Source organism: Dermochelys coriacea, chromosome 2 (genome assembly GCF_009764565.3).
Source record: "Dermochelys coriacea isolate rDerCor1 chromosome 2, rDerCor1.pri.v4, whole genome shotgun sequence".
NCBI classification, from domain to species: domain Eukaryota; kingdom Metazoa; phylum Chordata; order Testudines; family Dermochelyidae; genus Dermochelys; species Dermochelys coriacea.
In genome coordinates, this window is record NC_050069.1 from 220,725,590 (window position 1) to 220,846,192 (window position 120,603).

The 120,603-nt window shown below is 40.3% G+C and overlaps 1 protein-coding gene across 4 annotated transcripts; it reads left to right on the forward strand.

Annotated features, from left to right (window-relative positions):
• The first annotated feature begins 22,893 nt into the window (after positions 1-22,893).
• Positions 22,894-113,284, forward strand: ICA1 (islet cell autoantigen 1). 4 transcript variants are annotated; one of them, XM_038390121.2, is made up of 16 exons: positions 22,895-23,161; positions 35,004-35,049; positions 37,377-37,597; positions 38,276-38,447; positions 41,970-42,042; positions 43,992-44,115; positions 45,725-45,923; positions 80,302-80,427; positions 80,604-80,702; positions 93,128-93,225; positions 95,745-95,794; positions 99,632-99,694; positions 99,800-99,841; positions 104,126-104,401; positions 109,396-109,491; positions 112,366-113,284. In XM_038390121.2, exons 4-16 carry the CDS (start codon positions 38,340-38,342, stop codon positions 112,485-112,487), a joined length of 1,476 nt encoding a protein of 491 aa, XP_038246049.1. In that variant the 5' UTR covers positions 22,895-23,161; positions 35,004-35,049; positions 37,377-37,597; positions 38,276-38,339; the 3' UTR covers positions 112,488-113,284. The 4 variants fall into 4 exon arrangements, with proteins under 4 accessions (XP_038246047.1, XP_038246048.1, XP_038246049.1 ...); XM_038390122.2 differs by having other exon boundaries at positions 38,279-38,447; XM_038390119.2 differs by lacking the exon at positions 37,377-37,597 and having other exon boundaries at positions 22,894-23,161.
• The last annotated feature ends 7,319 nt before the right edge of the window (positions 113,285-120,603 follow it).

Below are 120,603 nucleotides of genomic sequence, written 5' to 3' on the forward strand. Positions count from 1 at the left end.
ATCTTAAAAAAAGTCTTATTTTACTAACTTTAATATTGTTAAAAATTCACAAAGAAAGAAAATGATTTTGAAAGTTGAGTAATGATCAAGTTCCCTTTTCTGCCTTTTGAGGTACTGTTACTCAAATATTTGCACAGCATATTTTGAAAGTCAAATGAAAAACAATGAACTCATATCAACTAAGCCACCAAGTAGTTAGGTTTCCAGAGGATGGGGAGAGAGAAATACATTTTTTAATCTGAGAGATAAAGAGCCTAGATTTTCATGAAAGTTGCTGGAAGTTACATGAGCAATTAACTGAGTGGGATTTGTCAACTGCAAAGTTGATTCTTGGTAAGCTATGCCAAGTGACTTTATTTATTAATTTGGATTTCATTCTAAAAGAAACATCCCACAGCCATATGCACTACTGACAACCTGCCCAGTTGTTTGCCTATGCACCTGTTATATCTTGTCTTTAGACTGTAAACACCTGGGGACTATCATTTACTATGTATCAGTTTAGTTCCTAGCACAATGGGGCCCAACTTGGTTGACGCCTTTGGCAATATAAATCTTTAATATTCCTATTTTTAAAACACAATGCCATAGGAATTGTAATACATAACTCCATCCAGAGTAGCTGCATTTTTCCAGCTCCCATGCTACAGGCACTGAAGCATGTGAGTAACTTTAAACATAGCATGACTACTTACATGATTGAAGTTATGCAAGTGCTTCAGTGCTGTATTGTCTAATCATCAGTTAGTAGATGCACTGGCATTTAAAGTGCTCTTGAATCATAAACTGACAGATTAGTGTTGTCCTGCACCGTAGGACACATAGGACATGATTGCAAGCAGTCCTACTTAAGGAACTCACTCTGGGTACCCTAGGTGCACAAATTCCCTCACAAGGTGCTGGTCATGTTCCCCTTACACCTTTCTCCACACTGGTTGCAAATATGGTAGCATGTCCTCTAGGGATGGTGTGCCATGCACATGCCCTATCCCTGCTTGCCAGAGTTCTTGGGAGGCAATGTGCCTATTCAATTGAAAATGAGGCATATGGGTGTCATGTTGGCCCAAGGATGTGTCTATTTAAGAGTTAGCTCTTCTAGATGTTCCTCTGAGGTGCCTTGCAAGAGAGAAGAATTTGTGTGTTGCAGGAATTCTGAGGAAAAGCTGGGAATAGAACATGGATCTGCTCACTCCCAGGCATGTAACTCACACACAAGACGTTCCTTCTTAGCAGCATGTATGATTTATATTATAAGAGGAAAAAGATTTATAACCCAATAATAAAATATCCCCTCTGCCCTTGTATTGTATGATTGTATTCATTACTGATCATTATGAAATATCTTTTTAATAATCAAGAGGCAACAGGTGCAGTTAGAGCTATAAGGGCTCGTTGGGATTTGCTCCTCAATGAACCGATGTATGGGGTGGGGCACAAGATGGAAGTTTCCCCTAGGGCACAAAATATCCTTGTACCGGCCCTGTTCCAAGCCAAACATCTTTCATGCTCCTCCTGTTTCCTTGTGCTGTCATTATGAACTATGCTGGTTGACACAGTCTACTGCTCTTAGGTCCCTCTTTTCTTTATCTTAATAGATACTTTTCTGAACAATCAATCCAGAAATAGATCAGTCACCCAGGACTAAATCTTCAGATGGTGTAAATTGGCATAGATCTGCTGAGGGAAGAGGTTTTCAAAGGCATAAAAAGCACCCCAGTTTTGGGAGTGTTGTGCTCTTAAGTGTCCTCTGTGCCTTTGAAGATCTCCCCCTGAGCCCTAAATTTTGTCACTATTTGAACTAGAGAAGCTCAGAAGAAAATCCACTTCTGCTGATTTAAGACACTTTGTGCCTGATCCCATGCAGGGTCTTGGGAAACATTCAGGCACTCTATTTGTGCAACTCCAAATGTCTTTAAAAGATAATAGTAGTAAGAGCAAAGAAAAATATGTGAATGAGAGGGTGGTTCTCAGTTGGGCCAAACACTATGCCCATTTTGAAAAATGTAAAACAAAAAATAAAACACTGCTTAATTATTATGATATGACTTTGTATTTTCTGTGTATGGCACCTTTCATCTGAGGATCCAAAGCACTTTACTAAAAACTCTCATACCTTCCCTGGGAGCTATGGAAACTTTATACTCATTTTCCACATGGGTAAACTGAGTCACAGTTAATCAAGTCCAGAGAAGACTATAAGGAACTTCAGAAGGTCCGAATCAAGCTAGGTGAATGGGCAGCAACATGATGGTAGATGACGTTCAGTGTTGATCAGTGCAAAGTAATACACAGTGGAAGGGGAAAAAATTAAAATGAAGCCCTGTGCTCAATATGCAGCTGCAGCTAAAAAAGCAAATAAGGTAGGACATACAAGGAAAGAGATGGAGAATAATATGGAATATACAGAAAATACTATGATGCCATTATATAACTCAGTGGTACAGCCTCCTATGGACTACTGTGCAATCCTGATCACTCCATATGAAGAAGGATATTGCAGAGTTAGAGGGTGACCAGAATGATTATAGACATGGAAAAATTCTTACATGAAGGCACTGAAAATACTGGGATCGGTTTCTTTAGAAATGAGATGGAAAAAGAGAGGACATGGTAAAAGAATATAAAATAATGAATGATACCATGAAGGCAGAGGGAAAATTTCTGTTCTGTCTGTCTTGTAAGCCAAAAAATAAGATGGCAGTCAATGAGGGCGAGTCCCAACTCCTGAACACACTGGGGAGGAAGTGTGCCATGGCCCAGCTGGCTGCTAGATCCTGCTCTACATTGGGCTGGACGGACTCACCAACTGAGGGCTGGGGCTCAACTCTCTTTGGCTCCTCTGGGAACAAAGTTAGCCCAATGCTGAGCACTTTTGAAAATGATATAGACAATGGGGGCATCCAGGGTTATAATAGTCAATGCTAACAAAAATGTTGGCCTTAAATCAATCTCTGACTATGAGAGATTAGGATGAGACCTTCAGGAGAGGCACATTATCCCACACCTGGATACTGTGGGTTTCTTCCACCTTCCTCTGAATCAGCTGGTGTCATCCACTTTTGGACACAGGATATTGGACTAGACTAGACCAGTGTTTCCCACACTGCAGCGTGTGCCCGCCTAAGAGGGTGTGGAGAAACATTTGGGGAGGGAGGACACACAGTGGTGTTGGGGCCAATCCCCATGGGGAGGGGCGGGGCGGGAAGGAAGTGCCACACTTCCAGCTGCGCTCTGCCCCTAGACCAGCTCCGCTCCCAGCCTCACTCCTCCCCCAACCCTGTTCAGCTCCCAGTACTGCTCTGCCTCCAGGCCCTGCTCTGCCCTCAGTCCCTCTCCACCCCCAGACCATCTCTGCCTCTAGCCCCAATTCCTCCCCCATCTCCTGCTCTACCTTCAACCTCAAACTCCACTGCTGAGGAAGTCTTGGCAGTAATGGAGGTGGGTCGCGGACAGTTTCCGGTATGGGGGATGGTAAGGGGGGGTACGACTGGAAAAGTTTGAGCCTCACTGGATTAGACTGAGCTTGGGTCTGATCCCACATGGCAATTCCTGTGTTCCTATACCAGATACACAGCTGCTATGGAAACAAGCAGCAATCCAACCCCCATAAAACTGATTAGTTAGTTACAACATGATTCCAGTCTCAGTAACATTCACTTCTCACAAACAAAATTTAAAAATCATTTCACTGTGTTCTCCTTCCATGTTCGGTGTAGTCATTCATTCCAGCTCCTTATCTCTAAGGTGCCTTTAATGATCTTTCAGACACTAAACATAACAATATTAGCTCATTGGCATATTTCTGGTCAATGAGTTGAATAATGTAGACTTTATGGAAATGTATATTTGCATCCCTTTCAGTTCAGCTGCATAATACAACCCAATGGACATAAGGGTGTTGATCTAATTTCTTTATTTTCAGTAGAATGGAGTTGGAAATTATCAGGTCTTATAATGAATACCATCCAGGGGAGAAAAATGGCTATACATTTATTGTCTTAATTGAAAACACCTAAAATGATGAGATGCTTGTCCTCATAAATAATGTGTGTTCTGTGTTAATGCAGAATAAGGCTAGCCAGATATGTTTTCAAGGAGGCAGTATGCAATGAGTGTTAATCATTCCTTTAAGCATATTACAATATCCTTCCCAGGGAAAGGGTTAGAGTATGATATCTTTATGGTCACATCAGAATGGCCTAAATGTTTCTTGCAAAGCTAATATAGAATGGAAGGGTAGATGAGAAAGTAACATATAGCTGCTACAAGAATAGGCCCATAATAATATGCTGTCATTGAAACAGTATTTAGAGAACTACAACAACTTGCAGTTAAATAATCCAGCATTGGGGATTATTTATCAGCATTGGGAAACAAGGATTATTCATGCATGGCAGCAAATTGCCTCCTATATAACAGCATCTTTCCTTGGCCAAAGAGGGCCAGGAGGACTTCTTTCAGAGCCTATCAATTCTGTCCCTAGCTCAGGATTAGGAGTTAATGTGAAGTTCTCCTTTCCCACCCCAATCACCCCCATAGATTCATAAATTTTTAAGGGCAGCATGGATGATTGTGATCATGTAGTCTGACCTTCTGTATAACACAGGCCACCGGACTTTCCCACATTAATTCCTGCTTGAACTAGAGCAGGGATCAGCAACTTTTGGCACGTGGCCCATCAGGGAAATCTGCTGGCAGGCCGGGCTGGTTTGTTTACCTGCAGCATCCACAAGTTTGGCCAATTGCAGCTTCCATTGGCCACGGTTCGCCGTTCCAGGCCATTGGGGGCTGCGGGAAGCAGCAACCAGCACATCCCTCGGCCTGCGCCATTTCCTGCAACCCCCATTGGTCTGATGGGCCATGTGCCAAAGGTTGCCGATCCCTGAACTAGAGCATATCTCTTAGAAAAGCAAAACATATTCTCCTTTTTCACTAGTCTCCACGTAGGAAACCCAGAAACTAAAGACATGCCTCTCTTTCTCTGATATTCTTAAAAACCATGGACAAAAATTTGGCCTCAGTTATACCTGAGTCTGAGAAAATCCATTCACTTCAGTGGTGTTACTCCACTGTATTGCTGTAAGGAAAGGCAGAATTTGGCCCAAAATGTACATGGAGTTATCGGCACAGATCCCTTGAGGACTGAGTTGAGCATACTTTGTGTGGCACCAGATTGTCCCTGAATTCTGACTTAGGCACCCTGGGACAGGGTGAATCTGTATTGTCCTCTACCCGGGGCTGATATACTGAATAATCTACTATTTAGGGTGAAATCCTGGCCCAACTGAAGTCAAGGGCAAAACTCCCATTGACTGCAGTGGGGCCAGGATTTCACCTTTGCTGTGCCTTTTGGGGAGCCCTTCTGTATTAAGTCTGACAACATCCAAGTGCAACAGCCATTTTGGGATTAAGTCAAGGATTGATGTTCCTGTTCACCTCTTTCATGCCATGCAGTCCCAGGTAATGTCCAGAGGTTTTCATCACTTCACTGAGTGACAGCTCTCGCTCTCTGTCTCTCTTTCTCCTACTGAAGCACATTTTTCTAATAAAATCATGTTCTGGAATAGAAAAAATAATATTTCCTGTGTAATTTCAGCCCTGCAGGGATATCAATGTATGTACCTTTTATATACTGCACCTTAGGGCCTTGTATATTATGCAGTATATCAGCCCTCAATTCTGTGACCAAGGACCCATAGGGTATATGGCAGAGCTCCACTGAATTCTATGTCAAGAGAGGAATAATTTGGCAATTTAATTGATTAAAAACTCATTTGGTAACCCTCAGATTTCTTGAAATAATTCTAAATATGCACCACAAGGTGAAAATCTAAATAATGCATATTATTTGTTTCAGAGTAGCAGCTGTGTTAGTCTGTATTCGCAAAAAGAAAAGGAGTACTCGTGGCACCTTAGAGACTAACAAATTTATTTGAGCATAAGCTTTCGTGAGCTACAGCTCACTTCATCGGATGTATCCGATGAAGTGAGCTGTAGCTCACGAAAGCTTATGCTCAAATAAATTTGTTAGTCTCTAAGGTGCCACAAGTACTCCTTTTCATATTATTTGTGTTCATTATAGTGCAAGACTGTGCTGCTGTCCTCTGTAAGTCCTTGTTCGGGATCACAGATTAGAAGGCAGTGTACAATGATGCTTTGTTCTGCATTGGCAGAGGACAGAAGTCTATTCTTCTTCAAGCCATCTTTGGTATTTGTCCACAAGTACTTTTTTAGTCATATTTATTGCTTACGTGCATTTTTCATCTAGAGATCTCAAAAATGCTTTACAAAGATAAGTAAAGAACTTATTAAAGGGAATAGTGATGTCTTTGAGCCACCTTATTGTTTATGACCATATAACTTCATACAAAGAATTTTATCTAGAGAAAACTCTCCCATCCTGCCCAGTATACCACCTGGATGTTTGGTTCCATGTAGCCCTTCCTGCTCAGTGAGAGAAATGCAATTTTTGTGGGTTCACACAGGCCTGAAAAAAGCCTGCCTCTGAACATCTTGCTTGGTTAGTTTAAGCTTCTTTTTCATACTTTTTAGAGTTTAATTACTTTTGGTTTCAAAGAGTTCATCAGGAAAGCAACATTACATTGACCTACCAAGACAATTTCATCCCTGGTGCAATTCCATTGAAATTCAAGGATTGAATTTAGTCTATTGGACTTGTAGTACTACTGGACAGAGATGATATAAATGAAGTTAGTATAGGGTTCAGCCAAAGCCCATTGAAGTCAATGGGTGTCTTTCCATTGACCAAGTGACCTTCTATATCAGTCCTTTAAAATTCTTAAAAGTGACAATTTAATGGCTCAACACCTTTTGTTGAGAGTCTTTACATAGTAACAAGCTACATGAATCCCATTGGCAGGATTCTACATGGTGAAGAATATTACTAATCATGAATCCTACAATCTGTCAAATTGAATATGAATCAAGATGTGTAGTAAAAAGGAGTTCTGAAACAACACTAGCTGATTTCTGATCAGTAAATTGTAGCTTTAGTTGTTTGTTTATACCAATAGCTAACATAATTTTACTTTGGAGAGTAGCTGTTACCGAAGGCTCTAAATCGTGACTTGAGACTACACTCCTGTCATAACCATAAGGGTAGCCTAAAATTCCTCCTACCTAAGAAGCTCAAATAACCTGATTGGCACCTGACCAAAGGAAGCAATGGGGACAAAAGATACTTTCAAATCTGGGAGGGGGAGGCTTTGTTTTGGGTTCTTTGTTTCTGTGTTCGTTCGATCTTGGGACTAAGAGGGACCGGACATTAATCCATGTCCTCCAAACCATTCTGAACCAGTCTCTCATATTACAGAAATTGTAAGTACAGCCAGGTAAGGTGTATTAGTTTATCTTTGTTTTCTCAAATTGTGAATTTTCCCTTTGCTGGAGGGAGTTTTATCCCTGTTTTGTTGTAACTTTGAAACTAAGGCTAGAGAGGGTTTCTCTGTGTTTTGTGCATCTTTTGTTACTCTTCCAACCTGATTTTACAGAGGGGATTTTTACCTTTTCTTTTTTTTTAATAAAATTTTTCTTTTAAGAACTGATTGATTTTTTTTTCAGTAGTCCAAAGATCCAGGAAGTTGGGTCTGTGTTCACTTTGTAACCAATTGGTTAGGATATTATTCTCAAGCCTCCTCAGGAAAGGGAGTGTAAAGGCTTGGGGGGGATATTTTGGAGGAACAGGAACTACAAGTGGTCCTTTCCCTGATTCTTTGTCTAAATCACTTGGTGGTGGCAGCATACTGTTCAAGGACAAGGTGGAGTTTGTGCCTTGGGAAAGTTTTTAACCTAAGCTGATAAAAATAAGCTTAGGGGGTCTTTCATGCAAGCATCTTAGAGAGGTGATTATGAAGAAGCAGAAAGCATACAGGGAGTGGAAGATGGGAGGGATCAGCAAAGAAAGCTACCTAATTGAGGTCAGAAGATGTAGGGATAAAGTGAGAGAGGCTAAAAGTCGAGTAGAGTTGGACCTTGCAAAGGGAATTAAAACCAATCGTAAAAGGTTCTATAGCCATATAAATAAGAAGAAAACTAAGAAGGAAGAAGTGGGGCCGCTTAACACTGAGGATGGAGCGGAGGTTAAAGATAATCTAGGCATGGCCCAATATCTAAACAAATACTTTGCCTCAGTCTTTAATAAGGCTAAAGAGGATCTTGGGGATAATGGTAGCATGACAAATGGGAAGGAGGATATAGAGGTAGATATTACCATATCAGAGGTAGAAGCGAAACTGAAACAGCTTAATGGGACTAAATTGGGGGGCCCAGATAATCTTCATCCAAGAATATTAAAGGAATTGGCACCTGAAATTGCAAGCCCATTAGCAAGAATTTTTAATGCATCTGTAAACTCAGGAATAGTACCGAATGATTGGAGAATTGCTAATATAGTTCCTATTTTTAAGAAAGGAAAAAAAAGTGATCCGGGTAACTACAGGCCAGTTAGTTTGACATCTGTAGTATGCAAGGTCCTGGAAAAAATTTTGAAGGAGAAATTAGTTAAGGACATTGAAGTCAATGGTAAATGGGACAAAATACAACATGGTTTTACAAAAGGTAGATCGTGCCAAACCAACCTAATCTCCTTTTTTGAAAAAGTAACAGATTTTTTAGATAAAGGAAATGCAGTGGATCTAATTTACCTAGATTTCAGTAAGGCGTTTGATACCGTGCCACATGGGGAATTATTAGTTAAATTGGAGAAGATGGGGATCAATATGAACATCAAAAGGTGGATAAGGAATTGGTTAAACGGGAGACTGCAACGGGTCCTACTGAAAGGTGAACTGTCAGGTTGGAGGGAGGTTACCAGTGGAGTTCCTCAGGGATCGGTTTTGGGACCAATCTTATTTAATCTTTTTATTACTGACCTTGGCACAAGAAGTGGGAGTGTGCTAATAAAGTTTGCAGATGATACAAAGCTGGGAGGTATTGCCAATTCAGAGAAGGATCGGGATATTATACAGGAGGATCTGGATGACCTTGTAAACTGGAGTAATAGTAATAAGATGAAATTTAATAGTGAGAAGTGTAAGGTTATGCATTTAGGGATTAATAACAAGAATTTTAGTTATAAGTTGGGGACGCATCAATTAGAAGTAACGGAAGAGGAGAAGGACCTTGGAGTATTGGTTGATCATAGGATGACTATGAGCTGCCAATGTGATATGGCTGTGAAAAAAGCTAATGCGGTTTTGGGATGCATCAGGAGAGGCATTTCCAGTAGGGATAAGGAGGTTTTAGTACCGTTATACAAGGCACTGGTGAGACGTCATCTAGAATACTGTGTGCAGTTCTGGTCTCCCATGTTTAAAAAGGATGAATCCAAACTGGAGCAGGTACAGAGAAGGGCTACTAGGATGATCCGAGGAATGGAAAACTTGTCTTATGAAAGGAGACTTAAGGAGCTTGGCTTGTTTAGCCTAACTAAAAGAAGGTTGAGGGGAGATATGATTGCTCTCTATAAATATATCAGAGGGATAAATATAGGAGAGGGAGAGGAATTATTTAAGCTCAGCACCAATGTGGACACAAGAACAAATGGGTATAAACTGGCCACCAGGAAGTTTAGACTTGAAATCAGACGAAGGTTTTTAACCATCAGAGGAGTGAAGTTTTGGAATAACTCCAAGGGAAGCAGTGGGGGCAAAAGATCTATCTGGTTTTAAGATTCTACTCGATAAGTTTATGGAGGAGATGGTATGATGGGATAATGGGATTTTGGTAAGTAATTGATCTATAAATATTCAGGGTAAATAGGTTTTTTTGCCTTCCTCTGTAGCATGGGGCATGGTTGACTGGAGGGAGGCTTCTCTGCTCCTTGAAGTTTTGAACCATGATTTAAGGACTTCAATAGCTCAGACATGGGTGAGGTTTTTCATAGGAGTGGGTGGGTGACGTTCTGTGGCCTGCGCTGTGCAGGAGGTCGGACTAGATGATCAGAATGGTCCCTTCTGACCTTAGTATCTATGAATCTATGAATCTATGTGGGTCCCCACATCTGTACCCCAAAGTTCAGAGTGGAAGTGAGGGGGAAAGAATAAGAATCCCCCTTGGACCACTTGGGTCCAGGCATGTAGGAGTATGTGTGCTCTCACTTATTCCCTGCTTAGAGCAAGTGGGCAGGGAGTCGACAAGATGGAGAATGGAATGTGGGAGCCTTGGACACATTCCCCCAGTGCAGCAAGAGTCATAATTTGCTGCTGGTTTAGGCTAGAAGGAATCAGGGAGGTAATTTATGCCTCAGAAGGGTGTCTTAAAAGCACAGTGCCTTCCAGGTCTGTTTTTGGGGTGGTGCAGATTATACATCATCCTTTGCTCAAGGCTGTGCTGAAAGGCATAATCTGTCCCCAAATATTTTACTTTCTGCCATTCAGTTGGATTATTTCTACAGCTGTGCAAGAAATAAATTAAACTTGTGGGAGTATGATATAGTTCACAGCTGCAAATTCAAAACAATTTAAATCAAACTCTACAAAATAGCTCTAGCTATATCTATATATACTGCAAGCTTATTTTTATTTTGATGGGGATTTAATGAAGGAATTAGAAATGTCTCCAAACAGGAAGTGATAGTGAAAATGTTGAAAGAAAAGGAGTACTTGTGGCACCTTAGAGACTAACAAATTTATTTGAGCATAAGCTTTCGTGAGCTACAGCTCGCTTCAAAGCTCACAAAAGCTTATGCTCAAATAAATTTGTTAGTCTCTAAGGTGCCACAAGTACTCCTTTTCTTTTTGCAAATACAGACTAACACGGCTGCTACTCTGAAACCTGTCAACAAAAGTTAGTAGGCTACATCTGTAAAAGGATAGGTGGATCCTACATATTGGAAAACAAAACAACAAGAAATAAACCAACAAAAAGACAAACTAGTATAGTTCCAAAAACTGATGTGGATATTTAGAATCATGTTTACAAAAGTGTGTGTGATGGTTGAGAAAGTTAGTTATTTTCAGACAGTGAATTAAGAGGCTGAATTTGAAGGTAAAAATTTTAATGCCTATGTCATAGTTCAGGGTATCTGCACCTGTATTTCCCCTCCATGATCCAGCAAGGACATCTGTTCTAGGCTCCTAGCTCCCCAGCCATCACCTCTCTTGGGCAAAGACCTGCATCCCTCTTCTTCCTGGCCAAGGTTTTTCCAGACTTCAGAGTCCCCTGCCCACAGTATGAGCACCCCAGAAAATCAGACTGCTTAAGCAGGCCTGCTTTGCTTTCTCCTCAAAGGCTATAAACAGCGTAATTGTCCACAGTGATAAATTACCACACAGCTTTCGGTAGTGGTACTTCTTTGGAGGTGTTACAACCTGAGTGGATTTGCTTCATTCTCTCCCACACCCATGGTCTTAGTTCCTAAAGGCCTGCGGTCACTTCTCCCATGAACTGCATACAATCCCTGGCCCACAATGATACATAAACTTAATAGAGTAAGATCTCCCAAAGATATTGTGGAAATTGCTGTATCTGTCACAGCATAATCTTAATTAATTTTGAGCTCTCTTCAGCAGGAATGATTTGAAACACATTAGGCAAAGAGAATTGAACTGGAATAAAGATATAATTTTAGATGAATGTTCAGGAAACACAAGTCTCATGTAACTATGTGTACTAAATCCATATGTAAGAAAAGAAAAGATCAGCATGAATAGGGAATAATGAATCTGTGTTAGAGTACAGCAAGTCTTCTGTGCTAAATGATCCATGTTGTATCTAAAAGAGAAGAACAAAAGAAAAAAAACCACTGTTGAATGGGAGATAGAAAATTATTCTGAAGAACAAGTATTTTCTCTGCTTAAAAGAAAACTCCAACCATTTTTCTCAGTACAGCTCAATAATGTTTCCAGGGTAAGAAGCAAAGCTTTCCAGGAACAAACTGTGAAATGGATTTGAAAATAAAATTTTCAACACAATTAATATTTCTGAGCTTACTACGAAAAAAACCTCCCTCTCACCTAAATCAACAAGTGCTGTTACCCCAGCATATAAGGGTATGGCAGCTCAACAGAATATCAATTCCAGTGTTGCAACTCAATATCTCCCTAATTCTTTCTCATAACTAGAAAGAAAGAAAGAAAGAAAGAAAGAAAGAAAGAAAGAAAGAAAGAAAGAAAGAAAGAAAGAAAGAAAGAAAGAATTCTCTACAAGTGGAGAATTAATAGCACATATACACTATTTTTTTTAACATCCTCAGGTCACTGTCCTATGGAAGGTCCTATGGAAAACAATGATCCTAAGCATGCAGTCATTGGGTCATATCCTTAGCTCCAGTCATGCTATGCTTGGTACCCGAAATGATCCATTGGCCCTGGTGTAATTTAAAGCAAGCTCAGATCTGTTCTAAATTCTGCCAGTTTCATCATGCTCCTGTTGTACCCTCCAGAGACTGCTGAAATGCAGCAGAATTGTTCATGCCCAAATTCTGATCTTAACATGCTCCCTATGTTGCACAGGACTGGGGAGGCATGACATACAAAAGGAAGCTGCCACCAATAGTAGGTTCAAGAGATTTTAAAAATAGTTGTCATTTATTTTCAAGTATGTCTTACCCATTTTGTCATGGTCTTTTTACTTTAGAAGTTCTTCATTGAACAAAATAGATGGACATTTCTGGAAAATAAAATGACCACCTCTTGTTCCGCTAACAACAGAGCAATAGCTTGCAGCTAGAGAATACAACTGAAAAATATTTGCTTGGTGTCATTTGAAGAAATAAACCAAAAATGGTTAAGACCAAACTAAGGTGAAGAATCACCTCAGGAATCACACAACTGATGCAAATTATGGAGATGGTACATAGATGAAATACCTTTTACATTAAGACTTGGACATTAAACTGACAATGGACTGGTCATGAGTAAAGAGTGAATCTATCTGGTAAGTTATTACTTTACTTTGGTTGAAATTACTGCCTCCATGAGTTAGGTGAGCTAGATTTATCCCTTGATCTATTTAATATAAGTCTAACGCACAAAATTATTCAGTGGATACAAGTATTTATAAATACAGACAGAGGGTTAGCTCCTGAGGTGTGGTTGATCCTCCCACAGTGCAGGTCAGGGGAGGTTGCTCCTTTTATTCTGTTGCTGCCTCTGTTTAACTCAGGTCCTACTGTGCCAAGTTAGAGAAGCCCAAGCACAAAGAGCTGAAACCATAGCTAAGAACTGGTACACCATAATTGCATTTCAGCCACACTCCCTTTCCTCAAGCCATTCCCACTTTTCCCGGCTACATCAGCAACAAGAATGAGGAGTAGAATAAAAGCCCCTATGGCAGCTCTGTGCCACTGGAGATCAGAATTACTTCAGTGTGATCCTCCTTGGGCCAGATAAGACAGGTTTTAAGATCAGTTTGCCCCAGCAATATTGTGCAATACAGCTGCACAGCACTGGAGAATCTGATTCAAAATATTCAGCTCCTCCAGATTACTCAATGGGATCTATCAGCTACCATATTCTGTAAAGATCCCTAATATTATCAGTAAGAATCCTTTTGTCACACATGGTGATATTTTGTCATGTTTTGTGCTGGCCTGCTTTCACTCTATATGCAAGTAGGTGCTACACTACTTTATAAAATGGAGATACTAACATATTTTGGACCAACAATTATTTTAAATGCTGCTGAACCAGGATTTTTAGGCTGTTCAGAAATGGAAACCTGGAATGTCAAGCCATGGCATTGCCTGATAAATGAAAATGTTTATCTATTAAGACAAATACCTTCAACTGATGGACATGAAGTGTCTTTTATTACACAAGAATCTTTTATGGTAGATGAGTAAAATTTCAATCTAGTGTTATTGCTTGCAATAGTTAGTGTTTGTCAAGATTTAAAATGTTTGCTTTCTGACATGTTAACACTATTCAAACACTTTAGAGAATGTGCTGTTCCTTACCCTTCACCAACACAACAGCTGCTAGAAATTGTAAAAAATACATTTTTCATCTTATTATCATATGAAATGTCTCCAGGAATCTTTAAAAAATTAGATGATTCATATTCTTAATGGGTGAAGTTATTTTAATAATTAATACATTTGTTTCAAGTTTGCAGTTTTTGAACAGAATAATTCTCATGAACATATCAAAGAAAACACCCAGAAGCTTCAGCCTTTACTCTTAATTCTTTACTACTGACTTCCAGAATTCTGTATTTATTATTAACATTTTCAGTGTAATAATACAATACAAACCAAACCAATAAGATTCAATAGTTGATACTTCCTGTCACTCAAAAGGTCTAGGAATGTTGTTTATTGACTACATTTTATAATACTTCTGTAAACTGTTATCATTTTATGACCCCCATTCTCATCTCACAGTGTCAAGTGTAGCTCACAAAAGCTTATGCTCAAATAAATTTGTTAGTCTCTAAAGTGCCACAAGTCCTCCTTTTCTTTTTAGTGTCAAGTGTGTCTCTTATTTTAATACTTAAACAAGAGCTAGTACCTATAGCCAACTCAAGCAGGTGAGTATAAAGTAAAGATGGTCTTATGGTTAAGACACTGGTATGGGACTCAGGAAATCTTGGTTCACTTCCTGACTCTACCACAGACTGCTTGCATGACCTTAGACCAGTGGTTCCCAAGACCACTTGTTCCGCTGCTTGTGCAGGGAAAGCCCCTGCCAGGCCGGGACGGTTTCTTTATCTGCCACGTCCGCAGGTTTGGCCAATCGCAGCTCCCGCTGGCTGTGGTTTGCTGCTCCAAACCAATGGGACCTGCTGGAAGCGGTGTGGGCCGAAGGACGTTCACATACCATTTCACATACCATTGATATTAATTGCACAAGTGAATAATTAAAATATATTATATGATACTATCATTGGAAAGTTAAATTAAAACGAAAACTGTTAATCGTTTCTTTGAATTTTTTGCAGTGCAACACAATGCAACTATATGCCCTAGGCCTTCAGTCAGAAGCCCACAGAAGGACCCTTGTGCTCACATATGTTTCATAAGCTACAGAACTCATTGAAATTCAGAATTTCCAGTTTATGGGAAAATTTGACATTTAGAAATTTTCCATGAACCAAAAAGTTTAATTTCAGAAATACTAGCACATTGTTTCCAAAATTAAATATGCTCCCTGGAATGGGGGAGGGAGCAGATAAGTGAAATTGATGTGTTTCTTGTCAGTTTCAGAACTGTTATTGAATCATGGACTGTGAAACTGACAAGAATCTTGTCAATTTCATTCAGAAGTTCCTAAGTCTTCCAGGGTCTCTGGCTCTGGGGTAGCCCCAGCATGCAAACTGCCCTGAGCTAGGGACCCCAGTACTTCCAGACTCCCATGCCTGCTGACTCCCTCAGCTTCCCAACTCTTAGGGCAGTTGGCTCACCAGGGAAGGCTGGGATGATGGGATGAAGGTTGGGATGATTCGTGATGGGAATGCCCTGGAGCCACAGACACTGAAAGCATTGGGGTCCTGGCCCCAGAGCAGTCCACATGGTGGGACTGTTCCAGAGCCATGGAAGCTCAGATTCACCAGCAGCCTGCCTGGCTGGTTGGCCTGAAACCAGCCTGTGGTTTATCAGAAGTTCATCTAAACAGACCTGCTTCCACAAAACATATTGGGTTCAATATATTGGCATTCTTGGCTGAAACAGGGTTTCACTTGAAAATTCCCAGCCAGCTCCATTTCACAATGGGTGATGCAGCAGGTGGAAAGAGTTGTAAGACAGATGTTTATTAAGCATGATGAGTGGCCACTGAGGCTTTTCTGTTTGAGCAACTGCAGCCTGACCCTGCCTTGAATGCCTGAGGCCTTGGTGTCACACCAAATTATGCTGTACCTGAAACCTGATGCTCTTTCTCCAGTTCCACTCATTATCCTATTACTTTCCCATTTTATAAACACTTTTAACAACAAATAATTAAATAACTTTCACTCCCACAAAAAGCCTATACGTTACTAGCATTTAGCTGAGCTGGAGACACGTCTTTACCATGAAAACAAAAAGGAGTACTTGTGGCACCTTAGAGACTAACAAATTTATTTGAGCATAAGCTTTCGTGAGCTACAGCTCACTTCATCAGATGCATTCAGTGGAAAATACAGTGGGGAGATTTATATACATTCATGTTCTCTATGTACATAAATCTCCCCACTGTATTTTCCACATTTTCCACTGAATGCATCCGATGAAGTGAGCTGTAGCTCTGGAAAGCTTATGCTCAAATAAATTTGTTAGTCTCTAAGGTGCCACAAGTACTCCTTTTCTTTTTGCGAATACAGACTAACACGGCTGCTACTCTGAAACCTGTCTTTACCATCACCTGCGCATCTACCAATGTGATATATGCCATCATGTGCCAGCAATGCCCCTCTGCCATGTACATTGGTCAAACTGGACAGTCTCTACGTAAAAGAATAAATGGACAAAAATTAGACGTCAAGAATTATAACATTCAAAAACCAGTCGGAGAACACTTCAATCTCTCTGGTCACTCGATTACAGACCTGAGAGTGGCTATCCTTCAACAAAAAAACTTCAAAAACAGACTCCAGCGAGAGACTACTGAATTGGAATTAATTTGCAAACTGGATACAATTAATTTAGGCTTGAATAGAGACTGGGAATGGATGAGTCATTACACAAAGTAAAACTATTTCCCCATGTTATTTCTCCCCCCCACCGCACCCCCCACTGTTCCTCAGATAGAAAAGGAGTACTTGTGGCACCTTAGAGACTAACAAATTTATTTGAGCATAAGCTTTCATGAGCTACAGCTCACTTCATTGGATGCATCGGAAATGAAGTGAGTTGTAGCTCACGAAACCTGTTCCTCAGATGTTCTTGTTAACTGCTGGAAATAGCCTACCCTGCTTGTCACCATGAAAGGTTTTCCTCTACCCCCTTCCCCCCCCCCGCTGCTGGTGATGGCTCATCTTAAGTGATCACTCTTCTTACAATGTGTATGATAAAACCCATTGTTTCATGTTCTCTGTGTGTGTATTATAAATCTCCCCACTGTATTTTCCACCAAATGCATCCGATGAAGTGAGCTGTAGCTCACAAAAGCTTATGCTCAAATAAATTTGTTAGTCTCTAAGGTGCCACAAGTACTCCTTTTCTTTTTGCGAATATAGACTAACACAGCTGCTACTCTGAAACCTGTCATTGGTGGGAGCTACATTTTAGTGTAGAGCCTTACAGAGTTAGGTCAATGTAAGCTATCTTACATCAACCTAACTCTGTAGTATAGACCAGGCACAAGAATGGTGTGAAGGGACAAACAGGAGTCCAGCAGGGAGGGCAGAAAAGAGTGACAGCGTCCATAAGGTTGGCTGGAGCAAATCTAAGCAGAGTCCCCAAAAAAAGCCAACCAAACCAAAAAAAAAAAAATCAAACAAAAACACACTGTGACATTGGTAGACCAGGAGCTAGCTCTTGCCAAGGCTGTAGGCATCAGCTGGGTACTGACAAACTCAGGGCTGGAAACCAGACCAGCTCAATTATATGTTAGTATTGTTCAAGATAGCTGTTAGACTTGTAAAGATGTGTTTAATGTTTAGACTCTATAAAATACTTGTAAGTTGCTGCATGCATTAATCTTACTTTTAATGTCTGTATCCCTTGTTATAAGGTAATATGTAAGTTTTGCTTTATAACTGTAAAAATGCCTGCTCTGAATTTGTGAACTCAGGCAGGAGCGGTTCTCCCACACATCAAGGACTATCAAAATGAAGTGGGCCATTTGAAACATCATGGTACAAAGACTGGGTTAATGGCCCTCTCTCACCCATGAAGGTGCTACATATGAGGAAGCTCGTCCCATCAGCTTGAATCCTGGAAGGAGGAAATAAAGATTGCTGAAATAAAATTCTTCATCTCTTTGCTGTTTGGACTCTCACACGGCTGGAGCTAGGAAACAAAAGCAAAGATCCCCATGGTCAACCTGGTTTAACTCTAACAAATATTCAGTGTTAATACATTACTACAACTCCATCACCTTTTGGAACCATAGACTGTAACTCATTTGTGTAAATATGTTGCCTGCTTTAACCTGTAAGTAACTCTCTCATTTCTTTTTCCTAGTTAATACATCCTTAGTTAGTTTATTATAGGATTGGCCTTAACTGTTGTCTTTGTTGTGAGATCTTAGGTACAAACTGACCCTGGGGTAAGTCTCTTGGGACTGGAAGCAACCTGCATCTTTTGTGATCTTTGGTGTATAGCAACTAGGTATCACTCAGTCCAGCTTGCCTGGGTGGAAAGATAGACTGGAGTGCCCAAGGGGACTTCTGTGACTCCATGGTAAGACTGTTATAGTGCTCCAAGAGTTCACATTTGTTACTGGGTTGGTGAAATCTAATTATAGAACATAGCACCAGTTTGGTGTGTCTGCCTTGCTTTTTGATAGTTCGCCCTGTAGTTGGCATTCACAGTCCTGACAGTGACACACCCACCCATCCACACCAAACCCAAGGATTGGAGTGTAAAACAGGAACTGAAATAGTTACTGGGGTGATCTGGGAAGCAATGTTCTGTACCTGCTGGAATCAGGAGAACTGAAGCTTGTGGAAGCCATGGACAAGGGAGTTACAAAAGTCAAGTTTCAGAGTAGCAGCCGTGTTAGTCTGTATTCGCAAAAAGAAAAGGAGTACCCGTGGCACCTTAGAGACTAACAAATTTATTAGAGAATAAGCTTTCGATGTGAGCTGTAGCTCACGAAAGCTTATGCTCTAATAAATTTGTTAGTCTCTAAGGTGCCACGGGTATTCCTTTTCTTTTTACAAAAGTCAAGGTGAGAGGAAATTAAAGGCATGTATGGGGATGTGCAGTGGGAGTTCCAACAAAATGAAACATTTTCAGTGTGCTGGTGGACAGATTTACAAACACGCTAAATGGAAGAGGAGAGGGAAAGATCAGCTTCAAGAACGATACCACAATTGCAGGCAGTGGATGATGGGAGAACTTCGGTTTAATTTCCATGATATCTGAATGCTATGAATCTGGTAAATGGTTACTTCACAAAGCAAACCACTTAAAAAGAAAGAAAAAAAATCTAAACATGCACAAAGGTCTGAGTCAAATAATGTATAAAAGGAAAAGTGTTCATTCTTCTTGCTTGCTCTGCCAAACATTGCCAGGGGGCTTCAAAGATAATTGGGCTTAAACTAAACTGTGCCACATTCCTGAGTGGATTGCCTTTTCCGGCTTGAATTTCCATTTTGTTATTAAAGATAAATGTAACATCCTTTAGTAGGGAGACTAAATAAAGATCTGTTTAAATAATACACAAATGATACATTTGGATATAATATACAGTATGAGAAAATATTGAAACAGTGACAGAGAAAGTGTCTCCCTTTGTGTATTTTTCTCTTATATATAGTAAAAACAATTCTTGAATGTGACCTAATTGTGTCAATATGCAGTCTGTGTTCTATCCATCCTTTAGCAGACAATGAGCTAAGGTAGGGTATGGCACCAAGCTCACTTGCAGGAGAGATATTGAGGGAGGGAAGAGAATATTACGAGTCCACCCCTTCTGAAAACTTCAGGTTTGTAGAAAGGAGGGCTTTGAAAGCCCTGTTGCTCCCCACCCTGCACCTCAAAGACAGAAGTGCGATGAGGAGGGAGGCCACTGATTCTGATATCATTGATTAAGAAATCAGTTACACTACGACCATACTTCATATTTATTGAAACTTTGAGGTACCGCAGTTATTATACCATGTAGAACATTTCAGTTTGCAATGAGGTATTGAGTTCCGGAAGAAAGTAAATGTGGTGAATTTAGATGTTTTAAAGAAAATCAGTAAACCAATTGATTGGAAACATTCCAACTTGGTAATAAAAACCCCAAGTCCATGAGAATATGCCTAGAACAAACAGATCTTAGTAAAACTATAAAAAAGAAAAGGAGTGCTTGTGGCACCTTAGAGACTAACAAATTTATTTGAGCATAAGCTTTCGTGAGCTACAGCTCACTTCATCGGATGCATTTCGATGAAGTGAGCTGTAGCTCATGAAAGCTTATGCTCAAATAAATTTGTTAATCTCTAAGGTGCCACAAGTACTCCTTTTCTTTTTGCGAATACAGACTAACACGGCTGCTACTCTGAAACCTAAAACTATAAAGGAACAGTACTTTCAGTGTGAAGGAAATTAGGAACTGAGCTGCTGGAGTTAAATACTTCAGTGTTTTCCATACATCTGATAGACTTTGGCAGACAGTCTTGGGTGAGCAAAGTACTAGGTACATTACATATGACACATCATTTGGCACACTGTTTCCTGTGGTTACATTTTTTATCCCTGCTACACTAAAAATATTCCAGAGGGGGTCGGAGAGATGCTACAATGGACAGATTGTACTTTATTAATAATATCCTCATCTGGAGATACTATACATGAAACATGATTTTAGACTAAGAAACATTAAGAAAAAGGGGGTTAAAATTTAATTTTAAAAGTGCCATATAACAATATTAAAGGGGAAATATCTTAACTGAGCAAGACATTATGCTAAATCTACCAAAGTAGATGCTGTAACCGACATACTTGATATTGTAGCATTTGATTTTTAAGTCCAAAAATAAGTAGAGAAGCAGGTGAAGAAGAAACATGTATTTATGTCTCTGTACAAGTGTGGTCACTTAGAATGAATCGAGGAGACTCAACCCTAATTTTTACGGTAACACCTCCATTATTTGTCGGACCATTTTAGGCCTTGAACCTGCTTGACTCATATTGCAGGATTTGGGCTTTAGCATCTTGGAAATGGTTGTGGGGCCAACTACCTGTTATCACCCCATGGCATTCCTAACTAAAAGTGTTAGGTTGGGGGTTTGTTGTTGCTGCTATTTGTTTGTTTGTGGCTTTATCCCACAATGCATCCCACACCCAGGCCTTGGCAGGATGAGAGCAGACAAGCCAACTCTCACAAATTTATCGCAAGAGATGTGATTTCTAAGTAAAATTAAGCCTCACTCATGATCTCGTGACAGACCTCTCAAAGCTCAGGATTATTTTTTCAGCTCCGGCTGTCAGCCACAGGCAGCTGCTTCCCTGCTAGCCTGGGAACTGGAGTGTTACCCCAGAATTTGACAGTCCTGCGTGTACCCCAGAATCTGACAGTACTGCAGTCAGCAATTTTGTATGTTGAGCCACTGCCAGCTGAAAACCAAAATCACATAGCTAGGAAAATCTTTAGGGCCTGAGAGGCAAGGCCAAATAATGGCATGTTTGCAGTTTTGCTATCAGAATGGGAGGATGGGATAAGAAGTGACTGTATTGTGAGAGGTTTCAGGGTAGCAGCCGTGTTAATCTGTATCTGCAAAAAGAAAAGGAGGACTTGTGGCACCTTAGAGACTAACAAATTTATTTGAGCATAAGCTTTCGTGAGCTACAGCTCACTTCATCAGAGCTGTAGCTCATGAAAGCTTATGCTCAAATAAATTTGTTAGTCTCAAAGATGCCAAGAGTACTCCTTTTCTTTTTGTATTGTGAGAATAGAAGGAGTGTTTGGATGGCCGACCTTGGTCTTGAGCGCCTCTGACACCTTTGATCTGTAAGTTTTATTATTGTTATGACTAGAAATGTTTTGATGATAAGAGATAATGAGTAGTTTTGCTGGAAGTAGGAGAATTAGTGACCCATAAGGGATTACTATGGTGACTCTCTTGGAGTCACTATAGGTTATGTGCTTTGAAGTTAGCTATAAAAGAGTAGGTTAAATAATTTGCTTTGGAGCAGTCTGAGGAAGTTTTTTTTGGTCATGGATCTATCATCTAAGCTCTCCAGCAGTCAGAGGGGAAGGAGGTCTCCCCCCCCCCCCCCCCGGCAAAGTCTGGCCACTGATCCCTTTAAACCATTTCTTAACTCTAGATAAATATAAATGTTTTGAAATGCTCTAAACCTACAAAAGACTCTAGCTTGTGCTAAGGCTATGTCAGATGGATGAGTTGTTCCCCCATTAATTTACTCCTGGCACTGCCTGGAGAGAAACAGTTAAGTTACCACTGTTTTGGGTTCTGAAAACCTGGGTAACAGGCGAGGGGACCCCACAGCAGCCCCCCCCAAGCCCAAGGAGGGTGAAGAACCCTAAGAGGAACAGAGATGAGGCTAGGAAGCCTGAACTATGGCCTGGTGCTGCAGGGGGGCTGAAGTGAGGAGGGTGGGGGCTGAAGTGAGGAGGGGGCTGGTGGGATGCAGGGGCTGTATTGATGGTGAGTTCTGAGTAGATGGGGCGAATGCTGAGAAGATGAACTGAGGATGGTGGGGGTCTATGGGGCAGGGAGGCTGAACTGAGGGGGGCTGAATTGAGGGTGGTTGAGTGGGGACACAACTGATGAGGGACTGGAGGACAGGATAAATTACTGAGTGGAGCAGATGTGGAGGTGAAAGCTCCTGGAGCAGGGGCCAAAATGACCTTATCAATACCTGTGGGAGAACGGGAAACACTAATTGTCACATGCACACACCCTGGGGATGGGCAGAGGGCGTTCCAAACCCCAGAGACTGACCTAAACAACACAATACAATCTTTGTCAAAAATCTCATGATTTTTGAGGCCAGTTTTATGATTTTGGGGCGTCCGACTCATGATATTTGATCTGACATTGGCAATACTGCCAGAGGCATGAAGACGCCCGGGGGCTGCTCCAACTCTCCGGCTGGAAGTCAATGGCCGGGCTCTCGCTTGGCTTTCATGGGAGCTGGATTCCCCCCCCCCCCCCCGCTCTGTACCCACTAGGTCGCCCTGCCCCCCAGCACACAGAGGCTTCCTGATTCCGTTTCTGTGGCGTGCGGGGGGGGGGGGGGGACTAGAGGGAGGAGAGAATTTCACGTGTTGCCTCCAGCACGGGGCGGACAAAGGGGCGGGGGTGAGTCCCGTGCTTGGCGCGGCCAAGCCAAGGAAGCTGCCAGGCACGAGGCTGGCGACAATCGGGCCCGCGCGGCCCGGGTTGGCGCCCGAGGGCCGGAGCCGGGGGCGGGGAAGAGGAGGTAGGTGACGGAGGCTCCGCCCTGCTCGGGGCGGGGCTCCCCGGCGGAGGCGCCTGCGTTCGGCATTGTGACGCTGGCGGCGCTGGAACACCTGGGGCGGCGGCTTGTCGGCAGCCCCGGCTCGGGCTGTGGGGGGAGGGGCCGCGCCCCGGCGAGGAGCCCTCCGCATCCCCGGGCAAGGTGAGCGCAGCCGGGGGGACCTGGCACGGGGGAACCGCGGCTTGTCGGCGCTGGGCCTGGCTGGAAGAGCAGGTTTCTCCTCTGGCAGCTGGGACCGGGGCCGAGGCACCTAAGGGCCGGGCAGGGCTGCGGGGTGGGCATGCCGGGCAGGTGCCACGTCTCCCTCGGGTGGGATCCCTCGCTTGCTGGGGGAGGGGTGGACGTGGGGCGCTGATGCTCCGCAGGTGCGGGGGTTGTAGAGCCAGATGTGGCTGAGGCTGGATTGTGACGCCTAATGGGCTTTGCCCGTGCAAAATGTCCAGGTTACAAAATGGCACCTGCCCCCCTCCATTCCCTCCGCCCCCCCCCCCTCTTTGCCATTCGGGTACATCACTGGGTTCATATGCAGTTGATCCATGTCTGTCTGGCTCCATCCCCTCCAGCCACTGGCCTTGCGGAAAATGGGCCGACATGGCAACTGGGGGAAACGTCCAGTTAAAACTATTAAAAATCCTTCTCTGGGTGGCCACCAACCCCACAGATTAAAATGGAAAGACCATTTAAAAATCAAATGAACTTTTTACTGTATTTTCTGTTTGTTCACTGTTTGCATTTTTCTGAGCATGGATGAAGAAAATGCAGTGGCTGTTTTACCCTGGGTTGATAGTGGGTTTTTCTTTTTCTTTTTTTTTCTATTCCTGTGCATATTACTCTGTTTGCGCTGCAGACCAGGTAGTGAAATGGCTACAGCTCAACAAAACTGGTTCCATTGGGATTTTAAAAAGCATGAAAATATTTCTAATGAAGCGTTAGTATAGTAAAAAGCTTAGTTTTACAAATCATAGATTTGTCTGCTGTGTCGTTTTAAATTAATATGTGAACAGCATGCATATAGTACTTTGGTGTGGTTTTTTTAAAGCCCAGGATTTAGGTTTACTGTAAATTGACAGGGTCCCTTCAATGAGCATGTGAGCTGCATGCTATTTAACTCACTGATATACTGACACAATATACGTTTACATAAATAAATACCTGTAAGTGTATTTATATATGTAAATGAAATGTCTTCTGTTCTGAAATATCTCATTTAGTGCTAAAAGTCTCATTCTGATTCAGCAGAGATTATGGTTCTATTTGGCTTCAATGGATTATGACCTGATTTGTGTCCGTGAAACTGAAATCAGGATCTGGCCTTTAGTTTCCTTAATATTTTTATCTCCTACGGTTCTCTAGATGTATTGGAAAGGGGAAGGCTGAAACTTTAGTAGCTGAAATGCCTTGTTGATCTGTCATCTTTGGTAGTCATGTGCAGCCCCTGTTGTTTTGTTTCCCCTTGTTTACTTCTGTTATCTTCTCCCATGTCTTGGTTTCTTGGTGGGTGTGTTAAAAGCATGAAGCTGTATATACATATATAATGGGCTGAAAAGGCCCAGGTACCAAGTTTTTTTTTCCTCCAGGGCAGGCTTCTCTGAAGTGAGCTTAGTTCCCTGGTTCTGCCTTCAGGGGGAGTCAGCTGTTGGTATCAGGTGAAAGCTATGTCTCCCACAGCTGTTCGGTCACTTTCTCACAACATCAGGCCAAGCAAACTGTTTGTTGGATTCTTGAATCCTTAGCTCAGAACTTGTATAATGCCAATCTTTCCCCCAATATTTCCTATTGGTGGAAGCAATGGTGAGGGCTCTTGTATAGGCAAGGCACTGGCAACTCCACTGTTTATCACTTTGTTATCTAAACTATGGCCTTTTATACTGAATTTCCCTGTATGGGCATTAATATGTGAATTTTAACACCTAGTTACACCATCATAACCCATCGTTTGGACACTTGTATCCTAGTACGATTGCCTTTTTTCAATTTTAGCTAATGGCATTGAGGAAAAGGTTTAAGCTAAACCAAAGAAAGCCACTGTTAACTGTATTGGCATAACAAGTACAGATTTTCCAGGTAGAGAAGCCATATGTGAAGGCAATATGATGGTTAAAATGCTGCCAATGCTGTGTCTACATTAGAGCTGCACAAGTTTTCTATTACTGCACTATTGGGTGATGGCTTTTTGTGAAACTTGCATACTGCATTGGTGCTCAACATGGGGATTGCACCCTCCACTGAGGATGGTCTAGGGAGGTCATTTATGGCTAGATGGGAGGAAGATTGGGTCCAGAAACTATTTTGTCTGTGAAATAAGGTCATGTTATGGAAAAGAGTACAAACTATAGGTCTCGTGTAGACTCCAAGCCCAATGTAGACTCCAGCCTGCTGAAGTCAATGGGAGTTTTGCTTGAGTGAAGACTGTGGGGCGAGGATCGATGTTATTTTAAAAACAAGGTTTTTCTCCTTCCTTTTAAAGCTAACTATATTACACTGCCATCTATCTATACATTATATGTGCTTCACAGTCCCCACCCTGAACTGTTCTATTGAATTCCCAAGTAACACTTCCAAAAAAGTTTGAATAATATAGCACATACTTTTTACCCTCTAACTAGTGTTGAAAGCTGTTGTTTAAGTTGGCAGGAAAACTTATTAATCTATCAGTCAGTCATCAAAACAAAACGTCAGGAAATGGCATCAAAGTGTCATTTATATTTTCTTAAATGCCTCCTCCAACAGCATAGCAGTAAAGCAGTTAGTTATTCAAAATGTTTTGCCACTGTTTAATCTGTGTAGTATTTTCAAGGTTACACTGTGCAGAATTATGCAAAAGTATTATAAATAAGGAAAAACTGGAAGCCAAGAACACTGGAAACCTTACTTTTTGTACACTGTCGAGTAATTGTGATTTCACAATTGTTTTGTGGCTGTTACTAGCTGTGGTAAAGTGAGTCTCTTATGCAATTAGTTACTGTAGATCTTTGGAATTATCTGTTACAGGTCATTATAAGAACATTCAAGTCACTCTTGCCCATACTTTCAGTAGAGATGACTCCTGCAGTGGAGTTAATTACAGACCCCATTGATGTTTAATTGAAAACTATAGTACAAAGGTTTCAGAGTAGCAGCCATGTTAGTCTGTATTTGCAAAAAGAAAAGGAGTACTTGTGGCACCTTAGAGACTAACAAATTTATTTGAGCGTAAAGCTTTCGTGAGCTACAGCTCACTTCATCGGATGCATTCTGTGGAAAATACAGTGGGGAGATTTATATACACACACAGAGAACATGAAACAATGGCTTTTATCATACACATTGTAAGGAGAGTGATCACTTAAGATGAGCCATCACCAGCGGGGGGGGGGGAGGAGGAGGAAAACCTTTCATGGTGACAAGCAAGGTGGGCCATTTCCAGCAGTTAACAAGAACATCTGAGAAACAGTGGGGGGATGGGGTGGGGGGAGAAATAACATGGGGAAATAGTTTTACTTTGTGTAATGACTCATCCACTCCCAGTCTCTATTCAAGCCTAAGTTAATTGTATCCAGTTTGCAAATTAATTCCAATTCAGTAGTGTCTCGCTGGAGTCTGTTTTTGAAGTTTTTTTGTTGAAGAATAGCCACCCTCAGGTCTGTAATGGAGTGACCAGAGAGATTGAAGTGTTCTCCGACTGGTTTTTGAATGTTATAATTCTTGACATCTAATTTTTGTCCATTTATTCTTTTACATAGAGACTGTCCAGTATGACCAATGTACATGGCAGAGGGGCATTGCTGGCACATGATGGCATATATCACATTGGTAGATGCGCAGGTGAACGAGCCTCTGATAGTGTGGCTGATGTGATTAGGCCCTATGATGGTAATTAATTCAGATTTCCACTCTATATGGCTAATTTCAGTGCCTTGCATAATGACAGCAATGTGCCAGCAATGCCCCTCTGCCATGTACATTGGTCAAACTGGACAGTCTACGTAAACGAATAAATGGACACAAATCAGACATTATAACATTCAAAAATTATAAAATTCAAAAACCAAGTGGAGAACACTTCAATCTCTCTGGTCACTCCATTACAGACCTGAGGGTGGCTATCCTTCAACAAAAAAACTTCAAAACGTGACTCCAAGGAGAGACTGCTGAATTGGAATTAATTTGCAAACTGGATACAATTAACTTAGGCTTGAATAGAGACTGGGAATGGATGAGTCATTACACAAAGTAAAACTATTTCCCCATGTTATTTCTCCCCCCCCCCACCCCACCCCCCACTGTTCCTCAGATGTTCTTGTTAACTGCTGGAAATAGCCTACCTTGCTTGCCACCATGAAAGCTTTTCCTCCCTCCCCCCCTGCTGCTGGTGATGGCTCATCTTAAGTGATCACTCTCCTTACAGTGTGTATGATAAACCCATTGTTTCATGTTCTCTGTGTGTGTATATAAATCTCCCCTCTGTATTTTCCACCAAATGCATCCGATGAAGTGAGCTTTAGCTCATGAAAGCTTATGCTCAAAGAAATTTGTTAGTCTCTAAGGTGCCACAAGTCCTCCTTTTCTTTTTGAGGATAACTGTATATTGCTATTGCTGTGCAAGGTAAAATCATATGATTAGTCAAACCTCATGGATCAGAGTGCAAGCTGACCAGCTGAAGGGGTTCCGAGAGGAATATCCCCCCCGCCGCCCCATTTACAGCAATAACATTATGCATCTTGCTTCATGGATGAGTGGGGGTAGGGATTTAATTTCGATATGTTGAGTAGTAAGCACTGCTGGAAATAGAATATCTGATCAGTTGAGCCTTGATCTGATCTATTCTAGCAATATCTATCTTTTTTTTTTTTTTTTTTTTTTTTTTTTGACATAAAATGTTATTCTAGTAAGGTTAAAGCTGAGCTATAGCAAAGAATTGCCAAAACTATTTTGATAGCCTAAACAAAGGCAGATGCTCTGCATAAAGAAAATCCCCTAATAATATTTGATTACTTTATAATTTATTCTAGTTGGCATAAATTTTGTGTTTAATTTTAGAGTGCTAAAATGTATTACTAAAGAATGTTATATAGCCATTTCAGAGAAATTAGAGGTTCTTAAATATACTTAATTGAAGGACTGAGCTTTGTTCCCAGTTATGCCATAGACGTGCAGAATGAAGATGGACATGCCACTGAGTTTTTTTTGTTCTCAGTATACCCATTTATAAAATGGCTACTTACCTACCTTCATGGTCATGTTAGGCTTTCATGTATATTTTAAAAGTGCTTTGAGCTCTTCAAATGAAAGGTGCTGTAAAAGGGCAAAGGGATATTATGTACTGGGTTTTTGTGCAGGGACTATTTCACTTGCAGCGATGGCAAAGTTAATATCATTTAGACTGAAATATCTATTTAATGTGTTGTATTAATCTATTTGTATGTTGTACATTATGCTCTATGAAAGTTAATTATTATCTAGAAAGGACGATTGTTTGCAAATGATTCTGTTGCCAATGGAATATGCCTGCACTTACGTTTGAAATACTTGGTTACACTAAAAGAAAAGGAGTACTTGGTTACACTAGAGAGTGTGATGTCTATATATAACACCTTTATCAGCGTTACTGAGATAAACCATGGTTTTCAGGGGGGTGTAATTCTGCTGAAAAAATGTTCCATGCCTAGGGAACGTGGAATTTTAGGTTTTGGGGAAAAAAAGATAATACTTTAAAATGTATAAATTTAAACTTGTGAGTTTAAAAAAAAGACTTAAGAATTCTGAAGCACTCTTTTTCAATCTTATAATTGTTATTGTAAGATAATTTGTGAGGCATACAGCACATAGTAAAGCATAATCAGATTTGGCATTGTGGGGAGAACGCTGGAGTACCTGAGAGATTGCATCAGCACAACCTTGGTTACAATCATTTGTATTTAAAGAAGAATTTTGACACTTAAAGTGGTCCCTGCAGTTGTGCAGGGACCAAAAATGTCTGTCTGCAAATTGAAAAACAGAGATACTTTGACATAGTGCCAAATTTCCACTTCTCCCTGCAGCCCAAACACATGAGATCTCCAACATTTCCAGTTCTGCCAACCAAAAAAAGGAGGCACTTCTGTTTAGAAATTAAACTCTTCTTCTTCCAGACATAATGTAGTAGTAATAATATGGAGTTGGGTTGACATTTACTACAGAGAAACACATAGCGTTAAGTGTGAATTAAAATTTATTGGGGTAGGAAGGGGAAGGGTGGCATCAAGCAGTAGCAATGGTAGGTGGTATATCCCTAAGGAAGAGGGTCCACAGAGGAAATAGGCCCCTGGTTACTACATTCATAAGTGCTTGTTTACACAAGGAAATTGATTAGAATAAGCTGTTCTTCAGTAAGTATTCTGGACTAGTTCCCTGTGTGCACACTCTGTCCTGGATTAAAAGGCGCATCATTCCTCAGTAATAGTGCACTTTCAATTATTCAAACAAGAATTAATTCAAGAAGATTCTATGGCCTGTGTAATGCAGGAAGTCAGATTAGGTGGTCACAGGGGTTCCTTCTAGCTTTATGAGCTATACATCTTTGAATTCTGGAATGAGGTGACTTTTATAGCTTATTCGACAACAGCAATTACAATCAATTTCCCTGTGTAGACAAGCCTTTACTGAGGATTTAAAACTTAATGAAAGAGGGACTGATGCTTTTAGTAATACAAAAGATAGTCCTCGAGCACTTACATTGTTAATGTTGTAAGTCATGTTAGTGGATACTAAACCCAATAGTAAGAATATGCAGATCAGGCTTGTAGACAGTGCCATAAAATGCCAGTGAGTAAACTTAAATGATCCTCATTTCTTCAAATTCCCTAGAGTCCAAGTTTTGAATTACATGGTCTCACCAATCTAACGTATGTTTGGTCATTTGCACTTATCACTGTGATATTTGTCCTTCCCACAACTCAAGTATCCAGGAAAAGAAGAAGGGAGCACAGCATTGGAGCTTCCCTAAAATTGCTTAGTCACAAAATGGATGAGATCAGCCTTTTACTACTTCAGAGACAAAAGGGGAAAACTTTAACAACAAAACTAGATGTGACAGATAATCAATTCAAAGTTGTAGAAAATCAACCAGAAAAATTTGGGAGGGTGGGATGGAGGGGAATTTATGAGATATATGAAATTTTGCCACTTGTGCATCAAAAGCCTGAGGTGGGGGGAACTAGAAATGGTGGAAAATTCCAGTAATACCTAGAGTGGAAGAGGGAAGTGGTCCCAGTGGGCTTCATGGGGAGGTTCTTGTCCCCAGTACTGGGTATGAATGAGGAGAAATGTCCTATAATGTATAGAGCAGTTCTACAAAAACTCCATGAGACCCCTCTAGTCTGAGATTGTGGTATTTCTAAGACATAACAGAATAAGATGTATTTGTAAAAGCAGTCAGGGAAAAAAAGGGAGTCTCTTCTGGATAGGAGAAACCATTCTTTCCAGATCCTAGTTCCTGAACTCATTTCCCTCCTTCAGCTTTATTTTTAATGAAGCAACTTTTTTTTTTTTTTAAAGGAAGCAGTTGTAATCTCTTTTCCTGCAAAGCTGAGGGTAAACTGTAAGAATATGGAGTTTAGTTGTGTCTCTGTTTCTGATTAAGCGTAGACCGAAGGTGGTCATAAGAGGAAGAAAAGGAGCCAATTTCAGCAGTTAAGCACTAATCCTTCGTACGCCTGCATGCTTAAAGATAAGCACATGGATGAATAGTCTCATTAACTTGAACTTTTTGTGTGCTTAAAGCTGAACATGGGTGTGTATGCAGGATCAGGGCCTTAGGTACTATGGTGGTAGGTACTGTAGGAAAGCCCAAGAGAGAACCCTGAAAATCTAGTTTTCATATACATATAATAGCTAAGAATTCTAGATGAGTTCTAGCTGATTTTTTATAATGGTGTTATTCATATATTGTTTATGAGGAAATAATTTCTCTTGTATAGAATCTTTCCTTAAATTAAATTCTGTATGAAGCATAAATGAAAAATGTTGTGCTGCCTTGAACATTTGGTAAACCTTTTAAGACAACATTATTCCATTTTTTTTCTTTATAGCAGTAACAAAGCTATCTGCTGTTGTGACTATTCTTTAGATGTTGTTGCCTGCAAAATATAGTCTCTCCCTTAGTACCTCCCTCTGAGAGATGATATAATACAGTATTCCTCACAAAAGTTAAAGTTGGCAGGCTAAACAATTCAAGACTATCCTGACATGTCGGATATCCAAAGTAAATTGAATGGGTTATTTATTTATTGTTTTCCTTTCCCAATAACGAACGAAATGTGTAATGCTAAAGGGAAAAAATACTTTGCATGACAATAGAAGTCTTACAGCAATGTTTTTATATAGGGTGTAAAAGTATTGTTTAAGATCCCAAATCATTAGGATATGTGGAGATTTAAAAATTTAGTTCTCAGTCCTCCAAGATGATCCACACTGGCTTCAGTGGGCTCTGCATGGGCTTATGGTTCTTCCCTCAGGGATCAGATTGCAGAATTGGGTCATTGTATTTTGAAACAGTCATTCATTCTGTATGTACCGCGCAAGCTGAGCTCGTGGTTCTGTTTTTCCTCTTACAGTGGTTGATTTACTTCACTAATTCAAGCACAACAGGCAGCTCTGTATTCCTTACACTACTTGGGGAAAATAACCAAATAGAACCAACAAGACCTGTCAGTTATCCCTTGACCTGTTGGTTATGCAAGTTCATGGACGGACTTGAAGGGAATGCACTCTGTCCTTTCTACATCCCCACCATCCCCACTTGCAATGAGGATCCTCTTGGCTGCAGAAGCCATGGTTACTTGATTTTTTTGGAAACATGCTTTCAGGGAATTGTGGAGGGGAATGCCAGGGGCACAGAGCTGGTGCAGGGGCACAGGACCTCCACATAGACAGCCCTGGTTTCCCAATGGAACAATCGGGGACAAATCTCCACGAGAGGAACCTTGCAGAGATTTCCTCCCCTTTAGCTCCTCCTGCAGGAGAGGAATCCATAATTCTTATGTTTCTTAAAAATAGAACTTGCTTAACGCTAGCATTTTATTACTGGTACTACAGTGCTTCTTGTTTTGTTACAAAATACTGTACTTGCAAGATTCTCACTGTTTCTACTTAGAACAGGTACAATTAATTTCTCTTTGCTGTGCAGCTGGCTGAAAATTTGACTAGATAATTAATTATTTAAAATGCAGATAAGGAAGGACTAAAGTGATTGGTTTAAAGTGCAGATGAGGAGGGAGTTTAGTGGGAGTGGAAGATCCTTAGTGCTTGCAGGGTCGTATCAGATCAGGAACCATGAGTGTATGATAAACCAAGAGGCTGGTGCCAGAGGTCAGGTATTACCAGGCATGTGAATTCATCTTCTGTTTTCACACAATACCTTAAGATAAAAGTAGGGTTTGCTGGATTATTCTCCACATTTCATGCTGTCTACATATGTTATTTCTAGAGACTTCCCAAGAGAACATGTCATTTGATCTATTAATCTTAGTTCTTTTTATATCACTATAATGTGTCCCCTTTGAATAACTAAATGTATCTGCAAGTTGACATCCATAGTGGCTTCAGAGGGTTTTCTTCTCATTACCATTTCCTGATTCTAGGAATGTCTGCCTGGGTGGATTGTATATTTTAAAACACTTTGATTACAGATGGGCCTTGCAGTGAATTGTAAAAGTATAGTGAGACTTTCTTAATCAGATTCCCTCTAGTAATTCATTATGCAGATAAGAACTCAACCAAGAACTCTTTATCTCCAGCTGCCATGCACTCTTTTGTTAGCTGCATTGTACCAGAGGAGGATAACTGACTTGGTGGGTTGTGTGATGGGTTTATGGTGGTTCATTCCTCCATGAAGTTGGGCTGCCCTGTTCTGCAGAAGCTGGAGCCTCTTTGCTACTTCCACTGGGTAGTACAAATGCAGTGAATTGTGACCTCTCCAGGAGGTGATTAATTCATGGATCATTTTGCCCAGTTCCTTATCTGAAAGGAAGGAGGGAATTCTGATGATCTGAAAGGAACAAAATAAATCCATTCACAAGGATCCATCTCTCACTCCGAAACTTTGTTTTTAAACCCTGCAGCACATGTTTCCGATCAGTTTTTTATTCTGAACTCCTTACTGGGGACCCACTGCACTAAGGGCCAAACACAGCCCCATCCTCCTCAGTTGTGGAGGCTCCTTTGTTGCAGCACTACTACGGTGGTACTGGTTCATACTGGAAGCAGAAGATCTACTTGTGAGGGATAGGGGGGCTGGTGAAGTACATTTTGCTTGGATCCTCCTGTTCAACCCCTGCAGAACAGGGCTGTGTAAAGGCCCCCTGTAGGTTACTTGCAGCCATTGATTGGAATAATCCCTGCTCTAAAGTATAGAGGCGCTAGAGTATTTAAATAAAAGATCACTGGAATTCTTTAATGTGGGTAAAACAGTGTGTTTTTCACTACCCACCTTCTGGGAAACTGAACTAGCTGAACTGTTTTGACTGCAACTTTTCAGAAATATTCAGCCTGAGGCAGACCCTGGTACGTAAAACTTCAGCCTGAATGGTAAACGCTTGGCAAAGTTACAGGCCCACTGAAAACATTTGTCTTTCAACGGGAAGAGTCAGGTATTCATATGAATAGGTTGTGCTACTAGCACTGTCTATAAAACATACATAGGACGGTTTACAAGTATTTTAGAGGACAAGATTTGAATTCCAAAATGACCTGGACAAATTAAAGAATTTGGTCTGAAATCAACGAGATGAAATTCAATAAAGACACGTGCAAAGTAATTCAGATAGGAAGGAAAAATCAAATGTACAACTACAAAATCAGGTAGGTGGTAGTACTAGACTAGGTGGTAGTGCTGTTGAAAGGGATCTGGATATTACAGTGGATTGACAACAATGTGATGCCGTTGCAAAAAAGACTAATGTCATTTTGATGTGTATTAACAGCAGCGTGGTATATAAGGCACAGGAGTTAAATGTTCCACTTTACTCAGCACTGTGAGGCCTCAAATGGAGTACGATGTCCAATTCTGGCACCATGATTAAGGAAAGATGTGGAGAAATTGGAAAGAGTCCAAAGAGGAAAGTGACAAAAAATGCTAAAAAGCTTTAAAAAAATAGTAACCCTGAACTACAAGGAAAGAATTAAAAAAACCGAGCATCTCTAGTCTTGAGAAAAGACTGGGCAGAACCTGATAAGTCTTGAAATGTGTTAAGTAGGGATGTAAAGGTTAACCGGAAAGCATTAGTCTTACCAGTTAAACTGCCTCATCCGTCAACCTCGGGCCGGCCAGCCAGCCAGAGCAGCCCCAGTGGCCCTGCACTGACCGGAGCAGCCCCAGCCCCAGCTGCGCTGGCCGGCAGGATCAGCCCCAGCCACTTAATCGGTTAATCATTTAAACTGCATACTGTATTTTTAATCATTTAAATAGTTAATTTTTAAGCGGTATTTACATCCCTAGTGTTAAGTGCTATTATAAAGAGGGTAATGATCGATTGTTCTGTATGTCCATTGAAGGAAGGACAACAAGTAATGGGTTGACTCTGCATCAATTAAAATTTAGGTTAGATATTAGGAAAAGCTTTCTAACTATAGGGGTAGTTAAGCTGTGGAATAGGCTTCCAAGGGAGGTTGTGGAATCCCCATCATTTGAGATTTTTAAGAACAAGTTAGACAGCCACCTGTCACAGATGGTCTAGGTTTTCTTGGTCCTGCCTCCAGTGCAGGAGGCTGGACTTGGTAACTACTTGAGGTTCCTTTCATTTTACATTTTTATCATTCGGTGTGATCCCCATTGACTTGAATGAGAGTTCCATGTGTGTATGAGTGCAGCATTTGGTCCATAGCTTGTGAAATATTTTGGGACAATATGGAAAGAAGGATGCTGTAAACATAATACTTGTATATATGGCTGGATATCTACTTTAAGAGCTTATTTCAGTTTTATTTTAAATTCAATTTAAGTGGTCATATCTATTTTTTTTTTAGTTCTAAGTGTCTGAAGAAAATAAAGAAACATGGATAGCCATAAATAGTAAGTAATTTTATATTTTTAACCTGCCTCACTAATAAAATTAGAAGACACATGCTGAAGTGTTGCTGTCAATAATTACCATGCTTTTTATATTTTGTCATTCAGTCTTTGACATAAAATCCCCAGTAAGGACAGATTGGGGGGGAAAAAGGACTGTCAGGTGAGCAAGTAATGGAAAAACAAATGAATGGACAAGATGAAAAACAAATATGTTAGTTATTAATCTTCTGTTTTTATAAACAGAGTTGGATTTGTCCACATCATTTAACTTTATAACTAAAGTAGATACTTCTTTAGTTATAATTGTTGTTAGGTTTTGTTAAATGATTGTAAAATTTAAACATATGTTCATGATTATTCACCATATAATATCCAGGTTGACAATTTATAGTACTGACTAAAGTTGTTCACAAAAACAGTGTCCTATAAATACAGAGGCTTTTTCTGTTCAGTTATCCTATCTACAGAATATATGGGCAACACTCAATTCCTCAAATAAGGTACACTTTAAAAATTATGTTCAAATCTCATGTATAAACAGGAGTAATTTTTTTTCCTCAAAGTTCAATTTAAAAATGTAGTTTTTTCCATTGTATTTAAGAAATTGATAAGGGGTTATATTCCCCGGATTTCTTCAAAATTTGACTATTATCTAAGAATTCTCTAAAACCATAACTTATTAAATCAATTTTCCTTTTTGTTATATGACCTTTGTAGCCCAACTGTGCACCCATTGAATTCCCTTTGACCTCAGAGGAAGTAGGAATGTAAGCTGAAACACTGGGGTCTTGATCCTATGTTGTGATCTGCTCAGGTACTGCCTCATTGACTTTAGTGAGGCACAATGGTCTGCCTATTCTGACCACAGTGCTGGTCTGAGACTTGAGGTATCGCAAAACATGAATTATAAACTTTCATTTCCCATTTAGTCCTTTTAATAAAATATGTTTTGAAAATGTTTGTTTTTATGAATGTTTGGGTGTTGAATTTAATTTCACATTTTTCCTTGAAGTGATTTTGAAATCATTTCTATTTTGAATAATTTTAATGGACATTGTCATTTTTGTTATAGATAAAACCTGACTTACTTTGAGAATTAAGATCGTGGTTCTCCAAAGAGATCTGTTTGGAAAATTCTTATCTTCATGTAGATCTGCATGATGGGGATTCTTTGGATCCTCAGTTTAAAAATACTTTAATTGATATTTGCTGCATCATAAAATATACTACACCTTTCACCTGACTTAATGTGCTATCCCTTGTCAATATGTATGCAGTTAGTTTACAAAGAGTTGCATGTGAAATTGGATTTGGCATGTTTTTGCATATATTGGGTAATTTGTGCTGCAGCAAAAAAGTAATTGAAAACCTTATTTTTACTTTGCAATCTGCAATCAAATTGTACAAGTCAATGTTTAGGTTGAATAAGATGCTTGAATTTCTCTATTGTAAATGTTTTTGTGAGAGACAAAGTGCTCTGTTGTATACATTTTAAAAAATGATTAAATCAAATAATATAGTGATGTCATACAATTAAATTTCCTAGTGAATATAAACCCTATGTAACTATGAATCGTGTAGGGGCATAACTGAGCCTACATATTTTATTTTTTTTCACAAGGATTCAGTCTCTTTAAATTCTTCTAGAATAATAATTTGACATAATTTTAATATTAGCAAACCCATTGCTTTAAAACATTTGCAGAATTAATGTAGTTTTTCAGTTATTTATGGATTAGGGATTCCATTTTCACAGAAGTTAATAATTAACTGTTCATCAGACATATCAGTGTTATATTGAGAAGCTAAATTTTCTGTGCCTCATATGGTTAAAGGAATTGTAGGAGGATGCAATTGCTCTTTCGGCTACAACTTCAGTAAGTTTACAAAAGAGATGCAGAATCATCCCCTGAAGGAAAATAATCTGGGAAAAGTGTACATGTTGCACACAATCGAGCATCATCCATTTTTCCTGCATCTAGACTTTGTACTGTATAGAATTGGAGTATCAGACTTTGTTTTGTGCTTGGCAGATTGAGCAGGATGGGGTGCTGTTACTTTTTCTTCTACAGATTGCCCCATCCCTCTCTGCAACTCAATCTGTTTAGATACAAGATTGACTTGCAGGATAAAATCCTGGACCTGTAGAAGACAATGGCAGTTTTCCACTGCAGCCCTTGAGTGGGGCCAGGATTTCATCTTAAATATCTCCCGACATATGAATCAAAAACAAGTACAGAACAAGTAAATAAAAACACAAACTGAGACATTATCGTACAGTAAATCCTCACTTAAAGTTGTTCCGGTTAACATTGTTTCGTTATTAGGTTGCTGATCTAGAGAACATACTCATTTAAAGTCACGCAAAGGTCCTTTATAAGGTTGTTTGGCTTACTCTGCCTGCCCGGTTCTCCTGCTGGGGAGTGGGGTCGGGGCTCAGGGATTTGCCCTTTTCCACCCACCTGATGCTCCTGCCAGGGAGCGGGCAAGCCCCCACGCCCTTACCCCGGTAAACCCCTGCCTCAACCAAGCTTTACAATCATCATTGGTGAGTACGGTATTACATTGTGTTTTTAAAATTATTTAAAACTTATATTGTATATGTATATAATGTCTTTTGTCTGGCAAAAAAAAATTTCTCTGAAACCTAACCCCCGCTATTTACATTAATTCTTATGGGGAAATTGGATTCACTTAACATCGTTTCACTTAAAGTTGCATTTTTCGGGAACATAACTACAAGGTTAAGTAAGGAGTTACTGTATCTGCAATAAATCACTCTATAATATTGGAAGAATTCTTCATTACTAAATGTTGGTAATTGGCAACACTACCAATTTATCACATTCAAATTGGAAATGGTTTAAATGCTTCCAGAATGAGACTGGAAATATTCATGAATATATTGTCATGCTAATATTTCTTTCAGCTAAAAGGGATTAGATAATTTGCTGCATATTTGGTAGTGATGAGCATTAATGGCAACTTCAGGCAGGATTTGCAGGAATTTTCAAGTCTAGGGTTTTTATTCAAACCCACCTTTATTTCATAACCACAAGTATTTGTTCATAATTAGTATATAGTTTCACAGATAAAGAACATATATATCCTTTTCCCTCTTTTTCTTGATACTTCTTAAAAATCTAATAAAATGTTTGAAATTTTTTAAAAGCCTCATTCTTTTTATTTAATCAAGCATTGTAATTTTGTTTCTTAAATGTTTCAGCAGTTATTCCAGGGAATTTTATGACCAGTATGCTCAAAGCCAGGAAAAATCTGTGGTCAATAAAATGCAGCAAAAATACTGGAAAACAAAACAAACCCTTATTAAAGTCACAGGAAAGAAGGAAGATGAACATGTTGTGGCTTCAGATGCAGACCTGGATGCAAAACTAGAGGTTTGTAATGAATTTACAATAGACATTAATTTAAATCTCTTTGAAAATCTGATAATGTGATCAAGTCTCTGTGTTTGTATGTACATATGTATGTGTACCATACTTTGTATTTGTGTGTATAATCTCATGTGCAATGTGAGTGCGGGGCGGGGGTGGGAGTACTGCACTCTTGGTTATCCACTACAATTAAATATGTGGTGTGTTTTTTGTTTTGTTTTTTAAAACCCAACAAACCAGCCAACCTCCCCTCAGCAGTACTTTGCTTACCAATTAACGTTTTACAGTTCTCACCATGCAAAACAGCAGAGCACTGGAAAAGTGTTCAAATGTTGCTGCTGAATTAGCAGATTATTCAAAGAAAAGATGTTTATAAAATATCATCATTGTGGTGGCTGTAAAAATTCTCCTCAATGGAATGGTGAAGCTAAACAAATAATTTTTTGTCTGCTCTCAAAATATATAATTCTGGTCCCCACTGAAGTCAATGGGAGTTTTTCTGTTCGTTTAGTGGGGCCAGGTTTTACCCTAAGGTTGCTAAAACTTGGGAAATTATTTTATATCTATTTGTTCCTCCTGTAATTTTAATTTGGATAAATTCTTTATTCAAACGGTTGTGTAGTGCTTATGCCACAGAATGATCACAGTCTGCCAAGTCTTTTGAATGCTGGTTGAAAATTGCTATATAAATATAAGATATTTACTGGCTTTTTACAATTAATTTTTTTTTCCCCCTCTAAAACTAAACTTATTTTAAGACAGGACAAATATTAGGCCCGAAACCCTTGATAACGTGTCTTTCTACTGTGCCATATCAGGATACAATTGAGACTGAGTAGCTGTGTCACCCCTGCCCTCCAAATTGGACTGTCCTTTACAATTATTCCTGGAGGAATTCTGCACCAGTGTGCTCACGCAGAATTCATGTCCCCTGCAGATTTCTTTGCTTTCCTGCAGAAAAATGACTTTCTGATGGGAAAGCAAAGGGAAGCCACAAAAGCGGTCATGCGCCCCTCCCCAGCAGCACAGGCGCATCATTTTGGGCATCCAGAGCAGCTGGCAGAGAGGTAAATCATTGTGAGGTGGGGGGCAGGGGCGAGGCTGAGGACACCCTGGCTGATGGTTCCTACCCTGTGCTGGGCTCAGTGCTAGTCCTTGCTGGACTGGGGGTGGGGAAGGACAATACTTCCTCTTCCCCTGCAAGGAGCAGATAGGTCACCCCCTGAAACCCCTCCAGCTGCAGGAAGCTCCACACCTCCCCCCTTTGCCCCAGTTGCTCCTCAGCCGTGGGGAGAGGGGTCACTGTATGGGGAGCTGCTCCCCCTTCTGCCCAACCCCCATGCATCCAGACCCTGCACCCAGACCCCACCCCCCCGCCGAGCCTCACCCCTGCTGCATCTGTACCCCCACCCCTGGACCCAGACCACCTCCCGCTGAGTTCCCCACCCTTGAACCCCAGCCCCACTGAGCCCCAACCAAACCCCCACCCCACCAAGCCCCACTTCCCCAGGACCTAGCCCCCACACCCAGACCCCCCTGCTGAGCCCCAGCCATCTTCACCTGGACCCCCCTGCAAAGTCCGATTTGCCTTGGCACTTGGTACCCCCCCAAGGAGCCCCTGTGCACCCAGATACCCCATTAAGCTACCCATTCCCACATTGCCCCAAACAGAACCCTCTCGCCCCACACTAAGCCCCTGCCAGGCTGAGCCTGCCTGCATACACCTGTTGCACATGGCACAGAGGGAAAGGGCACTGGGGTGTTTCTGGGGCAGGCCCAGCCTTTGCACTGTGTCAGGGTCGGGCACAGCTTCACTCTGAGTCTATGTCCTGAGGGAGGTAGGGGCTGCAGGGTGATCTCCCACTGCCATGCTGAAGCCTCCACATTTATTTATCGACAAATAAAATTTGCAGGCTTTTAATTTCTGGCTCAGAATTCCCTGTCTAGTATACCATGCCTTGCTGCTATAGCCTCCAGCCTGGACTGCTCACCAATGCCCTCCAGTATGTACGTCACTGCCAGCTATTTTCTCTGTGTGTGCTGTAGCCAACCAGTCACACGCACCTTGGCTCCTACCAGTCTCGATTATACTGCAGGGTGGCACCAACACACTCCCAGTCTCAGATTTTCCCCCAGCGATGTATGTTTTGTACTACCCAGCCCTCTCTTGGACAATACGAATTTATATAAAGCCTGTTTCTTTAATAGAAACAACATGCACACAACTTGCCATCCCAAATGGATTTTCCCAGACACTTCAGTTTAAACACACTGGATTAGGTAAAACAATAAAGCAAGTTTATTAACTACAAAGAGAGGGATTTTAAGTGTGTGGAAGTAATGAGGCATAAAAGTCCAAAGTGATTACAAGACAATAAAACGCGACTGGTGCCTAACTTAACAAACTATATTGGATTCAAGGAAATTTTCTCACCATAAGCTTTCAGCAGTCTTATTGACCAAACCCTCAAGGTCAGCACCCCTACTTCCAGAATCTAACGAAGGCTTCCTTTGTTGCTTCAGTCGTAGAGAATGCCATGGGCAGGGAGATAGTGACTGGGCCCATTGTGATGTTTCTCTCCTTTTTATAGGTTCAGTCCCCCTCTTGAAAAACATTTCCAACTGAGATTCAGGAGACACAGAGCCTTATGGAAGGATATTCCATGCTGGTTTTTTTCCATCTGCTTGAACTTCTTTTGTCTCCCTTCCTGTTTGATGAGACTGTTTACTGCTTAAATGTATAGTAAGCCAGACTGAAGTTTTGTTTAAGTATGATGAATTGTGTGCTGAGTGTCTCTTAAAATAGCTTTTTATAGTGCCTAGCATAGTGGGGCCCAGATCTCAGTTGGGTCTGAAGGTGCTCTCATAATAGAAATAATAATAATAATAATTGAAGCTATGAAATTTATGTCTCTGATGTGTGACTACACTGGAACAGAAACAAAACTGATCAGGTTGAACATTCTTTGTTATCAATGGCCTGCCCTATTGATTTATAAACTAAAGCCCCAATCCTGCAAAGTGATCTGCAGGGATAGATCCTTATGCCAGTAGAGAGTCCCACTGAAGTCAATAAGTTTCCACCACCCATGGACTACTTTGAAGACTGTGGCCTTATATTGGAAAGCTAGTAGGCATTGTGTTATATCGTATACTCCAATTAAGATGCTTTGTGTCTGTGTGTACATAAACATGTTCTTGGTGAACTGTCACTTTATTTTGAAAAAACAAAGAATTGTTTTGTTCTGTTTTTTCTTATGTTTCCTTTGTACGTTGTTGATCTGTTTATAGTTTCCGTAAACAATTTGAACTTATGACAAGGGCTATCGAAAGAAAATCTTACATTCAAGCATGAGAGGGTATTAGAAGCAGCACATTTAAAAAGGAAATAATGATTTTTTTTTTAAATTTAAAAGTAATGCAGATTTGTTTTAGAACAAATACTTTTTTGTTTTTGTTTTTGTTTTTTTCTTTAGAATGTTTCTTGCATGTTTTGTAATTAGCTTGTTTTATGTTTAATTTCAGCTGTTCCACTCAATTCAGAGAACATGTATGGAGTTGCTTAAAGCAATTGAACTCTATCAAAAAAGAATTTGTTGTAAGTATAACTAACTACAGTAATTAAGCAGAGAGGTGAGTCTGCAATATGAAAGTAACTAATGTGTGACAAAGTGAAGATGATCATGGGATAAATGCTACTCTCTTCATTCTAGTTAAATTTGAAGCTAACCTTCCATTATAAACCCAGTTTTGACACTAACCTCCTAATTTGGCCAAAGCTTCCTCAATTCTCCTGAAATTGTGCATGTGTGATACTAGGCCAGGATAGACAGGAGTACCTACGGGAGATAGGAGAGCGTTCAAGAATCAAGCCCTAACTACTTGACTTACCCAAATTCAGAAGTGGCTTATTTTAGAAACTCCAAATTTCTTTTAATCTGATTTTCTTGGTGAGGATTGTGTCTTTTGAGGTATGGACGTGAATTTAGTATGCATTAGGAGCAATGGTGGTCTTAACACAACACAGCCATGACGTTGAATTGATAGTCAAACTGACCCTGACATGTGGATAGCCACGTGAGTGGCAGATCAGAGAACCACATGTTGGGGAGGGTGGGTTATGGTCTGTGGTAGAATATAAACTAATGGGGGACTAGTTAGGGAGAGATCCACACTGGTGGGGGTGGCTGGTTCTATTCTGTAGAGTGTTGTAGGTACTTTCCCACCCCACCCCCATCTCCACCCACCGCACAAGAAAAGAGTCTCTGAAAAGTCTCAAGATGTAGAGGAAAAGTGCAGTTACACAATAGTTTAATATATCTGAGTTAGTGTTTCATGGTAGCAGTGATGACCCAAGTAAAGTCTTTTGTGTGAAGATTATATAGGGAGAAACATACTCGATTAGAATGCAGTGTGAGCATAGAGTGGATTTGGCTAACAAGGGCCCCTTGAGGTAGGGTGACCAGATAGCAAGAGTAAAAAATTGGGACAGGAGGTGGGGGTAATAAGTGCCTATATAAGAAAATGCCCCCAAAATCGGGACTGTCCCTATAAAATCGGGACATCTGGTCACCCTACCTTGCTGACATCTAGAAATATAATTTGTAGAACAATATTTCAGTTACAATAATGACTATGTCCCTCTTCCTTTACGTGTCACTTGTTTTAGTCTGCATGACCTGACATGCAGATGGCCAAGAGAATGGCAGACAGGGAGCTATGTGTGGAGAGTTCTAATCTGGGGGGGGGCAGGAAAAAGTGCTTGCTGCAGGGGACAGCTGATCTGGAGGAGGTCCATGAGATGAAAGTGGCTGTGAACTTCTGGCATGGTTTAAAGCCACAACCAAATGCAGTTTACTTACTTCCACTCCAGAAGTATCCAGTAACATTCCCACTTCCAATCCCCCAGAAAATACAACAGGAAAGTCTTTTAAACTATGCAGCTTTTGAAATACTAGTAGAATCATACAGTAAGCAGACCATCCAGCAATTAATTTAAAAAGAAAATCACACATTTATTCTGAAGAATTAAATCCCCAACTAAATAATACAATAATAGAAAAGGGGAGAGAGATTTTAAGGGACCAGATCCTCAGCTGGTATAAATCAACATTGACTTCAATAGAGCTATGCTGTGTTGTATCAACTTAGGATCTGGCTCCATGAGCTTAAAAAAAAAAAAAAAAAAAACAAACACCTACCACGGGAAATATTGTCAGGCCACAGTAGGCTCCTTCATATGATCTCACCAAGGTAATATATTTATTCAAGCAATAAATAGCACATTCGCTTGTTGCTTTTCAGCCAGAGATCATTTTGCGGTTCTTATTACAGTACACCAAACTCACTGACAAGTGTGTTCAAGTGAATCTGAGCTTTTGTTTCATTAATGCAGAAACTGCATGAAGGTTAATTGGAAAAACCTTTTTTGTGCTGTGCTGCTTGGATCTGAAGTGACTTGTTACCCTGTTTTTGCTGTTGACGTTTTTAAACAGTTGAAAACCTGTTACATTGCATATATATGACCATTCATTCCTTTTTCATTAGTTTTGTCTCAGGAAGAAAATGAATTGGGGAAATTTCTTCGATCACAGGGTTCTCAGGATAAAACCAGAGCAGGAAAAATGATGCAGGCCACAGGAAAGGCCCTCTGCTTTTCTTCTCAACAAAGGTATGTCAGCTTCAGTAATGTTACTCCATGGCTTCGTTCATGTTGGACCAAATTTTGTGCTCTGACATTTTTTCAGTGTCCTCAATGACTGGCTTGAAAATACTCCATTTTGAGCTGAACAGTGTGGCTGCTTGGCTCAAAATGAAGCATCACATGCTGAACATTGGGATCTTGATATGTTCATCTTAGGTTTGAATTTGACTGTTAGCACAGCTAGTAACAGCCACAGGTGGGATCTTCAAAAGCATACAAGTCTCTTAGGAACACAAATCCCACTGACTATGCTCCTAAGTAGTCTAGATGTTTTTGAAAATCCCTCTTTAGCTAATTATCTGACATGCATCCAATTATGCAAACTCTTGCCTGTGGCAAACTAGGTTCTTTTAGAATTCCAGTAAATGTGCCTTAACCCCTCACCAAAGCTCCAGTTCCCCATAAGTAATCCTGTATCATATGAAAACTTTTTTATATTTATAAATATTCTGAGCCAGAATCAACATTTTGATCTTTTTTTAAGCCAACATAAAGAGAGAGCCACATGTCCTTCCTTTGCCCAGTCTGCTAGTTCTCCCCTCCACCTCTGTGACCCACCCTCCTCCTAACAAGTCAGTACTGCACGTTATTGTGTCATCAGCCTCTGGTCACCTCAGTAACAGAAGATCAGCCAGATGTAGCAGCTCCCTGGCTGTGCCAGCCCTACACTAACTAGACATTCCCCTATGCTAAGAAAATCCACAGGTAGCTACTTAAAGCAGATTTTAAAGCTGTTTACGCCACTAGTAGGCTGTTGAATGTGTCTCCGTGAGGCTGCTGCTGGCTACAGGCAGGGGAAGGCAGCAGCTGGAGGTAGGAAGGGCAAGTTAGTAGTGGGTAGGATTTTTTGAGAGCCTGTTTAAAGGGAGGATGTGGGAGTGAGTGGGGGAGCTGTTATTGCCAACTGCCTCTCCATAATGCTGGGTCTGAGAGTATGGCAGAATATGCCTTAAAACTTTCTAAAAATAAACGGAATTATTCAAATTCCTTTGAAAACTCAGATAAATTATCTGCTTGACTGATGACTTCAGTGTTACCTGCTCATATCAAGGTTACATTCTTAACCCTACCATTAACCTAAAATGCAGTTTAACATTACAATCCTGGTACATCTGTGGTATGTGGCTAGTAACAGGTGCTTTATCACTGGTTTTGTGACTGTTAAATGTAGTTCCCATTTGCTAATTTCACTTGTCTAAACCTTTTTAATTGACATACATACACTAATAAATTTTGCAGTTAATTAAAAATACACTGAAAGGTTCCTCTGTTACTGATTTGAGAAGCTGAAAGTAATTGTGAAAATCATGACACCTGTGCAGAAAACATGCACAACATAGATGTAAAGAGATCCTTTTCACTTGTGACCCCAAATGAGTCTTTAGACCATCTCACATGTTGTAGTCATTTCAGTAAATTTCTTTTAGACTGACATGTCCATTGCACACTTTTTAGAAATGGCTCCAGGATGTGTGTATTTGTTTGATTGCTATTTTAAAAAAAGCAACAACTATTATCTTTATGAATCAGTTCAAAATATGTTTTGGGGTTTGTTTGTTTGTTTTTTTAAAAAAAGGTTGGCATTACGTACTCCTTTGTGCAGACTATACCAAGAAGTGGAGACTTTTAGATATAGGGCTATATCAGATACATGGCTGACCGTAAACCGAATGGAACAGTATCGGACTGAATACCGAGGAGCGCTACTGTGGATGAAAGATGTCTCTCAAGAATTGGATCCAGATCTTTACAAGCAGATGGAGAAGTTTAGGAAGGTATGATGTTTCCTGTGGTTTGCTGGAGGGGAAAGCATGATAAATGGTAGAGAAGCATGATTTTGATTCCTATGAGGAAGACATTCAACAGCGCTGAGGATGCAATTTAATCATAACTGATCTTTTCTGTGTGACACAATACCCATTAATTTGATATGGAATATTATATCTTTCATAGGTGATGAGGCTAAGGGGGAGAGAAAGTGGCAAGAAATCACAGTTCTTAACTACCTGGTTCTGATTAGAATACATTTTTGTATTTTATATAATATATACTTTATTGAGGGAAACAACTGAATTATTAAGAGAAGGAGATATGTCTGCACTCAATTGTGGTAGAGAGATTGATGCTACTAGAAAGTATGAAAATTCTGTATAGACTAATAGAAATTCCATAATATTTGTTGCTGAGTTGAACTGTTTGGGCTTGGTTAAAGGCCAAGATTTTCAAAAGTGACTAGTGATTTTCTTTAGGTGTCCTATCTTTTTTCAGTACTCAATTTGGGAAACCTTAGAGGGTTGCTTTTTCAGAAAGGGCTCAGCACTCAATCGTCAAAAATCAGACCCTTTCAAGGTATTTCAAGTTTTGCACTCGAAAACTAAGGTACTCAATCACTATTCACTCTTGAAAAGCTTAGCTCAAAGATATCACACCTCAAGGTAGGAGTGTAGGAGTTACTTAGACTATGTCTGTGCTACAGAGCTTATGTCAGCATTGCTGAACCTAGTGTAGGCTCAGGCCCAGATTTTTAAAGGTATTTAGACATTGATTGCTCTGCTCAGCGTTTCAAAAGGGATTCAGGCACTGAGGAGCCTAAATCCCATTAACAGCACTGTATGCAGCAGCAGCTAAATACCTTTAAAAATCTGGGCCTCAGCATATGCAGATAGAAGTTCTTCTGTCAGTGTAGAAACTCCACCCTTCAGAATGATGTTAGCTATGCCAACAAAAGCACTCTTCTGTTGGCATAGCCGCATCTACACTGGGGGTTTTGCTGACATATCTATGTCAGTCAGGGATTTTTTTTTTCTTTTTCATGCCGCTGACCAACATAACTATGACAATATAAGTTTTAAGTGTAGACCATACTGATCTCCTTTGGGTCAATTCATTCTTAGGAGGTCTTTACAGTCATAGCTATAGGACTGGTGTCTGTTCTCCCTATAGAATGTAGAACTAGTAGTATTCTTACTGTTATGAATCTGGATTTGAGTGAGGGGGCAGAATTCTGGATCGCAGGCCAAGACCTACACTCTGAATAAATTCATTTATAATGTAAACAGAAATGGCATAATAACAGAAATGGCAAAATATTGTAGGTCATTGGCTTGAGATCTTGAAGTTACTTTGGTACATATCTGCTCCAAAGAAAGTTGTGTGAAAGAGAACTTGCTCTCCTTGAAGCCTTAAACTAATTGTCTGTCTCCTTTAACTGGAAATATTTTGAGATGAAGTAAGTGTTTTCATATGATCATATCACACAATATATTGTTTGGTTTCCGGGGAAGGGGTTAATACTTGAATCAAACACTGATAGGAAAGAATTAGCAGGCCTAGTTCATATTAATATTTGTGAATGCAAGCTGTGACAATAGCAGTGGGGATGGGAGGAATAAAATTCCCAAATCTTGACATAATTTTTCTTTAATGTGGATATGCCTGCAAATCCAGGGCACCCGACTTGTATTTTATTATGTCTGGTGCAGGGGTGAAAGTAACTTAAAGGACTTACCAGTACGCCGGAGTCCTTAGCAGGGGGGCGGGGCCTCACTGAAGAGATGGGGCCTTTAAATCCCCGGGCCCTTTAAGTCGAGTAGCGGTGGCTGGGAGCCCCGAGCCCTTTAAATCACTGTCGGAACCACCAGCTGTGGAGGTGGCCAGGAGCCGCGGGGCACAGGGGCGATTTAAAGGTCCTGGGGCTCCCAGCCGCTGTGGCTACTCCAGAGCTCTGATGATGATTTTAAAAGGCCCAGGGCTCCAGCTAGCACAGCGGAGCCCCAGGCCCTTTAAATCGCTGATGGGCCCTGGGGGCTCATGGCTGCTACCGCTACCCCGGGACTCTGGGGGAGATTTAAAGAACCCGGGGCTCTGCTGCGGTACCAGCGGCTTGGAGCCCTTGGCCCTTCGGCCACTGCTATCGCAGCGGAGCCCTGGACACTTTAAATCATCTCCGGAGTCCCAGGCCTCCGGCAGCTCGGCTCCAGGAGCAATTTAAAGGGCCTGGGGCTCCCTGCAGCGGCCAGAGCCCTGGGCCCTTTAAATCGCTGCCAGAGCCCCTGGGCTCCCAGCCACCTCCGCTACCCGGGGGGCTCCTGCAGCAGGGCTCTAGCGGCAATTTAAAGGGCCCAGGGTCCGGCCATTGTCAGGAGCCCCAGGCCCTTTCAATCGCTGGCCTGGGGAAGACGGTCTGGTACGGCGCACCAGCTCTTGCCAGTACGCCATACTTGACTATACTGGTTTACTTTCACCTCCAGCCTGGTGGGAAATTTTTATAATGACAGTTTCTTGCAGGCAAAATAATCAGTCTGGTTCCGGCCTTGGCTAATTGCTTATGTATAACGTTTGATTGAGTGGAAATGCACTATAAAAGGAGTGTTTGAATAAAGATCTGAAAAGTAGTATTGGTAATGATCATTCAAACCTGATTTATGCTTTTCTTGGGAAACAAGTGATGTGGAAGATCTACACTGTAAAATAGAGAGAGTAGTTAAGATAATGAGGGTTGTTATAGGAAGCTTGTTAAAATCTTGTCCATGAAATTTAAGTCTTCTCAGGATGCTATGCCTCAAAGTTGGCAATGAAGACTTCTAAAAATTGCAATGAATGTTTTATCTTAGAGCTTTTAGGAGCTTTTGCATCTTGTTTACAGTACTGCCTCTGGGAGCCAAGCATTTTGAAATGTATAATTCTTTAAGCAGTTTTGTCTGTTACAGTTATATCAAGTTGGTTTATTTCTTTAACTGTTTACCAACTTTGCTGCAGAAGAGAAGGTTAAAAACTTTATTAGGCTGAAATCTTTAATTTCTCCCTGTCGTTCCCATCCCCAGCTGCTATTTAATGTTAAACTTTTCAGACCACATTGGAATGCCAAGTACAAAAATCTCTACATTTTACAGCCAACAAAATATATGTATCCTATTTTTGAATAAGGTGTTTGATATTGAGTACCCCTATAGTTCCTTCTCACACTGAACAACTGCTGTGACAGACTGGTCATTGTGTATTCAAAGGTGGTTAGCCCTCTTATAGAAAATGATCTTGTCTCCGCTAACATTGGGGAACACTTTGGATTGCTTTATGCCTAAAGATTTTTGTAGACCGGTTTTATCTAATAATTTATGGTGGTGCTCGTGCTACTCCATGGACAGTTTTAGTGTTCAGATACTGTAATTCTCAACAGTAGAAGTAGCTGAGTTCGTGGAATATCAGGGTTGGAAGAGATCTCAGGAGGTCATCTAGTCCAACCCCCTGCTCAAAGCAGTAGTTGTTTGTTCTCCTCTTGCTTGCAAATCTACATTGTGCCATAATGTGGCAGTGTTCTACTGTATTTTTTTTAGATGAAGTTGGGATTTATGTAATTACAACTGAGAATCATGTGGTAGTTATGTGTTCAGTAGAAGACCTTATGCACTTTGGAAAAACAAAATCTGTAAATACAAAGTGCCGACTTAGAGGAAAAATAAAGTGTTTGCTTTGTGTGCATATTCAATGATGCAAGTAGTTAGAGAGGTTGAGTCCAAATCCCTGGAAGGTTATTTTAAAAATGTTTTCAAAATTTCTGTTCAGACTTTTTATTGCAAAGAGACTACAGTATTTATTTTAATAGTAGTCTTTTTTTAAGCTTAAGTAAACATTTGTGGTTTTAATTTCTTATAGTTAATGTGTGAAGAAATCCATCTTTGACAGTATTTATATCACTTGGTCATATGAATGTTTGTTTCTTGGAATATATATCCTTTCCTAATGATATTCTAAATATAATACATATACCACTGTAAATCTGGTGGCTTTTTTTTCAGAGACTAAAGTAAATTCATATAGATGAGTTTTTGATATCCTTCCTCAAAAAAAGCAGGATTTACACACTAAAAGACCAGCAGTCCAAACAGTATTGTTAGAGTTGATAACATTGGAGTTAAACCGCTAGCATTTTTTGTAGCTCTCTTTCAAAACAGCAGAGCTACTTGCGGCACACGTTTACCTTTGCTGTATGCAGGGGCACCGTGGTGCATGAGCATGCTGAGCCCTACAAAGTCTCCGCACTCAAGTGGTTGAGTGTGGCTTTCTATTGATAACATGAAATATGACCTTTTTTATTGTTTGTTTGTAAGACAATTGCATTCCTTGTTGTGTAAAACCAGAGAAGGAGTAAGTCATTCACTTTTTCCCTGCACACTTCAACAAATCTTATGTGCCTTTGACCTTTTTTCAATTAACAGATTACATGGGCACACTAAGGTGGCTCTACATGTAATGTAATCATCTACCTGGTGTTCCATCTTACACTAAGAAGATTCAAAGTTACCGGCTCTTGACTTTGTTACTTCATGCTGACCTTTATGTGACTATAAGGGAAATCTTATGTGTCACAAGGCTGGATGTACATTGTGCATCCATTTACATAGCAAATTACTCCTTTCTGTACCTCTTTTCTTCTTCTTCCATTGTTATTCTCCATCCCACTTCCCCTCATTCCTGGGATTTGGAGTGCACCATTCCAGAGTAGTAGGGTTTTCAAAGTTGCCAGATTGGGACCTGTCAGTGAAGCTGAGCCATCATCAACTAGAGTTGTAAGGTTCGGGGGGGTTGGCCCATTATCTCATCTTTCCCCTTCAGCTTGAGACACACGCTTTTTCCCTAGCAGCTTGAGGACCAATTAAACAAGCATGAGAAAAGATAAATTTAAGGTGGAAGAAGTGGTGCAGGGACTCAGTCAGCAGTGCAGCTTTGTAGTCTTCCCTTATGGGATTCCTCTGCCTGAAGTGCATTGCAAGTCCTGCACTTGTGTGGTGCTCAGATGCTACGGTGATAGGTGCCATTATAAGAGCCTAGAACCCTAGATAGCTCTATCCAACCGGAGGGAGAAGCTGAGCTGTGAAGGTGAGGATGCATATAGGCTTGGGTTTTGGGCCCAGTGGAAACTGATGTCCTGTCTATGAATGGGTCAGAATCTCCTCAAACAGGAGCCAGAAAACAGTAGGAGACACACCCTTCCTATATATCCTAGATCTTAAGCCTCTAAGATCTCCAGAGTTGTCATGGAGTCACCGGGGTTATGCTCTGGATCTACTCCGAATGAAGCCAACCAGGACTCTGGGGCAGCATGCCTTCTCCCTCTGAGCATACTGTCTCCAGGGCAAGAAGCTCACACAGCTTCAGCCTTCCTGGGTCTGACCTCGGAGCATTCAGCATCCCCTTCCACGCTGTGTGCTTCCCTCAGTGAGTTTGCCCAGGCGGGGCTCCTGGGGAAGCCAGACTCCGCAGTCAGATGTGACTCTCAGTCAGCCAGTAAAACAGAAGGTTTATTAGTCAACAGGAACACAGCGTAGGACAGAACTTGTTAGCCCAGAAATCAGTGACTTTCAGCCAAGTCCATCTTGCGGGAAGAGGAGCCCAGAGCCAGGGCTCTGGCCCTCCTCTGTGCCCCAAGCCAGCCGAGACTGACTTGCTTCTAGCTGCCTGGCCCCTGCCCTGCCTGTTGCTCCTCCGGCCTTTTCTCACTTCCCGGGCCAAGAGTCACCTGGTTGTATCCCCCTCCTGGGTCTCAGGTTATGAAGGGGCTGCCATGGCATCCATGCAGGCAGCTGAAGCAGCCCCCGCAAAAGTCACACACCCTTATTCCCACTACATCACACGTTTTTGTATCTGATTAGGATCCTCATTCTTGCCTGCAAGGAGACCCTGGAGTGTATTGGACATTAAGCTATGAATACCAGATTCTCTAATTGATAAAGGAGAGATACTTTATTGACCTAAAAATAAAAATGTGAGTCCTAGGGGAGGCCCCCAGGAATATTTTGAATACCAGGTACAGTTTCACTCATTTTAGAACATTGCAGATCAAAGAATTCATGCTAAGATAACAAAACCATGCTGGCGCTTATGTGAACTTCTGCAGTAGCATAATTGGCCGAGGACAAGTTCTGTATTGTGTTTAAAAATGGAACCCAGACGCGCCTCCAAAGCCACTTCCCCACAAACCCAGTCATAAATTTCCATTGGTCACAAACAGGTAAGCAAGAAACATTCATAAAAACAACCGTGTACGTTTTGCGTTTTCCACTTTAAAAAAAAAGTGTATGGTTCGTCATGTTGGTCCTCATTTCACTGTTTCATTCCTTCTTCAGGTACATAGAATCATAGAATCATAGAATATCAGGGTTGGAAGGGGCCCCAGAAGGTCATCTAGTCCAACCCCCTGCTCAAAGCAGGACCAAGTCCCAGTTAAATCATCCTAGCCAGGGCTTTGTCAAGCCTGACCTTAAAAACCTCTAAGGAAGGAGATTCTACCACCTCCCTAGGTAACGCATTCCAGTGTTTCACCACCCTCTTAGTGAAAAAGTTTTTCCTAATATCCAATCTAAACCTCCCCCATTGCAACTTGAGACCATTACTCCTCGTTCTGTCATCTGCTACCAGGTACGTTCATCTAGTCTCTCTGCTTTCTTTTTCCTGTATCCCTCAGTTTAACTTATATTCTTTCCTTCTTTCCTCCTCCCTTCCAGTCCTCTTTTTCACATTCCCAAACATCAGATCCCTTTCCCACTTACCCCTCCATTCTCTTGGTGCTCCCTCTCAAACTCTTCCTTCCTCTATTTCCCCCTCCACCTGATCCTTAATGCTCTCTGAGTGAGGGGGACAGCATCACCTTTTCCCCAACACCTTTGCTATCTTTTCTTGTCCTGTTGGGTTCTGGGAAGTGGGTGAGCACAAGCCCACCCACAGCCAAAGTCCCCTCTCCCAGCCTAAGCGGAGGAGCCACTGAACCTGGGACTCGCTTTCTTGTGGCTTGTTTCCTCTCTTTCTCATGGATTGCGGTTTCTCAGCATTTCAAGGGGTGTAGAGGAGCCTGCAGTAACCATAACGCAGGGTCTTTTATGTCAAGGGATCTGAATTTCTACTGTCAGCTTCCATATGATGCCACTTTATGACTTGAGGAAAGCAGAGATGCTCGGTCTATTGTATCTGTGGTCTGATTGTATCATGCAGAACTGGGGAAGTACCAAAGGACCAGGATGGGAAGAAAACCAAATATGATACCAATCTTTGAAATAAGAGCAGTCTTCGAAATTGCTGTATTGTAAACCTAATTTTGTTCCCTGATAAAAATGAGAAGAAAATTTCTAAGCATTTAGAGGATAACAGAGAATGAAGAATACTAAACAATACAGGTTTATAAATAACATATCTTGGAAGAGCAATATTTTTAATCAAATTACTAAATTAGTAGAAAAAGGAATTGCATTAAATGTAATAAATCTGGGCTTTATTAAAGTATTGGCTTGATACAGTGCCTTGTGAAGTCTTACTGAAAAAAAATGAATTCAAATTGGCTAGGATAGCAAGCCACTCTCAGGAGTTTTGAAAACTGGCTGAAGGACCATAAACAAAGTTACAGGTAATCACGGAAAATAAAGATAGAAGATACCTATTAGATCAAATAAATTATCTCTGCCAAGGCAAGATTGTGCTTTTATAATGAATTTTCCTAGTATTTTGTCCAGTGTGATAAAAAGAATTTAAATTGAGGATGATGCTAACTGAGGTGCTACAGGGATGGATGTTTCCCTTGTTTTATTCACAGTTTTGAGGGATCCAGAAAAGGGAGCACCGATGTTAATTACATTCCCAAATGATATTCAGTTGGGAGGCATTTTGACTTTCTGTGCAGCAAAGTGTGCTGAATCTGTTAAAGAAAATTGTGCCGGCATAGGCCTGTTGAATGGGCAATACACTTTCAGCTGCCATAATTACTAACAATGCTGTGTGTGGATATTAACCATGATATTAATTGGTTACCAGCCTTGGTAAAAACTGCAACGTAGACAGCATCTAGCTGCGTTTGGTATTAGTTGAAGTTTCCAAGTGGTCTTCCAGTCTTAGGCTATGTCTACCCTTAAAATGCTACAGCAGCACAGCTGCAGCGCTGTAGATCCATCCCTGTAGCACTTCAGAGTAGTCATTTACTACAGAGATGGGAGGGGTTCTCCCATTGCTGTAGGTAATTCACCTCCCCAAGACGTGGTTGTGACACACTGTACCTCAAAGTAGCCCATTTAACCACCATATTCATTGTTCATATTTGGTTGTGAAATTTCATTCAACGCATGATTTATTTATTTATTTATATGAATTATGTGAGTTTGCTACATGATTGTTGTTGAAATATGTTGTGAGTTTGGGGAACTGGCAGTGGGCAACTCCCAGTGAGAACAAAGGAGGTAACCCACACCTAGGCAACTGTTAAACGACCATTGACCAGCAGGAGAATTGTAAACAAAAGATGTGCAGCTCAATAAAAGACAATTGCTCAAGCACCATACAATAAGAATTGCCCAACTCTATGACTTAGTTGCACAAGCACCACACAATGAGGCTTGCTCAACGCTCTGATTTAGCAAGACCCATCAGGACATGCCAGGGCCAGTATCTCTCCAGGGACATGGATTAAGAGTATAAAATAAGGGACAATGGCATCATGAGGCCACCTCTGTCCTCCCCAACTTATGCTGAAGGCAACAAGAACTCTGTGAAGACAAAGACTTGAAGGAGGAGACCGGTCCCAAGCTAAGAAAGAAATTCAGTATTAAATTTCCTTGTTGGTTTTCACCAAGAAGGTTGGTGGAGATTGGATGTCTAACATAGTGAATGCCAGTGAAAATGAGGTAGGATCAGAGCCTAAAATAGGGATAGAACAAGTTAAAAATTACTTAGACAAGTTAGATGTCTTCAAATCACTAGGGCCTGATTAAATGCATACTGGAATACTCCAGGAGTTGACTGAGGAAATATCTGAACCATTAGGAATTATCTTTGAAAAGTCATGGCAGACAGGAGACATTCCAGAAGACTGGGAAAAGGGCAAATATAATGCCTATTTATAAAAAGGGAAATAAGAACAACCTGGGGGATTATAGACCAATCAGCTTAACTTCTGCACCCAGAAAGATAATGGAGCAAATAATTAAGCAATCAATTTGCAAACACGGATAATAAAGTGATAAGTAACAGTCATCATGGATTTGTCAAGAACAAATCGTGTCAAACCAACCTGATAGCCCTCTTTGACAGGGTAACAAGCCTTGTGGATGGGGGGAAGCAATAGATATAGTATATCTTGACTTTAGTAAGGCTTTAGATACTGTCTCGCATGACCTTCTCATAAACAAACTAGGGAAATACAACCTAGATGGAGCTACTGTAAGGTGGGTACATAACTGGTTGGAAAATTGTTCCCAGAGAGAAGTTATCAGTGGTTCATAGTCATGCTGGAAGGGCATTACGAGTGGGGTGCAATCTGGGAGGGGTTGCAAGTGCTTTGGAGGATAGGATTAAAATTCAAAATGATCTGGACAAACTGGAGAAATGGTCTGAAGTAAATAGGATGAAATTCAATAAGGGCAAATGCAAATTACTCCACTTAGGAAGGAACAATCAGTTGCGCGCACGGAAAATGACTGCCTAGGAAGGAGTACTCTAGAAAGGGATCTGGGGGTCATAGTGGATCACAAGCTAAATATGAGTCAACAGTGTAACCCTGTTGCAAAAAAAGCAAACGTCATTCTGGGATGTATAAGCTGGAGTATTGTAAGCAAGACACGCAAATAATTCTTCCGCTCTACTCCTTGTTGCTTAGGCCTGAACTGGAGTATTGTGTCTAATTCTGGCTGCCACATTTCAGGAAAGATGTGAACAAATTGGAGAAAGTCCAGAGAAGAGCAACAAAAATGATTAAAGGTCTAGAAAACATGACCTATGAGGGAAGATTGAAAAAATTGGGTTTGTTTAGTCTGGAGAAGAGAAGATAGAGAGGGGACATAACAGTTTTCAAATACATAAAAGGTTGTTACAGGAGAAGGGAGAAAAATTGTTGTTTTTAACCTCTGAGCATAGGAGAAGAAGCAATGAGTTTAAATTGCAGCAATGGCCATTTAGTTTGGCCATTAGGAAAAACTTCCTAACTGTTAGAGCGGTTAAGCACTAGAATAAATTGCCTAGGGAGGTTGTGGAATTTTTTGAGGATTTTTAAGAGCAGGTTGGACAAACCTGTCAGGGATGGCCTAGATAATCCTTCATCCTACCTTGAGTGCAGGGGACTGGACGAAATGACCTCTCGAGGTCCCTTCCAGTTCTATGATTCTATAATTAAGAACTGTAACCTACCTGTAACATCCAGTGGGGTGAGAAAAGCTGTTTGATTCAACTCTTGCTTAGCCTAAAAGTTTAGGATTTAGAGTGCATGTTTACTTTTTATTTTCCTAAGGGAACTATTTCTGACCTTTATACAAACTTATTTTAATGATTTATCCTTACCAGTGACTTTGTCTAAAGTGCTTGGGAAATCTGCTCAGATTACAAAAGCTGGTACATGTCCACTTTCCTTTGATGAAGTAGCAAACTAACTAATAAGCTTGCACTGTTCAAGAGAAGATTCTGGGGTACAAGACTGGGGGCTTGGGAGATTTGCTGGTGTTTCTCTGTGTATAGTTCATGAGTGCCTTGGAAAGTATTCATGCAATTTAGGTGGGTGTGACTCTGCATACTGGTGGCTGAGTGACAACAGTGGCTGGATGGGTTTGCTGCTCGTCACTGGCAAAGCCTTGTGAGAGACAGCCCAGGCAGGACAGTTAAGGGGGCACAGTGATCCCAGAGTTCCAGGGTGTACCCCAGGGATCCCGTCAGAGTGGTAGCTAGGTTGAGGGAAATTTTTTTCTGTCAACCTAGTGCTATCTATGCTCTGTGTTAGGGCAGTTTAACTGTGTCTCTTGGGAGGGAGGGGGGTGGATAGTTCACACCCATGAGCAATGTAGCTAAACTCATGGAATTTTTCAGTTTAGACTAGCCCTTAATCCAGGGGTGGGAAACTATGGCCTGCAGATCACATCTGGCCTGTCAGACCTTTCAGTCTGTCCCTCAAACTCCCATCGGGGGCTTCCCCTGCTCTGTGCAGCTCCCAGGAAGCAGCCCCCATGACCCCGCTCCAGCTCCTACGTAGTAAGAGGAGGTGTGCCAGGTGTCTATGCGTACTGCCCCATCCTCAGGCATCACCCCCACGTCTCCCATTGGCCGCGGTTCCTGGCCAATCGGAGCTGCAGGGCGGTGCCTGCGGACAGGGTAGTGCACACAGCAGCCTGGCCATGCCTCCACACCGTGTAGGAGCCGGAGGGGTGACTTGCTTCCAGGAGCTGTTTCAGATAAGCACTGCCCGGAGCCTGCATCCTTGAGCCCCCGCCCCGTACCCCAAGCCCCTGCCCAAGCCCTGATCCCACTCCTGCTCTCCGAACCCCTCGGTCCCAGCCCGGAGCACCCTCCTGCACCCCAAACCCCTCATTCCCAGCCCCACCCCCAGCCAGAGCCCTCACACCACACCCCTCATACCCCAACTCCGTGTACCAGCCCTGATCCCCCTTCCACCCACCTAACCCCTCAGTCCCAGCTCGGAGCACCCTCTTGTTGACAACAGGGGGTGCTACTACCCCTGAAATGGATCTTTACTGGCTCCCCGTGGAGCAGATTACTGTGATAGCAGTGAGAAAGGTTCACAGTAATTATCTTCCATAGAGAGCAGTTTGAGAAGGAATTATACAAGTGGTAAAGGGTTATATTAAGCACTTAACTCCTAGGTTAGACATTAAGAGCTATACATTCCTCTTAACGAGTCTCTCACAAACTTACACAAACAGGCCCTGCACTAGTCTCATGCAGTTCCTGCTTGGCAAACCAGGAAGGTGGTTACCAATTTTATAGACGGCTTTTTCCCTTCTGGTCTGTTCTTCTCAGCCTTCTGGTCTGTCTCAGATTCCCTCAAGGCAAGGCCTTGGTTGCCTTGGGACCCCTCTGGTTCACAGTCCTACTTGAGCCTACGGAATAGAGTGTTGGCTACACTGTTGACTACACTGTCTAGCAGCGTTGCTTCATCAAGCGTCAATTAAGGAATCCCAACCACACTTTGCTTTGTTTGATTCTTAAATTATTTTTCCTCAAAGGAGTCACATGTCTTAAAAGCATGCCCAGTGGGCGTTTGGTTACTAATTTTTTCCTAATTTGTATTTTAGAAGGGGCTGCGGGTGGAAGATCACCCCACATTTACTTACTCATCAATCATTCACTCTGACTCTGCGTGGTGTCCTTACTGTAAGGTCGCTACAACCAGGTCGACCTGTGCTCCATGCTGTAACTTTATACATGTGATAGTTCAATATCGATTGTACACACAGACTTTGCCAGTTCTTTATCAAATTTGCTTCTGCTTAAAGGGAACCTGCTTCCAGGATCCTCTGCAGCCATTCAGCCATGTTTAAGTCATGTCAAGTTATGCTCCCACCATTCATTCAGTATAGCCACACCAATTTGGCTCCATCCCAACACCTCCTGCACCCCAAACCCCTCATCCCAGTCCCACCCCAGAGCCTGCACCCCCAGCCACAGCTCGCCCCCTCCCTCACCCTGAACTCTTCATTTCTGGCCCCACCCCAGAGCCTGCACCCCCAACCAGAGCCCTCACCCCCTCCCTCACTCTTAGCCCCAATTTTGTGAGCATTCATGGCCCGCCATGCAATTTACATACCCCCTATGTGGCCCTCAGGCCAAAAGGTTTGCCCACCCCTGGCTTAATCCAATATAGAGGAACTAGAGGCTTGTCTGCACAGTGTGGCAAAGCCTGCCAGAGGGGTGTGATTTGTAAAGCACACTAACTGCCCCATGTAGTCCCTGCTGGTGTGCTCTAAAAGGTACCTAGTTTGCTTTAACATAGTTCTGTTATAGACTAAGTACCTTTTAGAGTGCATCACGGGGAGATTAGCATGCAACATGTTAGAGCACTTTCAGATCACACCCTTCAAGTACACTTTGCCAGCATTCTGTAGACAAGCTGTTAGAGTATTGTAGCTTGGAGTGACAAAAGTGTGGGAGTTCACAAATGAGAAGCCAGCCAAAGATTGAAAGAAGATGGGTGTTACCTGGGAACACTGAAATAGAGCAGGCTGTGGTCATGGTAGATCGCAGAGATAAGAGTTCTCAAAGTGATATAATGTCAAACAGTGCTATTTTTGTTATTGTTTGACTGCATGTCTAACAGACCTCATATGACAGACTGTGGAGATAATTCACCTGTCTCTACCACTCCCCATTCAAAACGCTCTTTAAAAGAATAAGCAGGCTGTTTGCAAACTTGGATTACAATAAGATTAACATTGGGTACTGACACAGATGTGGCTAAGGATATGTCCTGTTTCATGCTGGTAGGATGTGATGCTAAGAATATCATCTCCTTTTGATGTGGGCTTTGAAGTCCTACAATATATATTATTGCAGTTGGAGCTGTTTAATGTATGAGCCTGTTTATGTGAAATGTTGTCTGGGATCAGTGTTGGAACGTGCACCCGGTTTTATGTTGTTGTGTTTAAAGTCATTTTGTCAACACTCCTCTTCCTAAAGAATCATGGTCTTCATTCTCCATTATGGCGGGGGGTTTTCCTACTGGCAAATGGAGTTTCAGTACAGAGAGGGTCTTCTATCGTCAGTGTATATTGTGACATTTTTCCAAGTCTTCCTCCGAAGTCTAATCCAGTGACACTAAAGGGATAGACCCAAACAAGACTGAATTTTAGAAGATATGCTCATCTTGACAGTATGACTTTAAATGTTCCTAGTGACGCACACATTTATATTCTGTAGAAATTTAAATTACTGTAGCCGGACTATTGCAACATGTATTTGTAAAACCATTCCAGATAGCATGATAAAATCAATAGCTACCTGCAGCCATTTAATGGCATGAAGGACTACATCATTGCCGTTAGTAGGTTAAAAGCAAAATAACAATATATGATAGAGATGCCCTTTGAAAGCATAATAAAAGGGTGCTATTAAAAATAGAAGCAAGCTTCTTGGAACAGATTACGTCAGTTTTAAGATGTATTGCTTGCAAACTATAGTAGCTTACACAGATTGAAGCATGCCCTTGAGATATTCCTTGTCGTTGTTCAATTATTTTTAAGAAGTTAAAGTCTGAAATGAGATTGGGGAAATGGCTGTAAAATTAAATAAAAGGCTTTGAAACTGCTACAGATATGAAATATTTTTAAATGACCTCAAATTACTAGCTGAGACATGAAAAAGTAGATTAAGTTTAGCTGTTTACTTAACATTAATATAAATTTGAGATCACATAAGGGCATGCGGACAAAAGATTTTAATGATGGCCATCCATTAAATAGCTTCAGATAACTGTGCACAACTTTTTTTGTTTCACCATGACACAGCAAAGGAATCTAAAAACATTAGAAATGGCCTTAAACCAACAGAATATATAGAGTCCAATTTTAATTTACTTTTTTGTTTTGATTATGCTTTGCTTTATATTAAAGCGACAATATCAAGTAATTTAGATGCTAAATATAGATTTTTATGGTTTTTCTCACGTAAATCTAGTAATCTTAGAAATGTCATCATGAGATTTTTAAAAGTGCAATGAAACACACTTGGGGGGGAAAAAATTACCTTGCTGTATTTGCATCCCAAAGGGAAAACCAGAAGGTGAAACCAGGAAAAAAATGCCTCGTTTATTTCCATTGTCCATACCAATGCTTGGATCCTGCAAATCAGTCTCGGTGGGTGAACACTGAGACCTATGTGGATCATCCTGCAAGGTCAGGGCCAAAGTGAAGCACAAAAAGTAAACAAAGAAGTTATAGAAGTAAATTAGAAGTAAATTAGATTTGAAAACTCCTTCAGTTTTAATAATCTGAGGAGGTTAGCAGTACAGCCAAAATATCTTTTAAAAATATAATGGATTTTTAAAAATGAATTACAGATGGGTCTGAACTGTGAAAATTCTGCGGGAGAGAAGAGTAAACAGGAAGGGGAGTACAGCTGCTGGGAGGATGTTGTTTACATAAGAGGGCCAACATTTTCTGTGGTAACCACTGCCCTTAAATTTTCTCTTATCCCTTCCTACGGTGCCTGGGCACATCCATAACGTGGTCTATCTGCTTCACTTTGTAAATGCTTTGCTGTACAGTCATATAATATAGCTTTGCTACAATTTAATTACAAAAATATGGTATACTTTGATCTGTCTTCCTCATTGCATGAGACTATTAAAAATTAAACTGAATTAACACTGAAATATATACTGTACTGACGAGAGAAATGATAATGTGATCTAACATGCCATTTTCCATGTTTGAATCTTATGTTTTCCCTTGGCTCTGATGTACCTGTGCAGATTCCAGTTGTCACTTATAGATTTTTTTTTTTTTTTTTTTTAATTCTGGGGTGGGAGATAAGAATGTTTACAGCACTGCAGCAAGATGTATAAAGAACCTTCCTGAAATTGCACATATCCTGAAAACTGTTTTATAATTAAATTATTTTGAAGGAAATGGAAATATAATTATTGGTTCATTAAACAATAACCAGGAAATTCTAAGCCATCATTTTTTTTTTACTATTAAATATCAGTGTTGGTCAGGGTTAAATTATATATTTCAGATGTTTATCACTGAGATGGGTTGAGGGGAGGTACAGTGGTAAGGCTGACATGCAGGAGACATAACATTACATGTGAATTTTGATTATTAATGAATAACCTCTCATATTTTGTTCTAAAAAGATTTCAGTCAACAGCTGAATTGTAGGTGCTTCTTTTTGAAGCTTACCTGTGTCCAAACTCTCTTCTGCATAAATATTGTAACTAATGTGGCTTTCTGCTAGGGAGCCTCAGGACTCTGGGAGACTTATCAACTCACGATATGCAATACTCAATCACAACTTGGTCATCGTAGTGACCTTTGTAAAAGTTGTTCCAGTGGAGTGCAGGGGTCAGAAACCAAGCTGCTGGAAGCATATCTAATTTACGGCAGCTCCTGGGCTGCTTTGTGGGCAACAGCGTTACCCAGAATCTCTGCAGTACTATGTGCTGTAGCCCCAACTGATGCATCCTTCTGCCCCCAGCCGTGGAATGTCTCCTACATCAGGGCTTTCAGGGGGTCTTTGGAAAACAGGTTTATGGTATTGTGCCTTGTAGAGGTTGTCCTCCCCTAGTGGGAACCGGGGCTTCCAGAGCACTTTTATACCATTTCTGCCTCTTTACTCATCTTAAGGATTGTTCCATAGCCTGTAAAAATTTAATTTGAGTGCAAAGGTATTTAAAATTATTATTCTTTTCCCTAGGCTTCAAATGTAAGATTGCATTTTGAAAGTTTAAATTTTTTTTTTTTTTTAAAAAAAAGCAAGACTGATTTTTGTATGGTCTAGCTGCTTACCCTTAAAATAGAATTTATACAACAGGATCAATAAGAGGTCCCCATATATCAAAGCACATATCAATGTCGTATTATATTTTGTTATGCACACATAGACATATTCAATTTTAAATTTTCTTAGAGACTGTCAACTTGGATTAACAAAATTCAGAGTGGTCGATTTTTCTCAACCATGGCATATATATTTTGCAAAAACATGCCTCTTTTGCAAAATCACTAAATAAAAAGAGCAGAATATACCACAAGTTATTTTTGTTTGTAAAATTCGACATCGTTTTCTGTCGATTTTTTTTTCAAATCAGTGATAACTCTGTGAGGTGTTTTGAATCATTCAGGCCAGATTTTTAAATAAAAAGGTGAGACAAGGTTTGAGTACAAAAATGTGCCCACATATGTGGTTTAGATGACTATCAATCCAAGCATGCAGTTGTGGTAATCGCTGCATTAATATAGACCTGCAGATGTGTGCTCATTTTTGTGCTCTGACCTTGAGCTCTTAATGTAAAATCTTGCTCACAACGTCCAGATAATGCTAGTTGAGTATTTTCCTCTTATTTGCAAGATAATGGTCTCATTTTGCTCAGAACAATAGAAGAATGACTTGCTGAAAGTTTTTTGCTTCCTATGACCGTAGTCGAAGTTCACTGCTATTGTGTCAACGTTTTTTGCATGCTACAATAGCACATATGCTGAACTTGACTAATACTGAAACTTGTTTTTACCAGAAGTTTTCTGAGGTGTACATCTAGGGTTCTTAAAATGGAAAGATTTGACATTCTGGTAACAAAGATAGAAACAAAATATATTAGTTGACTTTTCTTCATCTAGATAGTCATTTAATGATTGCTCGCTTGGCATATTAATCCAATCTATAAAAAAGTGAATAAATTCCTGACTGAAACCTTTAAATTAAAACTGCTTGAGGAAAATGTTGCTCATGTTCTTTGATAACCAACCAACAGAACACACAATTACACTGTGTTGCATTTTAACTTTTCAGTGACCAAACTGATTTCATGCAAAGTTTTATCAGCAGAATGTAGGGTGACCAGATGTCCCGATTTTATAGGGACAGTCTGATTTTTTGGGTCTCTTTCTTATATAGGCTCCTATTACCCCACCCCATCCCAATTTTTCACATTTGCTATCTGGTCACCCTAGCGGAATGATATACATCCTTAAAGCATTGCCTGTGACATGGTTAACAAGAACTCAGTGTGGTATAATAACTGTTAAATATATTTGAACATCTGAGTGCTAAAAGAATTAGAACAAAAATGTTTGCAATATACCGTTATGTGCTGGGTGCAATCGTGTTATGGGTTGAGTAAAACCCCCACGGAGATTAGTAGGTGCAAACTCATTTCTAAGCTAACATAACTGTAAACATAAGCCCCCACCTAAGACAAAAGGAACGTGTGAATCCATTCAGGAGCTTTGGCTGACTATTTTAGATAGGTCTGGGTGGGAAGAGAGGTAGCTGTGAAACCCTGGTAGCTGACCCTGGAGGAAACCTGGGAAGATATTTTTGCGTCAGTGGTGCAGACTGAAAAGGGTGCTCTTGGTATTGTGAGCAAAATAATCAGTTTCCTGCTATTTGATTCCTTCTGCATTCAGAGACAGAGAACTTTGTACATTCTTTGTAAATAAACACAACTGCATTAAAGAAATACCTGACTACCATTAATTTCTACTCCCAACTGGAACACTTACAGGGCCCCAAACTCTGACTAGCCACTTGGATCAAAAATACAATACCCACATTCAGTTGTGGGTATGAACAAGCTATCCAAGGGTTGCCACATTGTAAAAGAGACAGATTCTTCAGGTGTCTTGTCAGAGGTAGACACGTTCATCTAGGATAGGGCTGCATACTGTTTGGGGCTGATTGTTGACTGAGTGGTAAGGAGGAGGGGGCCAGGAGTTGATAGCTGATATGTAAAGAGCACAATAATAGATATCGGACCTGGAGCAGGACCATGCCAAGAAGTCTCTGGATATTTTGAGCCAAAGCAGTGTGTAGCCCTTTTTTACTAGCCTTATATACAGCTATGCACAAACTTCCTGCGAAGGTGAGTTTTTAAACTGATTAAGTTAAACTATTGCAAAACCCTGTGTGAACACTCTCTTATTTTGGTTTAAGAATGGCTTATCAATTTATCTTAAGTATATCCCTTATTAGCTTATGCTTAAACCCACATAAGCCATTCTTAAGCTTAACTAAGAGTCTCTACATAGGTTTTTGCTTCAGTTAATTTAAAATCAGACTTAAAAACTGATTTAAACTGCTGCAGTTTTTTTATAGATCAGCCCTATGAGTCCACCAGATATCTTCCACTGTTCCATTTCTTTAGAGCGTAGCTTGCAGTTCCTTGTGGCTATGTGGACAATGTGTAACTTTTGCGTCACCAAGTCTCATACATATGGTTTTAAGGTATGAGATCTTTGCCTTTATTCAGAATGATTTTTGGTTTTGTTTCCAAAGGCTAAAGAGTAATATCTCATGTAAGTTCCAGCTTCTTAAAAGATGTCATGTTCACTATATTATAAACAGTGAATTGTGGCTGGAATTATGAAAAGTGTCCAGAATATGTATTTGAGAGTTTTTGCTACATATTCTTAATTGTTGGTGGAGTGATTGGGGTCATGCCTTGGAATTACGATCTAGTGTTCTTTTTGTAGTATGAAATGTGTGACTGAAGGCTTCTGTTGTCTGGTTCTGGGCTGGATAATTTATTGAATCTCAGTCCAGAAATACATCTTCCATTAGCCTAGAGAGCATTTATATTCCTGTTCAGATGTACTTTACTAATAGGCATATGTGAGTATGCATCATACTAGGAGCAGCAGCGACCTCTAGATTTGAGGTTGCATAACAGTTTCCTTTCTAAATCCCTACCCTCAGTTGCATAGACCTTTCTGAAACTTTCACCTTTTGAAGGTCAAATTTTGCAGTGTTAGTATGTGCATGAGGATGATATTTATTAGCTTGAGAAAATGGTTCATCCTTTTTTATGTTTGTGGAGAGTGAATAATTATTATTTTTCTATTAAAAAAAAAAAGTGTGTGCCTCTTCTTGGATCAGCACAAGGTAGAACACTGACATTTAGTATGGAGAAGACCATCATTTTCAATAATTGCCTTTAACTGTTGCAGTGATGTTTCATTTGGATTTGACAGACGTGGGCTCTTGGGAAATTTTTTTGCTGTGACTTGCCGTACATTCTGCACAGCATTTTGTCTAAGCTCATAAAGGGTGTACTTAAGGAAGACTGCATTGCACATATTAGTATGTGGCTAACTTATTTGCATAGCGGAAAGCATACTGAAAGTGCAAAAGGACTAGTAAGAAGAGGACTACTGTACAATTTGTAAGGTTCATTTGAGTCAAATCGGAGATCGAAGGGACCCCAGGTCTTTAACTCGAGTGAGTTATTCGGAATCTGAAAATTATGGGAAACTGAAACCAAGAGTTAGAATGCATTGTTAACAGTATTTAATGACAGAATATAATAGGGCACAATCAGCTTGCCCCTAGAATACAGCTGTGACAAATAAGATTGTTCTTTACACACATCCATACTGAAGAATAGCAAGGTTATAAGCTATTGCTTTTTGACAGGGAATGTTGCCGCTTCTGAGGATTTTATACTTATGCAAAATACATTTACAGATGCATTTCATTTACCTCTGAATAGTAGGTCATGTTAAGTGTTTAAGGTATTGGAAAACTGTAAGGATCATTCTGAAACACTTTATGTAAACATATATAAAAAAAAATCTATTCAACAAAAGTGCTGGAATCTCCAAAGAGCTGGTATGCTTGTAGCCCCTGTCTTGTAACTGGATCTACCTGGGTGTACTGCACCCATGGAGAGGCCCCTTGAATTCAGTGTGTGTGTGTGTGTGTGTGTGTGTGTGTGTGTGTGTGTGCGCGCGCGCGCGCGCACGCGCAGAGTTCTGGTACCTGTGTCTTGCAAGTCATTTTTGTAAAAATTACAAAAAATTGAAAACATAAGCAACAATTAGGACTCTACTGGGAACTATTGCAAGAATGATGTAGTATTGATAATCAGGATGGGTAGATAACTTGGGCAAGGATTTAATTTGTTGAGCAATTAAATTGGCAAGGAGGAAAGTGTTGGTTTTTGTGAATAGAAAATTCTTAAGATGGCTCCAGTGAGAAACCTCATTCGCTGAACACCATAAAATGTTTTAGCGTGTGTTCTAATACCTTAAAGTTGATGGACCTGCTCTGATTTAAAATGCCTGCACTAGCAGCTGGTCTACTCTTGCAGACCCACTTTTTAAGCAGGGTACCTCTTTCCTTTTTTAGAAATGAGCTGTAAGTATTGTTTGACATGTAAGTATCTTTCCAGTTCAGCTATGTAGCCAATGGACCTGTTCATCTGGCTTTTGAGCATCCTAGTTATTAATGCGACAATAACTAAGTGGGGAGGGAGAGAGAGAGAGAGAGAGAGAGAGAGAGAGAGAGAGAGAGAGAGCTGCTATATTAATTTTTCAGAGATCAAGAGGAGATGCAGGAAAAAGAGAATAAAAATAAAAATGGAGGGGGAAAATAAAAATATAGAGCAAGAGAAGACAAAGCAGCTTTTAGGTTACTGAACTTTATTCCTCCCTATACTTCACTGTGTTCTTCAAGAAGATGTTCCCCATTAATATGAGAGTGACAAATGGTTCTAGTCAGACAGTTCAATTTGTTGCTTTGAGTTGGGTGTATAACTAGATTAACAGGACTCGTTTTTTAAAAATGTGCAGCAGGTAACTTTTCTCCCTCTTCCATTTCAAGCCCTGAATACTTAAACCTTACAGATTAGTATTAGTGCAGTGCTCTTTCGTGTGAACCTGATCCTTTCGTCAGACTGAGGAAGTTGTGAATACTGCAGAAAATAGTTTGATCTCCAAGGGCAGGAACTCTCTAGTTGTATAGCAACATGTGTGGTCATCCCATGGCTTTGAAGGGATGTTTGCCGCACTGCCTCTTTGAAGAATTAGATGTGGAGATGGATTCTCTGTAAGGTTTTGGCAGCCCTTTTTCATATACCTCAACCACTGTACTCAATAGACTTGCATTTGGGAGTAAGAAATGTTGTGCACAATCATCTCTGTGTGGGTTTTTCAAATTCATGATAACTCTGAGTAGGCATTTCTGAATAATTCATTTTTAAATAGAGAAGTCAGATATCCATGCACAGAACTTTGCCCACATTGTCACTTTAGATATCTACCCATCCAAGCACACACGTGTGGTCATCGCATGCTCCAATGTAGATCTGCAGATGTGTGCTCATCTTTGTTCTGAAATCTTGGACTCTTAATGTATAAATTTGATCCACAACATTCAAATAAAGCTGTCATTGAGTTGAATATTTTCCTATTTGCAATGTATATGTTCTGCTTAAAAATTCCACGTTTAATCCATGGAAGCTTTGACACTTTTAGAAATTTCCAAGTTTTTCTCCTGAGTTTCACCCAAACCATGTTGCTGCTAATAGACAGAACTGGTAGTGCTGCCAATCATTAATGTTGCCTAACACTTCCCAATATGACTGTTTTCAATTGCTTATAACTTTGCCAAATGTTAACTGTCTGAGCTGAAATTTGCCATGCTGGGTGTCTGCCTCAGGTGGATTATTTTTATTTTTTATATATATTTTTGAAACAGAAGATGATTGCACAGAATTTCAGAAACACAAATAATTTATAATGTATATTCAGTGATTTTGCAAAAGTTCATTTTTTATAGAATAAATACACCAAACTTAAGAAAAATTCACCATTTTGTATTTTGTTTATGCATGCTGAAAGTCTAGGAAAATTTAAAATTGTGTGTGCGCGCGCGCGCGCATGTCAGTGTATGCATGCATGATGTGTGTGTCAGATATAACGTAATACAGTAATATTTCTAAATGTTTTGATATATAAGGATCTCTTGTTTCTTGTTTGCACTCGAATGAGTTTGTATAAATGCAGTTATATAAATCCTATTTGTAAGGTAAGTAGCTGGACAGTACAAAATCTCAACTTTGCAACAATTTTTTTTTGAGCTTTCAGAACAAAAACTATCAAAATTTTAAATATCTGTGCACAGTCAGCTCTACCACTTGATTTAATGCCTGAACTGGTAACAATAATAGGCTGTTGTCTTCTGGGGCTGTGGACAAGACCCTTACCCCGTTGCAATATTTTTGTTTGTTTTTTGATTTGAAGGTTTATGAATTTGGGCAGATCAGCAAAGGCACATCCCTGACGCCTTGGCCCCAGCCAAATTTCATGTCCATGCTTAAATCATGGTGGTGCTACAGATTGTCGATGAAACAGTTATAAAGATTTTTTTTAACATGGGCAGTGCAACAGATTTTCCCTTAATCTCATTTATGAATTAAGGTGGTGCAGTGAAGGAGGCTGTTGCATGTACGATCCCTGCCTCGTTTGTTACTGCATTTGGAAAGTGTGCGGTGATTGAGGCTGGGGATTGCAGGAAGAAGAATGGTGATTACTTGGTTAAGGGAGTTCAGTGCCATCCCAGAGAACTGGATTCTGTTGCCATCTCTGGTATGACATTCCTATGTGATGCTGGGCAAGTCATCTAAGTCAAACTTTCCAGAGATGATCGCTAATTGTATGTTCCTCATTTTCTGGGTGCCAGCTGACACACACCTGAAACCAGATTTGCAGACGTTTTGAATGCTCACAACTGCAACTGAAGTTGGTTGGAGCTGTGCTTTGAACATACAAAGTGCTACAAAAACGTGAAGTACTCTTGAAAATAAGGGGCCTATCTGTTTCAGTTTGGGCACCCCAAATTAGTGGGCACTTCTGACAATTTTGGCCATAATTTTTCTGAGCCTTAGACCTCCTGTGGTAAAATGGGGTTATAAACCCCTTCCTCTCACAGGAGTGCTGTGGAGATAAATTTGTTAATGTTTATGAAGTGCGCAAATGTTATGGTGAGAGCACCCTAGAAATGCCCTTGAGGAAATCGATAATTTTGTATGCAATGCAGAATTTGGATGGTATTCATTAATTAAGGCGTAGGGCATTGTGTTGAATGAGGAGGATAAAGAGAAATATTGAATAACTAAATACCCATTCACTGAATTAGGCAAGAGTCCTGTGGGAGGGAAAAAAAGAAATGATCATTTAATTAATGACAGTATCATAATTCATACGCACAAGGGTGGGGAGAGGTGAATTAAAGTTCCATGGGCAACGTTAATGGCATTTCCTAACTTTTGAGTTATGGATTTTGCAGCCATAAAATTACATTGATTTTTTTTAAACAAAAACCACGATGTTAGAAGAACGTAAAAGAGATGACACTAACTTGTACCTGGAGTTATAGATCCAGAACTGCAGCTTCTGAAATTCTGTTAATGGTTGTGCCACAGCCACCATGCCAACATGCAGGGAGTGTATAGAGGAAGGGACAATCCCTCATTCCCCTCCAGGCTTACGTGTCTTCTCTTCTCATGGCCAAAAAGACCCGATTGGTGGTGTATTTTATGCAGCTCTTTGTAATCAGGGTTTTGCAACCTGCCTTCAGGATCCTAGAGAGAAATACACAATAGAACTTGTCTTTTTAAATTCCTTTATTTGCAGGTCACACTGCAGCTGCTTCCTACATTCATTGCTCCATAGCTTGGCTAGCCAGTTAAAACTGCTTGTGCTGGACCCTGAGGATCAGTTCCTTCTTCCAGGGAAAGGAGCCTCTACAGGGCAGGGTCGGTAGCTGTTCCCTTGTACACAGAAGACCCATAGAAGTAAGCAGACCAACTAATTGGCTAAAATCTTGTAGTATACCAATGGTTTTCTCCAAGACCTACTTCCTCCTTGGCAGATCTTAAGAGTGAAATAGGCCATTGAGCTCTCCATGCTTCCCTCCTTAAAGAAGAACAAATAATAAGAGTGCTCCCCAATCAATCACCTTTAAAGATTCTGCCACCGTGAAAGAACCGGTTAGTAGCTTTGGAGGTTTTGTGGAGCAATGAAACTAGGACAAAGAGCTGTGGTCATTGGAGAAAGAAAGGAGACTTGAAAAGATAGGAGTGCCTGAGCAAGCGACAAGGGTAAACCTTTTTCAGCTGCCTTCAGCATAGTAGGCAAACTCCTGAATGTTTATATGAATTGAATCATGTAACCTCCTAAGTTTTGTCTGATGCTAACTTGTATATGTTATATAATGTTAAATAGCCCTCTTTATTAATACAAGCAAACTTCAAATTCAGTAGTCTGTTTAAAAAAAAAAATCAGTGGAAAAATGTATTTTGCCTCTTCTACTTCAGCACTAATTAAATGACTGATCAGTAATTAATTTCTTATTGCTAACAGCAACAGAATATATTCCTGAGCATAGGGAGGTCCATATAGAATGAATTTTATATATATATTATATATATGTGCTTTTAATACAGAGGATTATGTTAATCCTTCCATTGCTACTTTGATAAGTTCATTAAAATCTTTTTAAAGAGATAAAATATGAAATGTATGAAAGGGAATTTGAAGGGAAATGTTAGAGTAGAGGTATATCACAGACAAGCCATTCCTTTTCTGATTTCACGGTGTGGTGTATGTCTGGCAGATCTAAGCTAATTGCCTTTTACTACTCAATTTTTGTACAACCCATCATTGAAAATAGGTTTGAGCAATTGTACGTTGGATGAGAAGGAGAACAGGCGGGCTACCACTAATGCTGTATCCTTGCTGGAGTCAGAGAATTGCTCACATCTGCCAATTGTCTGTGGTTATGAAATAAACCGTTATGATCACCACTTAAATCATAATTATACTGAAGTTACATCTCTTCTGAGCCAAGAATCTCAAGCTAGTAAAATTTTACAAGCTGAATATTGAAAAGCTTAGCACAAGATTTTATATAAACTTGACATGAGGAGCAAATTTATTTTTCCCTGTAAACAAAATCCACAAAGATGGTGACACAACATGGCATGTGTCCATGATGATAAGAGTTTCGTACTGGCAGGTCTGTACAAAGTCTAAAAAAAAAAAAAATGTAATCATCTTCTCCCAGGACTTAAAAAATAAGCAGCATCTGAACTCAAAAACCACTCAATGACATCTTTGCTTCCAATATTCTATTACCATTTTAAAAATACAGATAGCACTGCTAGCATAGCACTTTGTAGTTTAACATAAAGTTCCTTCTTTGCCCCAAATATCTTAACAGTATAAATAAAACAAAATATAGGAGGAGGGATTGCTAGAAGAGGTAGGTTTGAAGGAGAAACTTGAAGGAGGGAAGACACAAGAAGGTACCTAGCCAAGAGGACAAAAAGCCTGGTCCATGTGTTGGTACAACGTGGTACAAGGCAAAAGCTTTTTGGATGAAAGGATTGGGAAGGCTGTTAGGAAAGGAGAAGACTGAAGGAGAAAATGAGAGCAAATGGGGGGGAGGGGAGTTCTGTAGGGCATTGTAAGTGAAGATGAGGCACCTGTCTGAATTAGGAAAAGATAGTAAGATGGTGGAGGTATCAAGCAGGAGGGGATGTGATTGGAGTTCTGTGAGAAGAAGATGGCTTTGGTGACTGGCAACATTTTGGATAGCCTGGAGGAAAGAGAGTGAGAGGCCAGAAGGAAGAGGTTACATTAATTAATGGGGGAGAGAATTCAGGAGCGGACATTTTAGGAGCGGATTATTTTAGTAGTGGGAACAGCGAAGAAAGGGCAAAGTTTGGAGAGATTAGTGTCATGGTCCAGTATGTTGAGAGTGCTCAAGGAAGTGGAGGAAATTCACCATTTTCCTCTCCAGATAGTGGATGCTAGACACAGCTCTGAGATAGGAGATATGGGGTTGCTATCCCAATTTTTGGGAAGGAACATAGAGCTCATATCCTACTGCTCAGCAGAGAGTCTTCCTCAGTTGTAGGCAGCTGGAAGGGAGCCTGCAACACCAAGCTAATACAATTAAGACAATCCAGACAACACCCCACTTCTCATGTTGTTGTTCTTGGAGAGAGTGCAAAAAACAATCACAAAAATTATTTGAGGGCTACGGAAAATGACTTCTAGTGAGAGACTTATAGAGCTCAATCTGGTTAGTTTATCAATAAGATTGAGAAGTGACTTGTTTACAGTGTAGAAGTACCTTCAGAGGGAGAAAATATCAGGTATTAAAGGGCTTTTTAATCTAGCAAGAAAGGCGTATCAAGAACTAATGGTTGGAAGCCAGACAAATGCACATCAGAAGTAAGGCAGTGAGGGTGATTAACTAATGGAACAAACTACCAAGAGAAGGGTGGATTCTCCACTGAGTGGTGTCTTAAAAAAATAAGCTAACTGGATGCCTTTCTGGAAAGTATGCTTTAGTCAGACACAAGTTATTGGCTCAATACCGAGGTAACTCGGTGAAATTTAATGGCCAGTGATATACAGAAGGTCAGACAAGATGATCTAATGGTCCTTTCTGGCCTTAGACTGTAAGAATCCTTCTGACACACTGCTTTCATCTGGGGACCCCATTGCTAGAGAGTTTTCACAGACCCCAAATACTACAGTAGGACAGGGTGGACACCAGGATGAAGAACTATGAACAGCTGACAGAGTCAGCTCTACTGTTTTTGCCACCACCACGAGCGGCTGAAGAGATGGGAGCTGCTGACGAATTGCCACCGCAGGCAGCTGAAGATAGAGGTTGCCACAGAAATGCCCTAACAGCACATGGACTGCCGCCCCTTTCAGATTGCCGCCCCAAGCACCTGCTTGGAATGCTGGTGCCTGGAGCCGGCCCTGACAGCTGATGATCAGTGGGATAAATCACTTAAAGATTTTTAAGTCCAAGTGGTTGGTGGTCACATTTTCAAGGACATCTCTAATGAAAACAAAGCTAGAAATAAAGCTGAGATAATCTTGCTCTTTATAAATTTCCCAGTAGTTGCTAGTAGGGGTGGGAAGGGAATGTCTTTAGGCTTCATGGACCCCAAAGACTCATGTCATCACAGGTCCATTCTTCTCATCTCCTTTTAATATCTTTTCCTATTGTACACTGAAAGGTATTTCAGGCACACTTTGGAGGGAAGTGTTCTATTAAAAAATACCAGAGTTGTTTACTACTAACTAAAAATAAAACAAGCAGATCTACAAATAAGTTGTAGATACAAATAACTACAAATAACTTGTGTGAAGTTCTTCAAGATAATGGTGGTTCTATCTATATTTTAATAAGAGCCTAATTGAAAGTCCACTGAAGTCTATGGGAGTCTTTCTATTGGTTTGAGTGGGCTTTGAATCAGGCACTAGGTGACCAAAAAAAAATATTCTGTGGTGGTACAAATTGTCATAGCTCATTTAACGTGAATGAAGTTATAACAATTTAAACTAGTGTAAAATCTGTCCCAATAGGCTTAATCTGCCATTGATTTATAGGCAGAACTCAAAAGTGGTGATTCCTGGATTTCAGAAGTCTGTTACCTATAAACACTTGGATCTTTTTAGTAAAGTGTTTTTTAAAACAGACAAATATACAAATAAAGTATGTAGTAACTTTGATTTCACTTTGCATAGTATCCTAAAACTGCAATACTATTTTAAAAGATGAATAAAAAATATTAATGTCATTAATTTAAAAAAAAAGTATATTTTAAAACTTAACCCAATACAAATATATTAAAGTTTCTCTACTAGTTTTTCTACTTTGCTATCCAGGTGGGTAGGGTTTTTAAAGACCTACTTATTAATGGATTTCAAGTACAGAGCTCTTTCATCCACCCTTAAAAGCATTGCAAGTTGTTCTTTTCCATTTTGGTAAATTACACTATAATTATAAAAATACATGTTTTAGATTCTGAGATATGTACCCTTAAAAGAGATCAAGTTCCTTTATATATTGCTTCCTATCAAGTCAGGGCTCTTCATTTTAATTTATCATTTATGTAGTGCCAAAGGACAACATGGCTTTTACTTCTGTCTGTAAAGCTCTAGTAAAGTATGATCAGTTTTCAAATGAAAAAATAATTTGAAACCCTCTTGTTCTCTAGCACCTTATGTACTGTAGAAGAGAGAGAGATTGATGGAACAAAAACAAGAAGCTTTCTTTTGTTCCTGGTAATATCATGGTCCTTAGAAACTGTATTATACTATCTTTTATGTGCTAGTTCAGGAATATTCGTTCTCATGTCAGAACGTAGTGTCCACATGAAATTTAATCCACACATCCCTTCTGGGATGGTGGGCACACACTCTTTCTTATGTTTTTGGCTTCTCTATTACCATTCAGATGGGGGAAGAAGATGTTATGACCTTTCCCATGAAAACTAGTACACACAGTATGCAAAAAAACTGGAGTGTTAAGTAGATTTAGGGCCCGAGTTGTGCCTGCATCAAAGTTGGGGTGAGTTTTACAATAGTAAATTCTTTATTAAGATATATTATACCTTATTACACCTTATATTATTAAAAAACTACTAGCTACCATTTTGCATACACAGTAACGCTGCCGTGGTTTGAAGTTCCTCAGCATTTATATTAGACAGGTAATTAAGGGGGTTACGTTTAGGGTGTTTCAGTTTGATGTAGGCCCAATCCCTCAAATTTTTACGCATGCACTTAAATTACTAATCCTTGGGGCAGAACTGTAATTTAGTAATGTTTAGTGCCTAGGACATTGGGACCCAACCTGGTTGAGGCCTTCAGTAACTACCATAATATAAATGTTAAATAGTAGTAATACCAGGCATTACTGTTGAAATTCAATGGGAATAGTCACATATTAAAATTAAAAATGTGAATTACTGTCACAGGCTATTGTTTGGTTTTACACATGAATTAGAATTAAGTTTCATTTATGCCTCTCATTTTGATAATAAAAGTGGATGGAAAATCTTTTTCTTGAATAAATAATGTCATTTGTGCGAAGGAAGCTAACTACAAGACTGAATTTAACCTCATACCAGCTGAAATACAATGAGATAGTGGTAACATCTAAAATTGGAGCCAATGCAAATGACAGAGTTCAGAACATATAGTTATTGGGGAGTCGGGGGATTAAAATGATAGCATAACTTTTTACGTTTGTTTTCTTTAGAACTACTCAGTCACAGTATATGATATAAGCATAGTTAGATATATATCAAAAGCATGGGAATTTAATTTATGAACACAGTTGGCCATCAGCTCAAAAAATTCTTGATTTCAATTATGTTAAGAGAAATACAGCACTCAGGCCAACAAGGAGAGAATCCCAATCATTTGTTCACGAGCAGTTAAGATTTCAGACCTGGTTGTCTGACAGGTAAATGTGATTGTTCCAATTTCCAATGTCTCATCTGGTTCTAAAGTAAATCAAACTGAAATGCTGTTGCTGCTATAATGATTCAAATTAAATAGCACTTCTTTACATTCTGCTCATTCCGTTATGGATTGTGTGTCATTGTTTCTCAGTTTTCTATAATTTATTGTGTGTCTAACACCCTTGCTTTATCTGGTAGTTTTAGTTTTATCGCTGCTTTAATACAAATTAAAATGCTACTACCTCCCACAAGAACTTGGATTGACTGAGTAGGGAAATGTTATAGTTCAAATTCAAATAAAAAAATCTAATATTTAAGACCGATGATCATATCAGTATAAAGTAGTGCATTCCAAATCTGTATTTTATAGGTTTAAGTGCAAGACTGTTAGAAGTAATACATACAGTCACTGTAGTAATATATCTGAATGTTGGGAATAGAAAATGATTTTTTTGTTCAATGCTAAAGTAACTAAAAGACAAGGTCTTACAAGTGGTGGTGGTGACATTGCAGGATTTGCTTGTATAGCAACCAGTTCTAATCTATGCTATGAAACTAAGCAACTACTGAGCACTACATGCTAGGTAGCTGCCTCTTTTCACTGGGAAATGTTCAAGCCGTATTTGGATTAGTGTAATTCACTTACGTAATCAATAGAATCCTTTGACCCCTATCAGAAATCTTAAAAATCTCATCATGGCCACAGTCTTCAATACATTCATGTGCTGAACTTTCAAGACGTGACCAATGTTAAACATATGTGTAAGAGTTTTCAGGTTCAGGGCCATGATGAGCTGCTGTCATCAAAGACATGGTGTATAGAGTAATCACAGGAGAGGGAGACGATTAGTGTGTATTACATGAGCCCTTTATTTGAGAAGAGAACGCACGGTTCTGTCAGTGCCTAATAAATTATGAGGTATTAAGTAGATCAGGGTTGTCAAACTTCATTGCACTGAGACCCCCTTCTGACAACAAAAATTACTACAGGACCTCAGGAGGAGTGGCCAAAGCCTGAACCCATCCGAGCACCACTGCCCCGGGCATGGGGCAGCCCAAAACTGAAGCCCAAGTTCTGCTGCTCTGCGTGGGGGCCTAAGCTCCGCAGCCCAGGGCTGAAGCTGAAGCCCCAGCCCCACCGCCCAGGGCTGAAGCCCTTGGGCTTCAGTCCCACACAGTGGAGCTCAGGCTTTGGCTTCAGATGATGGGACTCAGGCTTTGGCCCCAGGCCGCAGCAAGTCTAATGCCAGCCCTGGTGACCCCATTGAAACAGGGTCACGACCCACTTTGGGGTCCCAATCCACAGTTTGAGAACCGCTGAAGTAGATTATTATTATTGTTACTTTTAATATTAATTCCTAAAGCCACAAATATTCTTAAAAGATGTTTAATGTAGTTTGGATTGTAAATGCATATATAGACATACAAAAATAGGCAAAGACTCAAGCTGTTGTACTAGTCTGCATTCTCTCCTGAATATCCTGTACTGCTGTTGCAGAAAAAGAAGTCCTATTACTGACCAAACCTCTGGTAACTCAAAATACTAGATGAAATCAACTATTTAATAATTCTCAGTAGTGTCTTGTCTTCCTTGTTTGGCAGGAAAAGTGTATGGCATTTGGTAACACAGCAGTACATTAAGTATTTTAATAATCAGTATTGACACACAAAACATATGGTCTTGAATTGCACATTGGGTCAAGTGGATCAAGTATTAGTCATCTCTGTTTTCTCTTTTGGAAGCTAAAAGATTTATAATCATAGATTCAGTTAGGATATAGGTATATAGTTTGACATGTACTGTGTTACATAGAATCTTTAGAGGATGTATCCTGAGACAGGCTCCCAGGTTACAGAGAACATACATATACCACTAAAAGGAAAAAAGCACATTTTCTGTGGTAATTTTCTAACCTTTCCTTCAGTTGGAAAGTATTATTTTTAATAAATTGGAAACCTTACATACGTCCTAATTCCAGTCTGTTATATAAAACCGTTGTGCAGATTTACAATTTTGGAAACTAATAATTATGCATGCTGTCAGCAGGAATTATTCCTGTGGTCTGCCTTGTGTGTGACAGAATATTAAGAAATGAACATTCTTTGCACACTTGGGATATCACTATGCAAGATCATAGTGGCATTCATTGTTTACTTGTAAACACTGCGTCACAGCTAGACTAGAGACCAGATTCTGAGCTCAATTGCACCAGTGTAAATCCAGAGTAACTCCATACTTGTGTAACCCCACTGACATCAATGGAGCTGTTCTGGATATACAAGAGTGTAATTGAAACCAGAATTTGGTCCTAAGTCTCCAGTATATTTCCCAGAACCCCAGAACCCTTCCCATTCAAGTACCTTCGTATAGCATTGCTTGGTAGCAAAAGCTATAGATAATCTATTTAGACTTCCTTCTTTCACGAATTTACAACTTTTTCCAAAATTCTTCTTTTAAGGTTGCATTTTTAAGTGCTTGTTCTCAGTTGCGCGCTCTCGCTCTCTCTCTGTGGTGGGGGAGGGGAAATGAGAGAGTGAATTTCAAACAAAATGTATGCATTTGTATTAAGTTATGTGATGGTGGGGGAAATTTATTTGTGTTATAGTGAAGATTTTTTTTAAAAGAAATTTTTTCATACACAGGCTTCAGTAGCCGAGCCTTAAAACTGGCCTTTTGAAGTAGCTTATCTTCACTTTTCATGAGTTTTGAGACTAATTTGGAATAAAATAATATACAAGCGGTATGAAGTTTCCTCCAAATACAGGGCTGCAATACTATTTGTGGTAATATGGAATAAGTTAATACATAATATCAATGTTCGTTATGTGGTGTGATTTTGTTTTTTAATTTTTTTTTTTTTTTTTTTTTTGCTTGCCATTTCACTGTGGAGTTCTTTTGTTGGGTAAACTTTTTGATTTGTAACTATGGTGGTATACAGGGAAATCAACAGAGAGGTACGTGTGTGCGATATTTCTCCATTTCCTTAAAAGAAATCCAAGGAATTACATACAAAGATTTCCATCGATGTAATACTGTAAGGCAGTCTTGCAGAACTGTCATGAAATGAAACTCCTTGGTCAGGGGCGCAGTTCTTCCGGCAGCCATGGGCACCAGCCACTGCCCAGCCCCTGGGCACCGGGAACCCCCAGTCTCCAGGAGGGTACAAGGTTTGAGCCAGGCTTTTAGCGCTTACTGGGGGAGCAGAGATGCAGGAGGGGCTCCTAGAACTATAATTATAACTATATAACTATAACTACCCGGCCCCTGCTGGGTATGGTGCTCTTCAGCCTGATCACCTCTCCGCGTGAGAGCTCAGGGCTGGGTATGAGGCAGGGAGAGTTGTGTGCAGGGCAATGTAGGGGAAAGAGCAGGATGTGGGGCAGGGATAGCTGCTTGTTGGGTGCAGGACAATGCCTGAGGAAGAACTCGGGGCTTGTGTAGGGCAGCAGGAAGAGACTGTAGAGCTGGCTGCAGGGTGGCGATCATGGCTCTGCGTTGAGGTAGTGGGGGAGGAGAGGAAGAGTATGTGGGAGGAAGAGCTTGGGGCTGGGTGCAGGACAGAGGAGGCAAAACTCTGGGTTTCCTTCACCAGGGAAAATTCTGGTTGCGCCCCAACCCTATTCACAAAAACATCCACATCAGCCTTTTACTTGTTAGCTGCTGCTACTGCTAAGAGAACCAGTATTTTACTGACCTTCAAAACAAAAAATTACTTGTTTAATAGACAAAATTGTGTGCTAATTCTGGAGAATGGGTATGCAAAGGTTAATGTGAGCAGAAAACACAGTCCTGTGAAATTCTATATGCCTGTTTACCTAGGATCAGAAGGTTCTGATGTGTTTATTAAATGTATAAAAAGAACCTACCTACCATAAAGAAAGCTTTGAATAGAGAACTTTTTAATTAGAATTACTGTTAAATTGTAACTTCTACCATAGTCAGATATGACCCCAACAGTAGCCAGATGATGACTGTTTCATGCACATTGATCATAAACAGCTTTATGCATATTACAGCACATTTTTGACTGTGTCTGAAAGAGATGCATACACATATAACTACATATATATTTAACTGCTAGACACACAATAAATATTCTGGTTATAATGTATAATAAGATGCATTCAGTTCCATATAAGGTGATCATCCTTAAAGCTTTTGAACTGTATTCCTACAAATTGTTATAAAAATAAGTACACTGTATATTGAACACATAAATAATAAATATTTAACATGCATTTTATATAGTGTGTGTCAATATTAAAACATAACATCTTCAGTGAATAAGTAATTACTTATAATAACTAAAAAGGATGAGAAAAATAAGACCATATGCTATCATGAATCAATCTACTTAAATCTCATTTCACTGGGACTTTTGTGCAACATTCGATAGCATGATAGGGGCCTTGTAGAGGTTTTTAACTAGTCCTGTTATGTTTACCTAATTTTCTGAAAAGATTATATAAGTTTGCTGCACTGTTTTTCAGGTTTTTTTGGTTTTTTTATATAAGCTGCTAGGCTGAGTAGATAGAGACAGAAAAAGTTTAAATCATTTAAAACCAGCTGCTCCAAACTCCCTCATCTCCTGTTCGTGATAAGTGACTCTTTGTATTTGAAGGTTCAAGCACAAGTACGTCATGCAAAACTAAATTTTGACAAATTGAAGACTGATGTGTGTCAGAAAGTGGATCTTCTTGGAGCGAGTAGATGTAACCTCCTGTCTCATGTTTTAACAACATATCAGGTATTCAAAAAACACTTTGACCTCAAAGGAAAGATTCCCTGTAAGCTGTAAAACCATGTTTTTCATATTCGGTAATGTGACAATATGCTGATAAGTATAAGAATATCTAAATCGCTTGGGGGAATGAAAGTTCACGCTAAATACTGATTATTAGACTAATATTGTATTCTTTATAGACAACGCTGCTTCATTTTTGGGAAAAAACCTCACACACCATGGCAGCTATCCATGAAAGTTTCAAAGGTTATCAGCCATATGAATTCACTATGTTAAAGGTAAGGACCATACAAGTGTATTCTTTTATGTATCCATTGTTCAACCAGGAGAGTGATTTGGTAATAAATGAGAGAAAAGCAGTACACCTTTTTATTTGCATATTCATATCTAGGGGGTTTGTCATGGATTGCCAAGCAGTGGTCATGGTGTGCAGTTTATCAAGTATCCTGGCATTTCCTTTTGATAAATGAATATTGGCCAGCGTATGGCCCCATATCAATAAAACATCCCTATTCAGGACGGCGTTTAAGCACATGCTCAAGCATTGTCTTAAATAGTGATGTGCTGAATCAGGGCCAAAAAGAATAGTAGGCAAGCAGGACAAACTGTAGATTTTACTTTGTCCTCCACAATCCCACAAATTTTATGGCCACCATTTTTTCTTTTTGCACTTGTTTTTAAAAACAGCTCTTAAAAAATATCTTCTCATATTAAAAAGAGCATCTGCATCTAAGTACCCACAAGGTGATTTTGGATTCTCAAGCTCTTTTTTTCCTTTCCTTTCCTTTCCTTTGTTACAAATTCTGTGATGAAATTTCAGGAGTGCAGTAGAACCCTCTGAATCTGCCACACTTGGAACATAGGGCTGGACTCCATTCTCAATGCCTGCATTCATGCTCTCTTTTGTCCCACTGTAAAAATCACTAATCACTTCAATTTGAGGATTCACTAAAGAAATAGAATTTTTTTAAAAAAATGTCAACTATTCAGTTAAAATTAGAGTAGCCTCTTTCCCAGTAGTCATTATACAGCAAAGAAGGCATGTAACTGCCTGATCCCATTTGCACCAAATAAATAGGGATGGGGAGAAGATGGAAGTATTTCCATCCAGGAGGGATTTGGGGAAGTGATAGGAGAGCTGCAACAAGCAGGAAAGTTAAGAATGAATGACTTGTGACAATACGATATTGATTGAGACAACCTAGCTCTAAAACAATTCCGGGTCTGATCCTCAATCATTTGTATGTGTGTGTATGTCTGTGTCACATGCAGAATAACAAGTTGGTCCATATTTCACTAGTCAGTCCTTGCAGCTGCACTATAGGCCTCAGAGGGGGGAGAGTCTTGAGGTTAGAACTTTTATGGAGAGTTACCTCACAACCTTGAAGAGCCTATAGGGATTTGTGGTTGCCAATCCTCCAGGATTGTCCTGGAGTCTCCAGGAATTAAAGACTAATCTTTAAATAAAATGATGTCACGTGATGAAGCCTCCAGGAATACATCCAGCCAAAATTGGCAACTCTAGGTCTGATGGTGCAACGGCTCAAAAAAATCTGATTTGCTAACCTACACTGACCAACGAACAGCAAAAATAAATCAAGGGCCTATTCCTGAGCCTGATTAAAGCATCATAATGCTAGCTTAATTAGCCAGAGGAGGAATCCATCTTCTAGGAGCAGTCCTCAGATACCATAAAGCTACCATAGTGACTCCAGCCCACATCTTTTAGCTCCTAGTGCAGAAGATTGGGATCATGGTCAGGATAGCCCTATGTGATAAAACAATAGGCAGCTAGGCATAAATAATAGCCTTGAGGCTGCTACAAGTTGCACACAGGATCAAGTTGATCCCCAGTTAGTCCCAGGATCGGGCAGGGCATAAAGCCACTGTTTCCCCCTCACTCAGCTGCCTCAAGTGCAGCTCAGGCATATCCCAGATTTGGGAGCAAAGTCTCAAATTGGATCCCCTATTTGGTAGCATGATCGCTAGAGTTCTAGGGCAGCCTGTGCCTGATCACACTACCCTGAAGGTAGCTTACTAGCTTTCTTTTTTTTTTATGCTTTGAAGCAAACAAATACATTTGGGTTGAATACTGTGACATTTTTTTCTGTCAGTATTGTAGTATTTGCACTTCTAACGTAGTCTAAGGAAGTGAGATTCCTCTGCATGTATTATAAATAACTAACCAAATATTGTTCAGATCTAAATATATGGGACACATTTTAGATGTTGTGGTGAGAGAGAATTTGGGCAGCCAACATGCTTATTTCCATGCATAAAATATCCATGTGGTGGAAGATGGTAGATAGGCAACGCTATTCTGATTTTACTCCTCTTGTGTGATAGATTTGATTATAATCTAAATTAAAATTGGATTTGGTCTCAGTAACTTAAAGAAGTGTGAACTAGGTTGGGTGTGTGTGTGTGTGTGTGTGTGTGTGTGTGTGTGTGAGAGAGAGAGAGAGAGAGAGAGAGAGAGAGATGAAGTCTCTTAAAAGAAACTACAGCCATAAAAATGAATGTGAATATTCTACAGTACAGCATATATAGCTCTTCCCTCATAATGAAAATCCTTATAATTTGTAGTGCTGGCCTCCCATGTTGAGAAAATATGGCTCCTTGTTTTTTGCCATGACATTTTACCATGCTGAGAACATCATGCTGATTGCTGTTCTGGGATTTTCAGCATAGAACTACATGAAGGGTTAGTGGAAATGTTTAAGAAAATAATTAAAAACTTGGGATAGAAGATTAGGCTAGTTGTCTTTTAATATCAGCAATTTCTTCCTTTTGGTAGCTAGTACAATGACTACTTTCCATGGTACACCAAAGTTTTAATTTAAAAAAAATTAATATGTTGTGATTTCTTACTTTAAACAATCTGTGTTACTGAACTAATTTTACAATTGTGGATAATGAATAGATTTTAATTTAAATCTGTAGGTCATCATATTTCATTTATTCATTTCAAGTACATGAATATTACTGAATAGTAACAGTCTAGCTTTTTTTGGAAAGCTGAGTGAATGGATGATAGATTCATACCACCATAATTTCAATAGATGGCTTCATGTTATGGCTATAAGGGACTTATCTTTCATATAAAGAATATTTCTAATATTTGTTTTTTCCTGTGTGCTTGTATATTTTTAATGTGCATATGTAATTTTAATATATTTAAATTTTATATTGTTACAAATATACATACAATACATGTGTATATAACTGTTTCACAACAAAATGTGTGCACTCGCGTGTGTGTTGACACAGTAAAGGCTATTGTATGGCCAGATTAAATCACAGGTACTATAGGCTCTAATGGCGCTATATATATATATATATATATATATATATAATATATATATATAGCTAAATCCTCAGCTCCTGGAGTCATGTGATTACATCAGAATCCAAGTTTGTTTGTTTTTTTTAAGTTTTTAGCCTTCATGGCTGTGAAGATAGGCTTGAAAATATGAACTGAGTGTAACCAATGTACCAATATCTGCCTGAGTCTGCAGAATGCCTGAATCAGTAGCTCTGAGATGAGTGAAACTGCCCTGTGCATCTCAATGGGGCGTTAACCTCAAGACTCACTGTTCTTGATGGTCATCACTGCAAAAGAGGACTGTGTGTAGCAGAAGCTGCTAATGGATCGAATTTTGTCCATCTGCTAAAGAAATGCAACTTCTCTGAGAAGATGTATCCATCAGCAGCTGCACATAAAAACTTCTCTGTCAGCAACAACACATGAAACTTTCTCCATTGTAAAATTAAATCAGACAGATAAGTGTAGATGCTGATGGAGAGACTGTGTATGTAAGACAGAAAATTTTATCCAATGAAAACTGCTTCTGTCAGCTATTAATTTGATTTATAAATTTTGGAATAATGCTAAACAGCTAAAAATGACCCTAAATCCTGTTGTGTTGTTTTAAATCTACACATTGCACCAGGTCTACTCAAGATTAATCTCTATGCCAATTTTTGTGTAGAAAAACAATGATCCTTTAAAAAAAAAAAACACAAATTGATACTGACAAATTTAAGCTACAGTTATATTTTGTGAAATTAAACTGAACAAATGCTAATTAGTTTTTATACCCTTTGAATTTTCTAACAGTGTGTGCAATTTTGAGTTTGAAAGGCCACTTACATGTAGAAAGAACGGGGAATTTATACCCTGTAAACCAGTTTCCAAACACACGTTGTGTAATTATGATTGAGAACCTTCATAATTTAAAATATATATAAGTATGGAGAATCACTGTAATTCTTAAGTCTGGTGCTTGTTACTCTGCCATCAAGTCACTTTTCTCATTTTAAAGTCCTGTCCTGAAAACACATGTTGCTTAGCTTTAGTCACACAAGTAGTCCCATAGACTTCACTGGGACTACTTGCATAAGTTAAATTACGCATAAATATTTGTAGGATCAGGGCCTTACTTTAGGACATTGTTTTCTTAAATGTCATATTTTAGTTTAAATATAGGCTGTCATTGAAAAATTAGCAATATTAATGTGAAATGCAAATACAATGGAAATTCCTATTTATGTTTGGAAGTTTTAAATTAATATATTAATGAGTATGCATGTATTAGGTTTACCTCAGCAAAGAGCCTCTTAAATGCCTATTGGGATTGTTTCTGAAAAGAAGACATTGTCTTTGGAGACGCTTGCCAAGCTCTGTTAATGAAAAGCAACCCATTTGTTTTCTTTGTCTCAGGGTGTATTCTGAGAGTAGTGTAATTGTGCGATTGCAGCTATATTTCCTGATTTTTAGTTTTATGCTTGATAAAAGATTATTATTAATGACCATGCATCCTGACGTGGAGAGATCTGTTTGCTACAGTATTATTCAAGGGAATGGGCTGATTGAGTGGGTAGAACATTAAGGTTGCACTAACCTGAACAATTTTACTCTATAACAAATGTGTCAGAATACACATCAGTTGCTTCTTTTCATGAATGAAGCTCATTTCTATATCCTTTAATTGTTTGTTTCTTGCTGTAGTTACTTTAATATTTCATTAATTCCTGTTTGTAATTTTTAGTAGTATAATTCCTAACTTCCTGAATTGCTCACAGGCATCTGTAAGTAGGGTCCTGAACTGGGGAATCTGGATTCCAAACTCTGCCACGAACTCACATAACTTCTCTGTGTATCAGCTTGTCTATCTGTAAAGTGGGGATGATGCTACTGACTGACTACTTAGAGCTCTTTGAGATCTCTGGCTGAAAAAGCATTGTATAAGGATTATTATATTTGGCTGTCTTTTTCTTATGTATATCATAGAATCATAGATTATCGGGGTTGGAAGGGACCCAGGAGGTCATCTAGTCCAACCCACTGCTCAAAGTAGGACCAATCCCCAACTAAATTATCCCAGCCAGGGCTTTGTCAAGCCTGACCTTAAAAACTTCTAAGGAAGGAGATTCCACCACCTCCCTAGGTAACACATTCCAGTGCTTCACCACCACCCTAGTGAAAAAGTTTTTCCTAATATCAAACCTAAACCTTCCCCACTGCAACTTGAGACCATTACTCCTCGTTCTGTCACCTGCTACCACTGAGAACAGTCTAGATCCATCCTCTTTGGAACCCCCTTTCAGATAGTTGAAAGCAGCTATCAAATCCTCTCTCATTTTTCTCTTCCTCAGACTAAACAATCGCAGTTCCCTCAGCCTCTCCTCATAAGCGTTCCAGTCCCCTAATCATTTTTGTTGCCCTGCGCTGGACGTTTTCCAATTTTTCCACATCCTTCTTGTAGTGTGGGACCCAAAACTGGACACAGTACTCCTGATGAGGCCTCACCAATGTCGAATAGAGGGGAACGATCACATCCCTCAATCTGCTGGCAGTGCCCCTACTTATACATCCCAATTGGTGTACAATTATACATTGGCCTTCTTGGCAACAAGGGCACATTGTTGACTCATATTCAGCTTCTCGTGCATTGTAACACCTAAGTCTGCTGCCTAGCCATTCGGTCCCTAGTCTGTAGCGGTGCATGGGCTTCTTCCGTCCTAAGTGCAGGACTCTGCACTTGTCCTTGTTGAACCTCATCAGATTTCTTTTGGCCCAACCTTCTAATTTGTCTAGGTCCCTCTGTATGCTATCCCTACCCTCCAGCGTATCTACCTCTCCTCCCAGTTTAGTGTCATCTGCAAACTTGCTGAGGGTGCAATCCACGCCATCCTCCAGATGATTTATGAAGATATTGAACAAAAACGGCCCCAGGATTGACCCTTGGGGCACTCCACTTGATACCAGCTGCCAACTAGACATGGAGCATTGATCACTACCTGTTGAGCCCGACAATCTAGCCAGCTTTCTATCCACCTTATAATCCATTCATCCAGCCCATATTTCTTTAACTTTCCTGCAAGAATACTGTGCAAGATCATGTCAAAAGCTTTGCTAAAATGAAGGAACAACACGTCCACTGCTTTCCCCTCATCCACAGAGCCAGTTACCTCATCACAGAAGGCAATTAGATTAGTCAGGCATGACTTGCCCTTGGTGAATCCATGCTGACTGTTCCTGATCACTTTCCTCTCCTCTAAGTGCTTCAGTATTGATTCCTTGAGGACCTGCTCCATGATTTTTCCAAGGACTGAGGTGAGGCTGACTGGCCTGTAATTCCACAGATCCTCCTCCTTCCCCTTCTTAAAGATGGGCACTACATTAGCCTTTTTCCAGTTGTCCGGTACCTCCCTCGATCGCCATGAGTTTTCAAAGATAATGGCCAATGGCTCTGCAGTCACATCCGCCAACTCCTTTAGCACTCTCGGATGCAGTGCGTCCGGCCCCATGGACTTGTGCTTGTCCAGCTTTTCTAAATAGTCCCGAACCACTTCTTTCTCCACAGAAGGCTGGTCACCTCCTCCCCATGCTGTGCTGCCCAGTGCAATAGTCTGGGAGCTGACCTTGTTCATGAAGACAGAGGCAAAAAAAGCATTGAGTACATTAGCTTTTTCCACATCCTCTGTCACTAGGTTGCCTCCCTCATTCAGTAAGGGGCCCACACTTTCCTTGACTTTCTTCTTGTTGCTAACATAGCTGAAGAAACCCTTCTTGTTACTCTTAACATCTCTTGCTTACTGCAACTCCAAGTGTGATGTGGCCTTCCTGATTTCACTCCTGCATGGCCAAGCAATATTTTTATACTCTTCCCTGGTCATTTGTCCAATCTTCCACTTCTTGTAAGCTTCTTTTTTGTGTTTAAGATGAGCAAGGATTTCACTGTTAAGCCAAGCTGGTCGCCTGCCATATTTACTATTCTTTCTACACATCGGGATGGTTTGTCCCTGTAACCTCAATAAGGATTCTTTAAAATACAGCCATACTCTCCTGGACTCCTTTCCCCCTCATGTTATTCTCCCATGGGATCCTGCTCATCAGTTTCCTGAGGGAGTCAAAGTTTGCTTTTATGAAGTCCAGAGTCCGTATTCTGCTGCTCTCCTTTCTTCCTTGTGTCAGAATCCTGAACTCGATCATCTCATGGCCACTGCCTCCCAGGTTCCCATCCACTTTTGCTTCCCCTACTAATTCTTCCTGGTTTGTGAGCAGCAGCTCAAGAAGAGCTCTGCCCCTAGTTGGTTCCTCCAACCATTAATGTTGGAGAAAACCTCCAATACATTAGAAATTGTTATACATTAGAAATTGTCCCCTACATTTTCCAAAAACTTCCTGGATTGTTTGTGCACCACTGTATTGCTCTCCCAGCAGATATCAGGGTGATTGAGATCTCCCATGAGAACCAGGGCCTGCGATCTAGTAACTTCTGTGAGTTGCCGGAAGAAAGCCTCGTCCAACTCATCCCCCTGATCTGGTGGTCTATAGCAGACTCCCACCATGACATCACCCTTGTTGCTCACGCTTCTAAACTTAATCCAGAGACTCTCAGGTTTTTCTGCAATTTCATACTGGAGCTCTGAGCAGTCGTACTGCTCTCTTACATACAATGCAACTCCCCCACCTTTTCTGCCCTGCCTGTCCTTCCTGAACAGTTTATATCCATCCATGACAGTACTCCAGTCATATGAGTTATCCCACTAAGTCTCTGTTGTTCCAATCACATCATAATTTCTTGACTGTGCCAGGACTTCCAGTTCTCCCTGCTTGTTTTCCAGGCTTCTTGCATCTGTGTATAGGCACTTGAGATAACTTGCTTATCGTTCTTCTTTCTCAGTGTGAGAATCCCTCCTGATTCTTATTTACTATCCCACATTTTACTCTCTGTTTAATTTATAATGAAAGAGGAGCCAGGGCTTGAGCAATTTTTTTACATTTATAACTGATGCAGCAAGCCCACAGGTGTCGCCGGGGTGATGGACTGCCAAGCCCAGAGGTGATTAGGCGCTGATTTTACTCACTAGGTGGGATGGTGAGAATGGTGGTCTGAGCATATAATTTTACCCCCATGGGACACTTCCTTCTTTACATTCATCTGCACTAGGAACTTTTGTAGCCATTTTTCAGCACTGGTGCCATCAGTTAGTGAAAGCAGGTTGCAGACCTTTTTACCACTTTGCCATTGAAACCGTGTTGAGTTAGCGAACACAGAGGTAAAAATGCCTGTACCCTGGCTTTGATAAAGCTTACACCTTTTACAACACTGGTGTTGAAAAGTGTATAACAATTTCCTAGTGAGAAGGTCTTTATTTTGGTCAGTAGGACTGGGAGGGCATCCATATACTTTCCCTGGCCCTCTGCCAGTTTGACAGCTGTCCCTCACACTGTGTGGGGAAAAGAAATAAGGGTGGGTGGATATATGGCTAATTCTCATTCAGCTGCTAATATAAACCCATTCAATTTTTTTAAAAAATTTCTTGGGGGAAAAAGAAGGAAACCACAGTGGGACAAAAGCTCCTTTCATAGTCTAGCAACAGATGGCCCATAATTGTCTCATTGGCTAGGTCTTCATTGTGGAATTATAGGAAATGATTGGCACCTGAGTCTGAGCTTCGGGGTTTATCTAGGTCAGGTGTGAGCAGCCACACTGCAAAGCCATACTCAAGTTACTGTGTCATCACTGGTGCTGTGCTAACCAGTGTCTGTACCTAGGGTATGTGGGGGCAGATCCTGTGGGTTTTTGTGCCGTAGTAAGATGATCTGGTCTGATTCTTTCCTGGTGAATTGTGAGAGAACTTGTCTGTCCTTCTGGACACGTGAGGGGAATTGTGGGAAGGCACTGAAGGACTATCAGCACTAGAGTGGTTTAGCCTATGTAAAGTGGAAAGTGGTTAATCAAGTAACCACAAACTTTTTGGAAATCAAAACAGTTAAAAAATCATAGTGCAAGTTTTATTTATTACATTCCAATAAAAGTTAAAACGAAGGACTGAATGGTTCAGGGAAACGGTATTGGAATATGGAGGGCAAGAGAGAGACGGTCAGGGAAAGGGGCCCTAAAAGCCCCATGTCTGGCTGGCAGAGGATTTCTCCTCTGAGAGCACTGCAGAAGACAAATGTAAGGCTGCCTCCTGAAGACCCCACAAAAGCCCTGGCACAGGGCATATGGAGGAGGGTGGGTCTGAGAGAAAGAAGGGCATGTCAGGGACAGGGCCATAGCACACTGCACTGCAGAGGTTCCCGGCAGTGCCGTGGCCCATGCGGCAAACTGAGGAGGCTGCTGTAAGTTAGACAAGTCCTCAGGGCCTGTCAGGGGCCTCTTCAGCCTTTGGAGGAGCAGAGGATCAGTAGGACACAAAGGTGATGTACAGCCACCTTCGCCCTCTCCCCGTTGCGTTCTGTGCTGTGCTTCTGAGATGCATCTCACCAATGGAAAAACTCCCAAAGACTTCAGTGGTGCAAGAGCTGGTCTTTAGTCTGTGCGTTGAATGCAACCCAGTCATTACCGTCTGTTGTATGGTATTTATGAAATATAAGAGTGATTTAATTCTAGGTGCCAGTGGACAAGTGTCCATTTCCGAAACCCACAAAGCCCCTCATAAATGGTGCTGATTAATGCCCTTTTTGGCAATATAAGCAAAGGGGTCCCGGACTGAACTGGAAGTGGGAGTAATCCCACGAGGTTCCATTTGCAACACATCATGAGAAGCTTGCACTACTGCTGCATGTGTTTTTTCTATTCTTTAAACACCTCGAGTCTCCAATGTTTTTAATCCAGCACTAAATTCACTTAGGCTACTTTATAGAAAAATAAACTTGGGATAAAGAAAACAAAAACCTTGCAAGATATAGCTTTATGGCAAGCACATTAACTTGGTTTCTAAAACACCAAAGGTAAAATAAGTACAACTGGCTTCCTTCATATAAACATGGACCAAAATTATATAAACAGGAGCTAGAAACACCCCCGCTAGTGAATAATCTGTTCAGATCAGCAGGGAAGCAGTAAAAACAAACTAAACTAGATAAGTGGGAGTGTTTTCCACATGGCAGATCAGCTGGTGACTCTAATTTTCCTTTGTGATCCTGTGGGGAACTTGGAGCAAGAGCTTTCCCTGGTTCTGCTATTCCGGTGATGTATGCTAGCATTTTATTAAGACTCTGGACACAAGTTATAGTGGTTCTCTACTCAATGTGCTTCTCACAAAGTGTGTAAATAAATTGGTTATCCTGAATATCAGCAAGGCTTACAGTAAAATGAACACTTTAAAGTGCAGTTGTCAGAAAAGGGACACTAAAAGTAGCATTTACTTACCCAACAGATCTTCTTTTGTGGGTATTCCAAATCATGATAGCTACTCCATTTGTTTTTTTGTTACATTCACATAATGTGTTTGGCACAGCGCAAGATACAAATATAAATCCTGATCCTGCAAGACACACTTACATCTGTACAGAGCTCTGTTGAATTCAGTGCAGTTCTGCACAGGCACAAAGATGCACTCTCACAGGTCCAAGTTTACGATCTGGGCCCAAATCCACAAAGGGACTTAGGTATTGCAATGCTCACATTGTAATCTCTGACTTTTAGGACTGTTGCCAGCTGGGCAGAGCGGCTGCCTGTCCTGGTGCAGCCATGCCACCAGCCACCGGCACTCCAGGGAGTGGGAGGAGAGGGGGTTGGATAGAGGGCAGGAGGGTGTGGATAGGGGTCGGGGTGGTCAGAGAGTGGGGATGGTGGTGGTTGAATGGGGGCGGGGTCCCTGGGGGGCAGTCAGGAAGGAAAGGAGGGGTTGGATGGGGCAGCAGGGGGCAGTCAGGCGTGGATGTTCCAGGGGCGGTCAGGGGTGGATTGGGGCAGGAGTCCTGGGGGGGGCATCAGGGGCGAGAAGCTGGGGGCATCAGGTAGGCAGCAGGAGCTGTGCCATGCCTGGCTGTTTGGGGAGGCACAGCCTCCCCTAACCGGCCCTCCATACAATTTCCGAAACCTGATGCAGCCCTCAGGCCAAAAAGTTTGCCCACCCCTGGGTTTGAGAAATGCCTAAAAATGGGGTCCACAAAAGGCAACACACTATGTGAGGAGCCACCTAAACTAGCTGATAGCAGATAACAAGGAGAGGGATGTATCCTAAACCCCACTGTTTTTAGGGAGTTAGGCACCTAAGTCCTGGCTGGGGGGAGCTGCCTATCTCTGTTTGGGATCTACAGCTGGGGAACCTCTCCAGGAAGGGAAGTGCCTAAGCTCTTTCTTGCAAGAATGGTGATGGCACACACCTATCTCCACACAAAATAGCCTTAGGATGGAGCAAGAAAGAAATTTCCCTTGTGGCCAATGACTGGAGCACTCACCTGAGATGCAGGAGACCCTCTTGCTTGATGAGGAGAAGGGGTTTGAGCATAGGTTTCTCACCTCTCAGGTGAGTGCCCGAACCACTTGTGTATGGAGTTACTCTCTCTGGCCCAATGCATATTTAATGATTAAATTATGTATATATGTGGAGTAGCTTCCACGAGAGAGTGAGGCAGACCCACGTCAGAACATCCCAATATGTTTAATGATCACGTATGTAAGCCTTGTCAATGAGTGCATCAACTGTTTGTGTATTTTTGTCTGCATGCCCAAATTTGGGACCAAGATGATAAACATGAAACTCACAGATGCTGTTACTTAGATATTCATTTTTCAGTGCACGACAGTGCTTTTAACTCACAAAATTTCCACTTTAGCAGCCTCACAAAATCTGCTTCAATTATAAAATAAACACCAAATAGGTTTTGATGAAGTATAGTAACTTGAGGTCATATAGTACAAGAGTTTATCACTGAGGACACAGATGTGGCCTCTTATAGTCTTTGCACATGAGCTAAGTTCTCAGGGTATTGTAAAGAGCTCTGCCAGAGAGAGGAGGTGAAGAAGCAGTGTGAAGAAAAACAAATGGGTTCATTTTATTTTTTATTCTAGCTCATCTATACACACACACACACACACACAGAGTGTGTGGGCTGTGAATGGAACAGATTTTTCTTAAATGCGTGTTAGAAACAGAATATGAGTTTAGCAACAGCCAAGAGGCCTCCTTCAGAAATGAATGGTCAATAAAGGAAGTGTTTAGTGAGTGGCGGCTTCTTTTCGTGTTGTTGGTACTGTAGCTCTGCTTTAGTGAATAATCTCTAACATTTTTTTACCTGCAGAAATTTTCTCTCTCTGATTCAGACTAGGCTCCAATAGTATTAAAGTATTTTCCTGTCTTATGTGGACTCAGCTGGGCCAGTTTAATGTTAGGTGAAATAATATTTTCCTGACTGTCTACCATTTTCTTTTTCATTTATGTGTTGATCATGACCTAGATCTTACAAGATCCTGTAAATAAATTAACTGAGAGAGCTGAAAAGGAGGAGGATTTGCAGGCTGGAAGCACCAAATCAGTGGAGGATCAGCAGAGTCAGTAAGTCACGTGTCCTGCATCTCAGAACAATGTATTTTTTTCATCTGTGCTGTGCTTTCCAATTCATCTTTGAGTTTGTCTGTTTTTTAAAGGTTATTGTGCGGAGCCTGTCACGCTTATAACTGTAAATACAGGCTCACTTTATTTGAACACTAGAGATTTGGACAAATAGAGATCAAAGTGGAGGAATTCCTGTAATACTTTAGTGTATATATGAGAACTCCAGCCAAGGAGCCAAGCACAAAAGTTTTGTCCTAAACTAAAAGTGAGCAATGTAAAACAAGTACAATTATGCCCTTGAATTAACTGCTTTCTGCTTTACTCTTTCTATTTTATAAAGGGGGGAAATGCAAAAAACTGAAAAATAAAGAGAAACAGTGAACAACTTAATTCAAGAGAAATAATATTGCATTCCATCCTTTGTCCCTTTCATGCCCTCTTCCTTGCATCTGGGAACAGGAGCTGAATTCCTGCTTGCTTTAAGCACTGATTAGGTTTTATGATGTATACAGCATTGGCTATTAATCCAGTATAGCAGCAGGTACTTTGCAAAGAGAACATCTAAGTGAGCTGATTCTGTTGTGATTTGAGTTACCTGCGGCTCTGAGGTGAGAGGGATATATGAATGGGATGTATGTTAATCTTCGGAGTGGCTGATCAAGGAATGGGAGAACCGGAGGATGAGATGCGATCCCTCTCCTATGGAAACGTCAAGATTCAGTTGTGAGGGCATATAGTGATATAATCCTGGTGCCACCTGTTGTTTTGACCATCCAAGTAAAGTACCTACATAAGGATCGGATGTCAAAAAATTAAGAACGATTTGATTGCTAGTTACTGGGTTTTGTTTGGCTGGTTTTTAGAAATCTTTTGGAAAGACGGTTGCATTTTTAAACAAATAAAAGAATCTGAAGACATTATCCACTAGCTAACAGGTTTTAAGTGAGTCCTATTTGGGGGTTAAACAGGTTAGAAAGGACTCAGCCAAGTGACCTTGTGCAGATGTCTGTTTTCACAGCACTGTTGTGAATCCATTGTTTGTAATGAGACACTAGTAAAGAATCACGGAAAAAGAATTCTCCTTAAACTGAAGAAGGAACTTCTAGAATAAGGAAAAGAGTATTAGGAATGAGCTAGTTAGTACGTAGTCCTGTCCTGAGTGCAGGGGACTTGACTAGATGACCTCTCGAGGTCCCTTCCAGTCGTATACTTCTATGATTATTCTCTGAAGCTTCCCCAGTCCCCATATTGCCTGCATTCCTGTACAGTTTAAAAACAAACGCAAAACAGTATACCTCTCCTGAGTGCTTGAATTGTGGTTCATGCAAGAGGTCTGCTTTGATACTAGACATAGTATTGTAGATCTTGCCAGAAAATACATTAGCTGTCATGTAATAGGCACAGTTGCTTGTGTCATGGCTTTTCCCAACCCTCTGTAACAGAGAAGAAAGAACAGTTTCCTTCTCTGTCATTTTCTTCCTTAAAACAAAAATATTAATAATTGTTTCTAAGGCTTTAGAAAAAATAAGTATAAATCCCCATCAAATCACTAAAGGCTTTTAAACTATATTTTAAATATCTAACTTGTTTGCAGGGTTGGAATTGAACTCACTAGTTTGTTTAATGAATTTACATTACTCTCATCAGGTCATTTATTCTTCTGGTATTCAACTATGAGATAATTGGTTAAGTCAATAACACAACCCCTTTGCCTTTCTGCATTTGACAGCTGTTGAATTTTACTTACGTTGTGAACACAGGTTAAATTAGTATGGCTGGGATTTTTTGTTTTGTTTTTAAATAATCTTAGGGCTTGTCTACACAAACAGATTGTACTGCTTTTACTATACCAGTATAGTTAAAGCAATGCAACCCCCACTACTGTGGATTCAGTTATATTAGGGAATATATAGTTAGCTATATAGATAATTGTATTCATTTGGTTAAATATACCACTATTCAAAATGGTTATAATAGAAATTGTGTGTAGATCAGACCTTATGTTGCCTGTTCATACCATCAGCACTGTTGATTCATTCTTTCCAAATCTGTGCTAACACTGAGATGGATGTAACTTGACGAGTCAGTGGACTTGCACACAGAGTGAATCTGGCCCATACTATTTAATAGCTTCCATAGACCCAAAGGGCAGAATGCAAAATGTTTTTGAGGGGGATGGTTATAACTCCTTAGTGATAAGTGGGCAAAACAAAATCTGGATGCACAGAATCCAGTTGTATATTGTCCATTACAGATTTTTAGGTAGATAAAAATGGGACTTAAGCCACTTGACAGTTTCTCTTCAACCCACTTTAATCTTTTTAATAGGTTTTGCAGAAGGCAACAGCTTTACTTGGGAAGTAAAGGGATTAATGTAAATTACTGTTTTATTGCTATGATGTAATGCTATTGTGGTACAACTGAAAAAGGAAAAGTATCCAAAGTTTCTGCCTTTTACAAGATATATGACACTAAAGCATAGAAGTGTGCTCTTAATTTTTTTCACTCTCCAATTTAAGGTTGATTTCATTAGATGAGGAAAACCACAGCAAGGAACCAACCTATTTAGGTATTATTTTATATCCTAATCTTTCTCAGTTGTGTTGATCTATGTAATATATGTATTACTTTCCACAAGCTATTTCATAGAGATTCATAGAATTAAGCCCAGAAGGGACCATTACATCATCTAATCTGAACTCCTGCGTGTCACAGGTTATTAAATTTCATCCAGCTGCTCCTGTTTTGAGCCCAATAACTTCTGTCTGCCTTTCTGGAAGACGTGTTTTAGACATCCAGTCTTGATCTGAAGAGATGAAGAATCCATTACTTTCCTTGCTAGCTGGCTGCAGTGGTTTATCACCCTCACTGTTAAAATTTTGTGCCTTATCTCTAATTTGAATTTCTCTGGATTCAGCTTCCAGACATAGGTTATTGTTGTATAGTTTTCCACTAAACTAAAGAGCCCTTTTAATATCCAGCATTTTTTTCCTTTTGAGGGTACTGATGCACTTTCCTGGTACACTGAAAAGTGACTTGATTTCAATCTTCTGTTTGACAAACTAAACAGACAGAAGTCTAAGTCTCTAAGTACAAGATATTTTCTTCACCCCTTGAATTTGGTGGCTCTTTTCTGCACTCTCTCCAATTTTTCAACATCCTTTTAAAAATGTGGAAACCAGAACTATACACAGTATTCCAGTATTAGTCTTACCAATGCCAAGGATTACCTTAGCCCTTTTTGCCTCAGCCTGGCACTTGCAGCTCATGTTGAGTTGCTTGTCCATTGTGACCCTAAATCCTTTTCCGAGTCACTGATTTCCCAGGATACAGTCCCCATTCTATAGGTATGGCCTGCATTCCTTGTTCCTACCTGTATAATCTTCCATTTGGCTGTATTAATATGCATTTTGTTTCAATAGGCCCAAGTAAAAGGTGATCTAGGTAACTCAGCATCACTGCTCTGTCCTCATGATTATTTACCTTTCTGCATATTTTTGTCATTTACAGATTTTATCAACAGTTATATTATAGTTACTTCCAAGTCATTGATGAAAATGTTGAATAGGTTCTGGTATAGTATTAATCCTGTGGAATCCCAATAGAAACGCCTCCCATTCAGTGATGATTCCCTGTTGGCAAGTGCTTTTTTGAGATCTGTCAGTTAGCCATTTTTTAATCCGTTTAACCTGAGCTTTATTGGTATTGTATGGTGCTCATTTAATCAGAATGTTGTGCAGTACTAAATCTAAACACCTTACAAAAATCAAAGTATATTACACCTATGCAGTTCCCTTTATCAATCAAACTTGTAATCTCATCAAAGAATTAAATCAGCTTTGTTCAAGAAGAACTATTTGCCATAAAAGTGTGTTGACTGACATTTTAATTATATTTCTCAAAAACAACAAGGAGTCCAGGTTTTTTACCCATGAAAGCTTATGCCCAAATAAATCTGCTAGTCTTTAAGGTGCCACCAGACTCCTTGTTGTTTTTGTGGATACAGACTAACACGGCTACCCCCTGATAATTATATTTCTGTCCTTTTAATTCTTTATCAATTAAATTCCATATCAGCTTTTCCATTATTTTGTCTGGAGTTGACGACCAGCTAACCAGAAACCAGCCCATGCGATCCTTCTTCCTTTTTTTGAATATTGGCACATTAGCAAACTTCCGTTCCTTTGGAATTTCCCTGGTATTGCAAGATGTATTAAAATTTAGTATCAGTGGGCCAGAGATCTTCTCATCCAACTCTTTTGGGTGCAAGTGACCTGGACCTGCTGATTTTAAAATGTTTATCCCTGGTAGATGTAGTTTACTCAGGCCCAGATCTTCAGAGGTATTTAGGCACCTAACTCCCATTGAAATCAAGTCACCATTGATGTCAGTGGGAGTTAGGCACCTGAATATCTTTGAGGATTTGGGCTTAAGTTTCTGAAGGACCAGAAAGTACTTCGTCATCTTCATATGACACGAGTACGCAATACTGCTTCTTTCCAAATTCCAAACAGAAATATTTATTGAACACTTTTGCCATTTCTGCTTCATTATTATCAGTTTTACCATCCTTATCTGGCTATTCCCATTGCTAGGATTTTTGTTCCTAATCTACTTAGCCTCCTTTTTATTGTCCTTAGCCCTGCCAGGCATGGATTTTTTCTGTGATGTCTCTAGCTTCTGCTATCAATTTTCATAAGTTCTCATTTATAATGAGTGCTATCTAAGTCCCTTTATTCCATTTGTCATAGTGCTTTTTAAAATCTCTAATTGCTGCTTTCACTTTGCCACTGGTCCCGGATGGGCTTTTAGCCAAAGTTGTCATTATTTAATTGTGGCTTTTTGGCCATCTATTAGCTCTTCCTTAAGCAGTCCCATTTTCATTCAGATTTTTTCTGTTTAAATTTTTCTTCCAATGAGTTTTTTTAGGCAATCACCAACTTCCAGTACAGTGACTGATTAATCTTTATCCTTCATTATGAGATCCAAAAGAATGTTACCTTATGTTGGGTGCAATACCTTTTGTGTTAGAAAAATTATACAAATTTTCTCAACTTTAATGATGTTTTACATGCTGGAGGTCCCATGCAGCCAGCAGTATCTCCACATTGAAGTCCCCCATAATATTTTTTCTTTTTCACACCTTAGACAGGTGTTTAAGGAGTAACTGTTCCTCCTCTTTCCCCTGAGGCCACACCCCCTTGCCTGGCCAGAAGCTGGAGTTGGGCCGCCCAGGGAGCCTGAGCTGCTTTGGAGAGCCCCAGACCCTACACCTGCCCTGAGCAGAGGGCCAGCGGGCCTGAGAGCAGCCCCTGGCCCATGTTCATACCCTCCTGGTGACTTTTTACTATTTATTTTATCAGTTTATTCCAAAACCTCCTCTATTGACACCTCAATTTGCGACAGTTCCTCAGATTTTTCAGGTAAAAATAATGGCTCAGGTGTGGGAATCTACCTCACATTCTCTGCAGTGAAGATTGATGCAAAGAATTCATTTAGCTTCTCCCCAAGAACCTTGTCTTCCCTGAGTGCTCCTTTAGCGCCTTGATCATCCAGTGGCCCCACTGATTGTTTAGAAGGCTTCCTGCTTCTGATGTACTTCAAAAATTGTTATGCTTTTAGTTTTTGTCTTTTGATAGTTGCTCTTTAAATTCATTTTTGGCCTTCCTAATTATACTTTTACACTTGACTTGCTAAAGTTTATGCTGCTTTCTATTTTCCTCAGTAGGATTTGACTTGCAATTTTTAAAGGATATCTTTTTGCTTCTAACAGCCTCTTTTAGACTGCTATTTAGCCATGGTGGCATTTTTTTGGTCCTCTAACTGTTTTTTCTTGGGAGGGTGGGGTATATACAGTATTTAGTTTGAACCTCTATTATGGTGTTTTTACATAGTTTTCATGCAGCTTGCAAGCATTTCACTCTTCTGACTGTTCCTTTTAATTTCCATTTGTTGCTTCCTCATTTTTGTGAAATTCCCCTTTTTGAAGTTAAATGCTAATTCTTCTTCAGGATTTTCCCCTGTCCTAGGGTGTTAAATTTAATTACATTATGGTCACTATTACCAAGTGGTTCAACTACATTCACCTCTTGGACCAGATCCTGTGCTCCACTTAGGGTAGAATCAAGAATTGTTTCTCCCCTCTTGGGTTCCAGAACTAGATGCTCCAAGGATCAGTCATTAATGGTGTCCAGAAATTTTATCTCTGCATCCCATCTTGAGGTGACATGTACCCAGTTAATATGGGGATAACTGAAATCCCCCATTATTATTGTCATTTCTATTTTCATAGCCTCTCTATATCTCTCTGGGCATTCAAAATCATCTTCACCATACTGGTCAGGTGATGGATAGTATATACCTACCGCTGAACTTGATTTGACTTGCTTCATGTGTTTGGTTACAGCTGAAGATAGGAAGGACATTCTTTCTACCTTAGGAGAAAGCTTTGACCATAAAGATAATTCAGGTAACCTAGACTGAAACTGCTTTATTTTACAATTTATAACTATTGATTACATAAGGAGTCGATGAATGATTAATAATTTTTTTTGCTTTGCTTTTTAACCACTAGGTGCCATAGATGATTTATTAGACCTGAAACCTGAAGAAAATGGTATGTGAAATTCATGCATGTCTATTTTCAGTTTTCAAAAAGCAAAACACCAAAAATATTTTTAATCTTATCTTTTTCTAAATGAGATCATCCACCTACAGTACTTAAATAGTGTTAAAGAACTTTAACTCTGCATACGTAATTTGTGGGCACTAAATCTGATATTGAAATAAAAAGTAAACCTTATTGAGTGCAATAGGATTTAGAGTAGTTCAATTTATTTGCCAAAAAATATAATTGTCTTGCTGGCAAAGGATGTAATTCATATTCATTTCAGTGAGGCTAATGTTATGCACATTACATTGTCATTCCCATCCTTCCCATAACGTTTAATAGTCCTGTCTTTTATTCTTCTTTGCTTTTTATGCCCACCTGGTCATTATAGTTGGTACTGACTCTACAGCTACTATAATTTGTTTTGGAAATATGGCAGATATCAGTACCAGAAACAACTGATTTGAGCGCCTTTAAAAACTGAAAAGAACTCTTGAGTTCTCTGACCCTCCTTGTTAATTAAAACAGATATGCTGTTCTCATTTATACACGGGAGAACAATCTATAATATATACCCTCTACTTGTATCCTCTGCTGGTTAGACTAGTGTCAGCACTAAGGAATGAGCAGTGTTCACTGTTCTTTCCCAACTGTGCTGTTTTAGCCTTTTTCTCCTACCCCCACTTCCATTTAAGAAGGTCGCAACTAATCACAATGACACCCTTTATGTACCGTACTATCTTATGAAAATGCAATAACACTTTATTCAGTGGTTTCATTTGCTCCTAATTTACTTATCTCAGAGACCATACAGTCTTTTGTGACTCAAAAACATTATGTAGCTGAGTCAGATAGATTGGTGAATATGTTTTAGGCTATCTGAGGAGGAGCCTATGAAGTATAGAATTCCAAATGGGAAGGAGTGGATACAGATATCTTCACCTTAGTTAAGACAACGGAACTGTCTGGGGGGAAAAAAAGTTTTTCAACCAAATCTTAGTTTTTGCCAAAAAATGTTGAACAAAATATGTTGCAAATTTGTTTTGAATTTGCTGAATTGTTTTTGTTTAAAAAAAAAAATTGACATTTTTGAAATGAAGATTTTTTTGATTCAAAATGAAGTCATTTTGAAAGTTCTGTTTTATGCTTCAAAAATTTTAAGAAGCTCAAAATCAAATCAAAACAAAACAATTCATTTCAGGTTGAACAAAATGTTGCATTTTGGGTCTAAATGAATTTTATTATTTCTTGGGTTTGCAGAAAAATTCAAAAAAATTCATTTTCAGGTCAATCCAAAAGTAACTTTTGGAATTGCCAGAAAACTGAAGAAAAAAAAAAAGTTATTTGCACAACTCTGTTTTTGAAGTGCTGATGGAAATATTATCCAGGGCCATGGAAATGCAGACATAGTGATGATTTCTCAGTCACATGTGTAATAGAAAGCCCCAGACTCTCCATGTATAAACTCTTAGACGTGATGAGTTTTTGTTTTGTGACTTAATATTGTGTCCCTCTTGTGCCTGGTAGTGGCCTTTTTCTCTCTTTCCTTTTTCCACCACTTCCACCATCTTCTATGTCGAACATTCCTACTGGAGTCAGAGGTAAAGCCTGGTCTATGTACAGGTTTTGAACCAATGTAACAATTTCTGAAACAGGTAGATCTGTACAATCCTTAGCATGGTAGCGGTTATGCTAGTATAAAGGTGCTTATGGTGGTACACCTTATTCCTCTAATTTTATGAGAATAATATCTAATGGTATAAACACCTTCATTCCTGTACAACTGCATCCATACAAGGGGGGGATTTTACCACTTTAACTCTACTGGTATAGTTAAAGTGGCACAATTTTTGTGTGTACACACAAGTCCTAATTCGCCTTCTGTGTTGTTGAGCCCTCATGTTGCACATTATTCTTTACAGAATGAAGCATGGTTCTAAAGGACACATACATGTTACGTGTATTCAAACAGACTAAAATGAAATGTGATCACAAGATTTTTTTAATGTGGTGTTTAAACATTTTCAGGGCTAAGAGCTGTGTGTGCAGGCAAGGAAAGGATATGGTGGGAGAGGAAAGCAAAGGAGAAAAACAAAAAGTAAAACAATACGAAAGTATCGGAGGGGGGTATGAAGTAAGAAAATCCATAACTTGTGACTTGTGACAGCTACCACACTAGAATAGTCAGAAGAAATTGATTTTTCAGATTTAAATCTTCATGTATAATTTCTTCACTAACTAGGTGTGATACACATGAAAACTGCAAACATAGCATAGTTTTGATCTGAGCTGTATCACTGCAAACCTTCTTCCTGTTGTGGTAAATTTAATTTGTGGTGAGCTGCAGGAATGGCATCACATTATCACTAGTAACAAACACTCTTAATATACGTTATCTTCTCATGCTAGTCTTGAAACTTCATGAAAGTAAAATATTTCCTGCTGAAACACTAGGAGAATATGAATGCTTAGATATCAGAGTGATAAATGCCTGAGAAATACTAGAGAGAGCAATGTTGTTACCATACTCCTGAGTGCACTGTAAATATATGGATAAGTACTGGTAGATGAACTTTGAAAAGTTTTGAAGGTATTAATGTTCTTAGCCATTCCTCTGAGATGAGGGAGGTGGGGTGAAAATCTCATGAGAATAGGTTTTCTTGTGATACTTCTGGTAATTTCTAATAGGAATCCCAGGAGAATAGGCTTTTTTTGCTCTTTCCATTTTTCATCCTACCTAAGAAATGCAGAGCCATATAAAAATGTAAATTAAAAAGATGTTAAAATGTTTGGATTTTACCTTAATATTGGCTAAAAATTCAGGCTGGTTCTTATTTTAGAGGAGCTGGTTTACTCGTTCCTCATATATAAGGTGTTTATATTCTCCTATGTGATATTGACTCATGCCCCTATTTAAAACTCAAGTTCTCCACTGTGATCACTTCATTGTAAATCATTATGGCCATTAAAAAAAGAACATACTGAAGTAGGGAGTTACATTTAAATAAAATGTAGTGGCCATTTTCCCTCAAGAGATCCTATTGTCCATTCTCATGACCTCCTATGCCAAAAACATTAAAAGCATCCGTAATCTCTACAGTTGTATGTAAGCAGAAGTGGAGGACAAAGAAAGATAACTAGTCATCTGAAGCTTTGCAAAATGAAGCTGCTTCTTGTGCTTTCACATGCTCGAGGTGTACATAATTGAGGTAAACTGTTCAGTTTCAGTACTGTGGTAGTATCAGACGTGTAACCAATGCTAAGTAGAAGATGGAAACCACTGTTTTCATTTTCAGAATACTCCCCTAAATGTACCTGAAGTTCTAAACGTTTCTGGGTGAAGATGAAAGTAACATTTGTTGAATAAATCTAGAGATTATTTCTTTCAGTTTGAGTACTGTGACAATATCAGATGTAAACTAGAGGGTTAATAGTTATGATCAGGAATTGTGTGCGCTGTGTATGTCTGTGGTGGGAGGGCGGGGAGGAGCAGACTTTTTAAAAACACTAACCTAGCAGCTTCTGTAACCACCGTTCCCTTGATATAGAATGGGAAACGGGTCAAGAGGATGACGAGGGTTAAGCACTGGGACTTTCAAAAGTACTCAGTGATGGTCTAACTGTGCTCCCATTAAAATTAATGGGAGTTTTAACATTGACTTCAATGGGAGAAGAATTAGGCCAATGCTGAGTGTCTTTGAAAATCCCCCCCTCAACATGTCTAGTATACAGTTTTCTCAAATAGAGACCCACAGCTGATCCAGTCATTCATCAATGGGTCAACAAGTCCAACTGAACAAATATTTGCTATCTATTTGAATCTTACACAGGCAGCCTTCTATTTTTGGCATGCAGCAATCTGATTTAATTTAGGTCACATGAGTCTTTTTAGAGTTCACCTATAACAGGGACAAAGACAGCAAGCAGAAAAGCAGCCTTCTAGAGTTTATTAAACCTTGGACTACACAGTGCTTTGGTTTCTTGTGTAATCAGTGATTATGAACTTGTATTGCATTTTAAATGGAAAAAAGTCTCAGCTGAGGTAATTGTTTTCAGGTACCTATCAAGGAATATCTTGCTGCATAAGCTGAAACCGAACTTGTCCACAGAAACTGGGTTTGGAAATGGGAAACCATAGATATCCATACTGAGTTTTCAATCTGAATATTATTCAGTGTATTAAAACTGAATTGAAGTTTTCTGTATTCCACTTTGTTCTTCATTTGTTTCCCTGAAAGTTAATTCATCTCTAGTAATTGGTTTTGTTCCCTACGTTTTATTTAAAATCAGCTTTGAAAGACCGTCTTGCAAACTCCGTGGAGCCTGAGTCTGGTGATAAGGATGATATGGTATTGCTGAATGAGATCCTCAATGCTTCCTCATTGGATGAGGGGGAATTCAGCAAAGAGTGGACAGCTGTCTTTGGAGAAGACCCGCTCACTGAGCTCTCCACTACCTCTTCAGTTGGAGAAATGGAGAGCGCTCCATCAGCGGCAGCACCATCAGGCTTTCTTCCTTCACAGCTCTTAGACCAAAACATGAACGATTTACAGTCCTCTCTACATGGTGAGTGTGTGTCTTGCACTTACGTAAGTTTTTCAAGATTTGGGACCTTAGTCTCTCTGTATTTCAGTTCCCAATTTTTGCCCGTCTTGTCTATTTAGAGCAGTGGTTCTTAACCTTTACTGCAGCCTGCACCCTTTTGGTTCTCAAAATATTTTTCTTCTCAAAAATCGTTGAAGTAGGTCAGTTCTTTAAACCTAGATATATTTTTTGTTTGCATATTACAGTAATTGTTTTAAAATGTATAATGTAAATAAATTCATAGGTTTGATGAAACAAAGTAGTTGTACTTACGTGCCTGTGCTTAATTTGTGTTTTCGATGATTTACCTTCTAAAAAAATCTGACGTCTCACACCCTTAGAAAGGGCATTTCGCACCCCCAAGTTAAGAACCACTGATTTAGAGTGTAAACTCCTATGGTATGTCTACACTGCAATAAAGTGCCTGTGGCTGGCCCATGTCAACTGACTCCAGCTTGGGCTGTGGGGCTATAAAATTGCAGTGTAGACATTCAGGCTCGGGCTGGTGCCAGCCTCTGGGAATGAATGTCTACACTGCAATTTTATAGCTTTGCGAGCTTGAGTCAGTTGACATGGGCCAGCCACCTTTGTTTTAGTGCAGTGTACCGATGATACCCTGAGGGCAAGAAATTATCTCTTACTATATGTACATATAGTATCTCTCACAATGGGGCCTGATCTCAAATGGAGCCTCTTAATACTGAAGTACAAGTTGTTGTTGTTGTTGTTGTTATTTCTAAAGCAGAAAGCAAGCCAGTTTTATTTATAAAAGTTCTTGGTTAACAAAAAATAGCTCTCTAGGTTTTTATATTCCACTGCAGATGTAGCTGTCTAGTTCAGCTGCCTTTTTAAAGGGAACATTACCTTTCCTCTTCCTATACTTTCAGTCCCATTTACTTATCCATAATAATTAAAGGACTCTTATTAACATTAACTGTGTAGACCTATCATTCAGCTGGAGAAAAATGTACAACTTGCTGGTTCCATTTCTAAATTGAATTGTGGTAACTTTTTTTTTTTTTTAAACCTCCCACATTTGCAGGGATGAAAAGTAAGCTGCTTGACTTCCTTACTGTCTCACTGATAATCTTTTTGTCTAGTCATGACATAAAGCCACTCTCAGTGAACTGCCAAACCAGAATAGACTCAAGACCAAAAAATGCTTTCAAATTTATAAATTGCACTTTTTTTTTCCCTCAGCAAAATTCCTCTCTCTAACTTGCTCTATAGTGGTAATGGGAATACAGTACATAAGACTACTTCATAAAGATATGCTGGTAATCTCTTAAAGCAGTGCTTTTCAGATCCAGCATTTTTTCACAAAAAGCAGCAGTTTGTATTCAGGACTTTTTTTTTTTTTTACATTGGTTTACCTGGTGAACTGTCTGTTTTAATCAAGCAAGAGTAAAGTCCAGTATCTTGTTCAAAGGCGTTCTGCTCCCCAAATCTTAGTGCAAGGACAAAAAGGAAAAACAACATGAGAGTTAAATACTGTTCTACAATATGTTCAGATTTGTGGTCTGCCAGTCTCATCAGGGTAAATCTCCCATCAGTTAATTCTTTGAGCCAAATACTGGTCTCACGGAAGTCAGTGGGAGAAGGTTTCCAGGCAAAATTCCCATTCGTTTCTGTGAAATTAGAATTTGGCCCTGTTTGCTTAACCAACTCAGCCTATCCATTGCCAACTATTGGCATATAAATGGGGCTTCTGATTTCTGGTACTAACCAACAAACACTGATAAAACACCACTATGCCAAAGGGGGGGAGAAATGTTTATCCAGGAAACTCCAGAAAAACACTGGAAATGTTTACTCAATTCATGTTGCCTTCATCCCTTTCCAAGTGCAGTTTGTTTATATAGGCCAGGGGTTCTCAAACTGTGGGTCGGGACCCCAAAGTGGGTCGCAACCCCATTTTAATAGGGTTGCCCAGGGTGGTATTAGGCTTGCCAGTGCCTGAGGCCAAAGCCAAAGCCCGAACCTCACCACCCAGGGCTTTGGCCCTGGGAAAGGGGACTAAAGTTACATACCTCCTGCCCAGGGCAGAAACCCTTGGGCTTCAGATTTGGTCCCCCAGCGGCCTGGGGCAGCAAGGCTGGGGTGTGGCTGGGCTTCAGTTCCCCCTCCTGGTCATGTAGTAATTTTTGTTGTCGGAAGGGGGTCATGGTGCAATGAAGTTTGAGAACTAATGATACAGGCAGGGCCCCTGCTCCCTGGCTTGTATCTAACATTATATCTTGCTGGGTAGTTTAAACCCACTTCAACTAAAGTGGCAGCAAATTCCTAAATTTCTATTGGCCATTCATCAGATGGGGAGCATTGTGCACATGCGTGGGATTTAAAACAATACTGTATAACAAATTGTGGAAGCAAGTTAAAAAATGCTTCATCACACAAAAGCACCAGAAGAATATGTCCATGGTCATCAGGATTTCATTGTGGAAGACAGCAAAGGAAAGCAGGTACTAGTGTGCAAATATTGTATAGTTATGATATATATTGTGTTTCAGAAAAAACTTCTACTAGAATTACCAGACATCTGCAGTCTAGAATACACACACAAACCTGAAAAACCCTCCATCCAAACCAGATACCTCTGGCGCTGCACCAGTTGTCCATTAATGAAACTGTGACAAGATTTAAAAGAAAAAGATGAGGAGATGGATGTGGCACATGAATTTACAAGGACTTTGGTGCAGTCTAGCGTAAATCTTTCCCAAGCAGATTGACTGATAGAATTATAAATAATAAAAGAAGCCTAACTTAGTGGTATATACGTTTAAACTTTGAATAGTGCAGGGTCACATTTTAAAGAGGTCACGGCCCGCTGGCCCAATTGTCCAGTTTGCCTGTATGAATATAGACAATGCATCTCTGCCCTAGGCTTCCATCTCTTTTCCCTTCTTACTAGAGTTGGTGACAACCTGCTACTCATTGGCAGGGAAAGGACATAAAAGGACCCTGCTACCTCTAATTTTATGTGATTCTGTGGCATGTCTACACTTACCGACAGATCAATACTGCTACAATTGGTGCAGCGAGTGTCAATTTAGCAGGTCTGGTGAAGACGCGCTAAATCAATGGGAGAGCATGCTCCCATCGATTTATGTACTATACCTCCGCGAGAAGCATAAGGGAAGTTGACAGGAGATGCTCTCCCATCCACACAGCACAGTGTAGCCACCACAGTAAGTGGATCTAACTACATTGACTTCAGTTACGTTATTCACTTAACTGAAGTTGCGTAAATTAGATAGATTTACCATGGTAGTGTAGACCAGGCCTATAAAACGTTCCTGCTCTCTATTTTAATAAAATGGCCTTGGCATTAATTATAAACAGGAGGGGAACCACTTTACCTACCAGTCAAATAGAAAGAGGACAGATCACCACAGTAATGGCAGTTGTCTACTGAAACGAATAAGAGGGTCTAGTGACTTTATCTTAAATGGCCTTTGGAACAGGTCCCAGTGGCACCAGAACCCAGTATCTGACAGGCATGGCAAAAGATAAGAAAGTAAATAGAGGGATGGAGGAAGAGAAAAGTGGAATGAAACTATGCGAGACAGAGAAGAGAAGGAAGGTTTGGGCTTGTAGAAGGAAGGGAGATGAGAACAAATGAGAATATTCTGAATGCTAACAATTGAGATATATATATGACACTTAAGATGTCATAGAATTAGGTGCCATTGATCACCAAAATTGATGGTTGGATAAGTAAGTCCACATGCAGAAAAGACAACATTATGATTGGATTACTGGGAAAAGGATCTGCTACATATATACACAGACATAGCACTACATATCATGGTTGGACTTGTGGTAGCGTATACCTATAACCATCTAGTCTTATGTTCTTATCATAAAAATGAAAGGACCCATTATAGCTACAAGTAGCACCTCAGATAACTGTAAATGAAATAATTTAGGGGGAAAAGTCCTATTTTCCTGTGTGCACGTTTAACAGTGTAATATATAACCCTAGTCCTTGTGATCCTGTCTTCCTCTCCTGGCTGAGCCCAGCAATTGCATAATCCACAGCTCTCTCACAGGAAAAAGAGGGTTGTTTTTTTTTTTTCACTCCATGGTAAATACATGGAGTTTTGGTGCTAAAGTTGGTGGGTTGTGTTCCCACTGTCGACTGTGGTGCCTGTGTGTATATGTTACAGCAGCACTTTGTGTGTAACCATTTTTGCTGTTTACTTTGTGTAGTTAGTTTCTCCCTTGCTGAAAAGAATTTTAAACCCAAGGAAGAGAAAAACCACCCGTATAAAATGTTTTTTAAAAGGAACATAAAGAATAAAGTTCTGGGTATGCTTTTTAAAGGTGCTTTATAAAGACCTGGAATTTTTCAAAATTCATCATTTAAAAATAGCTTCAAGTTAAGTGTCCCTTTAAATGCTTAGCTTTAGACTATAAAATGAAATGATGGTCCATGGAACTACACAAAAGCAACAGTAGAAGAAAAAAGTACAGCATGGATCAGATTTTAGCTAAATCATAGTCACATTTACCACAATTAAAATGTTAAAAATCCTCCCTCCTACCCACCCTCCTGCCTGACTGGATTGTCTGCACTGGAGCTTCTGTGCACAGGAACTAATTCTGATTTTTTTTTTAAATGTCCTGGAAGGTGGTCTTGTTAGGAGGGAGGCAGGAAGAGTGATCTTTTAGGCAGACTGGACATTTGGCTGTGCAGATAGAAAGCACATGATTGCCTTAGCCTGTCGGAACGTGCAACTAGTCAGCAGATACTGTTCTCAAGGACATTGCTCCTTTGCAGAAGTTAACTGCTAATCTCTATGGGAATGAGGGAGAATATGAGCAGCAGTAACCGTAACTGGTAAAGAGGTGAGGTTGGGGTATAACTCCATCAACTGATATGAGTATTCTGCTGTAAAGTACCCAGGATGATACGAGTTCATTACGTAATTACTGTTCATTGACATTAATGCAACTATGTTATTGAATTTTAGGTTGGGCAGCTAACAGTGTTGGCCCTCCATCTATACCACAGCCAGCACAGAAATCAAACAGCCTGAATGTGAACACCAACAAGATGCCTGCGAAAGGTGATATGTTCAGTATAAGTGTTTTCCGTTACTCTAAGATGATTTGCATAACACATTTACCTTCAGGAATTTTATGTGCACACTAAATACTTTAATCACTGTTTATACTTTAGATAAAAAGAAAAGGAGTACTTGTGGCACCTTAGAGACTAACAAATTTATTAGAGCATAAGCTTTCGTGAGCTACAGCTGAAGTGAGCTGTAGCTCACGAAAGCTTATGCTCTAATAAATTTGTTAGTCTCTAAGGTGCCACAAGTACTCCTTTTCTTTTTGCGAATACAGACTAACACGGCTGCTACTCTGAAACCTATACTTTAGATAGTTGGTGTTGGAATATATATAGATATAGATACCTTTATTTGCTGGCATTAAACCTGGTGAAATGTAATGAGCAGTCATTTAAGTTCCAATGAAATAGCAGATGAAACACAGGGGTTTCTGCTCGAAAATCTGTAAGCCATAGAGTTGCATCCACATGCACTCACTCTGAACTGAGCCTCATTTGTGCTGAAGTTCAGGGAAAACATTATGGCTGATATGGTAGAACAAAGTCCTAACTGAACCTGCTGATTAAGAAGTTATTTCAGTGATGTGCCCCATGTTACAGTAATCTGTATGCTTTGAGGTGCCTGTAGCAACAAGTGAATTACATTGCAAAGAGTGCAATCCTGCATCCTTTACCAGGACAAAACTCCCATTGGCTTTGATTGGGGTTTGCTGAAAGATTGGGCAAAGTAAATGTAAAGTGTTCGTGACACATCTATAGCTTCTTGTGTGTGTGCACTGACAAATGTGTGCACTTCCTCAAAGATTTCTTATGCAGGAAAGACCAGTGACCTAAACCATATTGTGTATTTTTGTTTTCTTGCTGAAATGTATGAAGTTTCTTTTTATGGTTCGGTAGATAGGGTCGAGTGGGTTTTGGCCTCCGTTTTAGATGTGGTCATAAAGTGTGTGGGGAAGTCGCAGTTGTGATGATTGCATCAAGAAAGGGCAGTTACAATAAACTTCACTGGATTAGTCTAAAACCTATTACAATAATTGTGAAGGTGGCAAAGAGATTCTACTTGTCAGCCATACAGTGAAGTCAGACCCAGCAGATCTTTTCTTGTCCATAAATCGCTTTGTGAACCCAGATTGCCTCCGCTCAACTCCAGAACACTGTACCTCCCACTGAGAGGAAGTATTTTATTTCACATAAAATATCTGTATCTGGGATGGCTCCACAGGTCACCAAAAACAACATGCAGACTACAAGACTGGAAATGCAATGCTCTCCTCCTTTCAGGAATTCAGCCCATTCACTCCCACAGTAGTCATGGACCCCCTGACGGCAGTCAGACACACCGCCTGTGACTTGCACCCTTACTAGGGGCGGCTGAGCTAGGTGGTTTCCCTGGGCACCTTCTTCCAGGGTGCGCTGTCCCACTGTGTCACTTGGCTGTTGTACTGCACTCTGGCCAGTTGGCCTTTTTTCCTGTGCTGATTGGCTGGTTTTTGGCTTGGCACAGGGGAGGGAGAGTAATGAAAACATTTTCTGCCCTTCCTGGATGGTAAGAGAAAAGAGAAGACATCTGGGGCACCTGTTAACAGAAACGGTCCACAACGCCTTTGATTAAAGAGCCCTAATACATGCAACAGTGCAACTAGTACTGAAGGGATCTTGACGTTGTATTAGAGACTTAGCAACCAACTGCCCAGTGACTTGCCTCCCTTTTCTAACTAAGCCATTTGAGATGCTAGCACTTCAGTGCCAGCTGCCTATGTTTTGGATTGTTCAGGCTAGGGCATGGTACTCAGACAGAACTTGTTGCTCTGATGGATATCTTCCTCCTGTTCATAGGAAAGGGAAGTACATCCATGATCATTTTTGTTTCATCTCTCTGGCACCTGAGACCATGTTCTCCTGTCCCACCTACAAGCTGCTTAAGGGGTGAATGGAAATGCCCTGAAATGACTGAGGTCCCTCCTCTTCAATTGAACTCAGATCATTATGGGCAACTTTTCCTCCTAAGAGGATCCTTCAGATATTTCAGTGTTTTTTGGTTACCCAGCCAGCTAGCCCCAGCCCATCAGACACAGATAAAGCTATGGGGGAAAATTCATTCATAATCTCCAGGCTTCTTTTTTGGAGTTCATTTTATCGAGATGTGAAGCTGCTAATCCTGAATAGCTCCAGCAGTTACAGAATGGAACAGCCTGTTAACATAGCAGGTTGCTGTGAACACATCACTCTGTTCCTTGTGGTGAATAAAGAGTACAGTTCAGGGTCTCCTGTCTTGGTATTTAAAGCCCTACAGGGGATTGGCTTTAGCTACATGAAGTATTTACTCTCCCTCTACAGCTATAACCACTACATTCCATCAGAATAATGAAACCGTTGACCAGTCTGGGAGGATCATTTGCGGGAGACAGAGCTTTCACAGGAGAAGATTGGAAGTGGTTAGTCATGTGGCCAAAGCTACATGCAAAACTCATTTGTCCCGCTTTGCTCTCTGTCCTTCACAATCACGAACATAAACCAAACACCTGTCAAGTTATCAAGCAATTTCTCCTACTGGCTGGAAACAGGGAGGTGGGGGGGAGGAGAAATTATTTGTATCTTCAAATAATTAGGAAGTGCTCAGATATTTAAAATTGGGGGTGCATATAAATACCTGTATCGACTGATGTGCTACAGAAATGGGTGGGTATTTAATTTTGTTGCAAGTAATATGTTGAAATGTAATTCATTACACTATTTCTAGAAGGAGATGTATTTTCTTCATTAGTTTAACAATACTCATGGCATTCACTTCATTTGGTCTTCTGCATTAAATCAGCTATGTTTAAGACGAGCAAGAATTCTGACATGGTATATTTCACTATTCCAGAACCTGCAAAGAATCCTAAAGACCTGGCTGCTTGGTTCAGTCTTTTTGCTGACCTTGACCCGTTATCCAATCCTGATGCTGTTGGGAAAACAGATAAAGAACATGAATTGCTCAATGCATGAGCCTGCGGCCTATCGTAACTCTCACTCCTCCGTTCATTAATACTATCTTTGGGTTTAGAAGACTACAACAAAATCAGTATGCTGTTGTGAAACTATAAAGTATGTGCCATTACAATAAAACTAAAGGGATTTAACCCCCTTTTATATAGATACAATTATTTGATCTTGTTTTGTATAAAGAGTTTGCATTTATTTTCTATGTGGACTTACCAAGTGAGGTTAAAAATTAGGGCAGAATTCTAGCCATATTAAGATACCTGCTGAAACATGGTCATTGCTTGAGGTGTTTCGGAGCTAATGTTAGAGTGAAATATAAATTATAAACCTATTTTTTTATAATGTTTCTTGTGCAAATCAAAAGATCATGTAATGGGAGAGGCTGCATGAGTCAAATAATGATTGCATTTGCCACTACTATGTTATGATGTAAATTCAATCTGTTTTGTTAGTATCCGTAGTGAAAAATCCAAGCTGGGGCTAAATTATTGAAGGATTATATTTGGGTCTGTCAAGCTGCTGTATTCATGGTCTCTCTCATTTAAATTATTAGACAAACTGCACTACACAAGACCAAAAATATTGCCCAGAGCGCATCCTTCCTGAGTTTTTCATTGCGCCAACAGGGGGGATTGTACATGCAAAGCAGAAGTTGGATGTCACTATTGCTTACAAACGCCTTGAAAGCATTCAAGTTTTCTGTTAGGAGTAGTTTTCATCAAACTGATTTGATAAGCATGTGTTTCTTGAACCTGTTGTGACACTAACTTTCCTTTAATAAAATGGTTTTGACAAAAAAGGAAAAAAGACATACTAAGGACCTCTTTTTTTTCAGCTGGAATGTTAGTCGTTGAATGCAGTATGCACCATTCATCTGACAATGAAATATGCCCAGCTTTCAAACAGTAGCTGCTAATTCATCTCATTGCCTCAGGCCACTCACAAATAGTAATGCAGTAGGTTGGCAAGAGAACCCTATACGCAGATTCTTCTGCAACTCATTGTCTCTTCTGCTTCTCCCCGCTCCTTTTAAATTCTAGGACGTTAAAGGAGTGTCAGCCTTCACTTTAGCTTTGTAACTTGGATAAGTTTGCAAAACACACTGTGCAATGTTTGTTTTTCAGTCAATTATACATTTGGGCCCTTTGTTTTAAAGGGACTTCTATCCCATTCCTTTCCTGTAGATGCAATTTTGCACCAGCAATTAATTGCATCCACAATTAATTAATCCAAGTCGTCTTGCCTGCCTCATGATCAGTTAGACAACCGAGTCCATGAATCGGGAGCCTTGAACTAATTGATTGAAAACTAAATAAGAACACCACATCCAAGTTTCCCAGAGGCGTGGCAGCTTCCCAGTGCCCGAAGGAGAGACTGCCATGTACTGTAGAGTTGGAATAGTAGGAGAGTTGACTGGGAGATCTCAGTGGCTTTATGTCATAAGAAATATAGACAAAATCAAAGCGGGAAACAGCTCTGTTACTTCAGGGAGCTCTTTCATACATCTTTCACTACTTCTTGAACTGAGTGCCCCATCACTGCATGGCAACCTGACGCTTAATCCTTGTCTCATACTATTGATCTCAGTTATGGTGGGTGTGATGGGTTTGGTCACAGAGATCCCCTTGGACTGTCACCTGATGTGCTTGAATTACCTCTGAGCCCGTTTTCCGCTGCCAGCTTGGGACTCCAGAACCCTGCCTTGTTGAGCCAGACACACTAGCCTGCTGCAACATAGACCCAGGTCTGGTCCACGCCCCCAAAGCTGCAGACCTTAACCAAAAACTGCTCAGCAAGTCACCTATCTCCAGCACTCAGACACCCAGCTCCCAATGGGATCCAAACCCAAAATCAATCCATTTTACTCTGTATAAACCTTATACAGAGTAAACTCTGAAATTGTCCACCCTCTATAACACTGATAGAGAAATGCACAGCCGTTTGCTCCCCCAGGTATCAATCAATTACTTTCAATTAATCAATAAACAAAAGTGATTTTATTAAGTATAAAAAGTAGGATTTAAGTGGTTCCAAGTAATAACAGATAGAACATAGTAAGTTACCAAGCAAAATAAAACAAAACACACTGGTCTAAGCCTAATACATTTAAGAAACTGAATACAGGTAAATCTCACCTTCAGAGATGTTCCAGTAAAATTCTTTCTTAGTCAAGGCCCAATCCTTTCCCTGGTACAGTTCTTGTTAGTTCCAGCTCAGATGATAACTAGGGGTTTTCTCGTGACTGCAGCCCTCTTTGTTCTGTTCCACCCCCTTTTATAGCTTTGGCACAAGGCAGGAATCTTTTCTCTCTGGATCCCCACCCCTCCTTCTAAATGAAAAAGCACCAGGTTTAAGATGGATTCCAGTACCAGGTGACATGGTCAGATGTCCTGTGAGACAGACCCCAAGCCTCCATTCCTTCCAGCCTGACTCACAGAAACACAGGAAGGCTTGCAAATAAACAGAGCCATTTACAACCAATTGTCTAGTCATATGGGAGCCATCAAGATTCTAAACCACCATTAATGGCCCACACTTTGCATAATTACAATAGGACTTCAGAGTTAACTTCATATTTCTAGTTTTAGATTTAAGAATGATACATACATACAAATAGGATGAACACACTCAGTAGATTATAAGCTTTGTAATGATACCTTACAAGAGATCTTTTGCATAAAGCATATTCCAGTTACATTATATTCACACTCATTAGTATATTTTTATAAAGCACATGGAGTGCAACGTCGCAGTGCGGGGCTGGGAGGAAGTTTGTCCTTAAAAGCTGCAAAAGTGAAGTACAACAGGATGCAAAACCACATTTTCAGCCTTGCTTCTGAGCATCTGTGTTGTGAATTGAAGGCTTGGCTAAAGTGTCCTGAAGTGTAACTTTTGGTACCTCAATTTCCTTTAAAAAACCAACTGAGCCTTTATAAAATCCATACATCCTAAGCATGGAAACACTTTCAAAATTATATTCATCCAACAGTTGTAGCTGCTTAACTTCAGAATTCCAAAATGTTTTAAACACACATACCCTATTATTTTTGTTACCCCAACCCCACTGCTCCAACCTTGCCTTCTTTATTCAGCTCCTCCAACTGTTGTCTTAATTTCTAGACTGCGTGGTGGGGCAGAAACTGTCATTTTGATAGGTTTGTACAGCACAATATAAGTTGGTCCTTTGTAATTATGGCTCATCTGGATGTATAACCTGGGCTTTGTCTGCGCTAAACTTTTTTCATCCTACTTTTGTGCCCACCCACATAACTCCACTGGGGGCAGCAATGTTGGAAGCACTAATGGAGATGGTCTGCTGGCATTTCAGATCCCAATCCCAATGCTCTCTGTAATCCATAAAGATTCTCACAGTCTCAAGTGGGCCACTAGCCCAAAATATCACGTTGACCTGCTCTGAGCAGAGTTTGTCTCTGTGGCTATTAAAATAGTGGCAGCAAATCTCCATTAAAGTTCCCAGGAGCTGCTCCAATGAACACAAAGGTGGAAAATTTTACTGAAAAAATACCCAGTGTGAACAAGGCCACAGAGACCGTAATAGCTTTAAAGCAGCTGTTAGGTCACGGATCATAGACCTCTGAACTGTAAATGATTTTCTGGTCATTTTTGGGTCCTGCACCAGTGCAGCAAAGCATCTGCATTGCTCTGAATCCTCCTTATATTTTAGATACAAAAATAGCAGTGTGATCCACCCATTTTTAACTAGACAAACTGGAACTGTAGCTTTCCCCAGGTTTTTCTAAAATGGTGGAACTCATTCATTCACAGTATAGATTAATCCATCGTAAAATGTCATTTTGAAAAGTAAAGTTAGCTTTGAATTCTCAGGCTGTGCCCTATCCAATTTTTTTGTACTTTTAAATTAAAAAAGAGCTAGAGCTATTTAAAAAGAAAAGCAATTAATAATCAGTTGTACACTGGGACTTGATCGTGAACATTTATTCAAGTCTGCTACTTGAGCTGGAGTAATAGCACCCTGAAAACAGGAGTCTGTAGATAAAACCTCACATTGTGTTACAAACAGAACATCTGTAATAATTGTGAAGTCGACAGCATTTGTTAGGTTTCAGTGTCCTTCAAAGCCAGAGTGCCGTTGTCACAGGATTTTACTGTGCCCTGCATGTACAGGCTGAGCTGTAAGTGGGACAATAGGCTAGTTAATCATTCTGTGAAAATTACAGATTGATTGTCTTATGCAGCCTAGTGTTCATCGTGATTTACTGTGGTTCAGCTCTGGTTGCATATTCTGATTTTAGTGCATTTTTTTTAAATAAAAAATGCTGCATAGACCCTGTGGCAAAATGAAAACAATGGTAATTGATTAACTGTCTTTACCCGAAAGTTTATTGAAAGTTGACATAATTGATTTCAGTGAGCCTGGGTTTCTACAAGTCTAAGAACAGCTGCTTCAGGGGATTTGAACTGTGCATCTTGGGAATTGAACAGCTCATGAAGAAAAATTGGCATGTAATTTTTTTATTAATTTAAATGATCAAACCCTAGGCCCGAACTAGCGTAATGCTGCTCATACGAGTCAGTCTCCTGCTGTACGGAGCATTGTATATACAGAGAGGTGTACATATCGATGGCACCATGGGGCTTCTCAGATGCCAGGCTACCCTTCTCTGAGTAAGCAAATGTGAGCATGCCCAAAGTGGTGCAGTAAGACTGGGTTCAGGTGCCAGAACCTTCACACACAAAAATCCATTGTCTAAATAGATTTTACATGAGAGCCCAGATCCATAAAGGTGCTTGGGCACCTGACCTCAAGACCAATCTTGTTTTCAGGCTCTACTGCCATCCACCAAACTCCCACTCCGCTGCTGGCTAACCCTGTGGGCACCTAAACTCTGTCAGCATCTCTATTTTGCAATAAAAGTTCCCTAGGCACTTAGGTTTCTGCTTCTGAGCATGTGCACTACAGCCTCACTCTAAGCATCCAACTACCTATTGCCTGCCTAGGCCCCAGAGCAATCCATGACGTGGGGAATGACAGGCATTTGTCTGCCAAAGTCGTGTGGGGCCCAACCCAGTAGATGTACTCAGAGACCGCCTTCCAGAGTGGTTTCCATTCAAAACCTGGCAGGAGGAAGAGGTGCTGCCCACCTTTTAACCTTAGCCCTGTGCACTCAGATGTGCAAGACCCAGGTTCAGTTCCTTCCTCTGCTTGAGGAGATTTGAACAGGGGCTTTCCACACTTTGCAGGTGAGTGCTATGACCCCTAGGCTAGAGGATAGTCTTGTTGAAGCTGTTGCACTCTGCATAAATGGAGGCATGGGGGGAGAGACAGAATGAGAGTGACTCCATAGCCTTGTGGTCGCAGCAAAGAGCTAGGAAGTGGAGCGCCCAAGGTGCAGTCCTCAATGACTCTTATCTAAAATGCAACAGCTTAGGAGAGACTGAGGAAGCCCTGGATTTGACTGTCCCATGATTCAAAGGCCATAAGGGACCACTGTGATTATCTAGGCTGACAACGTGTGCTTCTTGGGCCACCCAACACTGAGAGTCACTTTATTGCCACCTGCTTCCAGCACGAGGGAGTCTTGCTTGTGTTAGCTCCCTAACGCCACAAACCTGTCAGCCTCTGGGCTACACCAGCCCAGCCTTTGTCTTGCAGATTGACAATAGATGCACCCAGCCCCCAAATCCCTTTAAATTTTCCCTTGTGATATCCAGCCCCTCATCACTGGATACCCACAGAAATCTCATCTCTTCCATTCCCAAAATCCCCACTTGCCAGTTTTACCTTAGCTCACCACTCCGGTATCCCACACAGCCTGTGAGTTCAATTATAATGCAAAAAAAAAGGAAATGTGTTTAAGAAAGAACAGAGATTAAAATAAAAACAAGTGTGTGCTGGAAACGGGCTACATACAAAAAAAAATGAAATGCTTGTTAGTAAGAGTGGATTTGGGGGTAAAAATCTACTTTTTGCAGTGTTTTCTAGCCGGGAGTTGGGACCCAATATTTCATGAAGCCCTCTCTCCTCAATGTACCGTCTCTGTGAATGGATGCAGAGTGTCTTGCTCCACCCTGTAACATACTGAATCAGGTTTTTCTGTCTTTATTCACATACAGGGCACACCACCTCGTTGTCCTATCGTTCCTTTTCACTTCCAAGCAGGTTCAGTATTTAAGAGTTTGTTTTTGATGGCTTTCCATGAACTGTTCTGGCTTGGTGCAAAGGTGAACAATCGAGCAATACATTACATGAAAGGCTAGGCAGGGTTGACAACTCAGTGGGCCGTCTCTGAGACACGATCCCCAAAGGGCATAATTTTCGATATAGTCACATGACCTAGCCCTCACACACACCTCTCACACTGATGAGGGTTGATAAATTAGCAGCTTTCAGCAGCGACCTCCCATGCTTTATAGCTAAATACCATGAAAGTTTTGTAGGAGCTTGTCAGGGCTGAGACAGTAGTTGCTTGTAAAGAACAGTGAACCCTCTGTTGGTTGGCACCAATGGGCCTCTGTATCACACTTACCTCCTGTGTGACACAAACCATTGAATTTACCAAAACAATTCCCAGCACATACCTTTCAGAAAAACATCCATTCTTGATTGAGCATATACCACGATCACTGATTTATGGTTCTAATGGTTAATTATGCTTACTTTTATGCCTTATTTCTACACAGCATTTGTCTAGTTTCAGTTCCCAGCTGTTCTCCACCAGCTTGAAGAGCTGTTGTTAAATATTAGTTTCTCATGTAGGAACTTACAGACTGTGATCAAGTCACCCCTTAACCTTCACTGTGTTAAGCAAAACCGATTGAGCTGCTTGAATAAGTCAGGGGTATTTTCAACCATTCTCAGACCTCTGCTCCAATTTAGCAACTCAGTGATTAGCAGACAGGTCTGAGCGCTGGGTGCCCCTGTTTAAATCCTGCTCCCAGGCAGTGGGGGGAATTGAAGCTGGGTAGCACACACTCAGGAGCGTCTGCTAAGCATTAGGCTAAATGTTATAATGCTGCCACCATGGCCTCCCTCCTTTATATGGTGTTAGGTCCCTGCCTCACTCATTCACACAAGACCTGCCGTAAGCAGGCTGATTCTGGGAGAGGGGTTCCCATGCGTGGATGGCTAGCAGAGAGAGGCATCTCCCTGCAGCCCACCTTTAGATGCCTGTCTTGAGGGGAGGGATGGGCTTGGGATACACCCCTCTTATCGGCATCTCCAGTTGGCTGGTTTAGGCAGGGCAGTGCCTAGGACGCCAGCTTTTGTGGCTGCTCAGGCTCCTGGCTCTCCCCATGTGTATAGGAGCCTAGGTGCTGAACTCAGGCTTAGGAGATTGATTTCCTAGGTGCCCAACAGCATTTACACTTCCAGGCCAAACATCCGATGGTCTGAGTATGCAGGTATTGAACTCTTTCAACCGCTTGCAGAGCTCCTACTGTGTGTGGCCCAAATTGTGTGTGTACAAGTGAAGGCGAGGTTCAGCCTCCACTGAAAACCAGCCTTGCTAGTGGTAGACTATGGGCCACGCTGCCTTCCCAATGTCACGCTCATTGATTGATTGGCAAATGGCTTTTTAGTAAATTCATAGATTCATAGAATATCAAGGTTGGAAGGGACCTCAGGAGGTCATCTAGTCCAACCCCCTGCTCAAAGCAGGACCAATCCTCAATTTTGCCCCGGAACCCTAAATGGCCCCCTCAAGGATTGAACTCACAACCCTGGGTTTAGCAGGCCAATGCTCAAACCACTCAGCTAGAGGCAGAATCTGAGCAATCAACTTCCAAGACAATTTGCTTTTGCTGAACTGCCATGGTGCTGATGTGGCTTCACAATACACCAGCAAAATATATGAAAATTAGAGCTAGCTATCAGATAGGGCATCCTGGAGTACAAAGCTTGAGCAAACTTTTCTATCGTGAACACTGTTGTTGATAATCTGGGGCATTCTACATGTGTCACTGATATTTATTTGGGAATACAGTATATAATTAACTATCTCCTGGTTAAAATATTTGGGCCCGGATTTATTTTGACAACACCTAACTCCCATTAAAAATCTGAGCCTTGCCCCCGCCCCCTCCCACCATCAAGTATCCCTGCGAGGGAGAGGGACCAAATTAGGAAACAAAAGGGTCG

What these genes read in the sequence shown, in the direction of transcription:
- ICA1 (XM_038390119.2), top strand. An exon ending in ACCTGGATGCAAAACTAGAG is followed by an intron (nt 38,448 to 41,969) that starts GTTTGTAATGAA and finishes GTTTAATTTCAG; the next exon opens with CTGTTCCACTCAATTCAGAG. An exon ending in TGACCATAAAGATAATTCAG is followed by an intron (nt 99,695 to 99,799) that starts GTAACCTAGACT and finishes TTTAACCACTAG; the next exon opens with GTGCCATAGATGATTTATTA.